This window comes from Syngnathus leptorhynchus, chromosome 4 (genome assembly GCF_054491065.1).
Source record: "Syngnathus leptorhynchus isolate UIUO chromosome 4, UIUO_Slep, whole genome shotgun sequence".
Taxonomy (NCBI): domain Eukaryota; kingdom Metazoa; phylum Chordata; class Actinopteri; order Syngnathiformes; family Syngnathidae; genus Syngnathus; species Syngnathus leptorhynchus.
Genome location: NC_141198.1, coordinates 11,576,312 through 11,678,065, shown reverse-complemented (window position 1 = coordinate 11,678,065; position 101,754 = coordinate 11,576,312). Strand labels below are relative to the sequence as shown.

Below are 101,754 nucleotides of genomic sequence, written 5' to 3'. Positions count from 1 at the left end.
AGTTCATTTACAGATTTTTGAAATCCCTCTCTTTAATGTTCCTCTTCTATTTCTTTTTTATCAGATACAGGTTGTGGCAGATATGTGACTTCAGATTGATGTGGCTACAATGTCCAGCGATGAAGATGTAACACCAAGGTAGACAAGTTAAAGAAGATGAAAATATAGTTAACCATTGTAAAAACTTTGATGGAAAATCAAATTGACATTAGCTAACTGAAATTAACTTTGGTGTTTTTCCAAGTGAAGCCATGAACGTTCATCCTCAGGGGTGATTTTCAAATGAATTCAAGACATGGTCTGTCCCTCTCAGAGCGTGTTAATGTAACAGCATGTCCAATTTAGAGCTCCTTGTGACATAAGATGTTAATTAGCAGCTAACTAACCCACATCTCTGATCTGTCTTACACCGGGTTTACATGCCCCGGCATCCCTTCGCTTGACTTTGCACACATTCCGTGCCGCCCGGTGGAATATTCCATCGAGTTATGTTTGATTATATTACATCACACATGCACACATTGGCTGTCCTCACTACATCCATCAATCTTCTTTGAGATCTTGCTCTCAGTTTCTTTCCTAGCAGCTCCATCCTCATCACCCCTCTACTGATGTAGGCCTATTCAATGTCTCACCTTTGGACACGTTCAATTCATCAAAGTCTGATCTCTTTAACTTTTCTCCAAATATCTAACCTAGGGTGTGGCTCTGATGGGCCACAAGCTTTAAAACGTAATTCAGTCGTTTTACAAACATATACTAATACTAATTTATAAATATAAATTTATAAATTATGAATATTAATTCATACTTTCCTTTTGTCTCATTGGGTAACCCCACATCAACAAGAGCTTTGCTTGCATTAGGACACACAAGACAATATAAAACGCATAGAAGAAGAAAAAATCTGACTCTAATCCTGTAATCCTTTGCACAAAAGATTAGAGATCACAGTGAACTTCCAAGAAAATATTTCCTCGCTTGAAAACGGGATTTAGGACACAGGATAAGGTTTGTAATGCCAAATAGGTGCCTTGTACCAGTAAAGGGTGGAAAATGCTGTCACAGAGAGATTTGATGGGATCATGAAAGGCCATGGCTCTGATATTGACTGAAATTCATTCCATTTATGGAGAGGCATTTGCTTTGACCTGCATTTTCCAAAACGTTTCATGTCTAACCTACATTCCCACTGGCTTGGATAATGCAACACACACACACACACACACACACACACACACACACACACACACACACACACACACACACACACAGTATGAAAGAGGCTTACGACTCTTTACATACTGGTTGAGCCCTAAAGCTCCATGCTATACTGTATATTACATACACCATTTCCTGATTTACTTGACCGCATAGTCACAATGTGTCATGAGATTTCGCCTTAAAATGAAAAAATATCAGAAAACAAAAAAAGCTAATACAAAAATGAAATGTAACGTGGACGGACTCCTCGTGGATGCACACACATCCTAATAATATTTATTTTTATTGTTGACATTATCTCGCTAAAATGAAAAGTGTTTAGCGTTTTCTTTAGCTTTTCTTCCACTTTTTCTGGTGTGATACCACTACAGAACCAAACTGGCACTGCCATTAACTGCAAAGGGGCGAAGTGCAATGATAAGAAACAGGTGCTATACAATTCCTGCTTTACAATATGTATTGATCATGTATTAATTCCTTAAGTCATTATAAAATGAGTCTGCCCAAGGTTGTGGACGTGGAAGTTAGAAAGGGCTCACTGAAGTTTTTCACCATTGTGCAACAGTGGTTCACTTCTCTGACAGGTCACTGTATCGATTGCCCGCATGCTGGTTGTCCCGCTCCCAGCGCTCGATACTAATTAGTCTCATGAGACTGTGGCACAAAAGGCCAGCACTGCGTACTGTAATGCCCCAAGTGGACATTCACACCAGCCCAGATCAGCAGCATGGTAATTGACTCATTGACGTGTGAGGCGCTGACCTCCATTGTCCACGCCGTCAAATTGACACCATCTGCCACTTTTTTTCCGACGACAAAAGGTCATCGGCAGCCACATTAGCGCCACACAAGATGGATCCAGTCGCAGGTAATGTTAGACAACATGATGTCTTCAGCAACCTTAATGCACAGGCATGTGAGAAATTGCATTGCAAAAATATACATGAAGACACGACACTATGTCTTCATAAATTGTCATGTGACTTTTTTTTTCTTGTCTGATTCGGAATGTTTTTTAATGCTTGTGAGTTTTTAAAATGTTATTTTGGATTTTATCAATTTTATTTTCAGATGATCATATTTTAAAAATGATTGTCATATTTAATATTTTATTTAATCTATAATCATAAGGACTACAATGCCATGATACTTTAACCTCAATTGTCACTTTTATTAGTATTTTTCTTAGCACTGAGCTGGAGTGTTTTCGGCGAGGCGCTCGGGGTCCACTTGCCAAATATGGTTAATCGCCCGATTAATAGTCTTGTTATCATCTTGCAACGTTTGGTAAATATTCTCCATGCTCACTAATCTGTAGATAGATTTGGACATGAGATATTTGTGACATAAAGGTAAATACTAGTGGCCAGTAGAGAAATAATCCCTGGACACATATGCCATGTGCTGAGTGATGAAGTACACATACACATTAATACGTATGTACTATGCACATCCACATGAGATAACCATGTGAAGAGTGATGTCATGTTTTTATTGCAGTGCATACACAGTGTGCAGATTAAGGCTTTCCTTGCCCACGCTGGCTTACTTTATGGCTAAGCTCCGCATTCTTCACCTCCCTCTGCCACCCCTCCCCTTCGCCGTTACTCTTTATCTGCGTTTCCAGCACCATAAAAAGCAATGAGCTGCCAACATGGCCTATTCTCCAAATAATGGCATGTCCCCTCTTGTAGACTCCAAAGCACCCTTTTAGAACAGGGCTGGTAAATGTATGGCATTTGCTGACCTTCAACTATGGGGCGGTGAAGCCCTTTGACCCTCTCTCGTGAAGGCTCCACAAATAAATTTGACTCGACAATAAAAAAATCATTCTTTTATTTTTACGTCCATAATTCAGCAATTATTCGAAGAAAAATACTGGTTAGTTGACATATTTCAGCTATTCTGCTGTAGTTTCTGCAGCAAAGTTTATAGAAGCATCACTCCGATGAGTCAAAAACAGTTGCACATGGGTTGAAAAGTCCATGCGCAGCCTATTTGCAAGTGCACAACAAGCCAAAGCAAGAGTGTGTGCGTGGTTTGTGCAGTAGTGAAGCTGAATAATTGGGCTGCACCAATTAGTCGCCTGGTTCCACGGGTGCTCTTTGCATGCTTGCCGATTCCGGCCGCGAGCCACACGGCTCACGATGACAACTTGATGCTCAGCGTCTTGTTGATAGTAATCATGATGCCCGTTATGTAAGCATCTGCCAGGGAAAGAGGAGAGGGGTTAAGGCTCAGGGCTTGTGGGCCTGGTGACGTGAAAGCTGGGAGCTGAAAGGGAGAGCGAGCAAGAGAGGGAGAGATGGGAGGAAGGACGAGAGATGATGAGAGAGGAGAGAGCGCTGCACAGCTGGTGTGAAGGGACGCCGGAGGAGGTCATCAGCGCTTGTAATGTAAAGACGCTTCCAAACTGAGGACATTTTCTGATCTCTGAAACCACTTGTGGACTTCCCATTACAACTTTACTCTCAAGCAGCGGCTAGAGAGGACCGTCTGATCATGAAGCCCAGAGCACAAGCAGTGGGAGTTCCTCTTGCTCAGCATGACACGGTCCACTGAGACCATGGAGCCCGAGAGAGCGCACACCCAGAGCAACTTCTTCAACAAGGTGGATGTGCCCGACCATGCGCATTATGTGGTGGCCTCGTTTGTCCTGGTCATCGGCACGCTGGGCGTTGCAGGCAACGCATTGGTCATGTTTGCGTTCTACAGGTAAACAAACAAAGTGGCGAATGTAATTGAGGCATTTCGAATGCTATTCCTGCAATAGGTGTTGTGCATTCTGACACTAATGAGGCAGCAACAGTCAATAAAACTCAACATAAATCAACATCAATGGCATGCCAAACGTGCAACACTATTCTTTGGTGCTTTAAAAGCTGTGAAAGATACCAGTCGATAAGTTTTGGAGTATTTGTGATTTCATTTGTACTTTAAAAAGCAAAGTCTCTGTTGCAGAAATGCACATGTAGTCAATGTGTGGACCAGTCATTGCCAATAGCCTCTCAAATGATCTCCATTTTTTTGTCTTTGTGTTATTAGAATGGAGCAACAGTAGTAAAGGCTTTTGGGTTAGGTTTGATTATCTATGCAAGGATCCGTCTCCTGGGGTACGGGTGGGATACACCAAATCTAATTTGTTCTCAGCCTTATTCCGCTATGTTGCTTAGTGGACCTAAAAAGTAAATTGTACAATGATATCATATTGTATTATATCGTATTACATTGTCTTGCACTGTATTGTAATGAAACATAATGTAGTTATCATATTGTGTTCCACATCTTGCATCATATCACATTGCATCAGATCAGACCTCATCCCATTTCATTCACGCTTATCACATTGCATTGCACCATTTTGTATCCGATCAAATTGTAATCAAAACACCTATCATCTTATTTGATCAACGCTTATTTCATTGAATCATGTTGTATCACATTGCAACGCACTAACCACACTGTATCTGATCTCAGTTTATCGTATTGTGTGATATTATATGGCACAACACCACATTCGATTATTTCTTTTTTTTTCTTTTAACTTTTGAGGCAGATTGCAGCACCTTTTTGGATCAGCCGTTACGCTTAATAAGCAGTCGTAATAATTTGTATATTTCTATATTTTCCAAACACAAGATACTGTTTATAATGGGCATTTAAAACATTAGCTGTGGCGTCATTATTTATTACAAACATATGAAACATGAGTGGTGGGCTCACTATTTGACAAGCACTTTATCAGAGATCTGACTAATGCTGACATTTGGGTCACCATCACTCAAAAGTGGTACCAACCAGTTCTGTCTCACTCAGGCTTTAGATTATAATCCAAATTGTACCGCTGGCCATCAGAACGAGCAACCCCTAACCCGGGATGACACTAATCCAATTTTGATCTGAACGCTCGCTTTCCCCCTCCAGTCTTTACTGATATGTTGCGATCTGTCACCCTGTGGGCTTCTGTCTCACTATTTGGCAACCACAAGCTGCTATATACAATGGACACCATTACTGAACGTTTGTTGTGATGTTACTGTTTGGCAAAACAAACACTGTCATTGCACAAAATGATGTAACATTGGTGGCTCATTATTTGGCCAGCCCAAGATATTCTTTATAATGCACAAAAGCTGTGTGCTCACTATTTATATGTGGCCAAAATTCTGCCATTGACTGCCTTGTTTTCTGGTTTGCACACTACAGCTACTCACCATTTTTGTTCAAGTTCAGTTTTAATAACTGTACTTTAAAAACTTCTCTTGTGTTTGTTTGTAGCAACAAAAAGCTTCGCAGTCTGCCCAACTACTTTATTGTGAACCTGGCAGTAAGCGATTTTCTCATGGCCTTCACACAGTCACCAATCTTCTTCATCAACAGCCTCTATAAAGAATGGGTGTTTGGAGAAATGGGTAATTCTTGATCTTTCATCCTATATGGTATGTACTTCCATCTAACAGACAAAGAATTTAACATCTGGATTGACAACACAGGTTGTAAGACGTATGCATTCTGCGGTGCCTTGTTTGGCATCGCCTCCATGATAAACCTGCTGGCCATCTCTATCGACCGCTACCTGGTGATTACCAAACCCTTGAAGACCATCCACTGGAGCTCCAAGAGAAGGACCACTCTGGCCATCATCTCCGTCTGGTTGTACTCGCTAGCCTGGAGTCTGGCTCCTCTCGTTGGATGGAGTGAGTCTCTTACTGCCGCCGCCTACTAGATAAACCATGTGAAGTTCAACAATGTATTGGAATTTATGAGTGATTTCTGGGCTCACTATTTGGTAAGCAAAATGTAAATAGTTGTGCCTCCACTATTTGGTACGAAACACTACTTTTTATAACAAGTCAAATAATGTGACCCTATCTATGAGTGACTTGTGTACTTACTTTCCGGCAAACAAAAGCTACTGTTTGTGTTTTGCAAAATAATTTAACAGCTGCGGATCACAATTTGGCAAACACACTACAATTTAAAACAAGTAAAAGGACATTATTATTTGATAATGAACTTATTGTTATGAATCCAATTTATTATTTATTTATTATGAATTTTTACTTGGTGTAGGCTCTTACATCCCAGAGGGCCTGATGACATCCTGCACTTGGGATTACGTCACATACACAGCAGCCAACAGGAGCTACACCATGATGCTGTGCTGCTTTGTCTTCTTCATCCCGCTTCTCATCATCTTCTACTGCTACCTCTTCATGTTTCTGGCAGTCAGGAATACCAGCAGGTGAGCAGGAGGCCTAAAGCAGTTGACTTGTGGGTGGTAAATTAAGTTGGTGTCTTGTTATGAGCAAAAATCTGACCTGCGAGTGAGAGTCGGGCGTTCTGCCACTACATGCTTCATGTTGGTTAAACAATGAGCAAATCTTCTTGTCTTCAGGGAGGTGGAGAGACTGGGCACTCAGGTCAGGAAATCCACCTTGCTCCATCAGAAATCCATCAGGAGCGAATGGAAGCTAGCCAAGATCGCCTTTGTGGTCATCGTGGTTTATGTCCTTTCCTGGTCACCGTACGCCTGCGTTACACTCATTTCATGGGCTGGGTAAGACTACTTTCAACTAATTATATGATTCACGCAATAAATTGACGTGCATGTATGTTAGAGGTTCGAGACAGCCGGCAAAACTCACCCAATTGTGCCCACTGTGGAAACATTTGCCACCAACCTGGATGAAAGCTACCGTATATGGCTTTATGGTAGCCTACCATGAATTTGCTGCTCTTTAACTCAGAGGAATTGAGTTTTTAGTGGACTCTCCAAAATAACTGAAAATGTTACGTAATATCGGGGCCAAGCAGTCCCTGGACAATTTATGAACGAGAGCAGATGGCAAAATTGTTCAAGTGTTTTTATCCGCTCAAACAACCTTTGCCCATATAAACACATTTGATGAAATTGCGAACAATACATGAATATATTACTTAAAATCTGTTTTCCATCGTTCAAAAGGGAAATCACAAACACACAAGCAGATGGATTTAAGACACATTTTCAGATAATCTCTGAACGAACATGACCTTTGGATTATGTAACAAAACATCAAGAGATCAGGGTAACTGAACTGTTGGGACTCCAATATTTTCATGCTCTCCTATAAAAAAGCAAAAAACATTTGGCTGTATTTACAATCAAAAAATGTGTAATAAAATCTGATTTTTTTTTCACCGTGTCTTTTGCAGGCATGCCAACATCTTGTCACCATACTCCAAGGCTGTGCCTGCTATTATAGCAAAAGCCTCCACAATCTACAACCCTTTCATCTATGCCATCATTCATAATAGATACAGGTAATTAGTGCAACCACAGCCTGCTACTGTAAATGTGCACATCCTTGGGGAGGGGGGGGGGGTCTTAGCTCACCATGTAAAACCGATCTCGAGCGCAAACCCAAAGAGAAACAAAACTCAACAAAGTCCAAATCACCATTGCTAAATTATCAAAAGACAAGAAGCACAACGCATCTACTCGAAGTAAATGCAAACCTGACGAGCTAGTAAGTGTCGCTCTCCCGCGTTTGTATAGTAAATGTAGCTCATATTACATACTGTAAATTTTGCATGCATTTTTCTTCCTTTATTTATTTATTTATTTTATTTTTTTGCTGTATATTCAGGATGACTCTGGCAGAGAAGTTTCCCTGCTTGTGGTTTTTGTCTCCCACCCCTCGGAAGGAGTGCATCTCCTCCTCATCCATCAGCGAGTCGTCCTTCAGAGACTCCATCATCAGTCGCCAGTCCAGCGCGTCCAGAACTCACTTCATCAGCACATCCTCCAAATCCACTGACATGGTAGATCAACATAAATACAGATGAACTGTTTCCATTCTGCCACAACAGAAAAAATAAATATCCATCCAAAATTTGGTAAACAAACCACCAAAAACAGGTTTTTGCATGGTCATACTGTAAGACAAAAAAAAAAGACGACAAATATCTCGCAAACAACATACAGTACAACGTGGCCATAAATAGAAATGAATCATTGAATTAAAAAAAAAAAAAAGTACTGTACCCATCCATTTGCATGGTCTCATGCGTGCGGCACGTTTTACCCTGGAAATAAATCACTCAATTAATAAAACATACTCAAATCTCAACTCAACTTTATTAAAACATTTTTAACAATGCATGTACTATACATGTGTGCGACCACATAGTTTGCATTACCTACTGCAGGTTCTGAGAGATGTGGAGATGGAGCCTTTAGGCGGGAAATTGGGCGATTCCTTCAGGAGCATGTCATCCTACCGGCAATCCAGCAGAGGCAGTTCCTGCAGGAGGTCATCAGAGCGGAAGACCACCCATAAAGTTGAGAAGGTAGCATGAAGGAAATATTGTAGACGTTTCTCTCGTTGCATGTAGTTTCTCTTTTTTTTTTTTTTGCTCATGCATGTCTATTTCTATTTTTATTTTTATTTTTTTTTGTTTCCACCACCAGCATCCATATACCATGACTGAGTCATCCAACAACTGTGATCATGAACTGGTTTCCAGCACTCTCACCAGCGCCACTCTCCCCCTGCTAGTTCTTACCAGGAGGCGTAGTCACAGTCTGACCCACAAAGACTCAAAGAGGGACAAAATCATTCCTGACAGGCTGCAAGGCTGCAAGAGCAACTCGGCCGACTCCCTGTGCGTCGGCCGAGCCGCGACCGTCGAGTTGCCGACTTCGGAACAGCAGGGCGTCCCTCGCATTGTTGTCATCAGTCCCACGTCTGAGAGCAGACTGGTCCACCAGGACAGCCTCTGTTTGGAGGAGGTGATGGCAAACAATGTTTTGGTCAGTCTGAACTTCTCATCTGAGGTGTTGGAAGCGGTACAGTTGCTATCCTGATTTGTTCAAGAATTATTTTCCCTTTTCTCCACCAAGTTAAGGTTAGGCTAGGGGCTAGTGCCAGGAGTGAATGTATGGCCCTTGAAATTCTCATCTTAGTAACCAGATCACTAAGCAGAAATCTCTAATTGTAGAAAGTCAAATATGTGAAACACTACACCACACATGAACAAAAAAAGGTAATAAAAGCTGCAGACTGACGATTGGAAACAAACAAAAGCCATGATTCGACATAAAATGGCTGACTTCCTGTGTGATTAACAGCTTAGGTTCTTGAGATATTTTATTTTTTTCTGCATCAGGATGCACAGTTAACTTCCTGTCATCAGATGACAATAAAGTCATTTGCCACTATCTCGTAAGCCCTCTTTTTCAAAAAATGTACCTTTTGGAAGAGACAATTATATATAGTATATGATTTACTATTGATGCAAATTAACTGTGGGTATAATAATTTATGTTGTCAGCCTATTTTGAGCCCATTGTGTGAATGCAGTGTATGAACTCAGAATTATTGTCCTTGTACAGTCAGTAAAAATGCATATTTTTATATCATGGCTTTTTTTTTTTGCTTGTAAAATGTACAGTGTGTTCCATCAATTCATTCAGTCAACAAAAAATCAGACAGCCAAAGATGTTCATTCAATGTAACAAAATAACAGATAGTTTATTTATTAGCTGACTCCACTTGGGTGGAAAATTACTTGTTCCACAGTATTGCTCACTTTGCAAGCCTAATATATATATATATATATATATATATATATATATATATATATATATATATATATATATATATATATATATATATATATATATATATATCCACATTTGTCGAGTATTATTTTTTGATTCTGTTGTTTTTTGTTCCAATCGTTTGATACAAGTCATTTATGATTTTGTTTGTTTTATTATCTTGCAACAAAACACTTGTTTGCACAATATGCATGATGCAATTTCATAAAGCACATTTTCTTTTCATGCTATGCTGCTGGCTTGTCTTCCACGTTTCCTGCAGGAATAAATGAAAAAACATCTTTCCAACTTAATTCATCACATCAATAGAGTTTATTTTTACGTTTTGTTTGATATTATAAAATTAAAAGAATTTCATAACATCTCATAACACCATCACTATTATGTCACAATTGTGTCAGTCTTTTTTTTTTTTTTTTTCGCTGACCAAAACTCAGAAAAGTACCCTTTCGGCAGACTAACATACTCGTTGTTCTTTCATTCTCAACACGGTCGACTTCTTATGACGTCATTCACTAGGCATGAGTAGTCGACTCTGACTAACGCTTGCTTTCACCGAATCCGTCTCTTTTTTGACAAGTAAGTAATTCTGTTCATACAGATGTGGCTTTATGTGTCATTAGGAACGTTTTGAAACTCTACCTCAGCATCGAAATTGGTTAAAATCTTTTAACCTAAATGGTTCTTGTTTACAGCTTTCGGTGTCGATTATCTCACTTCTGCTCAGATGACAGTCAGCTGGTGACTTTAGATGCTAACAAGTAGCAATGCTAACAAGAAGCGGACGCCGAACAGTCTTTCTCAACATTTGGAGGTCCTTTTATTCATTTGTAGCAGGCTTGAAGGGTGACGCAATCGAGTCTGTAGTTTGTCAAAGTCTTAAAACGGATTTAACTTGGGTCGTTTAGTTGTACAAGAAGGTTTTGAGGAATTCCGGAAGAAGTGGTGAACCTTTTTTATGTGTCCCTCTCTGTTTGGACTTTTGTGTTATTCCCAATGCCTGGAACAAATAAAAAATTCTGAAAAATAAAAATTGACGTATGAAATATATATTTTAATGCATTTTTATATTTTTGTCGTCCATTTCCCCCATATATATATATATATATATATATATATATATATATATATATATATATATATATATATATATAGTATTAAACAACGCAGGGCCATGTGGACGGACAAGCAACCAGGGATCCGACTGTCTCAGCAGGAACTCCTGTGCAAGAACTCCTGTGGTTACTATGGGAACCCCGCATGGCAGGGCTTCTGCTCCAAGTGCTGGAGGGAACGGGTTCGGCCTGCTGAAGCCCGCCGACCAGACACCAGGTAAACTGTGCAGGCATTAATTAAAGTAACATAGTCATTCAAGTGTAAAACCAATTCAACAAATGTAATGAAAGTATCACATGAGTTTAAAAAGAATTTGTTTAAAGGCTCATTTGCCTCCTAAAATTTTGGCAGGATTCCAGTTGGTTCTCTCGCTGACTTCCCCTTTTTTTACTTTTTGCAGAGAGAGTGGTGAAGTCACGACGCCCACCTTCTCCAAATTTGAAGAAAAGAAGAATATGGAGAAGGGTCGTCGTATCAACACCATGAGAAGATTGTTCTGGAGTGGCCCTTCCCCTCCCAAACAAGGTAGGCATCATATCAACAGCACTGGACCCCAACGTTTTGTGCACCACGTACTGGTTGCTCATGAAGATATACTGTATTTTGACAATATGTAATTTCAGCACATGTAATGTAATAGTGTTTGTGTGTTATTTACGTTACTCCAACCTCTGCCGTTAGAACCTTCCGACAGCCAGATGAATGCGTTGAAAGCCTTCCAGAAGCTGGAACCCGGAGACTTCACCGGTTTCTTAAAAACACTCCGCAGCCCGTCCTGCCAACGTCTGCAGTCTCGTTGCACAGCTTTCCTCAACACAATGGAGGCCTATCACGTAATTAGCATCATTATATTAGAAGATACCATGGGGGTGTTCTAACTGGATGTTGTTCTGCAGGCTCTGCAGGTGCAGAAGCAGTCCGACCTCGTGCAGGACTTTTACCAGTCGTTTGCTGAATATTTCAGCAGTGAGTACTCAATGCCATTCTAGTCATCCATTTCACCCAACCTCAAAACAGGGAATTATCCTCCGTTTCAGGTTTTTCAGAAGCCGAGCTCACTCAAACGATGGAGCATGTGGAGAAGCTCATTATGACGCGCTTGCACAAGTGGGTCTTCTGCCATGACAGCTGTGACGATGAACAGAAGGACCTGACTTTGCAGAAGAGGATACGGTTAGTTTTTGCCTCGCACGTTGATGTTTTTAAGTCTCAACTGAGCTCTACTATAGTCATAGAGCACTTTAAAACAATCACTCATAGGCAAATTGTCTTCTAAGACATCCAGAACTGCTATTGATTCAATGCCCTGATAGATTCTTTAAAAAAACAAAAAAACAAAAACATCATTCCAGAAAAAAATAATACAATAAACATCATCCTTGTCTACAACCCAAATTTTTACTTTTTGGTTCTTGACAGCTTCCAAATTCACAGTTGGACACTGACTCGTTTCCTATTTTGTTGCTTTTTGGCAGTTCTTTAAACTGGGTCACCCCGCAGATGCTCAGCGTACCTTTCCCAGAAATGCAGAGCACCATCACGGGGGACCCCTTTCTTCCGGCCATAACGGCAATTATCGAGATGGACGCCAAGCGGGCACCTCAGGACAAGCTAGTGTGTGTGTCCAAGTGCAGCCAGCACGTGTTCGAGGCGCTCTCGACCTCCAACAGCGAGCCGGCCAACGCCGATGACTTCCTGTCCGCTCTGGTCTACGTGGTGCTCAAGGCCAACCCGCCTCGCCTGCACTCCAACATGCAATACGTTATTCGTTTTGGCCTCCCGCAGAGTCTCATGGCTGGAGAGAGCGGCTACTACTTCACCAATCTGGTAAGTTTCTTACACATTACAAATATTTGAAGTCTCTGAAAAATAACTGAAGCATTTGTTCTCACACCCAAGTACAGACTGAGTAATTTTACCATTTACAAAATGAACCCATTGCTTATCATTTACTTTCCAGTCCTGCGCTGTGGCTTTCATTGAAAAACTGGATGGAAGCTCGCTCAACCTCAGTCCGGAGGAGTTCGAGGGCTACATGCGTCGGGGACGGGCCCCGCCGGCAGCCAGCGGGCTGCAGGACGCGGCCTGTGAGACGCGCCACTTGCTGGACGAGCTGATTTCACGACAGGAGCGACTGGACCATGGCGTGGACGCCCTCAAGGTGGAGCTGCAGACGTGGGTGCAGGCAGTTCATGCGCAGATAGACCAGGCAACATCCCAGCTGGCTTTGGTACAAGAGGAAGTGAGCGATATCTCTTTATCAGCGTCATCATCCACCTCCTCTGATTCAACGGAAATAGAGCATTTGATTCTTACAGATGAACATGTAGGGTCTCCTGATACAGACTGTTAATCCCAATCTCAAAAGGTACTTGTTGTATTTTTAATTGCTCTGCACTAACTTCATTACTTGATCACAAAAGCACAGGTTGGACTTCCACTTTGTACATGTGAATCGTTTGCACTTGTTTGCTAAGGGTGTGGGCAAAATGAAGGAAGTTTTAATTACATTCCATGATTACCAGCAACTGTGATAATGTAGACCTCAGGCTTATTTGTTTTCCTAAAAAAATATTCATAATATATTAAATATATGTATTAAATAAATGTATAAAAATTTAAGATGGTCTATAATACTGCTAATGGTGATGTGAAAAAATTAAGAACTAACTCTTATTTTTGTAATTGCACTGTTAACATGCATATTTTCGCTTTTGAAGGGTTTCCATAATAAAGAAAATTAAGACTTTATGATGGAAAATGTTTTGTTTACCTTTTTAAGCAAATGAAAAGTGTATTTGTTTCATGATTAACATTTGTATCCCCCCAAAAACTTGCCAACAGTGAAATTAAGTTATACTACTTTTTTTTTTAGCCCATGTTGCGTCTGTTTCATTCTCCTTTGATGACATCACAACCAACGATCACTAAGCCCGCCCTTTATGAGCCACACTCAAAGCCAGAGAAATGATCATTTTAAATATCTATTTTTAATATTTAGCGTCTTTAAGTGATTTTTGAGTGCTATTCAATTATTTCCATCTCAATTACGCCAGCGATCAAACGTGTATGTCTTGAAGGTTCCGCCTCAAGTACGAAATCCACCCGGACACAAACGTTTTGTAACACAACCAGGAAGTTACCATGAAGACGACAAACGAAAACAATCCAGAAACCTCCATGGATGATGTTAAAAACCTTATTAAAAAGAAAGATGAAATCGAAGAACAGATTAAAGCATACCATGATGTTCTGGAAGACGTAAGTTCATGAAATATAACATCCAGTCGCTGAAGTTGTGCAGTGTTAAGTTTTTGTTTTTACAGCAAGGCGTGGGACTTCATGGTCCCTTGGTGGACGCAGAAGGTTACCCGAGGGCCGACATCAACTTGTACCAGATAAGAACCGCCAGACACAATATTTCATGTAAGTAACTTGTTACAACAAATATCTCTCACTGATGTGCTTAAGAAAAATGTAATGCCATAGTTGTAGGCTAAATTCTTTCTACACATGACGAAGAAAATACATTTTGTCCTTTCACATTCACTTACCCACTCAGAAAGTCGTGTGAGAAAATTACAGTAACCTACAACTTTATTAATAACCCCTAAAACTGAAGTTTGAAATGTTGTCATAGTTGCAGCGAGAAGTCGTGTTGGTATTTAAAGACATTGTGACGGTATTTCCACCTAAGAATTATTGTATATACCGTACTACCAAACTATTTGCTAAAATAATATGCAAATCCGGTGGATATATAATGCTGGAAGAAAGTAAAAATACTCAAAACCTGAAACCAGTCATTTTCATCTGCGTCGTAAGATGAACCGTTTACATCTCGAACCGTTGGTTGTTGCAGGCTTGCAGAACGACCACAAGGCCATCATGGCAGATATTGAGGACGCCTTGCATAGGTTGCACGCTCATGAAAAAGCCAAGCGCCTGCACGGTCAGACAGAAGCTCTGGAGGAGGCCATGGAGCAGCAGGACGTGCTCCCGCCCGCCTTTGCACGGGTGGATGCCATCACGCAGGGTTCGCCTGCCTCCATAGCTGTGAGTGGCGATAGAGCGACCCTTTGGCTCTGATGTTTGAGCCTTTCTTGACTTTTTGCTCTCCGTTTTGCAAAAGGGCCTGAGAATTGGAGATGAAGTTGTTGAGTTTGGTTCAGTGAACACTGGCAACTTCCAGAGCCTCAATAACATTGCTTCTGTCGTGCAGCACAGTGAAGGGGTAAGATTCCAGATGGACATGAACATATCTTAGCGTGTCAAAGTCCTAAGATGGCTGCTTTAATGTGACAAATCCACCCAAAACATGGCCACCTCAACTTATATAGCCTTCACCTCTTTCAGTTCCAGTCATTAAAAAAAGAGATAACTTCTCAAGTGCCTGTCAATTTGGAACATTCTGGCTCTGATTATATCATGGTTCACAGAATGTTGTAAACTTTGGTCAACCTCAAGCTGCTTGAAAGGTTGAAGTTAAATTCTGAATAGTTCTGTGCTAATTATGTTTTTTTGGGGGGGGGTCCGTGTAGAAGCCACTACGAGTGACAGTGGTCCGCGGGGGGCAGAGAGCCCACGTGAGCTTGACTCCGCAGCGGTGGTCCGGCCAGGGTCTGATGGGGTGAGTCCATTACAGCGCACATGCTGCTATACAATTTGACTGGTCACTCATCATTTTCTTTGTTTTGTTACCAGGTGTAAGATTGTCCCCATGCCTCCACCATAAGCCTCAATTACCTTCATATAAATAAAGACTCAAATTAAGACAAAGCATGATTCTTTTATTTTACGTTTGAAAAAAAAAAAAAATCATAATTGGTTAAACAATATTCAAAATTAAGAATGTTAGAGTTTAACCATCATTTTATACAAGATTAATTAGGCTGTGGCGGTAATAGAAAAAAAATGGTCATGATGCTTTGAATTTCTTCTTTTTGCCTTTGGCCATTTGTGGGAGCTGGATTTTGAAAGCCGTCCTACAAAACACAAATATTCAGTATAAAAATATGTAAGTATAAATGTGATTAAAAAATGATTTTTTAAACTCACTCGCAGGTTGTACAGATGGGGCTGAAGTTGCAGAATACTATGGTGGAGAAAGTAGCAGAAACCATTATTAATTACTTCTTTTGATCTGTAATGAAACTTTATGGCCTACGTGCATGGCACATCATTAGCATCATCACATCAGTGGTTTTTATGTATGACTCATTTTGAACATTTTTATAGTCAAAATCGCTGAAATTGCATATTTTTGCCAGAGCTAATGGGGATCCTAAATAAAATAAAACAAACAAACAAAGCTGCTGTGATGGCATCAGATCTTAATGGGGTGCAAGCCAAAATTAAAGAAAAGGTACCTAAAGAAATTGAAAATGAAGACGACTTTTACAACAAAGTAATGGAGCTTTTTGTGGCAAAGAATAAGAGACCCTTTTGGGTTTATATATTTGTAAACCTGACCCTTGGGGAGTCAGTGCCTCACCAACTATGAACCTCACCCCACGTCACTGGTGGCGGAAATACTGGGAGGGCTGTCTGGTTTCTGTTTATTTCAAGCTATACTTGGACGCCCTCTAGTGGGAAAAAACTCGATTTAGGATAGGAAAAAGTCAATAGCTGAGAGCTTTCTAGTGGTACTATTAGGATTTCTATGGCCATTTATTGTACTTATAATAGAAAGACCCGAGCACTTACTGGACAGGCAGACAGAGCAGACGTAACCGATCTCAATGAGGTTGCGGTGGCAGAAGCACGCCGCCCTGTAGTCCACGTGAGCTGGTGGCGGCAGCAGCAGCTGTGAACGTTGCTCGCCATCGGGCAGGAACACCCACTGTGCCGTAAAGTAAAAACAAACACAAAGTTTTTTAACACCATGACGTCAATTACCAGTAAGTGGGTGAAGAAATGCATGGAGTGGCGGCGGTCACCAGCAGGTATTGAGCCAGGGCCGCCTTCTGAGGGATTTTTAGGTACAAGCCACCTGTTATATCGCAGGCCTGTCGGTTCAGAAAGGACACAGAAGAACAACTTGTATTTATTTGGTCACGTTAGTATTTTCCATCAATGTGGGGACAGATAATGGATGGATGGCTGTTTGGCTTGGTCTCATATTAGCATTTTTTTGTTGGAGTTCTAACTTTCACCACTATTATTTGTGATTTCATAATACTGATTGTGAAATCAATTTATGGTGATAATAAGAGATCAGAGTATGTGTGTGCGTGAACATATATGACTACAAGTATGGTGTGTGCGTACTAAAAGCATAAAACAGTACTTGCTGTAGGAGCCCCGAGTCTGACTCCAACACGCATGCATCTATCAGGATGCTCTGTTTTGGGAAAAAAAGAATAATAATTTCAAGTGTTGGTAAAAATATTGTACGATGAATAATGATAATAGCAAGAAATGAATCCAGTCATGACCTGCTTCTGGGCAGCGAAGATCACATTCATGAAGTTCATGTACTGCAGAGCGCAATCGTCTGCTGCCTTTATCACCTAATCAAGCAGATTTACTTGATTCATACTTGAGGGAGTAAATATAGCAAGATTCCTTCTGACGTAATATATCAATACATAGACTAAATGGTTTCGCTTACCAGAATTCGAGACTTGACTTCCTGTCCCACTGAAAAAAAACCACAAGAAATATTAACCATGCGAGACAATTGGCTAGTCATCGTAAAAGTACCTTCAAGTTCCTTTGAAACTCTGTTAATATCTGAGTTGAAATAATTAAGAGATTAATTACTGAAAAAAAGTAGAGATATGCAATTTTTCCAAAAGGTGTTTTTATATTTTATATAGATAATCATTTGGCAAGATGTTTTTTTTTCTGTCTTTATATTGTATTATTGTATTTATATTTTCTTATATTTTGTCAAAAACAATGTACACATTTTCAGATGTCTGTTTTGCAGTATATATTTAGCAATATAAAAAACCAGCACTTGTGCAGATTGTAGGGGAAGGATACAGCAGAGAGCTTTGGCAAGAGATCCAGCCAGCAAAGTGTCAGTGGAACCTCCCGTCACTTCAACTGCAAAATGAAAACGTACAGTATAAAATATCATATCAATCATCTAGGTGTCATAAAGAATAAGTGTTGAAACGCTGCGTCTTAACCTTTTGTTTTTCAACTCCAGGAGAGTACATTGGTTAAGTACAATTCAGTTGCATTTACATTTAATCTTTATGAACTGTTTGTTGTCCAACATTTATTTAGATAGAAGGTTTTTTTCATGTCTAATACATTTGAATTGATTCATCATTTAGTAGTGGAGTTGACCTACTGTTGGACATCAAGTTTCTGATCCGGTCAGCAATGATACCGTTGGTGATAGACAGGAGTTCGTATTTGCCGTCGCCGCTGGAGCACGCGTCGTCTTGGGTGCCATCTCCATCTGACTGACTCTTACTGGGATACAGAAAGTGACTGAAACAAAAAAAAAAGCATTGACAATGAGCACATTCAAAAGACAAGTTATTCAGGCTTAGTAATGCAACTAGACACCGAATAGACTTTAACCCAGATAGACAAGACAATTGGAGGGACAGAAGAGCAAGATGTACACAAACTGATACAGACGACGTATAAGGACGGACGGACGGACGGACGGACGGACGGACGGACGGACAGACAGACAGACAGACAGACAGACAGACAGACAGACAGACAGACAGACAGATGATGCGTGACCTGTCTTGACAGTGGCTGGCGATGACGGCCAGCTTGTTATTCCTGCTCATGGCCACGTGAGAGTTAGCCATCACCATAACAGCATCCATACATTTGGACAGCGTGAACTAGGGCCACATGAAAACACTTGATTCATTAGGAATATCATGAAGATTATTGTCAACTTTGATGTCATCATTCCGACCTGTACCTGCGGCTCACGCTGGATTTGCTGGCCCCACCATATCGGGTTAACGTCCACGACAATGACCAACAAGCTGATTTCCTCTTCTGCAGAAACACATTTGGAAAAATACAAAAATAAATAAGCACAATAGATTGGAAACATGTCAAGTCGATGTTTCCTGAAAGACAACAAAACGTACCTGATGCCATCACGACGGCGCAATGGTAAATTTTATCCCCTTGTATTGTTCATATTTAATCTAAAACTACAGAAAACGACGAATATGAAAAACGTGTTGGTTAGAATATGCTACGCTAAAATAAACTTGATAAAATCTAAGAAATGTGTACATTTACCGTAATACGTATTATTAAATCTTGGCGCAGATTATGATGCTTCTGCTTCTTCTTGTTCTAGATTAAAATTGTGCACTGCTGCCACCTATGGCATGGAGTGGTTTTAAATTTTTAAGACAACTCGTACGTTCCCATTACAATATTTTTGAGAAGTAGTAATTAAATAAACCGCCAAATACCAGTCTTTGACTGTGTTTTTTGTATATATATATATGCAATTTAATTGCTATTTTAATTCATTGCAATATATATTCATCTATATGGATAGTTGTTTGTGTCAACATTAAACTAAATATGAAACTAGGTTAATAGATAATTAAAACTCATTCATCATTCATTAAAATGTCAAATTCATTCAAATGTGAAATGATTGATAAGGGTGTCCATTAAGTTGTAATGTTTTTTGTTTTTTTTTCATGGCATGTAATTCAGATATTGATTTATGGGGATGTTTGTGCTTAAATAAAAAAAATACATCGATAATTAATTTTTATTCGTCCTTCTCCAAATATGATGCTGTTGTAGCGCATTCACCTGACTCCGGTGCAGGTAACAATGCTAGTCTGAACGGTTGTCTCTCTATTTTGTGTGCCCTGCGACTGTTTGACAACTATTGTGTAGCCTTACATGTGCATCGAACTCTTTGCCCCAAGTCAGCTGGGAAAGACTCCTGCACCAGGCAAATGTGTTACATAATATTGCATAAAGACGTACAGTACATACAAAACATGCCCCATTCTCTTATCAGGGGACTTTTTGGATGCGTAAATTGGTCCTGTATGTGTCAGTTTGGTAGTAATCAGACTCAATGGCCTCTTTGGAGTCATTCAGTGTGACGTATATGTCCTCATTCACTTCGGTGACTTTGTGGACCCTCTGTTTGACACCCTTGGAGCACCAGTGAGTTCTCAGAGGTTTGACAGTGGGGTTGTCCACAGCTTGGTACAGCCCCTCGCCTTCCGCAAGTGTGATCTTGTACTTGTGCCATGGACAGACGATGCACGCGCGCCCATTGAACTCCTGATGGGTAAGTAAAATAGATATAAAACTGAGATGTAAAATAGTGATAACTACAATATTCAGACACACGAGAGCTCACCTCGATGTCTCCTTGTTCTAAAGCACCACCTGCATCTGTCAACACATAAGCAATGCGCGGCATGGAGACATGCCAGCGCGAGAGAGGAAAGTATCTCGGTGAAAAGAGGAAGCTATACTGATGGATGAAGCTGCCTGAAGATGAAGAGCCAGTAATGCTGGCTAAAAAAAAAGACTCTTACGATAACAGCGCATATCCATGGCATAGAACTCTCCCTGGTGGTACACAACTAGCACATCGCGGCATCCATTCACCAGCTTGGTCACACGGCCCCGTCTCATGACGTCGTCACGTTTCCCGATGAAGTGAGAGGCAGGTGGGGGAGGAAGTGGAGGAAGGAAAGGAGAAGATGAGATTTGCCAAGTCTTCTCCTCAGAGGACATGTTGGTTTCTTGCTACTGGGGCATTCCTACTCAGGAAAAGGATCAATAAAGTTCATCCTTGCTGGTGTTTTTATTTTAATGAATTTGCAGAACAAATTGAAAAATATGCTAACGATCTATGCTGCAGAAGGTGCTAGAAGAGTAATCGTAGTGTGTATTGATCATTGATCGATCAAGGTAAAAAAAAAAAGCTGCAAAAAAAAAGCTGCAAAAACTGTTTGTGATGCAAGAACTGTGCTACCGAAAGTCGCTGCAAAAAGATGTTACACTGGTGAAGCTGCAGCGTCCCTTTTCTCTTTCATCTTGTCTGACGTCACAACAGTTGTAAGAATTTTTCAGGGGCCAATGTGAGCGTTAACGTAACTATTTTTGAGACATCCTTTACATGCACAGCTAGGCTGAGTTTAGGCTAACGCTACGCTATCTTCACGCTAACGTTACATGTAACTCCATGTCAACTTTCGGTTCGTGCATTAAATGTTACAGCGCGTGTCTACTTCATAACAATAATATTATTTTACATTTTACAAAAAAGACAACTCAACTGCAACAGTCGGAGAGATTGAAGGTTGGGCAAGTTGTGTTCTCCCTGTCACGGACGAAGAGAATAACCCTAAATCTGAACTTCTGCTTCCTTCTTGCAGTAGTAGTCGTAAGTGAAGTCACTGGCGGCCATCTTACATTGCCACTTTCTTCAGGGACCACAAGTGTGATTTGTTCACAACGTTTTCCGTTATTTTCTGACACAAGTAAATCTGGGAAGACCTCTATTTACTTGTTTCCTTGACCCGAGTGACATGTTTTAATAATTCGTGACTGAGTGTTTAAAATCTTTATTGGATTATCCTCTTTTAGCGCTCGTCCGCGAGAGCCGTCGCCATAGAGACCCGAGTGTACGGAAATAGCGATACTTGTCAACGGAAACTGTAATAAGGGAGCGATTTATCGTACCTTTTGAACCTGCAACAGCGGTAAACTATCGCCGTCACTTCGTTTTTTGGTCAAAAAGGCTCGCATATTACGACGCCTCTGTGGCGTCCAGAGCACTTTTCAAACATCATTGCACCATGGAAACGTGCTCAAACGTTTTCTTCGGCCTTTTTCAATGCTAATATTATTTTTGAGCAAAACTCACACAGGTAAGCTGATTTTTTTTGTATTTTACGTCTTATATAGGTCATGCGTAAAATTCCCAAAATAATAGGCGCTCAAGTATTTTTTTCATGGGTCAACTCAGGAAAAATGTTGTTCCGTAAATAATTTTAAACATGGTCATTCGATTGCATTGATGTTTTCTTATTATAAATGTGCGTCTGTTTATTTATGCGCTTGAACACTCAGTGGCGGATCGTGCATGGCAACCTGACTTAATCCAACCTCTTAATACCGCCACTGTGACGACACAAAAAAACTTGTCAGTACTGTACAAAACCACAATAAACATATGGATCACAAGTTTAGCTCTGCTACGCAAATTTTATTTCATATTGAAGTGTGGTGTCTTGAGGTGTCACGTCAATGGTGTTATGATGACACTGTGATTGATTTTATGAAGAGAGGTGCAGTGTCAATTTGTGTGAAGGCCACTATCACAGGAAATGCATTTTTCACATTTTTGTTCTGTGCTTTGTTCCTCATTAGTATTCTGATGACATCGTGGTCAATGTCATTGATTGAAATAAGGCACAAAGGAAGGGGAATCACCAGGGACATATTGCCATGGCAGCGGTAAGAGGCCTTGTATTATTTGGATTCATCATCTCATATGGATGGATCAAGTAATCCCCCAATTTTAGCACACTCTAGCTATACAGCCGGGCTTACCAAAGTTTTTGAAACTGAAAGCTACGCCTTGGGTACTGATTACTGCAAATGGTTACCATTTCCCGTTTCCTCCCTTTCTAAAACATGCATGATTGAGCACTCCAAATTGCACGTATGTGTGATTGTGAGTGTGCCCTGCGATTGGCTGGCGACCGGTTCAGTGAACCGCAAATTAACTGGGGAATTACTGTTTTCATTTCAAGCATAATTGATCAAGAAAGTGAGCGATTGGCTCCCACTAGGGTCTGTGGAGGCAAGTGGAAGATCATCCAATCATGACACTGAGTCTATTTGAGTGCCTCAAGGTGGTGGGCCTGGACCGTCTTCACGAGCGGTAATAATAAGCGCTTCGATTCAAACTCAATTGGCCAAGCCATCGCTTATTCTGCCATGTACTTCTCAGCTTTACCACCATGGGGATCCGGCAAGCAGCCCATCTCGTAGCCCTCACTTCGGACGACCTATCTTACCTGGAGATCCACACGGCCGAAGATAAAAGCCGCCTCCACAAGCTGGTCCACCTGGTCCAAACGCTGGAGCAGGGTGGGCTGAGACTTGGTGAAGCGGCAGCTGACCAGGGCGCATCCTACAAGCATTCTGCACACATCCACAGGGTGCCAATGAGAAGCAGCAAGCCAGACATTCCTAAACAATTAGGCATGTGCAATACGTCCTCCGCACTAGCACCTCAGAAGAATGTCGCTCCCCACTCACAACACCAACAGCAATCGAAACCCAGAGCTGCAGCCAAGAGATGCACCGATAAAGCAAGCAATCCAATGCCTGTTTATGAAGCCAAGAGAAAACCGGGGTACAACTACGGGCTTCCTCTTCAGCCCGTTTCTGTGAAAAAGTGAGTGATAAGTGATGGCCAAATTTGATCGTAGTTGCTTCATTTTCTCGCATTTGGATTTTGTAGGCAAACCCACGGGCCGAGGATCATCGTCTGCGTGAGGAAACGACCTTTGACGCACGGCGAGAGAAAGAAGGGTGAAGCGGATGTGGTGATAACACCCAGCGCAGAGTGCGTAGTTGTGGAAGAAGGTAAAGAAGCTTTGGATCTCACCCAGTACATTCTACAGGTATGACAATTCCAATTTTTCATTTACAAACAAGACTACAGCAACAATGTCACATTATCGGATTTGCTTTGTAGCACCCGTTCTACTTTGACCAAGTTTTTGGAGAGTGTCATTCCAATGAGGAAGTGTATAAGAAAACAGCATACCCTCTGGTGCAGCACATGCTCAATGGGTAAGGTGTCAACTTCATTTTATGAATCACTTTTATTTAGATAGAAATTTTGAGCATAAATGACTAGACTGGACAGTTGTACGTTTTTTTTTTAAAGGTTGTTTCCAGCTAGTATGAAGTTTTTCTCTTTGTATTCAATGAATTTGACAAATTGTCATGTTTTATTTCAATTCTCAGTTGTGTCAAACTCGTTTTTGTCACAGGCTGCAACATAGTCATATTTATTATGACATTATGCCTTTATGACTGTCAACGTCTTATATTATATACAGCATAGGCTACACAACAAACTGATGAATAACTAATTTTGAAATCAGAGACTAGTAAAAACCTCTCAAATTTTTTTTTTAAATGACGTTGGAATATTTTTTTTAACAAATCAATGGCAATAAAAAATGCGAGCAATATATGTTTTTTAAAAAGTGAAGACAATTTGTAATTTTAGTCTTGACACATGAAGTCGGTGCACAATTTGCCTTTGCGGGCCACATAATTGTGTGTGGTGGACCGTAACTGGTCCCTGGGCCTAGAGTTTGACACCTGATTTAGAGGATCTTCCCAGCCTTAACAGACCTTATGAGCAGTATATATTGATACTAATGAGACAAATTGTATTTGTATACGTAGGGGGAAGGCCACTTGCTTTGCATTTGGCCAGACGGGCGCAGGCAAGACACATACCATGATGGGTTCTTCTCCCGGGGAAGCCGGGATATATGTGCTGGCAGTTCAGGACATTTTTGCCCACTTGTCGGCAACGCGCAGCCCAATGCTGGTGTACGTCAGCTTCTGTGAGATCTACTGTCGTCAGCTCTATGACCTGCTCAACAAGAGGAAAAGGTGCTCTTTGATTTTGCAGGGGTTCCAAAACAGCTTAAAACGTGATATCGGTCACATAGGGATCAGAAGTGGGAAACCAGAGGAGGAGAAAATACTCGGTCCTCATCTTTTTTTTATCTCCCAATGTTCCAAACTCCTGCTTTGATCCTTTTTAGGTTGTACGTGAGGGAGGACAGTCACAGCGTGGTGCACATTGCAGGACTTTGTGACGTCAGAGTGGACTCTGTCAACTCGCTGCTGAAGGTGGGTAAACGAGTGCCTCAGACTTTTAAAACAAATGAAGGTCTTTTGTTATCTAGTGCATAACATAATGCCATCTTGGTCCCTTTTTATTGTGTTAAAAGGTCATTTCGCAGGGTTTAGCGGCTCGCACAAAGAGGGTCAGTAGCGTCAATCCGCTCTCGTCTCGGTCCCACGCCTTGCTTCAGATCCAGCTCAGATCCCCCAACCAGCAGATCGTTGGCAGGTGACCTACATTGTCTCGTCATCATGTTATCTGCGTACCGCATATGTGTTACACTCCTAAACTACAAAAACGTTTTTTTTTTTTTTTAAAGAATGTGGTTCATCGACTTGGCGGGAAGTGAGCGGGCGTCGGACACCACAACAAAAGACTGGCAAACTCGTCTGGAGGGAGCTGAGATCAACCAGAGTCTGTTGGCTGTAAGCTGCAACAACACATTCTTATGTAGCTACTTGTATCAAAAGTGAGAGATGGAAGGTGACATTCTCTTTCCTCAATCGTTGCAGGCATGAGTTGTTCCTTTGTGTGCTTTATAGACAATTTTAGCATCAGAAGTGGAAGAGCTGAAATAATGTGTAACTTTCCCTGCTGCAGCTTAAAGAATGTATTCGCTCCCTTGACCAAGAGCAGCGGCACACACCTTTCAGACAAAGCAAACTCACTCAGGTACTAAGACCTCATTGCAGTCTTTCTGTAATGTCATTTTCCAGTTCGTGAAACTCCTGTAGTTTTTTTTTTTTCTTAGGTCCTGAAAGATTCTTTTGTTGGCAACTCCATGACTTGCATGATTGCCAACATTTCACCCTCTATCGTTGCCACAGAGCACACTCTGAACACACTAAGATATGCTGACCGGTAAGTGTTCATAATGGCAAGTGAGTTTATTTGTGTGGGTCAACATTGGTGCAATTCGTCAAAATTGGAACTGGAATTTGCCAAGAAAAATGGCTGCTTCAAATGCAGTGATTTTCTTTCTCGTGTTTTGATAGACTGGAAGCCTAAAATAAGTCAAATAACCAAAGTTAACATTTCTATCAGATAGGCCTTCAGTGCCTAGCATGACAGAGAAAAGGGGAAAAATAAACTGAAAAGCTTCATTTGTGAGCAGCCTAGTTCAAGACATCTGTTTTATTTTCCACAGAGTGAAGGAGTTGAGGGGTCGCTGCAGAGAACCTGAATCCAAAACCACATCGTCTTCAAAGTGTAGCGTTGGAAAGACACCGACACCCAGAGCGACGTTTGCCTCCGTGTCACCCACCCCAAGGAATATTGTGGGGTGTCCTGTCGATTGTTCCACACCTAGGAACAGCAGACATGGGGAGGAAAGAACGGCAAGAGCCAAACATGGGGTCAGGCTCGAAGAAGCGAGAAACTGCCAGGAAAAAGGTGACGGCAGGCTCGACTGTAACAAAGAAAACTGGAGCACCAACATTTCGTGTAAGAGAAATGAGAGACGCCAAAATGGGAAGGAGTCAACCAAAGAAAGAGACGTCGAGACGATGGACGAAGAGTTGCAGCAGCAGCACCTGCGACATTATCACCAGCAGCTGCAGATGTGTATGCCCCTCTCTGTCTCGCCGCCTTCCACCAGCCGCCAATCACTCTGCTCCTCCGCATCATCAACCGGACATCTCGCCCATTCCGCCCGTCCCGGTTCGAACGACACTCTGACCGTGTACGACAGTGGGGTCGGAAGTTGTGAGTCATTTGGAAAAGATACGCCACAAAAGGGGGAGATAAGGTGGTCGGCTAACCCCGCGGTGGATGCGGCTGTTGTGTCCTTCAACACCAGAGAAAACGGAGAGGACTTGCTGGAAATGGACCCCTCGCTCGACGGGCTGTGGACGGACTGTTTAATGTCAGTCAGCAAGACCCTCAGCAGCCCTCCTGCTGTTGAACCGCCGCATCGGGAAGCGCAATCTGGCCATCCCATCTCCTCAGCCTGTGAACTTAAGAATATAGTGGGAACCTTCCAGGAAAAGAAAAAGCAACCTCAACAGTTAAAAAATACTCAGTTACATAAATATCCGGAGGATGAAACAAAAACGTCTCAGGATAATAATGCCTCAAGCTTCTCCCAACGTGAGGCCTCCACACCCTTACTGTTTCAAGTAGATCAGAGCAATAGCCATTTCTGTCCACTTGGGAGAGAAAAGGAGCTACAAACACATGCAAAAAATAAAGACAGACAGTTCAACTTACGGTCGTCCACCTTTGACACCAAACTGGCAAAAAAACACAAGGAGCTCATACATGCAAAGGGTGAGGATGCCGATTTATGCCACCCAAAGGACTTCCAGTCGCCTACTTGTGTCAGGAAGTTGGCCAAAAAGAATACAAAGGAGCATCCCACACATGCAAAAAATAAAGATGACAAGATTTACATCAGACCACCTACTTGTGACACTAAACTGACTAGTAAATGCAAACGGGACTATCTCACACCCACCAAGGATGACGCAAAGATCTGCCTCCCGGTGGATCACCACTCTCCCACTTCTGACAATAAGTTCACAACAAAGGACCATTTTACACATGCAAAAAATAAACACCAAGAATTCTACTTCCGACCTCCCAACTCTGATGCCAAGTCGTCCCATGAGTACATAATAAAGGATGAAGATGCAGATGTCTGTGTCCCAAAAGACATTTGTTTTTCATTTTTGGACACTAAATTGGCCAATAAGTACAATTTAGAGCATTTCACACATGCAAAAAGTGAGGACTGCCTATCAAAGGACCTCTGGTCCCCCACTTCTGACGCAGCAAAGCTGACACGTGGAACCCCCTCATGTGCACCAAAGAAAGCCGTCTCACCCTCAAAGAATATGTATGGAACCTGCACCATGCCAAATCTTCGGACCACCGCACCAGAACCAGGACTCCTCTGGAAATCTCTTCAACTCCAAATGGATGAACGACCCTGCGACTCAGACTTTTCTGGAACAGTGGATCATGCCAAGTAAGTAACGTAGCTAAAATTGTGTTCAAAATCAGAAGTTGGAGGATGTTCCTTTGTGCATACAATAGAACATTGTTGGTTGCTCTTCAGTAATGCTAAAACTATTGCCTTGGAGATCATTTTCCTCATTAGCTTTGTGTAAACTATGCAACATCCCAACATTCTTTTCTCTCAACTCAAGATGGCGTCTCATCCAGGCCCACTGGGAGAAACTAAGGAAAATGGAGCCTTTACTGCAGGAAGAGCAGACACTTCTTTCCAAGCAACCTCATATGGTCAGGAAAAATACAATTCAGCTGTTTACTGCATTGTAAGGCTCAGATTTTACTCTGATGGACTTCCTGCTTTTTTATTAGGCATTTGTGGACTATGTGGACAAGCTGGAGGAGATTCTGGATCGCAATGCTCAGTGTCTGCGTAGCATGAGGACCAAGCTTCGCTTGTATCGTATGACCAGCTCTTTTTCTGAGCTCGAATACACACAAGCAGCACCCAATAGTTAAGCAGTGGCTTGAATAAAGCACAATCAGAAGCGAGTGTTTACATTTTTCCCACAGTCATTAGACGGATGGCTTAATTTCAATTTACGATGTTAACATCATTTGACAGATGGAAAACCTCCTCCACATTTGTTTAATGACTAAAATTCATTGTTGTTTGATTTTATGACTAGTTTTTAATTAAATTAATAAATCTTCATATTATATGCATGTGAATTTTTGTGACCTTAAACTGTAAAAATTAACCAGTATATTCACAATTGAATAATTTCTATGTATATTTGACTCATGAGGGAATAGTAGTAATATGTAAGTAAATAAGTAATGTAATAATAAAAATTTTATCTTGGAAGGCAGCACGGTGGGGCTATGGTTAGCACATCCGCTTCACAGTTCAGAGGTGGAGGGTTTGATTCTGGTTTTGGCCTTGTGTGAAGTTTGCATGCCTCCCTTTATGGGTTTCCTCCCACATTCCAGACATGCACGGATGGCCGATAGACCACTCCCAATTGTCAGTAGGTATAATTGTCGGAGTGTATGGCTGTTTTTCTGCGTGTGCCCTGTGATTGACTGGCGACCAGTTCAGGGTGACACAAATTAGTCTGTCACCCATGACTTAAACATTTTATTTGTTATTATTTTGCTTCTTGAGGGATTAAGTAAAACAAATAGCAACAAAACATCACGTAAATGAGCAACATTTTTCAACAGCACTATATAAATGTGTTGATATTTTTTTCCCATTAAAAAACGTGAGACGAAAAACGTGCGCGCTTCCGTGCAATTTGGGGCGCGCATTGCTGTACGTCATGTATTTTTGAGGGAAACACGTGATACACATCTCTGCCGTCTGATTGGCGGTTGCACTGTTGAGTTGCACTTTGATCAATAAAGCACTTTGAAAGAAAAAAACGGAAAAGCGTTTCACAACGGTGAACAACGGCGCGGTGGGTCACGTGACATCTGCTGCTGCTGCTCTGAGCGAAGCGTGATAGCAGGTAGGAAAAACACAGGAAGAAAAGATCATGTTTAATTATGGAGCTTCATGCTGAAAGTATTAGTTTGGAGGAAACGTCCGACTGAAGAGGTTTTTGTTATCTGTCGCCTACCCTTGGTTAAAACGCAGAGCTTCGCATGTGTTGTATCCTGACTATGACTAGGCCCTTGTCATCCCAGGCTAGTTTGGAGCGTTCTTCATAAAATTGTCATATAATCGTGGCCTCAATGTATTTCTAATTTGCACGCTTCATATTTCCTTCACTGAAGCATTTAAACCATATATACAGAATAGAAAGCGCTGTCTTGGGTCACGCTTGTTAGCTCGCCGCTAGCGTTAGCTTCCACGGACTCCTTTTCCGCGGCGTTGACAATAAGGCGAGTTCTTGACGCACTTGTCTCAAAAAGATTGTTTTGTTGGTAAATCCATCCCCAAGATGATTAAGTAGAGCGAAAGTCTTTTCTTATCGACGAACTTGTGGTTTTATTGATACCGTGTAGTTTAATCTCGAGTGGCATATCGTGTGAGAGTCGCACACACGAAACAAAGACGGAGTAGCTGCTAAAAGCTAAGCTAACCTGGGCATTCGCCCATTGCGGCTCCCGTTTGTTAATAATCGCGCTTCTTAAACATCAGCCCAATGCCGCTATAAGTAAAGGTTTACTTGATACGACATTAAACTATGTCCCTTGACTTAATTAGTCTTTATGTTGAACGTGCCCAGACAGGCGGCCATTTGATCAACTTTCTGTGCACTTCATTGAGACACGTCAAATTAAAATGGAATTGATGGAATAATAATGAAATAATGGCATCAAGTGCTTAGTCGCTGCTCAGTGTTTTTGTGTGGGTGACTGTGTCGAAGGGGTGTTTGTAAGATGACACCTCGCCTGTCCCCTCTGGACTTCTATATTTAACCCTAGAGGTAGGTGGGTGACAGATGGAGTTATACTCTTACATGGTATACTTCAATGCACCAGCCCACTTGCATATTTACTTTAAAGGGACATGTTATGGAAAGTTGACTTTAAAGTTGGTATGCAAAGACTCTGAGCCTCTGTTTATCATGGGTGTCTCAGACCCCACCCTGCAGTTGGTGAAAATTTATGACACATTGAATAAAACTTTCAGAAAGAGTTATTCCTTTCCCGTTTTGAAATGTTCATTGGCACCTGCGCTTGCTGTCTCAGTCCACATTTTTCCAGGTTATATAAGGTGACAAGATTTTCCCAAAATGACAGTCTGTCACAATGCTGAGTCTGAGTTGAAATGGCTATTTCTTGCTATCACCTTTAGAAACTCTGGTCAAGAAGTTGTTCAAAATAGAACAAAACGGTATGATTATCTTTGATATTCCTCAAAATTCTCTCTCTGATCTTTTCATGTTGTCTTCTATTTGGGGGGGAACACCCTCCTCTGATTGGCTTACAAGTTTCAGTTATAAATAACCCCGAATTGCTCAGGCAGGCTAAAAATCTGTGACGTCGGCGGGTCAAAATTACTGTGATGTTTTCAAATGATATCTGCGCTGAAAACTCCCTTGTTAAGGAGCAAAAATGGAAAATTGTTGCTCAGATTCTCCTTGTGGACAGTAGAGTACTCAGTTCATACACTTTGGCAGTAAATAAGAACTGTATATCAAACATGTTCAACCAAGCCTTATAGTTTAACTTCATCTTGCATACATAACATTACCAAACACAGAAAATAGGCGTGGCACTCTTATAACAGTTACAGTCGACACCAATGCATTGTGCTTTTGAATGATCATTATTTTAATCTGCTGATTTCCAGGAGGCTGATGATTCTCATTTCTCTTCTTGTTTCCAGATTTTTTTCTATTTTGTACATACATTGTTTTGTATATACTGTATATGATGACTTCTTTGGTCAGCAATCAAACACGGGGGACTCGGGACAGAACGCTGCCCACCAACACACAAACCACACAGCCACAAAAACACATACAGGTGGGTGCTTGCCGTACACATTGTGGTTGGACAGAAAAGCATGCAACTCAAATTGCTTGTGTGTCAAATGCCATTAATCTGTTGTGCCCCCCCCTCCAAACAAAATACAAACTGTTTTGCTTATTTTTAAGAAAACTAGCACCGTATTGTATAAAAATACATTTGAAGTGTTATTACTGTATGTACTTTACTATAATTTTTCCTCTTGGTTCAATACAATACCCATTTATCCATCAGAAGAGGTGCAATAATTATTTGATTTATCAGTAATTAATCTATTATTGAATTAATCTGGAACTATTTTTGATCAACAATTATTATGAATATTTGTCACTTGTGGGCATGTGGGGCTCTTTGAGTCTTTTCAGTGATTAAGTAATAAATAAATTTGACTTGAGTGGTTGTCTGTTGTTGATATTGTGCAGTAGTGGATGTTGCTGCCTCTCACTGAAGTCTTTCTGCCTACCAGGCAACAGCAGAACAGATCCGTTTGGCCCAGATGATCTATGACAAAAATGATCCCTTCTCTGAAGACAAAGTCAAACAGGTAATGTTTCCCGTGGTTGTTTGCTTTGTTGCGCGTAGTTTTGTTGATGATGCCATGCTTGACACATTCACAGCTGATTGAGGTCACCGGCAAGACTCAAGACGAGTGTATGGTTGCCCTTCATGACTGCAACGATGATGTCAATAGAGCCATCAATTTCCTGCTGGAGAGCACCTCTGACACTGTGAGAGCCTGCATCTCCTTTGTTGTTGTCTCTCTACTTGAATGCTAACAAGTTGCTGGTTAATTTTTTTTATTTTTGCCATCAGAACTCCTGGGAGACGGTCGGGAAGAAGCGGAGCCTTGGGAAAGAGGGAGCCACCCCCGAGGTGAAGGAGAGCCGCGAGAAGAAGGGAAGTGAGCGAGAGGCTAGTCGCGGACGTGGGGGTGCCATCAGAAGGGGCGGCCGCGGGATTAGCAGAGGACGCGAAGGTAAAGGCAAGCGGTGGAATTAAACACTTGCCTTGCTTTTAATGATCGCTGGCATCTTTGTTTACAGGATTGGGTTTGGTTAACATTTTCTTGTAAAGAGCGCCACATAAATACTTTGACATTACTTGACCACTGAATATAATTTGGGGGTGCAATTGGGAAAACAGTTCTGAACAAAATGGCACCTATGCAAATGTGATCAGTGTCAATGTTGTATTGTTGCACTCAAGATGTTTTGTGACTTGTCCTGACATCCTGGTGTTTTGGTTAGTGTGGGCATCTTGCTGATACCGCTCCTTTTCTTAACGCTTTGGTTCCAGGTCGTGCTGAGGAGAATGGATTTGAAGTGGTGCCCGGAGAGAGGGGCGGAGATCGTGGACGCAGAGGGCGAGGCAGAGGTAACCAACTTTCTAATACTGCCATCAGATAAAATTTCTGTCTGAATGCATAAAAATGCACACGAGGTGGTGCCTATTATGCTTTTCGCGCAGCAGGGATAGGGGATCGGTCACTACCATTTGAAATTGTAAATTTTTTGCTGCTGTGTCACCATTACCAATGACAGCGGTGTGAAACCTGCTTAAGAACCTCTCGCGGTACTTTCAGGGGCAGGCGTTCGGGGTCGAGGAAGAGCAGCCGCTGGAACCAGGTTCACCCAGGTCATGGGGTAAGAACAATTTGTTGCTCAGCACTTAGGAAGGTAGACCGAGGTAATGATGCTTTTTCCAAACACACGTCTCAATCATGACCATGTGGATAAAACTTTCTGAACCTCACTTGGAAATTTAGCTTATGAAAGGTATTTTCATGCATTTGGTCATATCAAAATGCTTTCTCTCTCAGCACCTTCAATCCTGCCGACTACACTGCTGGTCGCCACGAGAATTGGGAAGGCGATGGCAACGAAACTGCTGAGCAACCTGGTAAGGAAGGTGAAAGAACTGAAACTGTCCATGTGGCCTGCAGCTTTACTGTGAAGTGAAATACTCAATCGCTCCGTTGTTTTTAAGCAACATGGGGAGGCAACCCAGAAGACTGGACTACAGAAGACTGGAATGAAGACGTGAGTAGAGAGAGCTATGATAACGATGAGGACTAGATTAGAGGCTTTTGGCTTATAGTTTTAATGCTCTTTTTTTTTTCTTTCAGTTATCGGAAACCAAAGTATTCACTTCGTCTTCCACCCCGGCAAACCACAAGTGAGCCCTCAAACCGACTTATCCTACATTCAGACAGAATATGAAATGTGCCTCTTTTTTTTTTTGCGGGATTCACATTAACATCACAGTAATCATTTCTTTCCCTCCAGTGTGGACCTGACAGGCCTCCTGCCAAAGACGGGAGTGTCTTTGGAGTCGGACCTGGTCGATGGACCTTCTGCAGAGGATCTTGGCCAAAGCCTTGTTTTCACCAACTCCCACCATAATGGGCGCACAGCCACGCACAGCTACGCCCACGCTGCCTCTGCTAGCACTACCTACGCGCATGCCGCACTGGTATGTATGGATGCCCATTGTTTATACCTACTGTGATGACAAAAGACAGTTTAACCAACAACAGCTAAGCGCTGTCAGACAAGAAGGGTGGGGTGGATGGTTATTGTTTAACGAATACATGTAAATGTTTGTAAATGTCTTATTTTGATTAAACAAAAGGCGAGTCAGTCTGCATTCATGAAGGATGAGAGAAATCAGGATTATTTGTTTTGGGAGCCTGAAATCAGAAGATCTAGACAATCTTTGGTTAAAATGGCTTTAAACAATTACTCTATTATTGCAATACGAGGTGATTTGATTCTAAGTTTGTCGATTCATCGACCAATGTTGATGCCTGTAGTTATAATGTATTTTTTTTTTTTTTTATCTTGCCAGTCTTCAATCCCAGGCCCTGGTTTTGGGTCCCTGAACACACCCAAGCCGGCACCCGTCTCGGACACCATGACAGCAGATCAGATCAATGGGCCTCGGCTCGGTCAAAGAGCGAGTCAGATTCCGGCCGCCCCTGCCACCGTCACAGCTAATGTTTCCAAAGATGCGCTGCCACCTGCAGCATCGAGCCCAACACCTGCACCCTCGCCTTTGGTCGAAATCAAACCTCAAAGATTGGACAACGGACCCTTAACAGGCCTGCACAGTAAGTTAGTGAACAAAGTTGGTCCTTTTGTCTTTAAAGTTGACATTATGGAAAATAATTACATTTGTATGTTAATAGTTATCTACAGTGCCTTCCCACCCATCACATCACTGCTGGTTTTCCAAAATGTCTAAGCAAGCCATTTTGAATTTTTAGACATGGGTGTAACAGTGTTGCAAATTTACACAGTACAATGCTCAAAATAACAATTTTCTTGAATGAGCAGTTTTGCTAAACGATAACTTTATTTGAGGAGCAGTTTGCAAATTTTGGGGAGCAATTCTTTTGCAGGTTAATCCCAAGGAGCCGAACCACTTTGCACGTTTCAATTGACTTTCATTTTTCCATTTTTGTTGGAGTGGAGACGAAGCTTCAGCCAGAACCCTCTGCTGTGCTCAGCCAGCTAGCACACAGGCACCAACAATCTTCCATCCTTCCCACCACCACAGAGACTCTGGTTCTGTCCCATTCACATGCCCCGCAAGTGCCCACACCACCAGGTATGACTGTGCTCTACACACTCTTCCACGCTACCCACTAGGGTCGACCAATTGATTGTTTATTTTTTTCATACTATAAATTTCTATATGCTGTATGCTTTAGGTCATGAGTCATCACTTCTGCCTGTAAGAGATGGAGCCTCTCCAGGAATAAAGATGCCTGGGTTGGATCCTCCTATTACAGAACCACCTCCCATGCGACAGCTCAAGACACAGAAGCGGAGAGTACCACCTCCCTCCAAGGTGCCCCACTATCCCGTATCTACTAAGATGGTTGTCATCGGCTAGTTAATGTCATTATCCATCGGTGTCTTTTTATTTTTATTTTTTTTTCTCTCTCTCTAAGACCAACTGTATCAACATCTGCCCATCTTGCTATTTCATTTGTTCATTTTAACTTAACCTAAATATGTATCATATTAATCATCGACTTGGTCTGTGTACACAGATTCCCTCATCGGCAGTGGAGATGCCAGGCTCATCGGACGTCTCAGGCTTTAATGTTCAGTTCGGCGCGTTGGACTTTGGTTCCGAGGCAGGTGCCATCGATCTGGGCCAGAAGGACTCAACTCGGGAGCAAGCAACGTTGGCACCACCTCCAGCAGTGGCGGTGATGGCTGTCCCCGCTGCTGCCATGACCGCACAGCAGCCGCAGAGCTTATTTTCCAAGCCTGCAACTGTGAGGTGTGTGTGTGTGAGAGACTTTACTGCATGCACAAGATCTTTTTAAATATATACCTTATTTGCAAATCTTCCCTCCATGCTGTCCAAGCAGCGAACACATGAGCAGCATACCCACCCTCCCAGATGCCAACTTCCCGTCGCCGTCCTTGGGCTTACCCAGTGCCACACCCTCCGCCTCCCTGGGCCTCCCCGGTGCGGCCGGCCCACCATCCTCTACGGCGCCGGCTCCTGGAAAACGCGTGGAGAGCGGGGGGCCCAGATCCCTCCCTCACCACCTGGCTTTCTCTCAGAGCAAAGAGAGTGCACCATCTGTTGCCGCCCCCCTCACGGTAAGGCTAGAGCAGTGATACCAAACGTGCTGGCAGCAGGTGCAATTAACCTAAACTAGCGGTTTGGAGGATACATAGCAGCTCCATTAGGAAGTGTTAACTCGCCGTAAACGAAAACGCCAAATAATAGTCATGTTTGAAGTAGAAATGGACAGCGCGGTGTTTAGTTGATGCGGAACTTGCTACGGCTTCTACTATTTACAGCATATTTGGGCAAGCTACTCATGTCAGTGATTTGTTCCAAGTGTGATGCCTGAACACTCCTAATCAGATCAAGGGTCTATTTAAAAATCGTGCATCTGATCGTTCCTAATTTTAATCCAAACTGATTAGATTAAAGAAATTGTGTCCATGTTACCGTCCATTATGTTACAGAAAATAAGTGCTTTTTCATTTGTTATAGAATGGTTACTGTGGCATGAAGGCACAAAGCACACAGGACGGTAAGTTTGTGACTGCGAGTTCCTGTCAAATTGACATGATCCACATATCACTTTTTATTGATTTATTTTTATTTCTGTGTTGTTTTTTTTGTTTTTTTTTTTAGCTGCACCATCACAGAGAACTGTGAAAACTGAGTCTCCGATAATGAGTGACAGTGGCGTTGCCCACCACACGCCTGCCCCTGTAGCCACCACTGCCCACTCTGCGCAGGTTCCCTCCCTCAACAGGTACAGAGGCTAACTGTTTTTCAAGTGGGAAATACAGGGAGTCCTCAGTTTACGACAGAATAAAATATAAAACAGTCGTACGATTAGAATAAATTACAAAACAGTCAAATGAAAAGTATCTATGGTTGCCATGTGAAAGCTAGCAAATATAAATACGTGTATTTTGCTTTTTAGCCACGTGAGCAGTTCTCATTCATCTGGAATGACCCATGCCACAAGCTCATCTCTCCCAGTAAGTGTGAACATCCTCCCACTATTTTGAAACAGTTGGGTGTACAAGAATTGGCCTCATTCTCTCTCGACCCTTATCTTCCCCAGACAAGTAACGAGGAGAACGTCGGCGGCAATCTCCACGCCTTCTCGGCTCCTTCCAGCCAGCCCCACAATGCCACTTCCTCTGCCTCGCTGTCTGTCAGCACTTCAAGTGGCATCAGCGCCCCGCACCCGGCCGGAGCACCGGGACTGACTCAGAACGCCACAAACGGTGCTCTTTCGGCTGCAAACAGTCGCACCGCGCCCCTACTCGCCACGACCGCTGGTACGCCCTCTAGAAATGTCGTTGTACTGGTTTTCCTGGTACAGTAGAGTAGGGACCGAGCACTGTCACGGATGGTGAGGAACTGAGAGTAATTGAGTCATTATTTCTGTTGCGTACATTTTTATTTTAGTGTTGTGTTTTAGCCTTCATTAAGGAATATTATAGTGACTATGTCAATGGTTTGAATTTTTGTGATATTAATTTGTCAACTTTCTTTATACTCACCAGGTAAAACTCCCCCCAACTTGCCCCAAGGAGTACCCCCTCTCCTGGCCAGCCAGTACATCATGGGCCCTGGTGGCTTGCTCCCTGCTTACCCGGTAACTTCAAATGTCAAATTCAGATGTATCGTAATGTGAGACATCTATTTATCATGCCATTTATGTGAATCCCGATAGCAGATCTATGGTTATGAGGACCTGCAGATGCTACAATCTCGCCTTCCTTTTGTGAGTCTCATTTTGTATTTATCAGTGAGTGCATGTGTTAGTTAAAGGTTCTATTGCATGGCGGCTATAGTATTGCACTAAGTATCTCTATCTATGCAGGACTACTATGGTGTAGCATTCCCTGGTTCTACGGCAACCATGCCTGGAAGAGATGGCCTGGCCAACAATCCTTACTCAGGTGTGTGTGTGTGTGAGAGATGTTGGCAGCTTTAAAAAATCATAACATAAATGTTGTGTACCAACTGCCAGCTCATATTAGCGGTTTCCGAGACCGCTCTTAATTTTTGCTGCCCTGAAATCGACACTCTTGTGAACTAAATTCGGTGTTAAATGCACCCCTAGTTAGCAAACAGGGCCTGGCCTAGCTTTCTCCCCACATCTCATTTTGCGCTCGTTGTCCAGGTGAGGCAACAAAGTTTGGCAGGAATGACTCGTCGTCCCCGGCACCACCCACCAGCCTATCCACAGGGGGTGTGCAGTCACAGGCCCAGCAGGCGCCACAAGCCGGTACACAGGGGCAGGGTCAAGGCCAGAGCCAAGGCCAGCAGAATCAGAACCAGGCCTTCCTCAACGCCCCGCTACCACCTGGCTATGGATACGCTGGTACAGAGGGGAAACTACATGCTTCACACTTGAGCGAGACACATTTTCATACGTCTGTGTTTGTCAGGTCTGCCGTATTATCCAGGCATGCCTGGCGTCCCCTCAGCCTTCCAGTACGGCCCCACCGTTTTTGTGCCTCCGACTTCAGCCAAACAGCCCACAATAGGCCTGGCCAACCCTTCCAGTCAGTACCACCAACAGCATCAGCCCACCTATGGACAACATGCATATGGCACAGGTAAGACCAACAACACTTGTTTTTTTGCCTGTAATTTACAGTAGGGCAGAATTATTGAGGGATTGAAATTGTGATCTTAGACAAAATCATTTGTTTGTCAAACAAATTTTTTGTTTGTATTTTTTAGGCCCAAATGTCAAATGAGTCAGTAAAGTAGGACAGAGCCACATCAAAGCAAAATGATCCTAATAAGTTCCTTTTTCTGTTTTTAAGGTTAAGTCTCTTTGTGATTGTATAATTTGGAATAACAGTGGACAACAAAATTTAAGACTTGTGTGAAAATGTCATGTGGAATTTTTCTATGATGGAGCGACAGATTTGACACAAACATGTTATTTCAATATAAATAAGCTAGGATGTTGGAATAGATCTTACTTTCTGCTTCTTTTGTCGGGGGGATTATTATTTTCTATGCAATATACAGCTTGTGTATGTACTGCAGGTAGGTGAAATGTGAAGAATTTTGGTGTGTTTTAGTGAGACAATTGGCAAAAGTAAATGGAAGGCAACTTGATGCTTTTCAGTTTGTTTGCCTTCCATTTTGTGGTTTGTGCAAGGTTAACTTTCTACACTGCATGTGTGTGGGTTGTTGGGAGTCGTCAGCCTTTTTATGTGCGCGTGTGTGTTAGGCTTGTGCTGCATGCATAGCTCAAAGCCCACCACCTCCACCACGATCATCGTCAAACCCACCATTTACTACTGTCACTGCCCCTCAATATAGACACTGCTGCCATTGTAGACAGGTTACCTTACTTGCCTTTCTCCCCTCCCTCCTCTTCATTTCCTCTTCACCTTATCTGTCCTATCTACTCTTTTTCTTTACTTGCTCTTCCTCCTCCTCCTCCTTCAGCCTTTGATGACCTGTCTCAAGCCCACGCTGGGGAGTACAATAAGGGAGGGTACGGAGGCTCTGCCCAATCTCAAGTCGCCAAGTCGGCGGGCAGCGGCCCAGGGAAAGGTACATGCTCCAACTATGCACGTGCGCACACACGCATGTACACACAGCATATCAATTCAGTGGGGGGTTTTAGAAAAACAAAAAAACAAACGAGGACGCTGAGCGTGTGTCTGTGATTGCACGTCATTCACGCCGGAAAATCAGCGTGCTTCCTGCTTGTGCTGTGCTTCCAACTTCATTAATCAGCATCTTCCAACTGGCTGATCTTTCCCCATCACCTCTGTTTATTTATTTCTTAACGGACTGCATAGGCACAGCACTACGGTGTGCCCATTTCTAACACTTGTGTCCCTTTTGCTACCAGCACCTGGAATGTCTGGATCCGGCAGCAATGGAGGAGTACCTGACATCAGTGCGTCCATTTACAGCAAAACGCAGGTAATTTTGCTTTCACCTTTAGCGTTTACAAGTACACACTGAATGACTATTTTGCTCTCAAGCGAGAATGGGAAGCTGGGCGACGTCTGCCTTTGCGCAGTATCGTGACAATGGAGCGCAGGAGCACTTAACTAAATGAGCCTTTTCTTTTTAAACCAGTCGTTTGACAAGCAGGGCTTCCACACGGGGACGCCGCCGCCCTTCAGCCTTCCGTCGGGCCTTGGTGGAGCGGGGCCCATGAATCCCGGGGGTGCGCCAGGCTACGCACCAGCGCCCTTCCTGCACATTTTGCCCCCCCATCAGCAGCCCCATTCGCAGCTTTTACATCACCACCTCACACAGGACACACAGGTATTGCCATGTACAAACTCATAGGTACCAAAGACACGATATATGTTTTTTGTGGCTTATATAGGTCGGTAATACCGAGCATGGATTCACGTGCAATCAAACCGTACCAGAAGTGTGTTACTTGCGCTGCATTGCTTGCAAACATGAATCTGATGTGTTCTGCTTTGTCTCCCTCTCTAGGGTGGTCCGGGTCAGCGCAGTCAGTCAAACAGCATGCAGCAGAAGAGCCAAGGCAGCAAGTCCAGTTACGGCAGCTCCCCCTACTGGGGCAACTGAGGATTGCCTCTAAAACCCCACACCTCCAATGACCCCTACCCCTCCCTCCCTCCTGTGTACTAAAAGGAACAAAAAGGAAAGACACACAAGCAACCATTCGTGCCCTGGCCTCGCCCCCCACCTCCACAAGTCCTCATAATGGTTCTCTTCCTCTCCCTGCCTCCAAATTGGTTGCTCGTGTGAAATATTTATGTATTTATATAAATATATAGATATATATATATATACTGTATATGTAATACTAGAACTTGATAAATGTGGGTCGCTGCATATTTTTGAAGGACTTTTTGGGTTAAGTTTTAACACTGCAAGAAGAGAACAAAGTTACAGGAAAAAGGAACAGAACGACAGCACTGATTGATACATGAGGACTGTTCTGGTGGGGGTGAGGGGCTTCATCACAACTACTGTGTTTTGCTTTATTTTATATATATATATATATATATATATATATATATATATATATATATATATATATATATATATATATATATATGCACATTACACACACACACGCACATTACACAAACAACTCCCTGAATCTTCATTTTGTAACCTCCCCCTCTCGTGTCAAAGACGCAAAACACCCGCCCAAATTTTATATTTTAATTTAATTTTAATCCTCATTGCCCTCCAAATAAAGGTTCTGAGACAAAAGTTTAACCTGACTTCTGTTCTTTCATATTTTAGATTGTCTAACACGGACAAACAGGCAAATATGATGCACCCTGTTATTGCCCCCAAACGGCACGGGAATGTCCCTCTGAGTTTATTGACATTTTCTTGGGGTTCATTGGGTCCACTTGCTTGGAGGATTTTGGGGGTGGGGTTTGTTTAGTCTACTTTGGAAATTGTGAATGGCTGAAAAAAATACCCAAGTGTTACTTCCTTTCATCTCCATCCTGGAATGGAGCGACGGTGCCTGACACGCTTGTCGTATTCATTGGCGGAACTGAGCTGCAATTAGCATGCGATTAGGACGCTCCTCCCATCTTTTTGGGAAGGGGGGGGGGTCCATGGGGAGGTGACAAAAAGATGTCAACAGTGAATGGGGTGGAAAATAACCAGCACATTCCAGAATGACAGCGTTTAGTCAGCTGCGACCTGGACTGCACTGTCAATGTGGGGTGGGGGGGGGGGGTTAGCAAAGGAGATTTTAACATGACATCTTGAGTAAATATGCAGTAAAGAACATATAAAGTGGAACGTGATCTACTCTGATGGAGCACGTGTGATATTGATAGTCATGATGGCAAGGTTTTAAAGGTTCTGTGATACTTTTGCATATAAATAGTTTATGTATATGTGTACTATTTTATAGGTACTTTTACATTTTTTTTTTAACAAACCATTTTTTGTTCCAATATTTTGAAGCTGTTTTACTCCCACTCCCAAGTGAAGTTTACTATTGATACACTATTTTATATTTTCATTAGATTTTTTTAATGTTTGTGTGCGTGCGTGTGTCTGAGAGTCTGTGAGACAGCGAAACAGAGACATAATATGTGGTGAGATATGTGGTGAGCGTGAGAAACATTTTGTTGTGACCGTGAAAGGTTTTTTTGGTGGCCGTGACAGGTAAATTTTACTTCATTCGGTTGAACTAGCATATCGGCATTAGTTTCTACTGCAAATGGAATAAGCTGCCAACAGAACCCAAGTTAGCCCCAAGTATGAATGTTTTTCCAATCAAGATAAAAAATATGCCCCCCATATTTATGATTAAGGTCTTGTAGAACATTTTCCCCCCAAAAAATAATTTACTTGCGTCGTATGTTATCATAATTCAAGTAAACTTTTATTTCTTTACTTTTCTATTAAAACTCTTCTCTCTGCAGTGGTATTTTCTTGGTCTTTGGCTTTTTGTGACACTTTGCTGAAGATAGTAGTGACTTAAAAGACCGGAGAATGTGTGCAGTTTAGTAGTGTTGTGAAAAAGGTCATAGTTGAGCTAACTGCTCAGGTATGAGTGTGTCAATATGAAGCAACACACTGACAAGGCTCGCATTCAGAAGCACATCTCAACAAGATTGTGTGTGTGTGTGTCTTCATTTTGCAAGTTCTAGGAAAAGTACATTCAAATAAGAGTAATTTATTGTATAATCTAAAATGTGTTTTGTCAAACATTTAAAGAATGCCAATTTTGTGTCCTGACATATGGAAGTGAAGTGAAAAAAATTCAATGCCACTGTGGCACAGGAAAAATGAAAGATGCTTATGGGAAAAAAAAATACTTAACTAAATTATCTTACGGCTGATAATTAGAAGTCAGTCACAAGAAGGAGTCATGCCCAATCACTAGAGATGCGCTAACGACTCGACCTCCTAACCAACGAACTTTCTTTTTGGACTGACTGCACGGATTGGCTTTTTGACCTGTAGTACCCAACCTTATCCAGGAGGTGAGTCTGTTTTTTTCTTTCTTTTCAATGCAGTCCTGCAGGGGTTTTCAACTGGTTTTGTCCAAGGGACCACCATTACAACCAAGAAGCAACTCGGGGACCACTGCTTTGGCGGCATATTATTTTAGTTTTCATTGAAGGAGGATAGACTTATACAGGTTATTTATTTGCATATGTATGTCTATGGGAATCTCAGCTACATTTGACATAATTTGGACGGGATTCACAAAATTAGCTGGAAAATAAATCAAGTCTAAATAATAAATCAATTTCATTTTTAAAAATGTTCCATTTCTAATTTCGCGGACCACTTGCAACACCGCCACTGACCACTAGAGGGCCGCGGATCACCTGTTGACAACCCCTGCAGTACTATATTACGCACTGGTGCTGTAGTGGTTCACGCTGCTGCCTTTCGCGCAGACTGTGGCAGTCAGTCAGTACGGATCAGTGACTCACTGTCTTGACTTCCTCCTCCTCCAGCGGCACTGTACCATTATCTTGATAGGTAGTCATTCCAAGTGGGCATGTCCAGGATAAGCCCTTTTTTTTTTTTTTTTTTAAGCTAATGGGGCAGTTATGCATGATCCCTATGAATTTACCCTGGCAACAAGTGACTTAGCAAGACTTCATCAATGTGCTGGATCCTATCCCTGTTGTATTTGGGCAAGAGTCAAGATAAACCCTGGACTGGTCACCATGCTAATCACGGGCCAAAGTTTATTTTATTGCTTTGTGCAAAGGTATCGAAATGGTTATTGTACAAACCACAATTAGTTTTTTTTACCTCAGTATTTTTTACACATCTGCTTCTCAAGTACAGCGTGAGAGTACTTAAGCGACTTTTTTTATAATAATAATAATAATTATTATTATTATTTTTATTATTATTATTTATGCTAAAGACCTTCCAAAACAAGTGTCGAGGGTGACGGATGACTCCCATCTCCTCAATCCCGCAAGTGTCTTTCTTTAACCCAACTCTCTTTAAGACCCAGCGTCACCGTGGTAGGAATACCCCCCTCCCCACATACACACGCACCCCCCCCCCCCCTCCCCCCCAGTTGGCTTGGATTCTCCTCTCCAGTCTGGTGTTCCGCCGACCAGGCTGCTCCAGCTAGTGAGTCGTTACGTGAGTGAGTTGTCGTAGAGTGGACACTTTTCTCCGTGGAGTGCTCGCTTGGCCAACCGCTTCGGAGGAGCCTCCGTGAACTTCCAACTCTCCCATGTGGACAATATTAGAGCTTTGAGGTGAAAGGGAAACTTCCCACTACCATCATTACCCTCCGTCCCTTCCTCGGTCCTCCTCACTTGTTCTCCAGCTTCGGGCGTCCATGAGATCCGTGCTCGACCGAAGTTAGCTGATTTTGGGGGGGCGGGGGGGGAGAAAAAGAAGAGGAGGCTGAGGAGGAGAAGAAAAGAAAAGTTAGCGGGGGGAAGATGGTCCGCCTGCTGTGCGTCCTGGCGATCAGCCTCGGCTTCTTCACGCCGCCGCCGCCGTGCCACGCTCGGATTTACACCAACCACTGGGCGGTCAGGATAGCCGGCGGGGCTGCGGTGGCGGAGCGGATAGCGGAGAAGTATGGTTACAGGAACATGGGACAGGTAGGCGACATTCCTCTTTATTTCTTCTGTCCTATCAAGTTGTGCAAGTGTTGCCGAGCCGAAACTATTTCCAACGTTATTGCAACCGATTTAAATCCACGGCAGGACTGAGCCGGACCGCACAACAGGTGCTTCAGCCTCGGGCTGGCAGAATTCTCAATTTCACCAACTAGTGAAGACGCGCATGTTGGCCAAAGCTTCATGGATCACATGAAAGGAAAATAAACACATTTAAAACAAACATTATATTCCTAAATATTGGGTATCCCACACGTTATCAAGACAAGTGCTTGAAACAGAGAGCAAAATATTCCATTTCAGTTGGCAGTTTGAGGCTTTATGGGTCCACTAGTTGGCTGTGACCTGCAGAGGCGCTGCTGAGTCACTTGCAACAGATGATGATGAAGAAGAACAACATAAGGCGATTGAGCAATGGGCATCATAAAATAACCCAGGACGTATTTGGTAATTCACTCTGACACCTGTGCACTAGTCTAAGTGTGGGTGTTTTTGGTGCATTCCGTTTTTGGGGCACTCTGAGTAATCAAGCGGCAAATTTGAGCAACACTCCGAATTCCCGAAAAAGTTGGAGTGATGCAATGCATGTTCAGAGCACATTTTGTCCTTGTCCTTACATTCTGGAGACTTGACATTGTTAAAGGCAGGCGTAATCTTGCCAAAGATGAACTCATTTCTCCTCCAAGAGAACCTCTGAAATGCACTGACAGGGCGCCGCCATATTTGGTGTATGATGAGTGCATGCACCGAGGATAATAAAATGATAAATGATGAATACAATAAAATGCCAGTAAAATTGAGTTCAGTCATGGAAAAGGAACTAATCCAAAGTTTGAGCCTCCTTCATAGTTTGGTTTTAGACAAGGACAAACCTTAGCCGGCTGTTGACTGCACATCTGTTTTTCCCACAGATGACATCTCAATTTTCTTCTTCATACAGCAAACAATTTTATATTGGATGGTTACAGCCGTGTAGTGCTTTTCATTTTTGCTTCAATGTCTTCAACATAAGTGATGCAACCAACTGATAACAAACGATAGCTTCGGTGAATTTGTTTGCCAGCCTCAATTTTGGGCCTTTGTGAGCTTTTGCGACATGCAGACTGTTAGTTTCTTCAATTGGCTTCAAAATGTGGGCTAAAAAGTCTCAAATGTGAATTGGCCTCAAATGCAGAGTTTGCTCTCATTCCTAAGTGGGTCATTATTACCAAAGAGATGGTCACGTTCACACTTTTCAAGGTTAATTTAGAAAGAGTCCTGCAGTGCACTCCCTCCTCTATTGTAAGTAAAGACCACAATGAGGCATACATCCATAAACAAGAGGCTGGCATCGACAGTGGAGGCGGTGTTGAGTCGGGGTGGGGGGGACGTGTTTGGGCACAGTTAAAGAGCCTTTCGTTGGGGGGTGGGGAAAAGGATATATGCCCCTCCAGCGTGGACCTCACACGTACTCCTCACACCATAATATAGTTCAAGCCCGCACTTGCCGGCACGGGGGTGGGGGGCATTCTGACAGGTTGTTGTGGGGTAGCCTAGTCAACAGCTATTGAAGCCCCACTCCCTCCGCTCTTCCTCAATCCCCGCCCACCCACTCCACTCCCCAGAGAGAAGAGCCTTAATGGCCTCGTTTATCCCCTCTCTTTGATGGGAACTAAAACGTGTGGAGCCCCCACCGCCACTTACTCACCCATACCCTCGTTCATTTTCTATACCAACACGCCATAGAAATTCCCCTGTGGAGTGTAGCGCCACCCCCCAATCCATTCACCCTCATTTTCATGTCAATAAGGTGTGTTCATAGGACGTTGACGCCTCTTAGATGAGCATTTTACTTCACTTCCTGGTGTGGGACTCTGTGGGGGTGGGGGTGCTCCAAGGGCTCTAACTCCAAGTTGTGTTTTGACTCCCACCCGCATGGAATGCTCCACTGTTGGGGGCGCTACTAATGGATCACAACTTTAGACGAATCAATCGAGGTTGTCAGCCATGCTTTTTTTTTTGTTTTTTTTGTGGTTACGTTCAAGTGGGGAACTTTCTTCTTGCCAGCAGTTTGGAATGTAGCATTAAGAGGCCCCTCCACAAAAAGTGTAGAATATTTTGACAGGTTACAGAGGAACGACAGTAAATGCTGTCAAGAAAAAAAAATCCCATGACAATTGTTAGTTGTTTTTTTTTACGTACAAGACTACAGTTATAGTTTTTCCAAGGTAATTTTCTTTAATTTCAAGATAAACACATATGTAATGTTTTATATAAAGTTTTTTTAAAAAGAAAATCTGTAATCTTACATGAATTGAATTTTTTTGTTTAAAAACAACTCTTTTTATTTTTTTTTATTTTTTTTATTTTACAATAAAAATGTACAAGTATTTAAGATGTTTTTCAAGATTAATCCTATTTTTTCAAGTGTAATAAAGAATAATCTCATGAGGATCATAGTCCGTCATATTGTCCTACAAGTATTTTTGGGAGAGACATGTATCTACCAAACTCTATAATGTTACTAGTACATGAAAACGTTTTGTTTTGTCCAGAAAAAAAGCCCAAAATTGTTCGAACCAAAAATAAAAAAAAATGGAGTCAAACCTAGTCTGTGAAAACTGTAATCCTCCACCCATTGTCCATGTCACTGTTCTGTAGAAACTGCACTAACACGGAATGGGGGAAGTAGGGCAAAGTCATCTTGCAAATATTCTGCCTTTGGAGCCAGTATGAAAAAGCTGCAGTAGATGCGGGAATTGCTCATTGCACGGACAAGGGCTGTAAGATTTATCCCTCGGTAGTCACTACAGTTAACTGAAATCTCGATGAATAGTCCTTGAAGTTGTGCCGGGAAGCAAGGTGGTGCTTGCTCGTATGGTGTGGATGGTAAATGGTGACAAAAGGACAATATGGCCTCCATGACAGGACTGTAAGGGAGGCAGCACACAACGATCTGGCGGCTAAAGAATAAGGAATGACGGATAGATGCATGGACGGATGGATGATGGATGAAAGGAGTTGGCATCTAGAGAGTGAGCACCTTGTTGGGGAATTCTGGGTAATCCTCTTAAGTGTGGAACCCCCTTCCCAGACTAAGACAGTGGCTCAGTCTGAATCAGATGACAAGGTCACAGACACAAATGTCTCTTCAAAGTGCCCGGGGGGGTAGGTTGGAGGTTTTGGACAATGGTGGATTGAGGGTTCACGGACAAATAAACCACGCTAGCTGTTTTTCCCGCAAACCTTTTTATCGATTCGATTTGGTGTTTTGTCATGCCTGTTTTCCATTACTTTGTTACTGTTAGTATAATATTGCGAGCATTCCAGATAAAAGAACCTCTGAAAGTTCCTACAGAACATGGTTCGCTCGGTGGGCAGTCCCGATCAATCATCCATCCAGTGAGTGAGGACATAGGAGTCGGTAACTATCGTCCCATCAGTGAGAGTCAACGTTTTAAAATAAGATTTACCATCCATTATTCACTCAAATAAGTGTTTTTCACGTCCATGTCGTATGCACACAATATAGACAATGTAGCTGTGAGTTTTTTGAAATCCACACACAGTGGCATGTAAAGGCAGCGCACCAGTTCAGGCAAATCCCCAACTTGTTGCTCATTTAAATACACCCAGCAGGAGGTAAGACAAAAACAAGGGATCTTTTTTTTTTTGCAATTATGGGATGATGATCAGAGTGACGCATAATCCAGTATCAGCACGACAGCACGTGATTGACTTCACAGCGGTGATAGTTGTGACACGGTTCCAAGTAAGCAAAAAGTCAGGCTTTGCCTCTGTGGCTCAGTGCAAAAAACACTGGAGAGATAAACTGCTCCAAACGCCTTCAACTCGAAACTATTCTTAGAGAATTTGAATAAGACTTTTTTTGGTTTGGGATCCCCGAGTTCCTCGAACACGAATTACGACATTAGTAAGTCCAAGGTTTGTTTCGGCGCCTATTTGATTGAAAAACTCATGTGTAGCATGACCCGAAAGCTGTTCAAATGGACTGTGTGGGGCTGGCCATGGATCAGTGACACACCACGGGACACTTGGCAGCCATGACGTTCTGATCATGTGAGGGATCTTGATCAATTATTAAAACTAATCGCCTTTCGAGCAGCTGGCCTTCTCTTCATGGCCTCCTCCTACTTGCTCTCGCTGAGTATTATTAGTGATGAGCGAAAACATTGTCCAAGCAAGAGTCTGCTTCGTGAAAGGCTCAAGATGATATTTTAAATAGATACAGGGATGAAGGTACAGATAGGTTGCACAGTAAATATCATGGTGTTTGTGTGTTACCAAAAGTACAGAATACTATGTGTCTGCGTGTGAATCTGTGCGCGCACGTGTCCATGTTGCTATTGCAGGACTTGTTATTGTTCTTGCTGATCTCAGCATTTCTCTAAAAGAGTTTGTATTTTATTTTAAGCGTTATTTTCTGCTTTTACAGATTGGGGACTTGAAAGACCACTACCACTTCTTCCACAGCCGGACCATTAAGAGGTCCACTTTGTCAAGTCGCGGTCGCCACAGTTTCATCTCAATGGAGCCCAAGGTAAGCACATCGTCTCTCTCCGAAGGCGCTCAATGGCTTTTTCCGATGAGGGTTTTGCCGTGGCGCGTTTGCTGTAGCTTACTTCATCTTTTCATGGCTACTTTCGACTTGGGGACTCTGTCAAATGATGACTTCCATTTGGTCCGAAGAATTGAATAATTGCCAATCAATGAATCCATTACCATGTCCGTCTCTTGCAAAGATTGCACACAAATTTGTAAATTAGCTGCATCAATAATATTGACCTTGAGTTATGTAAGGTTGACATTTTAATAACAAAATGTCGACAAAAATACAAAAATTGGAAAATAGATTGTGTGGAAAAATACAGAACTTTTATACAACCCCCAAATATTACTTTAAAAAAACAATTTATAAACAGAAATATTAGAAAAAAAAGATGTTCAGGTCAAGTCTTTTACACATTTCGGCAAAGCAAGTCCTAAGTCCTAAAGTTGGTGAGTTTAAGAGTGACTTAAAGCCATGTGACTTGAGTTCATCACCACCTCCATAAATCCTTCAAAAGTTTCAATTGAGATAAACCCTCAGAGTGTGCTGCAGCGGGTCATGCGGCAGGGCCATGACTTCATTATTGGCGGAGCCCGAATGGCGTACTGCTCCCGTGCCCAGCGCCTTTGTCAACGACAATGCATCCTACAAGGCTGATTAACCAGAGAGTCCACTATCGACTTCATTGAAATGCACAGTGACCACCTAAAAGTGTTTCAGGAGACCGTTAAACTTTTTATTTTCATCCTAACATCCTCTGTATTCAGAAAGGCTTTCGTCGTGAGTGTGGCGGGTATTTTATTTAGCTTCTGTAGATTATTTATTGGGAATCCATATGTAGAAACATTTCTTTATGAGCACTTTTTTTGACTTCCCTATCTCAAATCGTTCTATTTATTTCCACTATACCAAATCTTTAATAATTGGCATGGGAAATGATTAAAGTATTACCTAGGATTTCTAAGTATTACCTTGGATGTCTTAATCGTGCACATCCGCACTTCACTTCACTTCACAATGACACATTACCATGAATTTCTTGAGATAATGGCTTATTTCAAGTTGTTGAAGAAAGTGGTTGCCGTAATTGGCGAGACGAACAACAGCACCAACAACACCACATGCATTACCGCAGCTTTGTGGTTCATTTCCAAGCATTCTGTTCATTTTCATTGGGGCAAGGTGGTGGCTACGAGGGCTGGAGTAATCCAAATAAAGGGAAGGTGGCGTGCCGAGGGGTTAGCCGGGCGATGTCTGGCTAATCTGCAGGATCAGGGCGAGGGCTAGTCTGCCGCGCTGTCACTCTGTGTGTGTGTGTGAATGAGTCAGATGGGGCGTAGCGCCGCCATCAACTTGTTGCAGCACATATAAAGCCGTGTTCCCCGCTTACCTTGACAACGTGACACTTTATGACACGGGCCTAGTGCTGCCGCTGTCGGGTCAAAGAGCATTTCGTTTGCGATTCGTGTAGATTGTTACCTTTGTTTATTGACACTGAGGAATTTATGGTTGGGATAAATAACACAATGTGACAGGAAGTAGGATTTTAAACAAGCCCCCCCCCCACCCCCCATGTTTTTTTATAATGGTACCAATACAAAATACGTAGAGTGATCGAAGTTGACCTCGCTACCCACATTCCATTTGTTTTCCTTGTCGTGGCTACAGGTCGACTGTTCAATGTGCAAGCGAAACTAACTTCTGCATTTGGCAAAACAAGTTAAAGGCTTTCCTTCCGGCGAGGGTAAATAGCGAAACCCTATAGAAGAGAACTGGGACAAAGAACCCATAGGAATTTGAAATGTCTGCACTGCCTTTTGTTTTACACAGCATGTTTTCAAGAGCTACAAAAGATGACCAAATTCCAATCGTGATTTTGTTTTATCTTATGCATTTTCTTTTTCAACAAGCAGGAGTAATTGACATTTATTACAATAAACTGTTTTGGATCCATACATATATTACATATATGACATTTTGGTCTGTTTAATCCAATTTTTAGATCTTGAAGTTGCAATGCATTTACTGCATCGTCAGTTGAATTTTTGTTGGGGTCATTACGTATTGATGGCGCTACCCCCATTTTAGGCTCCATGCACATTCCGGTTTGTGGAGGGTAAAATAAAAAAATCCGTTTGGTGTTTGCAATTAAATTCAATGATCAAACGAGAAAAGATTGCTCATTAGGAATCACGAGCATACGAATGACAGGAAACCGAAAGATTGTAGTGGCTAAAATAATAAAAACTCAGTTTCATCCTTATTTGCTCTACTCAAGTGAACTCTTCCCCACTTTCCCCCCTGGTTATTGACCCAGGCGAACCACCTGCAATTGTATAGTCAAAGCGGTAGATTGTGGTACTGTGTGTGTGTGTGTGTGTGTGTGTGTGTGTGTGTGTGTGTGTGTGTGTGTGTGCGTGTGTGTGTGTGTGTGTGTGTGTGTGTGTGTGTGTGTGTGTGAGAGGGTCCTTTGAGACTACACAGACAAGCTTCCAAACAAATTAAAGATGAGAAAATTGGAGGGAATGTGAGCTGGCCCAGCACAAAGTCATAGCTGGACTAAAACTAAAACAAAATGGAGTGTGTCCAAAGGCTGTGGCTTGCATTCTGGCGAGCCATCAAAGAGGTGCTGATACCCGGGTAGAAGCGAAGCATGCTATTTTCTTTGCCTTTGAGTATGGATTGGGTAACGTGGCGTATCCAAAGCGCTGGAAGTGCCGACTCTTATCGGGTGGGGGTGGGGGGGCGAAGCGTGTCATCGCCATCCCTATACTTTGGGGAAACAGTGGAAAGGGTTTTTTTTTTTTTTGTCTGCGACAGGTCACCCCATAAATGGATTCAACTTTGCTTGGATCTAAAAGTGCTCAGAGAGCAGCAATGCAAGTGAGCAACTCGAGTAAGTCTTATTGATGGAGATTGATCATTCTAAAATAGGGAATTGGCAGATTTTTTGCAAATTTTACTTTTTGTTGTGCTTGTTTTTATGACCTGACAGCAAATTACGGTGGAACCTTGATTTAACTAATTAGAGGAAAGGGCCCACTGTTAGAGTCAATTGTCTGCTTAGTCTTGTCTACTATAAATCTATGATGGGAGCAACATGTGATCAGTTTCTGTCTATGTTGATGGTGGCTTTCTGACCCTACCTTGTACAAAAACATAACAGATTGTCGAGAGGGAAAGTATGACAGAGGGGTGTCAGTCAATCATGCATTATCTTGCCACTATTTGTAACGTCAGTAGAAAGGCACTGGGTAGCTGACCTCTGCCTTCAAAGGACTTCTAGCCAATCACAAATTGTTTGTGTAAATTGTGTGTATACAAGTTAATGTGGTTTTGCCAAGTTTGAGGAGGCACTGCAAAGTAAACAAACACGACAATATCCGCTCGAATGAAAAGTACTGGCTATAGACTTGAGGGGCCGTCGAGACAGTTTGTGGAAGTCGCAGCTGACTTCACTGCGCTGAAAAGCAGCGATGCCTTCACCGTCTCCTCGGATTTATGGCACGGATGGAATTGAAATGCTAATGTATGCAAATTGCAATCATACACCAGTGGTTTTAATAGACAAGCGGATTTCAATGAACACCATTGTGTTTTTCAAGCAGATGCAGTGATGTAGTGAAGCAGCATTAGGCTAATATGAGTCGTTATTTAACTCTTGTTGTCTCCCAGGTGGCTTCGTCTCCATCTTTACCCCATATTGAGGAAACCTGAACACTCTAAAGAGATACCCGATCGAGTTATTGTTCAGTCGCCATTATTTATGAAATCAATTCTCTTTCTCCAGCCATTTTTTTTTTCACTCCAGTGGAGACTTTTCTCTTCTTCTCTTGGACTCTCCAGGGACTCATTCTCCTCCACCCTCCTCTTTTCCCAGCTTTATCTCGTCTCGCCACCTCCCAATCCTCCAGAGAAGCCGGCAAATTGTTTCTGCCCATGAAAGCGGATAATCACGCCGCAGTAATTATGTCAGTCTCGCTCTCAAGTCATATCGACGCGTTGAAAAACGCTCCCGCACGTGGACATTGCTTGGAAAGAAGAAAATTGCTTGTGCTGCCTGGAAAGGATTCTCTTTGTTGTCTAAAGTTTTTTGTCAGCTTCATCATTCGATGTGGCATTGTTCCAGAGTGAGAATTGAGATGTAGAAAGAAAGAAAGAAAGAAAGAAAGAAAGAAAGAAAGAAAGAAAGACCAAGGTTTCTTTCCGAGTCTGTTGTTATGACGGGTTTCTATTTTTGATCAAGTTTTCCCATCGGAAATAATGAATGTCTGTTGCCGTCAGTGAAACTGGCCTTGAGTAACATTTTAGATACACAAACGGATTAATTTCTTGAACTGAGTTCTATTCAATGATGTTGGCCAAATGGAATGTTTCAGGTGGAGTGGATCCAGCAGCAGGTGGTGAAGAGGAGGATCAAGAGGGATTACAAGCAGGCTCCGCCCCTCTCTCTGTCTAGCCACACCCACAGCATCCCATCCTTCCTCAGCAACATCTTCTACAATGATGCCAAATGGAGCAGTATGTGGTACATTGTGAGTACGCCACGCCAACCAAATGTTTTTTTGCCTTTGTCAGCCGTCAAGCTAGTTTGTAGGTCAAAGTTCATCCGAGGTCATTTCTCTGTCTCTTATTAGTGCCGGGTCGGAGGAGCTGAGGGAATTGTTTTTTGGGTTGTTTTTTTTTGTGAATGAAACACAAGTAAAGCCAAAGTATGACGACAGTGGAACACCTCCCTTTCATTCCAGAATGGTGGTGGTGGATCTCCTCATAGGCCCCACAAAACATAAAAAAAAATATATATACATACAAAAGTGTTAGCAGAAAAATCTGAATAAAATAGATACAAAGCAGACAATTATTCAAAATACATGAAAAGCACTATGCTGTAGTCTTTTCTTCATTAAACAGATATTTGAGCGGCTTATCGTAAGTTGTTTGCGCACCCCTTCCGATCATTACTCTTTCTCTGCTGGTCGTAGTCTCAGCTCTGTCAATGGTTAATGTTGTGTAGATAAGTGCGAATACTTTGACCATCAGTTGTAATATTTTTCTGGCTTTTGAACAGAACTCTCTGAATTGAGTTGTGCGGGGGTAGGAAAAGTTTCATACACATTTTGTTGCTGATTTTGAGGGGGGTGGTTTATGTTTATGGCTCATTCAAAATTATTTTTTCTTTCACTGCATCACTAAAAAACTACAAAATAACAAAAATTTTAAATTCAATGACCTTGTAAATATGTAGAATATAGAATTTCTTGCATGCATCTTTCTTCTAAATCCATACCTTCATTGCATTGCGTCTGTGCATACATTTAAAACAAGAATATGTAAGCATCTCCCCTATCTCTTCACGATAATTGTTTTATCTTTGAATCACGGGCTTGCTGCACACACAACCTGGTGCATTCAGGGTGCTTTCACAACGTCGGGATCTTGCAAACACACATTAATCGTTTCTCTTAGATTATAGGCATGAACAGGGAATAATCTTTGATGTATTTTGGCCGCTACAGCACTGCAGTGATGATGTTCACAACTGTCAGTCGGACATGAACATCATGGGAGCGTGGAAGCGGGGTTACACGGGCAAAGGCGTGGTTGTGACCATCCTGGACGACGGCATCGAGCGCAACCACCCGGACCTCGCTCAGAACTACGTGAGTGTGTATGTATGCCATTGTGTGCGTGTGAGCGTGTCTTTTTTTGTGTGTAAGTTCTTGCAGAAAGTGTGCAAGTGTGCTTCACTCCTTTTGCGTCATCCGTTTTAGAAGAATATATATACCAATACGCTAACATATGAGGTTTTTCCAAGTTATGAGTTGTCAATTTTTTTTATATTCTGCCTCTCAGTTTGAAGTTTGCTCTATATTGTTCGCACGCCCGCCTCACAGTTCAGAGGTGCAGGGTTTGATTCCGACTCCGGCCTTCCTGTGTGGAGTTTGCATGTTCTCTCCATACCTGCGCAGGTTTCCTCCTGGTACGCCGGTTTCCTCCCACATTCCAAAAACATGCATGGTGGGCCGATTGAACACTCCAAATTTTCCACAGGCGTGAGTGTGAATGGTCTATGTGTGCCCTGTGATTGGCTGGCGACCAGTACAGGGTGTCCCCCGCCTACTGGTATAGGAACCCCTCCGACCCTCGTGAGGATGAGTGGTTCATAAGATCAATGAATGAATGAATTACAGTGAGTGCCAGCTTCCATTACATTCCTCATACTTGTGGGTGTGCAGGTACTATGTGGCGTGTGCCTCCTCGTGTGCGTCTGCAATTAAGTTGTACGTGCATGTTGAGGTATGTCTAGTACACTCACATCCTAACAATGGATGGGAAGTTGTTAGCCTGAGGCTGCAGGTGAGGCTAAAATGACTCACACTCTCCCTTTGCTTCATCTGTTGATGCTAAAGGTTAAGCTTTAGTTTGATGCTGACGTAAGCACCTCTTTCTTCTCCGACAGCACACATGCGAATGATTGTCAAAGGGAGGCCCAGTTATATCTCATGTCCTGTTTTTTATTTTTATTCTTGTTCTCCTTCTTCTCATTCCTGGTTTTCTTTTCCTCCTGCTCATTATTACCTCTGCATGTCCTTCTCCAGGACCACCAAGCCAGCTTTGACGTGAACGGCAATGACCTGGATCCCATGCCACGCTATGACGCAACCAACGAGAACAAGTAAGAAAAGAGGGAAAAAATGTTCAATCCCAATTTGAAATCAATATGTATTCTATATTCCACTCATAGAATTCCACTTGTGTATTACTCGCCCGCAAAATGTGAGTTATTGGCTTGCCTCCCTCGTAATCTAGTAGTGCCTAAATAAGTACCATAATTTCTCGAGAATAACACACAATGTTTTGCAAAAAAAAAAATCATCTAAAATCAAAAAGGAGTATTAATCAAATACACGCAAAATAGCGAAAAGCTGCAACCTTGTAGACATTTATTGGTATCCAGGGGTTTTGAGAAAGGTGTACTTTCATTCCAATAAAATATGAACTGTTTAAATTAACAAATATAATATATTATAGCAATTGTCACTGCTCACTAAGAATCATGACGGCTCACGGGTGGATTTGATTTTCACCCATAACTGGTTGGGACAAAGAGCAAGAAAATGGCAGTTAATGTCTTTAGTTGATGTCGTGTTTTGTATAAATTAATTCCCCACACAGCAAAACGTTTTTCCCCAAAAACTTGAAAAAAAAAAAAAAAGTATCTTTCGCCACATAACAACACTCAGTCATCTTCAGAGACACTCGGCACATATCCGTTTTTTTTTTTTCTTCTTCGTTTTTGTGACGTCATGCCAGAGGGCTTCGCCCCACACCAGGAAAGGGTGACAGTGGTCGTCGAACGTGAACCCATCCCCCCCCCCCCTCCCCCACACACCATCTCTTTTATGGGCTCAAGACACTGTAAGATGAAACAGCAGAGTGTGGTAGCCTGGTGCGAAGGGAGCGTGTCTGTTGTTCCACTGACTGCAAATATATTGCAGCCCCAACTCCACTCTGGCCTCATCCCTCGAAACAAGTGAGACGCAGATGTGTGGAAAATGGAAAATACGAGCAAAGTACAAAGAGCGGAACGACGGCCAGACTGAAGATTTTATGGATTAGTAAAGTGAAACGAAGTGAGGGAAGACGACTGAAGCCAGTTTGGCTCATTAAGAACCGCCAAGGGGACTGCGAGTGATTTAAATTTGTTACAAATCTGCTAAAGCTTCATTCAGAATAGGCCTTGTGTTCATTTTTCCCTACACGGACACGAGTGAGTCAACGCGTGACTTCCCAGCGCGATCAAAGCGACGTCTGCTCGGCGAGCGTCATCCTCGCTTGGGTGCAGCGTCACGTCGTCCATCCCAGATGCTCAGATGGGAAAAAATCAGTGCAGACATGGGGAAAGCCTTAAATATTGAGGCCACACATGCAGAAAATACCACAAAGATGGAGGACAGTGTTTTTCAGGGTCAGTGGTTTCTTTCTTAAAAACAAGTATGGTCACTCCGGTCAGTGTGTGTGTAACAATGAGCTCTCTGGCAAGTGTGTGTGGATATGTGACTGAACATATACTTTACAAGGCGATTTTCAGTGTGCACCCCTGAAGGTTGTGCTTGCGCCCTGAAATTTCTAACTATGGGGTAAATAAAAAAATCTGGAGCCCTGATACAGGTAAGAAAATAAAAAGGTAATTAAGTATTGTGAAATACAATATACATAATTTATTTACTGTACTGTGTTTGGTACTACTTGACGGCAGCCGGCTGGATCTCGATTGGTACCTGGAAATGTCATTTTTGTTAAGGACCTTGTTACACTGTGATATACTGTATGCCAAACTGCAAATCTAGTAGCTGATGGTCAATCAATCATGAAAACTAGTTGCAGCACACTGCAAACCAATTGAGTGAAGTTTAGCCGTGTTGCTCTATGTTCCATGGGCTTTACAGTCATTTTCCCAAAATATTTGATCAAAGTCATCGATTTACACATATTAAGGAACTTTGCTTGAAGAGACCTTTGCTTAAAGGAACTTCCGTTTAACGACCTTTGAGGTGGTAGTGTAAAAACTCACAGTTCCGCAATATTTCCCCGACCCTTGAAGCACCCTGGTCTATTATTCCCTAAAGCCTGAGGAAAATAGACAGGGGGGGATGCAGATGTTCTCTGCAGGAGGCGTGTGCGTGCACATGTGTGTGCGTGTCTGCGTGTGTGTTGACATGTTGGTGTGTAAGTATCTCGAGTAGTGTATTTGCGTACACACAGTTGCCCTCGTGTGACTTGCTTTGTTAGATGGTGTAATAACTTGTATGTGGTCTCTTCCTCAGACACGGGACGCGGTGTGCAGGAGAAGTGGCTGCGTCCGCAAACAACTCACACTGCATTGTGGGAATTGCCTACAACGCCAGAATAGGAGGTGGGCTGATTAGGTTTTTGTCTATTTATATCTCATATTTTGTTTATTCAGCAGAGGTATAATTTGAGATAGGATGAATGTTTCATATTACGGTCGGAGTGAGCAAAATGAGGATTTTGTTATCATTAGAAGGTTGCGTCAGTCGTATAATGTAGTACAGGCATCCGTAAGTCTCAAATCTTAACTTTCAAGTTGCAAGTTACTGTGGCAGCTTCCCATGTACAAACATGAAAAGGTTTTACAAAAAAATGTCAAACAGATCTAGAAGTTAAAGATAAGAATACACACACAAAATGGTGCTACTATAAAGAAAAATAGTATTCAGATATATGAGAAAATTATGTATATGTGAAAAAGGAAAGATGAAAGAAATACTTACACTCTCACACGCACGCACACAAATATTTGATGTAAAATAGACAATCAAGAAAAATGTATAATATAAAATCAGATAACTTAGACCAGGTTGGAGAAGATAATAGGAAAATTGTAAAACAATACAAACGGTCTAAAATGTTATGGTTTATCGATAACCCGTTTCATCCCTTGCAATGTGTTCTTTTGTGCCTCAGGCGTGCGCATGCTGGACGGGGATGTGACGGACATGGTGGAGGCCAAGTCTTTGAGCTTGCAGCCGCAACATATTGACATCTACAGCGCCAGCTGGGGACCCGACGATGATGGCAAGACGGTGGATGGACCAGCGGCTCTGGCCAGGCAGGCCTTTGAGAACGGCATTCGCATGGTGAGGACAAAACATAAAAAATATTATAGACAAAGACAAAAAAGTGGACCGATATTAAAAAAAAACGTTTTAACCACATGTAAGTGGTTTTTATCAAGCTGTTGCTTGAATAAAAGTGTTAAAATAATTACAACTACTGTGTTAAATCGACAAATGAAATTAGATTGATCTCTGAGTTTCAAGTAGCTAATTGTAAAATGACCAAAGTGGCGGATGTAAATGGAAGAATGAAATAGATCACGTCACATGTAAGCAAGTGATCAATTGGCGTGAGAAAAAAAGTCTCCACGTAGTAATGTCAATGCATTAGTTTTATACAGCGCTTTTCTGTAGACCCGGCTACAGTCTCCTAGTGGAGATTTCGGTGAGCGAGTCACACGTCACACAATGACAAAGTTGGCGAGTGCAAGTTTGAGATTGGAAGTATGTGTCAAAGGTCATTGTTGGATGTCTTAGGCCTTTATGTCTTCCTGTTAACTTGACTCGACGCTGTCGTGTCATTTGAGACGTGCCCGACAAGGGCCACGACCTTTGGACTTTGCAGCTGTACGTGTCTTCTCGAACAGGAGTTTCAGTTGTCTGATTGTCAAAGCCATAAAAGGCAGCAACTCTTCACCTTTATCTTGCGCCAGTACAGCTAAGATGTTGACAGACAAAAACAAAAAAAGTTGAAAAGGTCTCAAATGTTGAATGCAAAAAAAAAAATACATAATACAAAATAGTCACTGTACGACAAAACAGCGACCTGAAAAAAAAAAAAAAGAAAAATGCTAGCAATGTAAAAGGACTACATTTCATACTTTCATAAAGATTTTCTGACAGTCAATGTGGCAATTTTGCGTCTTAGTTGGTAATACTAGAGCCGTGTGTCCAGTTATCCGATTGAGGGATTCACTGTGTGAAAACTTGCACAGTCGCGGCCATTTCCAACACTTGCTGTGCAAAAAAAAAAAAGTATTTAGAAATGCCAGATCTTCCATGGCTCTGAGGCCCTTGAGTAAATCCCTTGAGTAAAAGTTGAAAAGAGAATTTCCAATGAATCATGGAGACGATCTTGAATATTGTTTGCATTATAAATAATGCAAACGATTGTCATTAAGATTCATGTATTATTCACAGGGAAATTAAAGAGAATGTTGAAAATGGCCCGCAGTGTTAACACAAGTGGGTGTGTGTGGGCAGGGGGTCATTAGTCAAGTATTTCTTGCCAAATTCTACAAACAATCCTTAAAGGGGAGATATTAGCTTTGTGGTTGAAAGTGTGAGCCTGGGATCCGGCCTTTCCGCATAGAGTTTGCATGTTCTCCCCGTGCTTTTGTGGGTTTTGTATAGATTTACAAATCAGCACATTGCTTATAGAGGGTGCTTCCTCCATATGTGGAAGTACAATCCTTGCGTTTACTTTCATTTTCACACTGGAGAGGCTTAAAAAAAAAAAAAAGTGTTCTGATTCTTAATCCTTATCATAAAAGAATTCTCTGTTTTGACAGACAAGTGATGTTATCCAAGAAATAATCCAAGAAGCACAGATGGCACTAGGACTCATACAAAGTATTTAAATGAAAGTACAGAATAGATATTTGTGCACAGAATGACTGGTAAAAGTAGAGGCACTCGTTTAAATGTAAGCAAAAAGATAAACACTGGAATCCCATTTCTTGATGCTACTCTCATGTCTGTTTTTCTTCTTTATAGAACCTAAAAATAAAAAAAAAATTCAATCAAGATATCCACTGTGGTTGACCTTACCATCGCAATGTACGTTTTTTTTGTTGCGTTATGTCAAAAAGTAAAGAGTCAATCTTTTAAAAAGTAAGGAGTGCAAAGATACAGTACCCGTTTTCAAATGGAGAGTGTAAAAATAAAGTTGTCAGAAAATCAAACACTCAAGTAAGTTCCCTGAAGATTTTACACAAGCACTGTAACCGGGTATTGATTTGTTACTTCCCACCACTGCTACTCCACACTCATTTTGTCATGTAAAAACTTAATCTGAGCAGCAGTTCCTTCAGAGTGACTTATTGAAATGATTTGTTGAGTCTTAAGTTACAATACGTCTTGCCAGTGGCAGTTGTGGACCACATAAAAAATGCAAGTCAAAAGAATCCCTTGAAAGCAAATGATGAACTAAGGAAGCAATTATCTTGTCTCCCCCTTCACAGGGGAGGAAGGGCCGGGGCTCTATCTTTGTGTGGGCTTCGGGCAACGGCGGCAGAAGCCGCGACCACTGTTCCTGCGATGGCTACACCAACTCCATCTACACCATCTCCATTTCTAGCACGGCCGAGAGCGGGCGCAAACCCTGGTACCTGGAGGAGTGCTCGTCCACGCTCACCACCACCTACAGCAGCGGCGAGAACTACGACCGGAAAATTGTAAGCCGGAACCCTGGCTTGGTGGGGTTTCTCAATATGGTTACTCGACAGCTGGCTTTTCTCCACCTCACTTTGAAGTTATCAGGGGCCCTAACTTAGGAGGTATCGAGGGATGTAACTGGGAGGAGGTAGCAAGGCCATAACTTCAGAAGTATCTAAGGTGTAATTTAGTAGGCTGAGAGCTTTTATGTATAAAATGGAATGGTGGGTGGACCCACAATTTTTGGTTAAGTGTGAACATGTTTTCGTCTTTTGTGTGGTAAAAAATACATCAATACTAAAACTTCACTGATAAAAATTTAGCTTGGGCATTATTACACTAGGAATTGTACTGAATTCCTAGTGTAATAATGCCCAAGCTAAATTTTTACAACGATTGGAATCATTTTGGATCACCTTAAAGTACATTTATTTTGTTTCATAACGAATGCATGTTGAAATTCCCTGAATTGCAACTAAAAGCTTTGGACAGAAAAGCTTTGGACCAAATATTTCTTTTGTAGCCGTCTTGGTTTGACCCTCTTCCACCGCATCGTAACCACGGTCCACTGGGATGAAAAGTTCCAGTTAGCCAATGTTAGCTACCTTGTCTGGCACCATCTCGCTACATTCCCCAGACCGACGTTAGCAGCGGACACGCATAGTAACCCGGTTGCTTTGTACAAATGAGCCATTTTTACGTGTCACTCTAATCTACTTGAACACATTCTGTGCTGCAGCACATTTTTACAGCTTGTGTGTTTGTGTTGGATAATCCCTCCAATTTTTCAGTCCAGCAAAGGTCTTTTGATGGGGGCTCAGACGAGGAGCTGGCCAAACTATCTCTTGGCTCGCAGACTGCCATACTCTAGAAGCCCATATGATTTAGCCAAAGCACAGCATGAGCCGACTACAATGCACCCTCACTTTTTGCAGGCGTTAGGGAGCAAGACCTGACATGAATTGTAACATCCCCACACAGCACTGTGCAGCCAAGAAAAAAAAAACAACTACAAAATGAAGAGTAGCCTGCTTGGTATACAAGGCGACCCAAAATGATTGCAACTGACATATATTTCTACACGATGATGGAATTGCTTTATTTGTTACACTACTTCATTTGATTTAATCTAGATTTGATTGCGTTTCCAAATTATGCTCCAAATGTACATCTTTTGGTTGACTCTGACTTGCTGTACCAAAGATGAAATGTGCCAGTTCAGGTGCATCACCTTTGTTTGTCCCTCACCACGCAGATTACAACAGACCTGAGGCACCGCTGCACAGACAGTCATACCGGGACATCGGCCTCAGCTCCCATGGCTGCCGCCATTATCGCTCTGGCTTTGGAGGCAAAGTAAGATCCACTAAACTGCATCCTTTCCCCTCGGTTCCTTTCGATCAAGGTTTACGCGATGGAGTTGGTATGGGAGCAAGGTATTCCAACCATGCTTGGTCCAAATGACACCTAAGGTCTTGTACGTTTGGCTAACCTGAGCGCTCAAGCTCGCACCATTCAACTGAGGTCAGGGAGTTTTTCTTAGCAGGCTATGTTCCTCTTGGATAGGGTTGTCTCTTCTTACTATGGTGAATTGGCCTCCATTGTTGCCGTTTGTTTGTGTTTCTTGTTCCGATCTATGCATTTTACATCTTTTAAATTGATAGAAACCGATCATAGAATGCGACTTTCACCCGTCGTCACGTGCCTTTTTGCTCAATTAGCTCGAGGTCATTTCGTTTTAACACGGATAATCCAGTTTAAATCTCCAACGGTAGAAAATACTCCGGCTTTTCCTGGCATGGCCAGCGGGGCACGTAAGCTTGTTTCCTCAATAAGATTATTTACACGCCAACTCTATGCTCGCCTGCCTTTCTGCTTCCTCTTCTTTTCTCAAAATCCACGTGGATAAACTTGCGTGCACATGCAGACCAGGAAGCCTCAATCGCTTTTGACAGTTTCTCTGATGCTATCAGTCTGAATCAATGCCAGCGACGTGAACCAGCTGTTGTGTGGTTTTCTTTTGTTGTAGTGTGAAAGACCTTTGCAAAGTTTTAGGTAACAGGAAACGGCCTCGGGCAAAGAGATGAGCTGATTACAAGGTCGAGGTGATCTCACAAAAAATGTGGCTTTGAACGTTAATGGTATACGTCATAGGTATCAAACTCAAAGCTCGGGGAGGAGGAACTACAACAATGGAGGAGGACGAACAAAAACACCGACACCAAGTTATGCAAAGTACCGCAAGCTGACAAACTTGAGTTTTCTCCAAATTTATCCACATTGCCATACCAATGAGACCTAACTTCAGGTAGCATCAGAAGGAGATTCCTTTTTTTGCAACAACTAGAATGCAAGTAGGCAACTATGATGATGATGAAGAAGAAGTCTTTTTTTTTTTTTTCAAGCTTAATTACCCGTCGCTGGAGCTTTGAGGAAGCTGCTTTAAGACCTTCAGATTTGCTGCAGCTGCCACATGCCGCCAGTGGTTTTGTGCAAGTTGATGCGCTTGCTTCGTTAATTAGTATTGGGTTGTTTATGAGAGGAAGGCTGTTGTGACCTAGATAACGATGCCATTCCACTTAATTAATGACCATAAAACATTTATGGGGCCATGATTTCTCATTGCCAGCTACTCCGCCCCCATTACCCCATTAACATTGATCTTTTGCGCCCAAATCTATCTGGCTCTCATGACATGTATTTGTATTTAGGTATTTAGTTGGAGTATTTAAAATCAAATTTATGAAAAGTACATTCAGAACTATTCGGAACTGTTCCATGAATGACATCGTAAATCTATTTACTCGTGAGGAAAATCGGTTCCGAAAATGGATGGATAGACTTTCAAATTATTTGAGTGACAGTCTGTTTATTTTTTTATTTTTTTCAATTGCAATTTTGCCTATTTATGTATGTACTACAGGAAGACTCCATTGGTGTAGTTTTGTCTTGTCATGATAGTTGGGGATTTGATGTTCTGAACACCATCGCACCTTTTATTTTGTCAGGTTTCTTTTTCTACTTCTTTTTTTTTTTTTTTCATTCCTGTTCCAGTTGACTTGATAGGACTCTCAGTTGGAGCCTATTGTGAACAAAGGAGTTGATTTGGACCTTCTGATCCCAGTCCCCCATCCCCACCCCCCATCCCCACCATTTGTAAATTGGTGTCTGCTTTGTAATCCTGTCCAAGTGCTGTATCATGAGGTCCAATGTCCTCAGGTGTCAGCCCTTTTGTCTCAACTCTCACGCAATTACGCTTCATCCTCACGAAACACAATGGTTGGCAGATAATTGCACACTCTCGGATGGCGTGGAAGCATCTGGCTGACATACGGACATGGAAGGGAATCCCAGGAAACACGGTGACCCACTTCCCGGCTCCCCTCACTCTTTAATGTAGCGTTGGGGACATGAAAGGAACTGTGACACATGGTTGCCTGTCCTGTAATGGATCTCACGTGAGAACAGAGAGTCTAGCGGGTGGGTGGGGGTGGCGCAGATGAATGAGCCTCAACAAGCTCCAGCCAACTCTGCCTGTAATTTCCACCTCCATTTTGTGGTTACGACGTTTCCATTTCCTCTTTTCTCATTCTTATCAACCATCTTTCTTTCCAGTGCTTTGCGAGTCTTGTTTTTCTGGCACCCGTAAGGCTGAATTTATGCTGAAGTTTGAAAAGAGAGAGAACATTCTGAAATGAAAGCTGCTAAATATTTTGAAATTGACTCCAAAAAGACTTGGGATGTAGTGTATTTTACGACGTTTCATTAACTAGCAGATATTCACCACCTAAATTTCAATCGTGTCATGCGGAGATGGCAACTTATACAAAGAAATGAAATCAGACCTGGCCACCGGTTGCTCCACAAAGTTGTCTGTTTCCATTTTATGTTCACACACGAGTTCATGTGTCTGTGTTTACCTTCTAGTCCTCTTCTTACTTGGAGAGATGTTCAGCACATCATCGTGAAGACGTCCCGAGCTGGGCACCTCAGCGCTCCCGACTGGAAGACCAATGCGGCTGGTTATAACGGTATGTTCAAAGTCTATGATACACTTCAGTGTCCACTTTTTGTTGCCGCGACCTTTTCTCTCCTCTCAAATAACAATAGTCCCCTAAATATGGGGACGTATGTAGTCTCCACTTTGCTGCACTGGAGCACAACCTCATCTTTGAATAAAATTGGTCTCCATAGAGTGCAGAAATAATGGCATGGCTCAATTATTTTTTTTTTTGCTACACCTTGGAGTCGTCCGCCGCGGTTCTAGCAACGCACCAAAGTGATCAAATATCATGGACTAAACTTCTTATAACCTTCTGACACTTATGTCTGCTATATGTCTGTGAAAAATAGACGCAAGTATATTTCATTTGAAAAGAAGTGGACAATGTTAGGATATGCCGTATGGTATCTATATACAGTACCTTGTGTGAGAGACGCCAGGGTCAGTCTGAGTGGGCCAAGTAACTAGGAGAACTATGGAAAGAATTCATATTTGAGACGTTACGTGCCTGAAGTGTTTTTCATATTGCGCTGGCACTCATATCCTCAGTATGATCCGAACTTTGAACATTTTGTCTTTTGTGAACATTTCTTGGCACTCAGCCCTCGTTCCAACTTGTTCCTGGATCAAGTGTGCATCCGCAATGACAGTCTGCATGGAAAAGTGGTCATTAATCTAAGCAGGCCACATAATGCACTTGATAGGAATTAAACAAGGGATCATGGAACAGATTTTGCTTCAACGGTTTTTGTCACTACACAAGCTCTGCTCTGCTCTATTCTACTCTAGATTTAATTATTTAACCACAAACAAAAAAAGTAAGTGTATATGTTGTACTAAGTAGTTAACCGCAAACCTGTGGGGATTACTACCTATTTGTATAATTTTACACTTGATGGGTTGGGCTGTGTCCCTGGAGAAAAAGCTACGTATTTACCTTATACAAACCATAAAAAGTACTTTTTCTATGATGAGTCCCTTTTAAATGCAACTTTAATGACACGCAAATGGTGTGTACGTGTGTGTCTCTCGACTGCAGTCAGCCACTTGTACGGCTTTGGCCTGATGGATGCAGAGGCCATGGTGAAGGAGGCAGAGCGATGGAAGCAGCTCCCATCGCAGCATGTTCCACCTCAACACATCTGCGTGGAAAGCGCCGACCGACAAATCAGGTACATGGTCAATGATGGACAAAAGGTTGCTATTTTGGAAGTGTAGGAATGGATTTACTCGTTTTGAGGATTTTTTTTGGGTGCACATATTACATGGTGTAGTGTAGTATAGTGGTATATTGGTACTTTGACTTAGGAGTGCTTCTTGCAAGTGCTTCTGATTATTAGCTGCCATCTGGTCTTTTTATGTTGTGAAACAAATTGAGGTACGACCAAGCTTCGGTTATGCTGTCTCTTGAGTGAAAACACCTTTATATTTCTTTACATTTTCTCCTGCTATATTTTCTTGCGTTAATGTACAACACGGTGCTATTTTTCTCTCTTAAAAACACATAAGACATTTTGCCATTTGGTCTGGAACAGACTAATGCCATTTTAATTTATCTATTATTCAAGTAAAGTGAGTTACAAAATTGACCACAGAACATATTATTGTATCCAACAGCTTAAAACCTTTGGAAAAGTGCAACATTAAAAATGTGTCTTCTTTTGGGGAAAGTGAAGGGCACAGACAATAATAACAGTTTGAACAGTATGAATTGTCATCGCTCCAGATGACCTGTACTGCAGTGGTTTACAAAGTATGTAAGAGTACAAAGGTTGTACTGCACTTTATATGCAGTGGTGGCTCCTTTACTGTGCTCAATAAATGCAGTTGAGTTGAGTAAATGTGTGACTGAAGCCCGGCGACGCTGTTCCACTTCCTCTCATTTAACTTGTATTTTACGTGTCAACTCTGTACATGCCGTGTCGTACCCAAAAAATCAGAATTTGAAAAAGTTCCGGTTTACAATGGCTACAATTCTCTGTTATTCTCTTTCTCTCTCTCTCGATTGTGTAAGCTAGTACATTGATAGGGGCCAAGCATTAGTTATGGCGGGGTGGTTCTCACATAAGAACACACACACACACACACATGCGGGCATATGTACACCCACACGGACGGGCGCACGCATACACGCACACAATGCAAGGCAGGGCTTCAAAGCTTGTTATCCTTGATGCAGATGCAGCTGGAAGCCCAAGCACTGTTCGGTGCAAGGCTCAACTCGAGCCAAGCGTTAGAATGTGAGGGGCTCGCCGGTCAGCTCCTTCCTCCTCCTCCATTTCCTCCTCTTCCTTCACCTCCTCCTCCTCATCATCGTCACCATCCTGTCCGTTCTGCTCTGGCGCACTAATCAGCCCATATCAGGATTATGTATTGGCGCCTGATGTGATGTTGTTGAATTGAAGAGTTGAGTGAGTTACCACTCCAGTGTTTCAGGCAGGCGTTCTTTAACAAGGATCTCATACTTTGACGTTTTTCCTGGGACCAAATTATATTGTGTCCTATAACACCAATAAAACCTAAACCTGTGTATCGCTGAATGCTATATGAATTCAAAAACAGTCTATCTTCATTTTCAAATTTTTGAGAAAAACTACATTTGTAATATTATTAGAAAAAAAAGTTGCTTTTTTTTTTATATAAAATGAAAACCAAAGATGGATTTCGCCATAAAAAGTCATTAATTTATGGAAATAACACGTTTCCATGACTGTTGTATTACAATACTAAAGTCAAAGTTCAAAGTTAACAAGAGGATTTGGTGGTACTGTGTTTTTGTCAGAACCATGTTCTCTCATAGCCTTTGGCTGGCTCCTCAGACTGCATTTCCTAACGTCTGTCTGCCACCATACTAGCAAAATGGAGCTTATGTACACGTTTGTATACACAAGCGCACTTAACGACTTTGTCCAGTCAGGCTGCCAGTAATCAGCTGTGTGTCCGCTGGGGGTTCTGTTGTCTGTCTTCCGTCACGGCCCAGCCAGCCAGCCAGCCAGCAGCATTGCGATATCAGCACGAGACTCCACTGGCTAGCCGCTGCTTACGCAACCCTCATTGTTTTCCACACACTATTCTTTTTTTTTTTTTTTTTTTTTTACTCGCATCAACACATTTTAGTTTTTTAACTGGCTCTCCTCTTGCTGCTTCGTTAATTACTTCTATTAACTTATTTAATCCCCTTCTCAGGAAGCAGCCCAGCCTGCTGTCGCCATTAACTGTACAGACAATTCTTGTCTCAATTTTAGTGGCAGGCCATGTATTTTGTACCCACCTCTTAACACCACCACTCTTTCTTCACAAACCGTCAATACGGTATAAGCAATGCACAAGTAATGAATGAAAAGGATTGATTATTGGTGATTGATGAGACCGGAGGAGCTTTAGAATGAAATTTCACTCCTCTGGCTGTTTCACACTTCACTCTCCAGGTAGGTAGTTTCACTTAGTAACAAGAAATGTGGTAAGCCACTTCTATCGTATGTATTTAACCCCAATTAGGGCTCAAGAACCAAAGTCAGCCATTTCCGGGTCATTTTTCTTGATTTTTTTTTTTCTCTCCAAAGATATATCCTAGAGTTGTTCAAACAATTTTGTCTGATTGCTACAACAAACAACAGTTATGATTGTTGAAATAAAAACATAATGTTGGGCACTCGTTTGAACCAAGCATGTCCTCTTACGACAGAAACTTTGAAGGAAGCAGGAAATCACATTGGAAATTGAGTTTTGCGAGCCAATCTGGAGGTTGAGAATCCGGCAATCGAGGACTACCAGTACATGTGTTAAAGTCATTAATCGCAATAATCATACGAACATCTGCTATTGTAATGCAATATGTATGTGGCAAGCAAAACAGAGCAGGTTCACCCTTTTTTTTTTCCCAGGCTCTTCCAATGCAAAAGAATCATTTGGTCTTATACTCAGCTAAAATCTTCCCTGGAATCGGCCTGAGCATTTTCCCCCCTCAATGGTAAACATCTGCATTGGCTCGAGTTCCTCAAAAGGAGCTGGTACTAAGCTCCTCCCATGGAGGCGGGGAAAAATGGGTTACGATAAAGCACATCAGCCCATAAGTTAGTGTTTCTTTTTTCCAATAGCCCCGACGCACACGCACACGCACACACACACACACACACAGACACACACACACACACACACACAGACACACACACACACACACACACACACACACACACACACACGCACTAAGTGTTTTCCAGCAAGTGTAACTCAGCGGCTTTTCTGTGAAGATATGCTAAATTGGCTCAGCTGTTACTCCGACGCCGACAAGATGGTCTTGATTATCGCAGCCTTCCATGAGCGCGTGGACTCCCGCCAAACAGACGTTGGCTTCATGGCCTCTTCTCTGACAGCTTCGCCTCTGACGCTGTTTGACGTGCGATGGAATTGCGCGCCTGCCCAACGTCACATGATGCAATTAAAATGCGCTCACGCTTCCAAGACACACTTGCAAAAACTGATAGGCATATGAATTGCCCAACTTCAGATTTTATCGGGTTGTTACCTTGAAATTTTGAGTTCAACCATTTTTTCCCCCATTTACATTTTAGTCATTCTAACTATGAAATGAATTTCATACAGTGAGCAAAGGTGCTGAAATTGTGTTCATTGATGACAACAAAGCAAGTGTAGTGATAAATATGTCAAGGCCCCACTCAATGCTGGTTAAAATTAGGCGGTCGCTCTGCACAAGCAGAGGTAATCTTTTATCGCAGACTGAAATGAGTCTACCGAGGTGCGCTGACATTCTTCATGATGACATTTCTATAGTTTCTGTCGTCTGTGCCACATTTATTTCCTTTGTACAGCAGTATAATCTAACAAGCTAATGATCCATGTCTTCCAGGACAATCCGCCCGGAGCATGTGGTGCGTTCAGTGTACAAGGCGACAGGCTGCACTGACAACTCCAACCATCACGTGATCTACCTCGAGCATGTGGTGGTACGCATCACCATCACTCACCCTCGCCGGGGAGATCTGTCAATCAACCTGACATCACCATCAGGGACCAAATCTCAGTTGCTGGCCAACAGGTACAGAAGGATGTTTTGAAGAAAATTTCCAGTTCATGAGAATGATTGATATCAGTATTTAAATCACAAACAACACATTTTATATCTATAAAATATTAGAATTTGTATGCTCCCCGTTCTTTTTTGCATCATATGCATGTGAAAACAACAGGTGGCACTATGAGATAGGGGACAATTTAGCCAATCACAAAACTGAAGAAAGTCATTTACTACCTTTGTGTGTTGTTGACATTCAGGTTGTTTGATCACTCAATGGAGGGCTTTAAGAACTGGGAGTTCATGACCACCCACTGCTGGGGAGAGAAGGCAGCGGGCGACTGGGTGCTGGAGATTTATGATTCGCCGTCCCAGCTGCGCAGCCAAAAAGTGCCTGGTATGGAAACACCGTTGTAGATGAGACAAGAGAATATCTTGCTCATATGTTCCAAATTCTTTGAACCTTTTCTAGCTTTATCGGCCACTTGTGTACATGAAGATGATTTTTTGTGTGTGTTGTCAGGCAAGCTAAAGGAGTGGTCCCTGGTACTGTACGGGACCTCGGTGCACCCGTACTCCTCCCTGCGCAGCATGTCTGTCGAGACCAGATCCACCGACGCCGTGGCCCCCACCGATGAAGAGTTCACCGAGGAGTACAGCGGTAGGTTAGCTGTAAATATTCATCATCTTGCATTGCGTTACAATTGGCTGTGTTTCTCGGCAGGTCCTTGTGATTCCGAATGCAATGAGCATGGCTGCGAAGGGCCTGGCCCACATCACTGCATCAACTGCCTGCACTACTTCCTCAAGTTCAAGAACAACACCAGGTCTGAAAACCTACTTACCTCACTATTACACCCCCCCACACACAAAAAAAATGGTTGCCTTGTTATGATGGAAATAACAGAGCAACTCGCAACAGCATACTGTCATGTTGTGGCACTATGCAACGAATGCCCTGATAATTCAGGAAACTTGGTAAAAATGAGCAATTAAGATAGTTTGAAGAGCCACAGTTGATGATGCACTTTTAACTCTTTATTGGATCTCACAAATGCAAAATGAGAACACTCAGGAGGAGCAGTTGTCGGCTGCAAATCAGACTAACTGGCCAACTCAATGCCACCTTCTGATGTCACTCCTACAGAAGATGTAGTGAAATGTTATTTCTTTAAATTGTCTTTTTATAATAATTGTATTTAATTGATTAAAATCGTGTTACAAACAATTTTGGTGCGCAGAATGTATTAATGGAATTCCCGTTGATTTCAATGGAAACACTGATTTGATATACTTGATATAAGTAATTGAGGTACGACCTATGTCACAGAACAAATTCAACTCAGAGCACCACTACAAGTGTGTGAGTATATATTAGTGTCACTTTTGTCCAGTGTGCATATTTCTGCTTTTTTTAAGCATCTCGTCTGGATCAAAATGTGAACTAATTGCCATTGTGTCAGCTGGGCTCTGCTCTCATAAAAGACAGCTAAGCGGGGACGAGGGGGATGGCGCGCCACCCCGTTGTCAGCCTGCTCTAGGGGGGCGCTGCCCTTTTGCACCGCCACAGGGAGTGCTTGATGAGCGCTGATTAGTGGAGGTGTATGTAAGAGAGTGAGTTTGTATAATGTTTTTTTTTTTCTCTCCGTCTGAATGGAAAATTCATCTATACTCGCTATAATGGACCAGATAAGCGGTGGTCCATTTTAGGGGAAAACTACAATTTAAAAAAGAAGAATGTGTGAAAAAGGCTGCTGTCATACTCGTTCAAGTATGAACAAATGTTTCTGTAATGTGACTTTTTTTCAGGATGTGCGTGTCGGAGTGTCCTAGCGGCTTCTTTCGCGATGATAGGAAGCGTTGCAAGAAGTGTTCGTCATTGTGTGAAAGCTGCATGGGCAGCCGCAGCGACCAGTGCACCACCTGTAGACCCGGATTCCACCTCAACGAGGGCTCCCACACCTGCGTGGCTACCTGCGGCGACGCCTTCTACCTCGACCAAGGTAACCTTCTGTTTGATTTTGTCATGTATAAATTGGCCGGCCCATATTGAGACAAAACGAGATGTCGAGATAAAAGTGGGGCATCGACATCCAAAGAGGATCACGTAATAATTTGATCCATTTTTTGGTCTGCTGCCGATCCAGCATCCTGGCAGCAGATGGGCCAATTTCCTCATCCAAGTTCAATCATAACCTTTCCTTGGGCCAAAGATGTTGTCAATACTTTCCCCCCCTTTTTCCTTTTGAAACGCTACCAATGCCGTATGTTGTGTTGCGGTAAATGATTTGCTTTGGCAAAATGACAACAACCTGAAAGAAATCTTACTGGACCCACATAGTTAGACAAGACTTTGCTTGACGAAGGCTGTTCAAACAGATGTGGTGTTCATTTCAGATGTCCACTGCTGAAATTAATCATTATTTTGTATTTTCTTCGGGGACACACTTCTTATATCAGCCAACCATTTTCTGCTCAGCATATCTACAATGAAGTCATACGGCAAAAACTCCTCCTTAAAATTATGATGATTGTTCAAGCTGTGCCACTTGCCCTAAAACCTTGATGGAAATTGCACAAATGATACATTATTAGTGAGAAGAGCAGTGTGGGCTGTAGAATAGATTGTGTGCTTAAGTCATCTCTTGTTTATTCCTGAATGTATTATGGTGCATTTTAGAGGCATTTGAAGTGCTTGTTCCATCGTTTGTATAGAATTGTGTGTCATATTTTAGAACTTGAAAAGTTTGGATGAACTTTCAGGGCAGTTTAATATTCTTGCCCCCACTGTTGGGTTAGCAGAGCAGCTCTAATGTTTTATGAATGTGTCTTGGAGGAGAGTGAGCGGGAGTCCATGTGTAGTATGACAAAGTATATCCATGGCGTTTTATTCTTTCCTCGGCTGCGTTCCCATCTCCCCAATGCTGCAGTCGTCGTCTTTGTTCCCCAGCTGTTTAGTCTCTCCGCTTTCCACCCCCCCAAATCCCCGACCGACCCTTCCTGCTGTTTTGCTCATTTTGCTGCTTCCTTCACTCCGCTCATGTCATATTATTTATTTGTGAGTGAGTGTCTGTGTGTGTGTGTGTGTATCTGTGTGACCTTCTTATCTGGTGTCTTGCAGATTCCAACATTTGCAGGAGATGTCCAGAGAACTGCAAGAAATGCACCACCTCCAATTTCTGCACAGAGTGTAAACAGGGAACCAGGTGAGCTACGCTAGCTTAACTATAAAGGAATCAATCCGACAAATTACAATTCCAGCAAAGTAATATAAGTATATAAAATATAAAGAGAATACAATTATTAACGTGCACGTTCCGAAAAGTGAGAAAGCTGGCAACAGACGTTCATTTAGCAAGAATCATCTTGACGTTTGTTTTGACAAGCAGCGTTTTGTTTTCATTTATTTTGCAAGAAAAAAAACAAAAATTCCTCTTATCTCTGTGGAGGTTAATGCTTGTGAAAACTGTTCAAATGTATTCTTATTCATTTGAAGGCCATGTCGCCCAGCCCTGTGTTAGTTAGTAGGACACCAGGGAGCTGTATAAAATTGGGAAAAAGAAATTGTCAGCAGCAGCTGGGGTGTCTTTCACCCTTTGACCCAGGGCGCATTAAAAGCCACAACAACCCCGGCCGGACCCACACATAAACTGAAGCATTTTGTTTTCTGCTCACTTCTTTTGAAAAAGCTCCCATCTCCTAAGCGGTTTATCCACGCGGACTAAGGAACCGTCATTTGTTCACTCCACATGCATGCACATTGACGGAAAGTAGCGGTGAAGGGGGTGAAGAGGGGTCCAGACGATTTCTTGGAATTCCCGGCTAATGCAGAGCAGCTGTTTTTCAGCTCAGCACTGCGCTGAAAGATGTCCTCACTGTAAACTCACACAGGGCAACGTTTGCTGGACCTGCCTCCAAAGGCAGACCCACGTGATGATCCATTTGAAGCAAATTTAAAGTGGGAAACAGAGCTGTAATTGCAAAGTTAAATGTCACCCGGGCCAGCACAAGCTGTTTTACAAGTTCTCTTAACCCTCCTGTTTTTTTTGGGTTTTTTTTAGGTACACCGCAAATGTTCGTGGGTCAACGTGACCTCTTGTTCAAAAAAATAAATAGATAAATAACGCTGACCACATGAAACTGCTCTCATTAATATATCAAAACAGTACATGCAGTGTAGGGCAGAATTCATGACTCACTTGTTAAGAGTCATATTTCAAGATATTGTATAGCTGCAGTGTCCCTAAGTCTCCTCTTGAATAAAACTAAACACACACACATTAGTCCTGTGGCGAACAGCTGTGCACCAGTATCGAAATAAATACATTTAAAATCATCCTCACAAGTTCATGTACAAAAGAAAAGCAAGACAAAACCAGACATTTTCACTCTAATTCTAGTTTTCGTTAGGTCTGTAAAAATAAATTTGGGTTAGGTATCGTTTTTAAAATCACACATTTTATTTGGGCAGCAAAAATTATCTTTGTGGTGCTCTGTCCTGGAACTTTTCTCAAACCTCTCAAATACCAGTAACATGATTTAGAATGCTAACTGAAAGGCAAAAAACCTGCAGTTGACTAAAAATCCCAGAGACGCACCCAATTATGAATGATCGTCTCCTTCTGTTTTGTGTCCAGTTTACAAGGCAACAAATGTCAGATGACGTGTGAGGCGGGTTCCTACTACAATGGCCACCGGAGAACGTGTGAGACTTGCCATCGTGCTTGCGCCACCTGCGCGGGTAAGGCTCCAAGAGGTGCACCTCAGTGGAAGTTGTAAGAAAAAAAAAAAAAAAGAAACATCCTGATTTGTCTTTGCAGGCACTGGTATCGAGGCATGCACAAAGTGCGCTGACGACTACCTGCTGGAGGAATGGCGCTGCGTGTCCACGTGCAGCAGCGGTTATTACCTGTCCGAGCAGACGGCCAACGGAAGCCAGGTGCAGAGGTCCTGTAAGAAGTGAGTTGGAATCTATCATATGACTTTGCCCTGGATGCTGCAGTATTACACTCTTTGAAGTCAATTCGAGTTGGAGTCCTGGAGCGAAACGTTGAAAGATGTGTCAAATGAGCACGTGTTGGCTGTGGACAGGTGTGACCATAGCTGCTACGAGTGCCTGGGGCCCGGTGAGAAGAACTGCAGCAGCTGCGTCAGCGGTTACAATCTGGAGGTGGGAGCCTGCGTGGTCAGCACCATTTGCAAAGATGGTGAGTTTTCAGCTCTTTTTCCTATGCAAAGCTTCTGCTTAACAAACCCGCTCAAGTGCATGCTTCTAACAGTAAACAGTGGACCCTTGAAACTCCAAGATTCATTTCTAAGAATTTTTCACAATTTAAATAGTTTCTACATTTTTTTTTATCATCATGTAAATTAGGCCCCCCAGAGTTCTGATCATAATCTGGTCAAATTCTGAACGGTGTTTGGAGACACATTTTGGGAAATTGACAGTTTGCAAACAGTCTTCTTAATTTTGTCAATTGTTTGTGGACAGTCACTTTTACATATCAAAGTATTAGTTCTTTGATTAACGTATGTCCGAATGAATTTTTTTAAAGTTTATTAATAATTAATATACAGATTTACTCATTAAAATATGTCCATTGCCCAGGGTCTTTGGTTTGTAAGTGCTGTAGTGATAATGTTTGAATTTGACTTTTTACTTGGTTAGAATGAGGCGAACAGAAACATTTCAAACGATAACATTTTCACATCTTACGTGGCGATTCCCTTTTCAGTTTGCTAGCATCGGAGGTTGAGTTTTTTTTCCTTTTTTGTAGTTGTAGTTCCGAGGGTCTTCAACTCACAAAGCGCTAACATTTAGTTGAAGTGCTAACAGCCATTTTCTGTGGGCAGGGGTATACTAACATCTTGAGTTCCAGTGATTATCTAGCATCTCCTACAGTGCTGACCAATGTAGCCTCCGTCACGGACACGTTATTATTTCAAACACATCATGGTGTGCTCTGTGATGGTGTCGAGACTCATTTTGCATCCCTCAAATATTCTTCATCTATTTACTTCTGCTTCGGACTTCCTTAATATTCACAGTTCCACCAAGTAGTTCAGTTTTTCTTTGAGTTGTCATTATCAAAAGACACTTTTGGGATGGAAACACAAAGCAAAACTAGGTTAGCTTTACCAAATCAAGGCAAAGTATTTTGTACTGTACCGCTTGGTGGAAGCATGTCTTCACTTTCTCTTGCATGGAGTTTCTTTTTTTGTTCAAATTAATCTAAGGCTGGTTTTACACAACACTCTCATTTAAAGGATGCTAAATTTGCACCCTTAGGGTCCAATGGCTTGTCATTTAAATGATAATGATGGGTGACTTTATGGTGGAAAATAGTTAATAGCTGTATATTTTGCCCAGCATACGTAAAGTACACTCGGCTGCAACAATTGTTGAAATGTTTAGCTTGTCGGGGCCCTCAATATAAAACAAGTGAAAAGCTGACTGAACGGGACCCTTAAATGGAAAAACGTAAAATGTGTCAATCCAGCCTCTGGTCTTGTGTGACTTCTCTTTTGATGATCTTTTGATTTGTATTTGATGCCCAAAGTTGTCAATTTTCTAATTGTGTGACTTTCTTGTTTGTTTGTTCTCTCTCTCTCTCTCAAATCTTTTTCTCTCTTCCTCCTCCTGGCATGGATCCAATCACCCCACTGGACCTCAACTTCCCATCTCCTGACCAATCACACTTGGTGTGTGTTTTATTTTTGTGTATTTGTGTATTTGTGCATGTGTGTGTGTGTGTGTGTGTGTGTTGTGCAAATATGTCCTTTCTATTTTTTCTTCTTCTCTCTCCTTCCTGGTCTGTGGAAAGCAAATGAAGAATCTTGGGCGGAAGGCAGTTTCTGCGTGCTGGTTAAAAAGAACAATCTCTGCCAGAGGAAAGTTCTGCAGCAACTGTGCTGCAGAACATGTTCTCAGAAGGGCTGACGGGCCCACCAGCCAACACCCCCTCGCTCATGCCCCCCCAACTCATTCACAGTCACATAATTTATAAAGGAGTCTGTGCCTCTTAAAGGGATTGCATGGGAGGAGGTGCAAAGACGGGACTACAACACACCTACCTTTTTTTTTTTTTTTTTGTTGCTCTGTACTCGGATGGTCGGGGTGTACAATGACTGGGAATTTCCTCAACAACAAAAAAGTGCAAACAAAACAAAAAGTGTCAGTATTTTGTGACCAAAGCATCAATGCCAAAATAATTGAACATTTTTTTTGTTGTCGTATTTTTTTTGTTGCCAGTGTACCGTACATCGCTAAAACCTGTGAATGCGTCTGTGTGCATTGTTTCCTCTCCTTTTTTCCAGTGTTAATAATAATAATAATGATAATGAACAGATGGAACGAGGAGAGCTTCTGTAAATACAGTGTAATACGTCAAAGAAAACAAATGATAAACATGACATAACAAAGAGAAAATCTTGTCCGTCTGGGCCCAGGAGGGAACATATACAAGCAACATACACTCACGCACACTTAAAGAAATGAAGTCCACATGGCGATTATTGTTATTATTATTTTTTTTTACTTTCAGCAAAATCAACTTCAAAACTTTGTTTTCACTAGGGCTGGGCATTAAACTGCATTCAATGAAAAAAAAAAAAAGAAAAACGCAATATAAAATGTTGAATGTTCTAAGCTCCAGGCTCCAAGCCAGCGTCAACTTCCAACGTCTGTGGTCACATTTGTCCTTTAGACAGCAAAGCAGCTTAATCCTGAACGCACTTGAGCTCTCTTTTGTCTCCGTCGCTTCCAAGACAACAATTAGGAAATGGATGTAACTTTCCAAAAAAACACAATGCAAAACAAATCCACCAAGTGACGGCATATTCCAACATATATTTACCCTAAAAATATTTAAATTCCTCGTATTTCTTTCTTCCCTCTGTTCCTCATATATTTTTGTTAATTTCCATGGAAAGTTTACAACTTAAAAAATTTGACAACCCCACAGTCCCCAATCGATTAGGCCCATCCCTAACTTGATCTAAAAGCGACATATTCCTTATGTCAAGCCAGGCGGTACTCAGTTATTAATTCAAGTCCTCATCCAATCGTCTTGCGGTTTGATTGCTTTCCCTGTTCAGCAATAGGATGTGGAATCTGTTACAATTCCCCAAAACATTTCAACCTACAAATGGTCAATGTTTGTGGAATATATTTCCCTCTGCTGCCAAGTAGTGGTCGATTCTTCCACCTGCGTCCCTTCCAGTGACACAAATGCAGATGAGAATCCCATTTTAATGAGCACACAATTTGTATTAGTGGTCATAAGATTCCATCTCCTTGTTGCACAATGGCCGGCGGACGTTCCTGATTGTGGTGCTGGCGTCTAACAAAGAACAGTATAAAAAGCGTGTGTGTGTATGAATGTGTGTGCGTGTGTTTACAGTATTAGATTGTTGTCCTGGTTCTTGTTGATTTATAATAAAGACTGATAAATTCCCCTTTGGTTCTGCTTCACAAAGTTGTCATTGTTTACGATGACTTTAGGCACACAAAACATGCACACACACACACACACACACACAACCCTGGTATGAAAGCTGTTTCTTTTGTGTACCTGTGACATCTGCAACAATGCATTATTGGTATTCAGAGTCCGAGAGTTTTTTTTTTTTTACATAAATGTTCTTATTAAAATGTTTACTCGACTCATTTTTTTTGTTTTCTGATCATTTTTATGTTGATTTTAGTTTGTGTTTGGTGGTAAATAGACACTGTTGACATAATGATCTGCATGCTTTAAAAAGGCTAGAGGACAAATGTATGTCTCTTCCTAAAAACAGCCTCTCAGTATCTCACTTTTTATTTACTTGTAGTCAATCATGGATAAGTCATCAAAAGTTTTGTAGTTCGTATGCGTTCACATAAAATGTGGCCAAATCTAAAGATGTCTTTGAAGGACATTTAAAATGGCAGACTTCCTGTTGTCTTTTTTACCAGCCATGAGTTCTTGAGACTTTTTAGTCCGTCTATTCATGGTACACATTTCACATCACAAACTATGTGAGGGTTTTTTTAGGAAAGGGTTAGGTGGGTTGACAGTCAAAGTTTCTCTTCCCTAAACTTGTTTCCCCCTTTTTTTTGTGCTTATTTTACTTCCTCCGTCTGCCTGGCTGTATATCCCAAATGTCTGTACGTATAGTAGATACAGACATGCACACACACATTACTCCATGCATATACAACACACAAGTGAATCAAATGTGTTGTAGAAGTCTACGACATTTATAGGTGAACTGTAATCTAAGATGTAATCAGGAGGAAATGTTTATTTACTTAATAGGGCCATACCCACATTTAAATTATTTCTTTTAGTCTCAAATTATTTTAGCGTGTAATTTTTTTTTTGTCCCCAAATTCCAAACATGACTTCTTTATTTGAGCCGAGGCATTTCTCTATCACCTCCCTCTTGACTTCTCTTGAGTTTGGTTATTGTTAGATGTCATAGAATGCTGAACAGTGGCACGTGTATGTGTGTGGTTTTGGTACTTTGGAATGTTCAAGCAAAGGTCTTGGGGTAAGCAAAAAAGGAGGAAACAGTTGTCATTGAGAATATTGTCGTGGACTTAGTGAAGAACGTCAACAGCGCAGCATCGAGGGACCTGGCGTAAATCTGTGTGAGTGATGACATATCTGTAAGGCTCTTTTTATGCGCTGTGTTGTCCACATTGCAGGCCAGTACATGGGCGGACATGGCAAGTGTCACCTGTGTGATGCCACTTGTCAGGAGTGCACGGGACCTGAGAGGGAGGACTGCACCAGCTGCCCCTCCACGCGGTGAGAGACCACCCCGATACAAGCAATACAAGAATTTGTTTGAGCTTTTCTCAAAGAATCTTACCAATATTTTTGGAATTACATTACTGCAGAGAACTTCCACAGCATCATTGTTCAAAGGTGTCAGTCAGGAGAAGGGTAAAAAAGAATTCCCAAAGGATTTTATAGACACTATGGAAACCAGAGACGTGCTGGTCAAGGTGGAACGAATTATGAACAGTTCCAAATACCAGTCAGTGTTAATATAAAACTGTAAGAAAAAGCCCAATAGAACAACCAAACTTGAGTTTGAATGGGATTGGTTAATTCATAGCCACGTTAGATTCCGTCTTTATTGAAATAAATTCTCTTGTCATTGTTGAGTTTCAATTTGCATTGTTCCACGCAGGCTTTTCGATGAGGGCGCTTGTGTGATCCGCTGCCAAAGGGGGCGCTACGCTACGGGCAGAGAGTGTCACAGGTGCCACTACACTTGCCACGAGTGCACTGGCGGGGGCCCTCACAACTGCATCAGCTGTGACACAGGTACAAACTCAGCCCTGTTATGACCTAATTTCGACATTGTTTGTTTGATGACTTAGCTGTATGATAAAGTCCTGCATTCATTTCGTGCTAAGCCACATTATTTTTGTATAGTGTTATCTGCCCTTGAATAAGAATATAGCTAGCTGTGCAAGATCGCAAAGGTCTTCAAACAATGAAGATGTCATACTTCCTTGACACTGATAACATCTCAGGTCAACATTTTGCAACAAAATCCGTAAAACCCTTTCAAATAACTACACAAAGAGGTGAGAATTCCTCAAACACCTGCCCAGTTTTACATGTGACGCCAGTAGAAAAGCTTTTCATCAAGCATTTTTGGGGAGGGAAAGTCAAAATCCTTTAGCAGCTGGTGCTTCTACTCAACCGGCAGGTAAAGAGCAACAGGAAACTAGTTAATTTGTTTACCTGCCGGCTCGTTTACTTGCAACACACAGAAACACTTGTCTGTTCAATGCTGCGGTTTTCTGCTCCACTCTTTGTTTTTGCACAAATGTGTGCAGTATCAACTTAGTTGCTTCCTTGTCTCACCAGATATGTTCGATGTGTCCCGCTACCTGTTTGAGAAGGAATGTCGAGACGTCTGCCCCGAGGGCTTCTTCCATTCTGAGCGCAAACGCTGCGAGCCGTGTGCATCCGACTGTCTTGTGTGCACGTCGGCCAGCCGCTGTCTCGGCTGTAGCCCAGGACACAAACTAAAACAGGGACAATGTTTTCCAATGGAGTGCAGCACAGGTGAATGGTCCAACTCTAAAATGTCATATTTAGGCCCCTCATAAAGGATGGTGTCTGCAATTACATTTTGAGAGCCTTATATGTGTCGTCATGTAAATCAAACAAGTCAATCAGTCACTGTGCAACAAAAATACTTTCATGTTTCAAACGTTTTTTCATCTTGTGCTCTTTAGGTGAGCTTGCAGAGGGCGAAGCCTGTCTACCCTGCGACGACGGCTGCAAACAGTGTGAGCACAGTGAGTTCATCAAAAAACAACACACACACACACACGTACTAAGACACAACCTGAAGGCAGGATTTACGGCTTGTGAGTGCCCCTCTTCCTTTTTCGTCCACGTGTGTGAATGACTGTTTGGCTTGCACACGTAGCAACATGTCTTTGATTTTCATTTTTCACTTCGTGTGTAAGGGGCTAGGATCGAACGATCGTTCATATACGGTTGATATGGGCCTCGGGCTGCATATTGCCCAAATCACCTTTAAAGACACGCCATTTGATGAATTTAAATTCGTTTAAAAATGGTCTCTTGCCAAATTTAGTTTTTGTTTTGGTCCCTTGAACTGCCGTTTTATGTTGTCTTACACTACCCCCCTCTGGTGACAAACAGCATTACAATCTGTGAGCCGGGTTTAGAAATCTAGCATTGGAAAAATAAAAATAAAATACATACTATTTGCTGTGACAAATTTGTTTTTTTTTTTTAATTCATGCTGTACGTTTTATTTCTTTTTTATGTTTGTTGGATCTCTTTTAATTTAAATTTAGTTTACATTTTTATTTGTATTCATTTTAAAAAATCTCTGTAATGTTTTTATTTTAATTTTCTGTTCAACATTTTTTATTCCATTAATTTTCAATACAATGACAATTGTCCACGCATTTTATTTATTAATTTTTTTTACAATATGATATGATGACAGCCCCAACATTAGTGGGTATGTCCACAATGAGCAACCACATTGTCTAATTTGTTTGTTTCTACTTAGCATTTGAAAAAGTTATTTCAAAAATAGTGCATGAGGTTTATCTTAGTCTCATTTGTTGAAACTGAAAATGGGTGTGGACTTTTTTTCTCGCTACTGTATACAAACATGCTAACCATGGTATTGCTCACAGAGGACTCTGGACACCCGGACCGGGGAACAAACTGCCTCAAATGTGAAGATGATTTCTATCAGTAAGTTAAGGAACTTGCTTTGTGTGCATTTGATTGTGTTACGGTGTCATATGTTTTAATTGTGTGCGTGTGTGTGGCAGGCTTGTTTCTGATTGCTACAAGTCTTGCCCGGATGGCACCATTGGTGTCCCCGAAAATATGACATGCGTCCCGTGTGAAGACCAGCGCTGCTCCATCTGCGATGAATCACAGTGCTACTGGTGCCAGCGGGGATTCTACTTATTTGGTAGCACTCCCCACCATTTTCAGAGGCCACTTTCAAAGAAAGGGTGTGACAAATCTTTGTGTTTGTGCGTATAGATGGTAGCTGTGTGGAAAAGTGCCAGGGGGGCTTCTTTGTGGATGTGGAGAGTCAGGAGTGCGAGGCGTGTCACAGAGCGTGCAAGACGTGCGGCGGGCCCAAGTTTGACGACTGCGACTCGTGCCAGGATGAGCTGGTACTGAAAGACGGCGAGTGTATGCAGGGAACTCAGCTGGGCGTCTGCCCTAGTGGACGCTTCAGGAACGGTAGGACAAACATACGCTTTTATCTGGCACCTTGACTTCTGTGCGCTCCAACACATTTTTCAATCCGGTGCTTATCTTGTTTTGTTGTGTCTGTTTCAGAACAAGGAGAGTGTGAGATTTGTCATCCTTCTTGTGAGACCTGCTTTGGCGCACGTAAAGATGACTGCATCACTTGTCACAAAGGTCTGTCGACATCTTTTGTATGAGTCGATGTGTGATGTGAATTTTTGTGTGCCCAAGCGCACACACACACACACACACACACACACACACACACACACACACACACACACACACACACACACACACACACACAAAACAAACCAATTATGAAATTTGCAGAAATTTTCTCCCACATCCGACTGAGGACATTTACATGTCATGGTTGTCATTAAAATTCCGTGATTAGCATTAACACCAAGGTTATTGTTCTTCTTTTTTTGTAGGAGCCTTCCTGACGTCCGATCAGACGTGCGTGATTCTCTGCCCCGTGTCCACATTTGTCAACGTCATGTCCGGGCGCTGCGACGCCTGCGCGGAGGGTTGCGTGGCATGTCGCGATGCCGACGCGTGCCAGCGGTGTCAGACCGGACTCTATGTGCAACAAGGAGACTGTGTGCAACAGTGTGACAGGTCAGCTGGCTTTTACTTCAAAACTTTAAAGGCAATATTTGATCTGAGGTTTGAGTGAGCTCAAGTGACATGCAATAAAAAAATGGACTTTTGTTCCAATTCATTTTATTGTGGAAAACTGATTTGAGTTTTATACTTCTTTTCATTTGCAGAGGTTTCCCCGAGGATGGTACATGCCGCCCTTGTGCTCCCGAGTGCACTTCCTGTCACACCAACACTTCGTTTTGTCTTGGCTGCAAGGCCGAGCACTTCCTGCTGGAGCACATGTGCGTGCGTAGCTGTCCATCTGGCTACTACAATAAAGACGCGCAGTGTCTCCGCTGTCCTCCCAATTGTAACCACTGCAACCAGGACGGACTCTGTCACAGTAAGTACACTGGTGGTGGGAGGTAACATTTAGAAGAAGGGAAATTAGTTAGCCTTTATTTGTCCCACACCGGGGCATTTGTAAAATAGAATCATTAAATGAATACAAATATTTACGAAAGGAGGCCCACCGCATCTGTTTTTTGTACTTGGCACAACAAATAAAATGTGCCGGGAAAACTTGAAAAAACAAACCAACATCAAAAGAATAACATTTAGTGTTTTTCAACATTCAAAATTGTGATAGCAGTGTCTCAACCGTTTTCCAAGATAATTCAGCTCTACTCTCAAGTGTTTGTGTTTCCTTTCCCAGAATGCGCCGATTACTTCTTCCTCCACGCCGACAACTGTACGGCCCATTGTCCTTCTGGCTATTTCCCGAGCGAACGGCAGCGCGAGTGTGTTCGTTGCCACGCTGACTGCGCCTCGTGCGACGGGCCGGACCACGACGACTGCAACACGTGCCGCAACCCCAAAGCGCGCCGCTACAATGGAGAGTGTCTGCCCCAATGTCCCAGCGACACCTACTACGAGATAACTGATGGCGAGTGCAGAGGTATCAATCAGTACAATGCATTTGTTTTTGGATGTTGTACAAATGATCATTTGAGCACGCCTGCTTAATCCCGATTACGTTTGCCGTGTGCGTCCATCCAGACTGCGACCGCTCCTGTCTGACGTGTTGGGGCAACAAGCCATCGGCGTGCCTCAGCTGCGGGTCGGAGCACCGCCTGGACGCCAAAGGCCACTGCGTGTGGTACAGCCAGTGCTCCCCGCACACCTACAAGGATGACAGCGGGCAGTGCCGACCGTGCCACACCACCTGCCGCAGCTGCTCCGGTGGGCCCGGACCGGACCGCTGCCTTGGCTGCGAGCCTCCACGTTTCCTGCTCAGTGAGCGCACCGGGCGCCCTCCTTCCTCGTAAGAATTTTTGCGTTAATTTTTTTGTTTTGTTTGTCAGATTCTACCTGCGTGCGTGAGTGTCCAGCCGGTTACTATGGCGATGACAAGGAAGAGCGTACTTGCGAGCGCTGCCACTTGAGTTGCTCCTCGTGTACCGGACGCCACAGCGTGCAGTGCTTTGCTTGTAAGGCGACTTTCTTCAGGCAGGGCAGCAGCTGTGTGCAAACCTGCTCGGAGAGGTCAGTAAAATGTTCCCTTGTTCTATCAACTTTCATTGTTTGCGGGCCTTCCATGTCGCTATTTTTTGTTTTTGCGGAAGTTGGTTTCTTCTACTTAGACCAAAGCATTTAAGACTCTGCTGCCATCTTGTTTTCCATTTGTGTTTTATTTGTTGTTGTCACTTCTTGAGCGGTGAAAGTGAAAGGATGTTTTGACTTCTTTCCCAATGCAGCTATTAATAGACAAGATCATCATTATTTCAGTTTTCATCAATTCTCTGGCATTTTTGTTTGGTCACGTGCCGTGTAAATTTTCTCATGTAGAATGAGTGCTGTCGCTCATTAAATGTTGGAATGCACTTTTAGCCTATTGTGATTGTTCTAATGTGAGAGTGGTTTTTTGAATAGTGTTGAATAATCCTGTTGAATAGTCGACTTACTAATTATCAATGTTTATGTAACTGTAGATTTCTTACTTGCTTAATCCAAGTGATGACTCCAACTCACTTGATTCTTGCCAGAGTAATTTTGGACTTACCTTGGAAGTTAAAAGTTGAGACTTACAAATGTCATTTCTCCTTTTCCAGTCATTTTGGGAACAGCAGCAGCATGGCGTGCGAGCGCTGTGACCCCGCCTGCAGTCGGTGTCGGGGGCCCGCCGACACTGACTGCATGAGCTGTCGGGACGGTTTCGTCTACATGAGGCAGCAAAGCCGCTGCCTGAAGAATTGCCCGTCGGGCTATTATCATCACAGCTGGACCCACACCTGCCTCAAGTGCCACCCCACGTGCAAGACGTGTACAGGTTTGCGATCCGCTCTTGTGACGATGACTCATCGCAAAAATTGTTTTCCCCCCTCCTCCCCAGCGGGTATTTCCAGAGCTCAGTGTGGTTATGCTTATCAATGAGGATTGAAAGACCTCAACAAATTAGTGTGACAGCCATCATTAAATGAATCTCATTGATTCGTCACAAAAAATCGTAATTTGGGCTTTCCTATGCAAAAGCTGTCCTAGATTTAGCCCTTGTAAAGATAATAATGCTCTCTTTTCATTGACCTTGCCAGAGAGCTAGTCATTTATAGTTCTATATAATACTACATAATAATTTATATTTATAACTTTGGGTCATATTGTAAATCATTTATCATAGAGGTATATATTTGGGACATACTGTAAGAGTAAAAAAAAAAAAAAAAAAAGCCTGATATCGTTTGATCATTTGACATGAGGAGGCCATAAAGTCCAGTCCTAACCCATATTCCATTCTGTGATAATGAGGAGCCATAAATCATTCCCCCTTTTTTGGTGGAGGGGTCATTAATCAGTCCCCACACAGACAATACATATGACATATTAGTCTTCATTTTAGTGATTTATGTGTGAGTCTATCTAATTGATGACGGTGTGTGTGTGTGTGTGTGTGTGTGTGTGTGTGTGTGTGTGTGTGTGTGTGTGTGTGTGTGTGTGTGTGTGTGTGTCCAGGCGCTGGCGCTACCTCCTGCCAGTCTTGTTACCATGGATACGAGCTAATTGGCTCCAGCATTTGTCAATCCCAGTGTCTGATTGGCTCCTATTTAGCCTCCCAGGTATTTGTCTTCTTCATATAATGCGACCTGCATCTTCATCTGTGCTCTAATATCTTCTCTGTTCCAGGAGCGGTCGTCGGACGTCAGTACGCTCGACTGCCGGCCTTGCGACCGGTCCTGCCTGGGTTGTCGCGGCGCAGGCGCTTGGAACTGCACCGACTGTCCCGCCTCTCAGATCCTGAGCGACGACGGGCGCTGCCTGAGCTGCTGCCACGACCGGATGCTGCCTGCCGATCGGCCCGTAGATTGGCAGTGCTGCGACTGCCAAGCCTCACTGGGTAAGACAAGCGGACATTTTATTAAATACGCATGTGAAAATAGAAGAATTTGTTTCGAGTGAAGCGCCATGACTGTAAGTCGGGGTAAAGCAACTTTTCTTTCCAGTGGAGTGCATCCTCGACGTCAACTTTGTGCTGAGAGATGCTGGCGACTTGGACAGAGAAGGCGCAGGTAGGGCCAAACTGGTAACGACTATTTGCGCCCTCCTGATCCTGTCGATCGGCGCTGGGGTTTTCGTCTTGCTCAGCGCTCGCTCCAAGTCGCTCGCCAAGGCTGCCGCCAGCAAACCCAAAACTAAAAGTGGAGGCTACCAGAAGCTGGACACCAACGAAGGCGCTAAAGACACGACGCAAGTCGTTGCATCCGCCTTTGGGGATTACAGTGACAGAATTGTCAGCGTGGAAGACGATGAAGATGATGAAGACGACATCGTGTACATGGGAAAAGATGGCACCGTCTACAGGAAGTTCAAGTACGGCTTTTTGGGCGAGCAGGATGAAGACATTGAGCTAGAGTATGATGATGAGAGCTACACCTACACGTGAGCATGCACACGCCAGTGGACATACCACACATCAGATCATACACAAAGGAAATTTTAGGTGCGTGTGGGGGGGGGATGAAATTTTATGAGAAAGTATTGTATAAATGATTGTAGTAATTTGTGAAGTTATAATTTTTGTGAAAAGATAAATCAATAATATATTGGTTACATCTTTAGAACTAAATGAAATTACCTTGAAGGCACAATGACCAAAAATGTAATTAATCTCACAATCAGTTTTATTGCTGGGTACCAATGTGCAAATGATCATGTATTCTCAAAGCTTTGAAGCAATGTGCACTGTACTGGGGGGGGGGGGGGGGGTAATTATACTCACTAGTTTGTGGAAAATATTCTTCCCCCAAAAGGAATATTTCACCTGAAAAAAATAACTTTTTCTTTTTTATAAATGTTACAAAAATGTCATTGAAATTAAAATTCCATATACATAATTTTAATGAATTTCCAATTTACAGGCCAGATAAAAATATTTTCTTGAACATAAATTTTTATCTCAACTTTAACACAAAGAATACACGTTTACACAAGTATAGTATAGCTGTTGATTTATTGGATGAAATGATCAAAGAAATGGACAGTATTTTAAGTTGAACATTTAATGCGGATGTCATAAGGATAAGAGTGAGCTTTTCCTTTCAGTTGTCTTTTATATACAAAATAAATCAAAAACAAAAACACAGGACAGCTGAAGCACAGAATCTGAACATTTTAGCGGCTGATGACAAGATGAATAACATTACATTCACAGGTCATTGACACATATAGATCTTTCATATATAGTTTACTTCAGAGCAGTATTTAGACATGAAATGAGTTGAGTGCCAATGCTGAGGAAGTGGACTTTTGAGTTTCCATCAATGTTTCACAGTTATGTGCAAAGAAGGAAAGGCTAAACTTGAACTCTGCACTTTTACTTCAACTTATGGAATTGTGATCTTGGTAAGAGCTGTGTTAAAATGGTTGAAATGAATAATTATATATCATAATAATTTTATGCTGATTTAAAAAAAATGCGAAGAAAATAAAATTATTAAATTTTTCTTTGCATTAAGCCATATCCCACTGAGAGGCAAACGTGAGTGTGTGTGAGGTTATTGGAGATTATTTTTTTTGTCAATGTTTGTTTAAGTTCGCAAAGATGTTCACCAGACATTTTAATTGGTAAGCAACAGCTTTCTTTGTCAAGAAAAACATTCAAGTGTTTGGTGAATATTTGCGACATTAAGCAAACTGACAAAAAAATCAACACCTTCGCAAGCACTCAAAAAAGTTTGTCTTTCAGTGAGACCAGAGCTTAAGTTCATTATTCTGCATAGCATCACCTGACACACACACACTAATGCCCCTACCCTGGCTCACTGAATGTGTGTGAGCATGTGCCCATGTATGTACGTACAGTATTTATGCATGTGTGTGTTTGTCCGTCAGTCTGTCAGAGAGAGAAAGTAACGAAAGTCAATACGAAACAAATTATGAGGTTTAACCCAGGCCTCGCCACGGCAACAGTCGTACCAACTCTGTCAGTGTCCATTGATGAAAGTCTGTGAAGAGGAAGAGGAGGCTGCTGAAGTGGAAGTGGAATGGCTGGTGAAGAAATTGTCCTCCCGCAGCTTGACGTGCTCTGGCCGCTCCAGCTGGACCTTGGCCTCCGAGATGTCGCCGTTAATGGCGGCGATGAGCGCCTCTGACAACACACATACACACACATTGACATACGTTTACATACATGTACAAGTAGGCATGGGTTGTACCTCTACCATTTTAAAAACGTCTGCCCCCAACTGTGGAGTTTTTCTTTTTAGTTTAAAATGCTTTAACTAGTACCCCGTGAAGCATTGTGACTAAAAGGTACAATGGTCAGTTATTGTGATTTTTCATGCCAAAAATATTAATTACTTGTCTGCAGCAGTTACGTCGCACAATAGTTGCCTCTTTTTGTTTTACTACTTCTGGGTATTTTTGTCAGGCAGCAAATACTTTGTGTGCATTTACCGCAAGTGGAAAGAAAGTGGCGGTAATGTACAGAAAGTCAACACAAATAGAGAAGAGCGATTTTGGTTGCTAGTCCGAGCTCTAATTTTAATACATAAGCAAGGCTTTTAAGAGGATAATTTTACGTGAAAAATGCTAATTTCACCTAGAAAGAAAATCATTCTTTTGGGCAAAAAATATTTTATCCAAAATACAATCCATTTATTTCCTAAAAAATAATGAGTAAGACAACTCGAGAATGAGAAAAGGCCACAAAAATCTTCCATGTGCCATGATTTTTTTATTCGACTCTATGGACTACTGTACTGTAGTTTTATAGAAACAAGCAGACTATTGATAAAAAAAAATGTGTGCTTTACGCTGCTCATTTCGATATTTCAAACCTTGAATAGATGACATTGTTTATGCTCTCTGTGTGTCTGTGTGTGTGCTGGCTTTACCGAGTGAGTCGTAGCTTCTCTCTGGACGGATGTAACCAACCATGACGACACTGAGGATCTCGCCGTAGAAATCCTCTTTGAACTGGTGGATCACATGAGTTTCCTGGGGCAAAAGAAGCACACACACACAGAGCTCAAGACATTCCACTCTTATTACCGTGCAAATCGGCCATCTTAGCTCCAGGCCAAGTGTTACGTTAAATTTAATTCCAGCTAACATTGATGCTGTATTCTACACCCAGAATGTCTTAAATAGAAAAAAAGCATACATTTTAACAAAGCAGTTGTACAGGTTGTAATTTTAAGATAAGACACCTTACTTTTATATATTTTTTGTAACCTAACTAATTTTGGATGAAAATAAAATAGAGCAGTGATTGTTTTTACCGGCTGCGAAGTTGCAACAAGCACACCAGCATCCTTGCACTTCTGCTGCATTTGTTTTTTCAATTGGTAATTTTTTAGGGAGTGACATCCATCCGCTATTGGCAAATGTATGCTAATCATGGCAGGTCTTGGTCCTTAAGCTTCATTAGACAAACGGTGGTCATTAGGCTAACGACATGGGCAGCTAGCGTCCATTAATTTAGTACCCACCATGGACTTCTTGGTGTTCTTGTAATACGGGTTCCAGCCGATGCTCATCACCATCTTGTGCACGTCGCCGTTGCCCACGCAGGCCCAGCCGTAGTAGATGCCCGTGCCGATGTCAGCGGGCAGATGCTCCACCACACAGTCGGGGAAGTTAGCTAAAATTAACATTCGAGAAAGTCCGATGAGAGAAACACAAAAACTTGTTCCCTCCACACAAAAGATTAAAGAATGGAATAGTTATAAAGATATCTAAGCCAAACAAACACATACAAATGTGCAATTTGCTCAGAAAAGGTTGTGGGTAGTTGTAGTATTGAAAATCACCCAGTAGGAATATTGCCTTTAGCCAAACCAAAGATGTACTGTACCTATCTAAGCTAAGACATACAATACCCGTTTAGCGTGCCCAACCATGAAAGCCATATCTACACAAGCCAGACAAACAGCCAAAGTGGTGCTTGCAGGCAAAAGGTCGCCAGCAAGGCTTGCCGGCATGTCAAAAACAGCTCACCGATAATGACACATTGTGATTTCCGAGGAACGCTGCAGAAGCGATTTGAAAATGGAAACACCTGCCAACATTGATAAGCATATTTGTTCTCTTCTTTTCATCAATCATTGTTCACAATGATTGCGCAAATCATGAGCATGTTCAGTGTCCTCACCAACACTATCAGTCTGAAGTACAGACACACAAAAACAACTCCATTTAAACCTTTGACTGCTTGTTTATTATTTAGTATCACACTGATTATTAATCACCTAATTAATAGTCATTTGAGCAATTTGCTTATTTCGGAAGTGTGTATCAAACTGGCAGCACTTTTGAATCAATCAGTACCCAAGAAGTATCTGTCAGTTTCATAAAGGTTGGTGACCCTGCCACAGAAGTCGTGACAGTCAAGCCTGCGAAACTAAACTAGCCCAAAACAATAACATAACAATCGAGCGTGCCCAGTCAAAACCAAAAGATAAGGAGGCGTACCAGTCGGAATTCCCAGTTCTTTGCTTCCTCTCCCGAAGCCTCGAACGACCTCTCCCCGGCAGAAGTACGGCAGGCTCTTCATTCCCTGCGTAGGGTTTGATAAAGAGCTGGACTGCGCGGATGACCTCGAACGCCACGAGCCAGGTACAAGTCCAGACGAAGTCTCAACACGGCAAAAACTAGCCGAGGTCGAGCGAATGGCCACTAAAAGAGTTCGAATGTAGTTTTTTATCAAAAGATGGCGAGAATTAATTTGGTTACAGCCGAATGGGACAAGTTCACCGGCTCTGCTAGCTAGGGTGGTTAGCATTAGCGCGTAAGCACTCAAAAAATATATAAAATATTATTTCAACAGAAGGTTCCAGTGAGTTCCTGGAGTTAAGACGGTTCTGTTCAGTGAATTCAGCGAGGTCCACTCTGACGGCAAACCTGACAGCACCACTGCGCTTTGAGCGGAGAACCCCGGAACATGTTGTTCACGTCAAACGTTGGTCCGATTTTTTTTTGTCTTGCGTGTGACGTAATCAACCCCGTGACCTAGGAAGGTGTCACAGGGTACCTTCATGTAATGTAGGAAAACTGATAATCGACCACAACCACAAAAAAATTGCGATGATCAGAGAACCAACTAATTTAACAGTAGATGTTAATAGCCGTAAAACGTTGTCATATATACAAAAAATACGTCACACATACAGCCTTAAAGAACCTTTCACAATTCATTGTGGTGCCCAAAGACACCAAAAAATCCCGAAAATCTTTCTATTATGATTATTAAAATAATTATAACTTAGCTGCCGGAATTACAAAACGGCCTGGTAAACGTTGTCCATGTTGCACTTGTTCAATAGCACCGCAAGAGGCCGCTGCCTGCAAAGATTGTGCAAACCGTTTTATGACCGACCATCCGTCTAATCATCCATCCATTTTATGAATTGTGCATAAATCCGAATAATATAATGACAGCAATTTTGGGATATAACAATAGCAATAGTCAGACAACATTTCCACACCTTTAAGGTAACATTTATTCAATTTAAAGATGAATGACTTTTGGCTTGAATATGAAATGATTCATGTTTTTCTTCACCTTTCTATAGTTCAAAAGTCATCAGGGAGGTAATCAGTGCTGGTAGAAAAGAGCAGCTAGAAAAAAGTCCTACACACACAGAATATATTCATGGAAGTGACAGAAGGAAGGGCTGGGTCCATCTTGTGGGCTGTACACACATGCATGCACGCACACACTGAATTCATCCATGAGGGAGCAGAGTTAGTTGCAGCAACACGCACACATGAACACGCTAAGAGGAAGTCTGAGCCCCAATTGGTCAGCATCTCTCCACCCCACCGCGGGACTCTGTGGGGTCTGCTGCAGCACTCTGCTCCAGGGGCCTGGAAATGCTGGGAGTGAGCCTTTTTCCCCTTATTTCTATTTTCGGCCCAAACATTGGAAGACTGTAGCCTCTCACGTTTCCCACTGTTTTCAAACACACTGGATCAGAGTGCAGTGAAGCGCTCATGTCCGCTGTGTGCAGATACAAACAAGATGAGGGCCTGTAGGTCATAGCGGCAATTTGATCCTCATACTAGACAAGAATCTTGTGATAAGCGAGTGAGCAAGGTTGCAGAATGGTTGCCTGCTTTCTCTGCTAGGCCCGGTGCTTAGCCAGCCATGTAGACGCAGGCCACGGCTAAAGGAATTTGGACCGACACTTCCGGCTTCCCATCCCCCACTCCCCAAACAGGAAGACATGATTTAACTGGTCAACTCCCAAGTGAGCGAGAAATCCACATCCAGAGTTTTGCTGTTTTAGGTCAAAGACAGTGACGTGACAAAATTAGCTCGGAAGGGAACATTTGACATTCAAGCTCCTTACAATACTGTTGTGAAAATAATCTAGTTTTGCTTTTGTTATGGTGGTTGTATCTTACACTTGTATGACATTGACAACGATTATAATAAAAAGAGTTGTGTGAGTCCCATCTATGACATTATACACTCTTAATCACCTTAGCATTACACTGCATGTTTCTATTCTTAATATCTTAATATCAACAGCTATTACTATTAAGGATACCAAGAACCATTCATGAAATCATTGACAATCAACTCTCTTAAATAAGGCCATGGATGTGGAATATTTGACTTCTGCTAATCTGTCGCCATTCTTGTAAATGCGCCCCTGGTTTATGATTCTCCAGGTTGCTGCAGCACTGTCCCTGTTTTTCTGCCCTATGAGACCACAAGATCACAATCAATAAAGATCTGAAGCGGTTGACCTTTATTTGCCTTTCTTACAGTGTTGTCATCCACGAATGTTATAAAAAGTATCCATTCTAGTTTGATGCATTACAAGGTACGGACAATTATGCATACAATTATTGACAAAAATTGCAAAATACTTTTTCAAATTTTTTTAAGCCAGTGCTGCAGTGTGTGTAGAACCAGATGTTTGGTGCAGAGCAAAAAGGTCATGTGATTATTGATCTTTTATTATTGATCTAATTTCACAGAGTATAAACATGTCAGTGTGCGATTTTGTGACGTGTACCTTGTGAGTAACTTGGAGGGGAGCAATCAATCTCATCAGGGGGAGCTGTTCACCCTCAACCCGAGAGTAAAACACACGAATCTGTATCTGCCCACATTCATAAACGCGAGGGAGGTCCCTAATTCCACAATAGCCTATAGGGCTTCAGGTTCATGTAGGAACCTGTCAGAGGGAAGACACATGTTTATGAATGAACACGCTGCCTCTCTGCTCACTCCACGCTGCTGTTTGATGTGCATCACTGCATTGTTGTCGGGATGCATACGTGTGTGGATGCATCTCCCCCAAACTGGAAACGTGTCCTTATCTTTGAATAGTATTTATTCATCTTTGCGTGCTGTCTGTCGACGAGCCCGCTTGTTGTGACTATGACAAAAGTGTGTCCCGTGAGACTGCTCCGTGTGAATGTAATGTTTTTGTGCAAACTGCTCCGAGATGACGGCTCCGCCGAATGCCAGCGGGCATTAGAAGAGCGAGCGGCCATCTGCCAGCCTTGCGAACTAGCAACCCCACCAGCTGCAGTCGCAAAACGCCCTAGCAAGCAGGACATGCATGCAGCTTCTGACGTCTGCGGCCACACTGCGTTGCGAAGCCCACAAAGAACCGGGAGCGGAAACAATGCGAATGGAGCCCACAAACGCCGCATAGGCTCAACGTTTGCCCGAGACGCTGCTTTCCACAGCACATCGACTCACTTCGGATGACTGCTTTGTGCGTCTATTTCCCTACCGCGTGGAAAAAAACACGCCGAAAAGGGACTCATGCAGGGGCACTTTAATACCCCGACATGGCGACGGAAAGAAACGGAAGGGAGCTTTTTACCATTTTGGAAACGAGCGCGGATACAGAAAGTAGTGCGGCGAGCGACGGGCAAGAGTACCCACTAAATCTTTCTGCCGATGTGAAGTGGTTTGAAATTCCGTACAAAAAGCCAGACTCGGACGAGGAAGACGGAGCGCGGGAGGAGGAGGAGGAGGACGACGAAGACGAGGAGGAAGAGGAGGACGGTGTCAGCGGCGGCGTGGGGGAGAATGGCTCCGCGAATGCGGCGGCTAGCAGCCTTGTGGCCGGGGCTGGCTGCAACATCATTTTGGTGACTGGGAGCAATGGACTCAAGCATGACGAGGAGGACAACTCGGAGGAGTGCTACTATTCCACCTCCACTAACTGCTCCGATGCCGTCTCGAACGACTCTGACCTCGATTTCTCCGATTTGGAGGAAGAGGAGGAGGAGCGAGCGAGCTTTCTCGGCTACGATGAAGACTTGTTCGAGGAGTGCACGTCTCCAGACTTCTGGGGCGAACCGGACCAGGTGATTTCTATCGAGACTTTCAGTGCTTCCAGCGGCCCTCAGCTCTCGCTGGGGGACGACGCCGAGCCCCGTGACTATTTCCGGATACTCTTCCCAGATTCGCTTTTTGAACACATGGTGGAACAAACAAACAACTACGCCCTCTATCGGCAAAGAAGGAGCGGCAAAACAGACCCACACTGGCACCCGACCCACGCCAGGGAGATGCGAGCCTACGTGGGCCTCAACATCCTCATGGGCATCAATTGGCTGCCAGAAAGTGGCATGTACTGGGCCAGTGACATTTTCATAGGCAACGCTGGCTTTAAAAAAACCATGACCGCCAGGCGCTTCGAGAAGCTCACCCAGTACCTCCAGCTTTGCGACAGGGAGGCCGAGCCCGTGCGAGGCGAGCGTGGCTACGACGGCCTTTTCAAAATCAGGCCTCTCCTGGATGTGCTGGACAACACCATGTGGGATGCGTACACGCCCAACCGCTGTCTGACCATAGACAAGAGCGCCCTTGTCACCAAGGGGCGTTCTTCGCCCACACACTCCATGCCCTCTAAGCCTTTGCGGAAGGGCTTGAGCGTATGGATGCTCTGTGACTCGCGCTCGGGCTACTGCCACCGGGCCAAGATTCACGTCGGCCGGCCCAGTGAGGACCGTGCGCTGGTGCTTCAGGGCTACCGGGTGGTCACCTCCCTCGTGCGTGGCCTGGAGGGTCAATACCACCACCTCTTCATGGACAGCTTGTTCAACTCGGTGCCCCTCCTCCAGAGATTGCTGAAGGATGGACTGTACGCCTGCGGGCCCACCCATTCGGAGCGCAAAGGATTCCCTGAGGTCCTCCGCCCTCGAAATGTGGGCAAGCTGTCACAGGGGGAGTTCTATCAGTGCCAGCGTGGCAACCTGGTTGCGACGGTGACCCGAGACGTCAAAGTCGTCAGCTGCTTGTCCACAAACTCCGCGCCAGGGATTGTGGGTATCAGTCCAGGGGAGCAGCGTGACGGCGAGATGGACGGTGAGGGGGACAGCGACAGCATGGAGAGCTCAGGTTTGTCTTTCGGCCTCCCAAGGCCACTCCCCTTGTTGCTGTACCAGGAGAACATGAGGGGAGTGGACTTGTGCGACCAGCTGAGGGAGTGCTACCAGGTCGGCCGGCCGTGCAGGAAGTGGTGGCGCTACTTCCTGTGGTTCTACGTCAACGTGTGCATCGTCAACGCCTACGTCCTCCTGAGGGAAAGCAGAGGGGCCACGCCGCCGGCCGGCCTGAACGGGAAGCAGCACACCCAGCGTCACTTCCGGGTGCGGCTGGCCCAGCAGCTCATCGGAGACTACCAGGGTGCGAGGGGCATGGAGCGGGCGGCCCGCAAGAGGCACGCTGACTCGCCCATCGAGTACGGACACCGCCTGGAGCGCATGTCGGAACGCTCACGGCGCTGCAGGAACTGCACCAACAAGGGACTACGGCATGAGAGCGTGTTTGGATGCAAGATATGCAATGTCCATCTATGCAGAGGAGGCTGCTTCTCTGAGTTTCATAAATGAACTATTTTGGAAAAGCTCTTTTCTCTATAATCATCTCATGTCAAGGGATTTTTTTCATAATCAACCCATTTTTAATTCCAAAGGCCACCACTACAAGTCATTCACTTTTGAGGTAGTTAGAAGTATTATTGCACGCATAACTAGAGACAATAAACCAAGTACTGTATTTGAATTAGTGTAGAATGTTTGGGCGCATTGCCTTCTTGTAACACTGACTGAATTGCCTTGTCACCATTTTTATATGTTTAAGGATTTTATATGAAAAAGTAGAACTTTTTTCGGCACCTACATTAGCTCAATGAGCGTTAACATGGAACGCTTAACTCTCGTTTTACAATAAATGCTCATTATGATGTACACTTGATTGAACTAGTGTCTTTTTTGTGCCACCATTTTTAATGCCTGCTGTTTTAAGTATGGAGCTGATGTGTTGTCACACTCACATCTTGGAGTAATTAGTGACTGAAAAAAACAAAAAGCCTCAAGCATCTCCTGCCAGAGGATCGAGTAAGGCCATTTCTGACACACAAGGTCCAAAAGTGTTTCTTTGTGGCAATGACTGTGAGAACAGCAAATACAAAATAGAGTTTAAGTAGAGAGTTTGTGAGAAATAGGGCCTGAATGAGATCAGCATTTACCTTTAGTTGAGATTCATTTGAGTGACACTCAGTTTTATTGTGCTTGTAGTTTGCATTGGTTTTCAACGGCTCTGCACCATACTGAAAGCTGCTTGATATTTTATTCCACAAGGGTAATGAGTATATGTGTGTTAATCAAATCAAATAGATGATGTAATGCAGTTTTACGCCACTCGGTGTCATTAAAGAGGTGATAATGTTGTAGCTGGTAGTAGTGCAAGACTTTGAGAAGTTCGATTTATTGCATCGAATAATGATTGACCTGGACCATGATATACTCGTCAAAAAACTATCATTAAAGCAGCAGGATTTCTAATATTTTATGTAATGATTTCAAAGAGGGCAAACGTTGAAGCCTTATCGTGGCACTCTTGCTTTTGAGCTCTTTCAGACAAAAGCAGACTTTAAATGCTACAAGCAGGAAAAGATGGGCCCTGCGAGGACAACCTCGACTGTGCGACGCCCTTTCCTTCTTCCCTTGGCTATTCTAAGGCCGGGAGAGCGTTAGTCAACTGGACGCCCATCCCGCTGATCTGCGGGAGCCCCATGGGGAGTTACCATGGCAACGGCGGCTGGTGAAGACAGGGAGACGCCAGCAGGCCCACATGGTTGTCATGGTACTAACTCTGGATGTGGGAGGTGCCAGAAGCTGCACCGCCTACCCTATTTTCCCAAAGTAACCGCTGTGTGCGTCCCTGCGTGTGTGCAAAAGAGAGCGAAGGAGCCAGAGAAGGAGCCAGAGTTACCGGGCAGGCTCTACATACTGCTACCCACGCAATACTCCCTCCCATCGTACTTCCAAAGACGTTATCATGCATTTGTAGAATTTAGGGATGTAGTATTAGTAAGATGTCACATTTCCCAAGATGCTGCTATGGAAACAAAAGTCAAGGGTTACCCACATTTATGAATATTAACGAACACAATGGTGCAGTTTAGTGTCCTTACACTGTTTGTCCGCTAGGGAGAGCTGTTACTTCATTTAAGCCTCAATTCCTCTCAGTAACCCAACCAGTTTGTCCGGCCTTTTTTTCCGCCACATTGCTAAGGTTCTAAAGCGGTTCCACCTGTACGGCGTGTCCAATTTTAAGTACAAGATCAGCGGTGTTTCTAAACTCCTTTATAGATGGATTTATTTTATTTGAAATAATTAATATCCCACGGTTTAAGGCTTATTTCGTTCAGTTATTTCTGGATGGTTTTGTCGACGGAGCCACTCGTCAAACGTAGCGAGCTCGGCGGTCACTCCGCTTTCACTTTTAGTCATTTTTATCCGTTCAGTATTTCGTTCCGCGCGTGTTATGTAAGTACAAAATAGTGTTGGCTCGTGAGTGAACGATTCGCTCAAAAGAACGACTGTTACCATTGCCTGGTGGGGGAGCTGAGCATCAGCTGTCATGTTGGCTCGTGAGTGAATGATTCGTTCAAAATAACACATCTTTTCAGTTAACGAGAGTTAACGAATAACTTCCTAAAGTGATTCGTTTTTTTCAGTTCATATAACTTACTTACCAGTAGGCGTCGGTAATGCGCATTGAAGCTGGTGCCACCACGCCGTAAAACGAAGCGAAGAAGAAAATGCCGCCACTGCCGTTCACGAACGAGTCGTGAAATGCATTTCCCGTTCACCAACTAAACGGATCTGTGAGTGAACGAGTCAGTGAGTGAGTGATTTGCATTTCCAGTTCATCGCGAGAACTGATCAATGAGGGAACGAATCCTGACTTTCCCGTTCGCGAACAAGGCAATGGGTGAACTGTCTTCCTTCCCGTGCATCAACGGATCAGTCGGTGAACGTGTTGCGTCTCCCTCCTGGCGTGAACTATGTAAGCCAGAATGTAGATTTACGATTTGCCAAGGAAAGAACGAACCACTCACTGAAACACCACTTCTTTTATGCACGTTTTATTTAAGCTAACAGCTAACTTTACTGTAAAAACGGGAAGATTATGCTTCTCTTTGAGTAATCTTGATTTTATAACACTCATACTAGTTTTTAAATAACATGTATGCATACACGCTTAAATGTCGTTATCCAATATATCTACTGCAATTTCACATTAGATTGCTGGTTTGAAATGTACTTTTATTATTATTATAATAAACATTTATGTTAAAACTTGTCTGTTGTTTTATTCCTTGTTTTTATATTCACCAATTAAAACAAAAGTCTGATATTTGGTTCACTGCTTTATATGACAATATGTGTTTTACGTTGTATGAGTTGGTGTCCCCCCACCCAAATAAAAAATGTCGGCATAACAGATTTTTTCCTACCTTTTATTCAAACACATTCTGTATGATAACACCATCAACTACAATCCAACAAATACAAAATTAAAACATCAATGTCGGCATGACAAGTGTCAGCTGGTATAGCAACGCTGTCTGTCACTCACTCGTGAATATTCCCGAACTAACCTGAAAATGGTGGTGTACCTAATGGAGTGTCCTTGTGACGTCACAGATCAAACAGCCAATCAGAAAGTGGGGGGTTGTTTGGGTGTGGCACTTTTCACTTTCATTTAAATTTTGACCATGATTTTTCCCTAATGAAGTGGCCTGTGATTAGGTACACCTGAAAATGGCGGTGTACCTAATAGAGTGTCCTTGTGACGTCACAGATCAAACAGCCAATCAGAAAGTGGGGGGTTGTTTGGGTGTGGCACTTTTCACTTTCATTTAAATTTTGACCATGATTTTTCCCTAATGAAGTGGCCTGTGATTAGGTACACCTGAAAATGGCGGTGTACCTAATGGAGTGTCCTTGTGACGTCACAGATCAACCAGCCAATCAGAAAGTGGGGGGTTGTTTGGGTGTGGCACTTTTCACTTTCATTTAAATTTTGACCATGATTTTTCCCTAATGAAGTGGCCTGTGATTAGGTACACCTGAAAATGGCGGTGTACCTAATGGAGTGTCCTTGTGACGTCACAGATCAAACAGCCAATCAGAAAGTGGGGGGTTGTTTGGGTGTGGCACTTTTCACTTTCATTTAAATTTTGACCATGATTTTTCCCTAATGAAGTGGCCTGTGATTAGGTACACCTGAAAATGGCGGCGTACCTAATGGAGTGTCCGTGTGACGTCACAGATCAACCAGCCAATCAGAAAGTGGGGGGTTGTTTGGGTGTGGCACTTTTCACTTTCATTTAAATTTTGACCATGATTTTTCCCTAATGAAGTGGCCTGTGATTAGGTACACCTGAAAATGGCGGTGTACCTAATGGAGTGTCCTTGTGACGTCACAGATCAAACAGCCAATCAGAAAGTGGGGGGTTGTTTGGGTGTGGCACTTTTCACTTTCATTTAAATTTTGACCATGATTTTTCCCTAATGAAGTGGCCTGTGATTAGGTACACCTGAAAATGGCGGCGTACCTAATGGAGTGTCCGTGTGACGTCACAGATCAACCAGCCAATCAGAAAGTGGGGGGTTGTTTGGGTGTGGCACTTTTCACTTTCATTTAAATTTTGACCATGATTTTTCCCTAATGAAGTGGCCTGTGATTAGGTACACCTGAAAATGGCGGCGTACCTAATGGAGTGTCCTTGTGACGTCACAGATCAAACAGCCAATCAGAAAGTGGGGGGTTGTTTGGGTGTGGCACTTTTCACTTTCATTTAAATTTTGACCATGATTTTTCCCTAATGAAGTGGCCTGTGATTAGGTACACCTGAAAATGGCGGTGTACCTAATGGAGTGTCCTTGTGACGTCACAGATCAAACAGCCAATCAGAAAGTGGGGGGTTGTTTGGGTGTGGCACTTTTCACTTTCATTTAAATTTTGACCATGATTTTTCCCTAATGAAGTGGCCTGTGTTTAGGTACACCTGAAAATGGCGGCGTACCTAATGGAGTGTCCGTGTGACGTCACAGATCAACCAGCCAATCAGAAAGTGGGGGGTTGTTTGGGTGTGGCACTTTTCACTTTCATTTAAATTTTGACCATGATTTTTCCCTAATGAAGTGACCTGTGATTAGGTACACCTGAAAATGGCGGTGTACCTAATAGAGTGTCCTTGTGACGTCACAGATCAAACAGCCAATCAGAAAGTGGGGGGTTGTTTGGGTGTGGCACTTTTCACTTTCATTTAAATTTTGACCATGATTTTTCCCTAATGAAGTGGCCTGTGATTAGGTACACCTGAAAATGGCGGTGTACCTAATGGAGTGTCCGTGTGACGTCACAGATCAAACAGCCAATCAGAAAGTGGGGGGTTGTTTGGGTGTGGCACTTTTCACTTTCATTTAAATTTTGACCATGATTTTTCCCTAATGAAGTGGCCTGTGATTAGGTACACCTGAAAATGGCGGTGTACCTAATGGAGTGTCCGTGTGACGTCACAGATCAAACAGCCAATCAGAAAGTGGGGGGTTGTTTGGGTGTGGCACTTTTCACTTTCATTTAAATTTTGACCATGAT

General features: G+C 42.7%; 9 protein-coding genes across 22 annotated transcripts; 6 read left to right on the top strand and 3 right to left on the bottom strand.

The window, feature by feature from the left end:
• The first annotated feature begins 3,769 nt into the window (after positions 1-3,769).
• Positions 3,770-9,076, top strand: LOC147058140 (melanopsin-A-like). Its single transcript, XM_085909784.1, has 9 exons — positions 3,770-3,939; positions 5,503-5,636; positions 5,718-5,921; positions 6,298-6,469; positions 6,623-6,784; positions 7,423-7,530; positions 7,857-8,031; positions 8,419-8,559; positions 8,681-9,076. Exons 1-9 carry the CDS (start codon positions 3,770-3,772, stop codon positions 9,074-9,076), a joined length of 1,662 nt encoding a protein of 553 aa, XP_085765910.1.
• A 1,202-nt stretch (positions 9,077-10,278) lies between these two features.
• Positions 10,279-13,697, top strand: LOC147058139 (rab5 GDP/GTP exchange factor-like). 2 transcript variants are annotated; one of them, XM_085909786.1, is made up of 8 exons: positions 10,279-10,411; positions 10,988-11,164; positions 11,349-11,473; positions 11,630-11,781; positions 11,845-11,914; positions 11,986-12,121; positions 12,424-12,775; positions 12,909-13,697. In XM_085909786.1, exons 2-8 carry the CDS (start codon positions 11,007-11,009, stop codon positions 13,299-13,301), a joined length of 1,386 nt encoding a protein of 461 aa, XP_085765912.1. In that variant the 5' UTR covers positions 10,279-10,411; positions 10,988-11,006; the 3' UTR covers positions 13,302-13,697. The 2 variants fall into 2 exon arrangements, with proteins under 2 accessions (XP_085765912.1, XP_085765913.1); XM_085909787.1 differs by having other exon boundaries at positions 10,304-10,411; positions 11,003-11,164.
• Positions 13,698-14,058: 361 nt separating this feature from the next.
• On the top strand, positions 14,059-15,727 carry psmd9 (proteasome 26S subunit, non-ATPase 9). Its single transcript, XM_085909790.1, has 6 exons — positions 14,059-14,209; positions 14,275-14,374; positions 14,811-15,004; positions 15,081-15,182; positions 15,490-15,578; positions 15,653-15,727. Exons 1-6 carry the CDS (start codon positions 14,093-14,095, stop codon positions 15,681-15,683), a joined length of 633 nt encoding a protein of 210 aa, XP_085765916.1. The 5' UTR covers positions 14,059-14,092; the 3' UTR covers positions 15,684-15,727.
• Positions 15,722-19,259, bottom strand: gtf2h3 (general transcription factor IIH, polypeptide 3). Of its 2 annotated transcripts, XM_085909789.1 has the most exons (14): positions 19,184-19,259; positions 19,027-19,092; positions 18,852-18,931; positions 18,662-18,768; positions 18,255-18,397; positions 17,939-18,001; positions 17,654-17,683; positions 17,562-17,590; positions 17,386-17,460; positions 17,238-17,291; positions 16,888-16,956; positions 16,655-16,790; positions 16,007-16,043; positions 15,722-15,933 (listed from the first exon to the last, which is right to left on the bottom strand). In XM_085909789.1, exons 2-14 carry the CDS (start codon positions 19,034-19,036, stop codon positions 15,867-15,869), a joined length of 900 nt encoding a protein of 299 aa, XP_085765915.1. In that variant the 5' UTR covers positions 19,037-19,092; positions 19,184-19,259; the 3' UTR covers positions 15,722-15,866. The 2 variants fall into 2 exon arrangements, with proteins under 2 accessions (XP_085765915.1, XP_085765914.1); XM_085909788.1 differs by having other exon boundaries at positions 17,562-17,683.
• A 359-nt stretch (positions 19,260-19,618) lies between these two features.
• On the bottom strand, positions 19,619-21,660 carry LOC147058136 (Rieske domain-containing protein-like). Of its 2 annotated transcripts, none has more exons than XM_085909521.1 (4): positions 21,211-21,660; positions 20,464-20,691; positions 20,283-20,311; positions 19,619-20,203 (listed from the first exon to the last, which is right to left on the bottom strand). In XM_085909521.1, the coding sequence occupies exons 2-4, from the start codon at positions 20,663-20,665 to the stop codon at positions 19,928-19,930; spliced, it is 507 nt and encodes a 168-aa protein (XP_085765647.1). In that variant the 5' UTR covers positions 20,666-20,691; positions 21,211-21,660; the 3' UTR covers positions 19,619-19,927. The 2 variants fall into 2 exon arrangements, with proteins under 2 accessions (XP_085765647.1, XP_085765646.1); XM_085909520.1 differs by having other exon boundaries at positions 19,629-20,203; positions 20,283-20,317; positions 21,211-21,646.
• Positions 21,156-28,990, top strand: LOC147058135 (uncharacterized). Of its 4 annotated transcripts, none has more exons than XM_085909510.1 (15): positions 21,156-21,317; positions 22,307-22,393; positions 22,732-22,823; positions 22,893-23,342; positions 23,409-23,571; positions 23,646-23,743; positions 24,371-24,583; positions 24,739-24,826; positions 24,928-25,049; positions 25,141-25,246; positions 25,422-25,493; positions 25,573-25,682; positions 25,969-27,789; positions 27,971-28,064; positions 28,146-28,990. In XM_085909510.1, the coding sequence occupies exons 2-15, from the start codon at positions 22,385-22,387 to the stop codon at positions 28,290-28,292; spliced, it is 3,585 nt and encodes a 1,194-aa protein (XP_085765636.1). In that variant the 5' UTR covers positions 21,156-21,317; positions 22,307-22,384; the 3' UTR covers positions 28,293-28,990. The 4 variants fall into 4 exon arrangements, with proteins under 4 accessions (XP_085765636.1, XP_085765638.1, XP_085765635.1 ...); XM_085909512.1 differs by having other exon boundaries at positions 22,693-22,823; XM_085909509.1 differs by lacking the exon at positions 21,156-21,317 and adding an exon at positions 21,638-21,804.
• Positions 28,991-29,127: 137 nt separating this feature from the next.
• On the top strand, positions 29,128-41,006 carry LOC147058134 (ubiquitin-associated protein 2-like). Of its 7 annotated transcripts, none has more exons than XM_085909518.1 (29): positions 29,128-29,287; positions 31,117-31,256; positions 31,726-31,803; positions 31,877-31,987; positions 32,073-32,235; positions 32,556-32,633; positions 32,842-32,902; positions 33,079-33,158; positions 33,246-33,298; positions 33,385-33,434; positions 33,545-33,731; positions 34,107-34,368; positions 34,728-34,868; positions 34,972-35,111; positions 35,317-35,552; positions 35,644-35,881; positions 36,285-36,324; positions 36,429-36,552; positions 36,727-36,784; positions 36,871-37,090; positions 37,319-37,410; positions 37,489-37,539; positions 37,639-37,717; positions 37,942-38,142; positions 38,210-38,380; positions 39,231-39,338; positions 39,643-39,716; positions 39,876-40,067; positions 40,248-41,006. In XM_085909518.1, the coding sequence occupies exons 2-29, from the start codon at positions 31,161-31,163 to the stop codon at positions 40,341-40,343; spliced, it is 3,480 nt and encodes a 1,159-aa protein (XP_085765644.1). In that variant the 5' UTR covers positions 29,128-29,287; positions 31,117-31,160; the 3' UTR covers positions 40,344-41,006. The 7 variants fall into 7 exon arrangements, with proteins under 7 accessions (XP_085765644.1, XP_085765643.1, XP_085765641.1 ...); XM_085909517.1 differs by having other exon boundaries at positions 35,641-35,881; XM_085909515.1 differs by having other exon boundaries at positions 33,079-33,167; positions 35,641-35,881.
• Positions 41,007-43,819: 2,813 nt separating this feature from the next.
• Positions 43,820-88,807, top strand: pcsk5b (proprotein convertase subtilisin/kexin type 5b). Of its 2 annotated transcripts, XM_085909089.1 has the most exons (37): positions 43,820-44,350; positions 48,804-48,908; positions 53,297-53,452; positions 54,434-54,577; positions 55,517-55,593; positions 57,746-57,834; positions 58,407-58,579; positions 60,742-60,954; positions 62,190-62,290; positions 64,862-64,965; positions 65,977-66,109; positions 69,805-69,993; positions 70,230-70,366; positions 70,493-70,630; positions 70,694-70,796; positions 71,779-71,972; positions 73,091-73,175; positions 74,607-74,710; positions 74,790-74,928; positions 75,061-75,176; positions 79,661-79,763; positions 80,152-80,288; positions 80,841-81,041; positions 81,215-81,277; positions 82,160-82,220; positions 82,301-82,446; positions 82,521-82,727; positions 82,827-82,910; positions 83,174-83,360; positions 83,513-83,727; positions 84,040-84,282; positions 84,384-84,620; positions 84,689-84,869; positions 85,436-85,653; positions 86,334-86,437; positions 86,505-86,715; positions 86,822-88,807. In XM_085909089.1, exons 1-37 carry the CDS (start codon positions 44,186-44,188, stop codon positions 87,259-87,261), a joined length of 5,703 nt encoding a protein of 1,900 aa, XP_085765215.1. In that variant the 5' UTR covers positions 43,820-44,185; the 3' UTR covers positions 87,262-88,807. The 2 variants fall into 2 exon arrangements, with proteins under 2 accessions (XP_085765215.1, XP_085765216.1); XM_085909090.1 differs by lacking the exons at positions 79,661-79,763; positions 80,152-80,288; positions 80,841-81,041; ... (12 more) ...; positions 86,505-86,715; positions 86,822-88,807 and adding an exon at positions 76,794-78,759.
• Positions 87,810-91,827, bottom strand: rfk (riboflavin kinase). The gene is made up of 4 exons (XM_085909091.1): positions 91,293-91,827; positions 90,311-90,462; positions 89,714-89,816; positions 87,810-88,965 (listed from the first exon to the last, which is right to left on the bottom strand). Exons 1-4 carry the CDS (start codon positions 91,600-91,602, stop codon positions 88,802-88,804), a joined length of 729 nt encoding a protein of 242 aa, XP_085765217.1. The 5' UTR covers positions 91,603-91,827; the 3' UTR covers positions 87,810-88,801.
• Positions 91,828-101,754: the final 9,927 nt, after the last annotated feature.

Excerpts from the sequence above, each read along its gene's own strand:
- LOC147058140 (XM_085909784.1), top strand. The coding sequence starts at position 3,770 with ATGACACGGTCCACTGAGACCATGGAGCCCGAGAGAGCGCACACCCAG. Across the intron at positions 5,922-6,297 it reads GGCTCCTCTCGTTGGATGGA|GCTCTTACATCCCAGAGGGC; the intron begins GTGAGTCTCTTA and ends TACTTGGTGTAG. Across the intron at positions 8,560-8,680 it reads CCACCCATAAAGTTGAGAAG|CATCCATATACCATGACTGA; the intron begins GTAGCATGAAGG and ends TTCCACCACCAG.
- rfk (XM_085909091.1), bottom strand. The coding sequence starts at position 91,602 with ATGCTAACCACCCTAGCTAGCAGAGCCGGTGAACTTGTCCCATTCGGC. Across the intron at positions 90,463-91,292 it reads AGAACTGGGAATTCCGACTG|CTAACTTCCCCGACTGTGTG; the intron begins GTACGCCTCCTT and ends TGTTAATTTTAG. Across the intron at positions 88,966-89,713 it reads GAGAAGCTACGACTCACTCG|AGGCGCTCATCGCCGCCATT; the intron begins GTAAAGCCAGCA and ends GTGTGTTGTCAG.
- LOC147058139 (XM_085909786.1), top strand. The coding sequence starts at position 11,007 with ATGTGGACGGACAAGCAACCAGGGATCCGACTGTCTCAGCAGGAACTC. Across the intron at positions 11,782-11,844 it reads ACACAATGGAGGCCTATCAC|GCTCTGCAGGTGCAGAAGCA; the intron begins GTAATTAGCATC and ends GTTGTTCTGCAG. Across the intron at positions 12,122-12,423 it reads ACTTTGCAGAAGAGGATACG|TTCTTTAAACTGGGTCACCC; the intron begins GTTAGTTTTTGC and ends GCTTTTTGGCAG.
- LOC147058134 (XM_085909513.1), top strand. The coding sequence starts at position 31,161 with ATGATGACTTCTTTGGTCAGCAATCAAACACGGGGGACTCGGGACAGA. Across the intron at positions 36,553-36,726 it reads CAGGTTCCCTCCCTCAACAG|CCACGTGAGCAGTTCTCATT; the intron begins GTACAGAGGCTA and ends TTTGCTTTTTAG. Across the intron at positions 37,718-37,941 it reads GGCCAACAATCCTTACTCAG|GTGAGGCAACAAAGTTTGGC; the intron begins GTGTGTGTGTGT and ends CTCGTTGTCCAG.
- LOC147058136 (XM_085909520.1), bottom strand. The coding sequence starts at position 20,665 with ATGTCCTCTGAGGAGAAGACTTGGCAAATCTCATCTTCTCCTTTCCTT. Across the intron at positions 20,318-20,463 it reads CATGGATATGCGCTGTTATC|ATGCAGGTGGTGCTTTAGAA; the intron begins GTAAGAGTCTTT and ends ATGTGTTGACAG. Across the intron at positions 20,204-20,282 it reads TAGAACAAGGAGACATCGAG|GAGTTCAATGGGCGCGCGTG; the intron begins GTGAGCTCTCGT and ends CTTACCCATCAG.
- psmd9 (XM_085909790.1), top strand. The coding sequence starts at position 14,093 with ATGAAGACGACAAACGAAAACAATCCAGAAACCTCCATGGATGATGTT. Across the intron at positions 15,183-15,489 it reads TCGTGCAGCACAGTGAAGGG|AAGCCACTACGAGTGACAGT; the intron begins GTAAGATTCCAG and ends GGGTCCGTGTAG. Across the intron at positions 15,579-15,652 it reads TCCGGCCAGGGTCTGATGGG|GTGTAAGATTGTCCCCATGC; the intron begins GTGAGTCCATTA and ends TTTTGTTACCAG.
- pcsk5b (XM_085909089.1), top strand. The coding sequence starts at position 44,186 with ATGGTCCGCCTGCTGTGCGTCCTGGCGATCAGCCTCGGCTTCTTCACG. Across the intron at positions 80,289-80,840 it reads CTGCATCAGCTGTGACACAG|ATATGTTCGATGTGTCCCGC; the intron begins GTACAAACTCAG and ends TTGTCTCACCAG. Across the intron at positions 83,361-83,512 it reads TGTGTGCAACAGTGTGACAG|AGGTTTCCCCGAGGATGGTA; the intron begins GTCAGCTGGCTT and ends TTTCATTTGCAG.
- LOC147058135 (XM_085909510.1), top strand. Across the intron at positions 23,744-24,370 it reads GTGCAGCACATGCTCAATGG|GGGGAAGGCCACTTGCTTTG; the intron begins GTAAGGTGTCAA and ends TTGTATACGTAG. Across the intron at positions 25,683-25,968 it reads ACACTAAGATATGCTGACCG|AGTGAAGGAGTTGAGGGGTC; the intron begins GTAAGTGTTCAT and ends TATTTTCCACAG.
- gtf2h3 (XM_085909788.1), bottom strand. Across the intron at positions 17,684-17,938 it reads TCTTGCCAAAGCTCTCTGCT|ATATTAACAGAGTTTCAAAG; the intron begins GTATCCTTCCCC and ends ATTTCAACTCAG. Across the intron at positions 17,292-17,385 it reads TCTTCGCTGCCCAGAAGCAG|AGCATCCTGATAGATGCATG; the intron begins GTCATGACTGGA and ends TTCCCAAAACAG.